The sequence below is a fragment of the Diabrotica virgifera genome, chromosome 9 (assembly GCF_917563875.1).
Source record: "Diabrotica virgifera virgifera chromosome 9, PGI_DIABVI_V3a".
NCBI classification, from domain to species: Eukaryota; Metazoa; Arthropoda; class Insecta; order Coleoptera; family Chrysomelidae; genus Diabrotica; species Diabrotica virgifera.
In genome coordinates, this window is record NC_065451.1 from 160,449,227 (window position 1) to 160,593,405 (window position 144,179).

At 32.3% G+C, this 144,179-nt stretch overlaps 6 protein-coding genes across 7 annotated transcripts in view; 3 read left to right on the forward strand and 3 right to left on the reverse strand.

The window, feature by feature from the left end:
• Positions 1-2,018, forward strand: part of LOC126892400 (uncharacterized) — a 3,080-nt gene extending 1,062 nt beyond the window's left edge. Inside the window, exon 2 of the mRNA XM_050661929.1 lies at positions 1-2,018. This exon is cut by the window's left edge and continues 389 nt beyond it. Within this exon, the coding sequence (XP_050517886.1) occupies positions 1-1,027 (1,027 nt within the window). The 3' untranslated portion in view covers positions 1,028-2,018.
• LOC126892402 (uncharacterized) lies at positions 1,515-6,209 on the reverse strand. Its single transcript, XM_050661931.1, has 4 exons — positions 5,967-6,209; positions 5,636-5,872; positions 5,253-5,422; positions 1,515-3,935 (listed from the first exon to the last, which is right to left on the reverse strand). The coding sequence occupies exons 2-4, from the start codon at positions 5,853-5,855 to the stop codon at positions 2,868-2,870; spliced, it is 1,458 nt and encodes a 485-aa protein (XP_050517888.1). The 5' UTR covers positions 5,856-5,872; positions 5,967-6,209; the 3' UTR covers positions 1,515-2,867.
• A 24,140-nt stretch (positions 6,210-30,349) lies between these two features.
• LOC126892404 (uncharacterized) lies at positions 30,350-73,871 on the reverse strand. 2 transcript variants are annotated; one of them, XM_050661933.1, is made up of 2 exons: positions 73,506-73,871; positions 30,350-33,730 (listed from the first exon to the last, which is right to left on the reverse strand). In XM_050661933.1, the coding sequence occupies exons 1-2, from the start codon at positions 73,773-73,775 to the stop codon at positions 33,236-33,238; spliced, it is 765 nt and encodes a 254-aa protein (XP_050517890.1). In that variant the 5' UTR covers positions 73,776-73,871; the 3' UTR covers positions 30,350-33,235. The 2 variants fall into 2 exon arrangements, with proteins under 2 accessions (XP_050517890.1, XP_050517891.1); XM_050661934.1 differs by lacking the exon at positions 73,506-73,871 and adding an exon at positions 46,079-46,405.
• Positions 40,668-43,303, forward strand: LOC126892398 (tigger transposable element-derived protein 4-like). Its single transcript, XM_050661927.1, has 2 exons — positions 40,668-40,768; positions 41,356-43,303. The coding sequence occupies exon 2, from the start codon at positions 41,356-41,358 to the stop codon at positions 43,165-43,167; it is 1,812 nt and encodes a 603-aa protein (XP_050517884.1). The 5' UTR covers positions 40,668-40,768; the 3' UTR covers positions 43,168-43,303.
• A 949-nt stretch (positions 73,872-74,820) lies between the features above and the next one.
• LOC126891556 (uncharacterized) lies at positions 74,821-76,122 on the forward strand. The gene has a single exon (XM_050660732.1). The coding sequence runs from the start codon at positions 74,821-74,823 to the stop codon at positions 76,120-76,122; it is 1,302 nt and encodes a 433-aa protein (XP_050516689.1).
• A 14,957-nt stretch (positions 76,123-91,079) lies between these two features.
• LOC126892403 (uncharacterized) lies at positions 91,080-109,187 on the reverse strand. Its single transcript, XM_050661932.1, has 3 exons — positions 108,190-109,187; positions 102,337-102,493; positions 91,080-92,801 (listed from the first exon to the last, which is right to left on the reverse strand). Exon 1 carries the CDS (start codon positions 109,112-109,114, stop codon positions 108,191-108,193), a length of 924 nt encoding a protein of 307 aa, XP_050517889.1. The 5' UTR covers positions 109,115-109,187; the 3' UTR covers positions 91,080-92,801; positions 102,337-102,493; position 108,190.
• Between the last annotated feature and the right edge of the window lie 34,992 nt (positions 109,188-144,179).

The window sequence follows — 144,179 nt, forward strand, 5'->3', positions numbered from 1 at the left end:
TGTAGAGCCATTTGCGTCACAACTGTCAGATGAAAATAATGAAAAAGTTAGTATACCAGTCCTTTTTAATGTGTACCATAAAAAATATGAAAAAATGCCTCTAGATGATCTCATTCAACTAGGTATGAAATGTAAAATGGAGGTAACCCAGAATATACGAAGAGAAATAGAAGATAAGACACAGGACCAAAGGAAATGTGCAGAGTGGTATAGACAAAGGACTGGTAGAGTAACAGCTTCAATTTTTAAAGATGTCTGTAGAACCAATGTGGAGAAACCATCCCTATCTTTGATCAAATCAATATGTTACCCTCGCAAAATTTCTACAAGGGCAATAAGATGGGGGATAAATCACGAACAGCTGGCAATTGATGCTTATAAAAAAGAAACTAGCAGGAATCATAGAGACTTTATAGTGAATACAATTGGCTTGGTAGTGTGCATGAAATGGCCTCAGTTAGGTGCCTCACCTGATGGATTTGTGTATTGTGACTGTTGTGCTGCGGGTACCTTAGAAGTAAAGTGTCCATTTTCTCTTCGAGAAAATGGAAATTTACAGGAGTATGCAAGTCGAAAGGACTCCTGTCTTGAATGTGATAAAACTGGTACAGTAAAAATGAATAAAAAACATAAGTACTATTACCAGGTGCAAGCACAAATATTTATTTGTAAACTTAATTATTGTGACTTTGTTGTCTGGTGTCCTAATTTTATATTTATCGAAAGAGTTTTACCAGACATAAAATTTTGGGAAGAAATTAAAGATAAAGTCCTAAATTTTCATGCAAAAGTAATTATGCCTGAACTTTTAGGACGTTATTACACTTCCAGAGTACCAGGTGGCAATATAACAAAGTGGTGTTTTTGCAATAATGTCGATGATGGCCAACCTATGGTTCAATGCTCATATGAGAATTGTAATATTTTCTGGTTCCATATTGGGTGTGTAAATTTATTAGAAAAACCCAAAACTAGGTGGACATGTTCAATATGCAACCAGAAACTATTTCATGATTATGCCACATAAAATTTTAATGGTTCATGTTTCCATTATTTTCATAATCATTATTGAGTCCATTCACTCTCTTCTTCCATTTCGCACTTTCTGCACCATGGTTCATTCACCTTACTTGTCACCATTTCAGTGACCGTTTTCATCTCTCGTTTATTGAGGTTCATGAAACTGTTTGAGTTTTTTATTAATATTCTTGATTATTTTTTTTTTATTTAGTCTAGACTTGAACTTGAGTGGTTCTCCTTTTCTATTGATGATTCTTTATCAGCCATTTCTGAACCTCATTTTTCGTAGCATCATTAGTGATGCCACAGAAAGGTTCTGGACCTTCAAAAGTTTCCCTCGAGCCATGTTTATTCCATATATACATACAAAAGTACAGTGTACCATAGTATACATATACTTTTAAGAGGAAATTTTGAAACTTTGTTTCCTTAATATTTTTACAATTCATTCTACGGTTGATATAGGTCAGTCTCCGAAACATCAAATAAATACATTCTTTTCAGTTTTCATATGATTTATTTTCATTAAAATTGTCACAAATTTTTTATTAATATCAAAATACAAAAACAACCAATGAGGTGTACATAAATAATATACGCTAGCCACAGTCATTATTGTAAGAATGCTACTTAAAGTTAAAATTAAATCATTTGAATGCAAATTATTGTCTGGAATTGTTGAATTCTGGACATTATTTTCGTTCTAGTTGAACACATTTTTTGCAATTTTTTTATGCAATCATTATGTTACTACATGATCTCTTGCTCTTGTATTGGCTTTTAAATTGTTAACTGTACTTAGTTTTTTACAAACTTAATGTCTGTATTTTACATTTCTCAATGGTTCGTTTCACTAGCTGCTTTACTTACAACTTGCTAGTTGCATTGCTTTTTTTCTATGGATGTTTGTTATTTATCAAACTCATTTGTAGATGAACTGGTAATGTTCACTAATTAGTGAACAAAAATGTCTTCAATAAATAGATGAAGTAGCCGAAGTCTTTGTCTTTTATTCTCCACCTTTTGACCAATAAACCTACCACTTTCGAATGATAATATTATGATTTACTATCTTTTAGTAAAGTCGTCCCAGGAACGCAACTCATCAATATTGGCAATATCATTTTAAAGTCTTCTTCATTAAAATGTATAATCCATGTCTGAATTGCTGATATAAATGAGTCAGATTAAATAAATTATTAGAAGAATTTTTTACTAAGCAATAACATTTTTGTTTAATTTAATATTTTGTATTTTGACAACACCCGACTTGGGCGTCGAAACGTTAATAAAATCATTTTTTTGGTAAAATTGTGGCTTATTTCCCATTGAAAATAGTTGATTATAAAGTACTTTACAACATAAAGCAAAATGTTTATTTATTTATAAATCAAACAGACAAAAATGCCCAATTTTGTTTATATTATACCGATTTAACAACAATAGATCATCAGAACTGCAAGCTTCCCCACAACAAAGATTTGTAAAATGATGAATTCAATATTTTTAAAATTATTTAAGTATACAAAAGAGTTTTAATTCTTTAAACAATTAGCGGCCAAATCTGTGAGTAGAACTTTTTAATTTAACATATTTAAAAACCAACAAAAAAAGTTTTAGAAAAATATAAGCTTGTTTGATTTTGTCTGAAACAATGCAAGTTTTCTTGCTGTAGCTATTTATAATTCAAAACTAACTGACAACCTCGACAACATGGCATATATATATCTTAGTTTTGGCCAAAGGTGTCATTGATTGTTTTTCGTAGTGACACTTCAGATGTGTACCAAAAATTATTAAAAGAAATACTAAAAAGGCGACAATCTGGTGAAATAGGTTAAATTTAATTAAATTGGAACAATAGGAGGGCATAAATTAATCAAAACACATGCTATAAAAATTATCTTATCAACTATATTTATACCATCAGTAACATGGGTTAACATAGAAATCGGAAGTGGCTCTGAAAAAATATTAAATTTATTTTTAATGGAGCCAATAACTCTTTCTACGTGGATTCTAACCTGTGCAATGTTTCTAGTTTCTTCCAGCTCTAGTGGAAGCAATTGTTTTTTCCCCTTGGTAAAAGCTGGAATTACTAGCTTTGCTTGTAACACATCTAAAAATTCTTTTATTAAAAAACCTCGATCTGCTATCACAATATCTTGGGGTTCTATTTTATCCAAAAAACCAGAGAGCTCTACTATTTGTTTATCTGATGTTCTTCCTCCCCATGCTTTACTGATATATGAAATACAGCCTTGGGGAGTAATTCCAATAAGGAATTTAACTGTGTTATGATGTTTATAGTTTGACCATGTTTGCTGCTGGGTTAAATAACTAGCTGGTTTTTGGATAAACACCTCAAAGCAATCAATGATAATTGTGGTCTTATCATGAAAGACTTCTCTAAAGCAAGAAGGCATGTTTTTTTTAATAATTTCCCGATCTGGCCATTTTATGCTATTTTTAAATCTTTGATACATTATTGAGATGATGGTATTAAAATAGGTGGAACATGTTGATTGAGAAATGCCAAATTGGTAGGCCAAATATTTAAAATCTAGATTAAGTCTCATTTTCATCAATGTCAACAAATATTGTTGAGAGGGATCTAAAACAGTTACTGAGGATGATGGAATAAATGGTTTAATTCTGTCAAATACTGACTTCAAAACAGAAAAATTTAAACCGGTATAATATAAACATTTCGGATTGTCCGTTTCTAGTGACTCGAAACTTAAAATGGTCTTATTAATTCTGCGAGTCAACTCGTCAATTTTTTTATTTGCAAATTTTAATTGTTGAGCCATCTGTTCAATATCATCTGAGGTTAACTCAGTTTGAGTTTCGGTTCCAGTACTGTCTTCATACATTGCTGTAGTGTTACTTTCACTTACTGTATTGTTTTCATTCTGTAACAAACATAATTGATTATAAATTGGGATCCTTATAGTGGAACCATATGCAAGCTTTAACAGAATTAAGCAAAAATACAACAGTTTTAATTTCAAAATATCAAACTTATGACAGTTTCTTATTATAAAATCATATACTTTACATTTATACGAATCTTGAAGGTTAGTTGTGAGTCAAACTGAATACCTAGATCTTTTATAATGTCTTCACAATCCGATACAACATTGGTAACAGAGTAATTAAGGTTTTTACATGTACTGTCGACTATTATACACTGATCTCTATAATTAAAATTCCCTTTAAGAGTGTAAGCGCAAATATTTTACTGCTATCCCTACCTTTTCTGTCTTTACATGACAAATTATGTGTAGTAAAATTCTCACTGGTATGGATATGTAAACATTAGTTGACAATGTCATCATTAACTTTAAAAATATGGCTTTTGAAAGTTCTTGGATAACTGTTACTTGCATAATGGCTTAAATTATTAATTCAGTTAATTAATATGATAATTTTTTCACTAGCTATGTATTCAGTGATTGTAATAATTTATATATTGTACAACAAAAACTAACACCCAATCGAGCAAAAGTGATTTTTTAATAATATATTGTTACTATAGAACGCTTACAATTTTGAACATCTGTAACAACAAAATACTTGGATCACAGAATATATACTGGTGTATTCCCCGCCTGGATCTTCCATAAATAATAAACAATAAATAACTTTTTATTAAGTTCACGTCTTCAATCAATTATTCATCAAATACACTATCAATATTATTTAATCAATAACTCAAAATATTCCTGATGCCATGTCAAATATTTAAAATTGTCACTGTCTTATCACCATATTCTATTCGACTCAGTGCGTTGTATGATAAAGATAACGAATGTTCGATTTGGAAAATATCACCATTTTTAATCCTGAAAAAACAAATAAATATTTTTAAAAAATTTAAATGCAGAATGAAAGACTAAATTGTTATCAAGGGCCGAAAGTCCCTTAGAATAAATAAAAAGTTTTCTTTTGAATGAGATATTTTAAAATAAAAAACACACTACATTTTCTCTTAGTTTTTCACCCCTGTAACTTATTAAAATAAACATAAAAGTTTTCAGGGACTTTCGCCCTCGGTAATAAAGTAATCTTTCATTCTGCATTTAAATTTTTCAAAAATACTTATTAGTTTTCTCAGGTTTTGAAAAGAATGAATCCGATTTAAATAGCATTGTAGCCGAAACTTTGTACGGATCCCCTTAATTCCAAATCAATTTAAAGTTAATGACATTCTCTTTTAATTAGTATACCTCAATAAATGTATCATTGTCCTCTTGTGAAACCTTTGTGGAAGATCTTTTCTTTACTCTTTCCAGTCTTTCAAGGTCCTGCTTTCGTTTTACAGGTCCCCTAGAGTAACCCATATTTTGGGTTGGTATCCAATCAGGATCATTTACATCTTCAAGTTTTGCAGGTTGTCCTAAAACAAAATTATATAACGTAGATACACAGTTAGTAGGCATTCGCATCGGGTAAAATTTTTTGGGAAAATAGCTTAAAACAATGTATATTTTCATATTTTCCAAAAAATTTTACCCGATGCGAATGCCTACTAACTGCCACGGCACCTACAATATTTTATTGAAATATATTAAGATTAATATTATTTCTTTATAGAAAATTATTGACAAACCTTGAATAAAATGTTTGGAACACACTTTTTGATATTTTAATTTTGATTCTGTCAGGTCTGCTCTTCGTATGGCCCTTATCCATTTTTTTCTGCGTTTAACAGTTAATTCATTCAAGTGGATAGCATGTTTAAACTTCAGTGGTTTGGGAATAGCAAAAAAAGATACTTTATCCCTTTTCGACCTGCTTCCACAGTTCACTACAATACATGTTAGTGGCATAGCTATTACTAACTAACCTAAAATAATAAAATACATAAGTAAAAAATCTATTTTAGGGATGCTTAATATAATTTATTATTAAACTTTGAAATATAAAATTTGTTAACCTACCTTTCTTCAACCTTCCAAATTACTTAGTTAAATAAAACTTTTTAAGTACTTATTCTAGTTTATTGATGTAAACAATATTTTTTATTATGTCACAGAAGTATGTTAGCAATACTTAGGCGGATATAAATATACGAAAATTACTTTAAATACTTAAAAAACAATATTTATCATATGCTTTCAATGTATTGCATGCCAATCGCCAGACATATTGGAATAGTTTGACAGATCGTTGGATTCCCTAATTGTGTAGAAGATTGCGCCGTTGCCAAACTATTATTTCGGAATAAAGTGGGAATACTTATAACTAACTTATACCGAGTTTATTGGTAACAAATTATTTTCGTATTATATCTACCTTATACCTATTATAACTATTCTAGATATAAATACGGAATAACCTTAGAATACGAGTGTTTTATTAGTAAGGCAGTATATATGTATTTATTACAAAAGTAAGACCCGAAAACAAAACCCTGTAGGTCAGCGGTTCTCAATCTTTTTGAGTCATGTACCACCAAATACTTTTTATTATTTTTGGTACCACCTAACTGAAATACATATCTAACTAGGTGATCTAATTAACTAAACCACATTCAAATAGCAAATTTCCAACTATAAACAAACGCACGCGTACTATTCGCCGTCTCATTCGTCAAGAGGTTGTTAAATGTAATTTATTGCCCTAAACGAGGCGGATTCTCATTTTACAGGTCCAAACTGGTCAGTCTGCAAATTCAAATTGTATGTAGTGCGTTGGTTTTTAAGATACACTTCAGGACGACCCTGTTTAGCTTCCATGCGCGTTTGTTTACAGTTGGGGATCTGTAAAATGAATGGACTATATTATAATAGTGGTGCTGTTTTTGGCTGTTTTGGCGTTTTGTGTACCACCTCAAAAAATGAAATGTACCACCAGTAGAACATGTACGACAGATTGAGAACCGCTGCTGTAGATACTTTCCCAATGTTACAATGAGCATTTAAAACCAAATTTTATAAAACTTAGCTATGCAACCTGTTATTTCGCATAGTTGGAAAATCAATAGAATTTAGTGGAATTTTCAAATACCAGCTAACCCTTGCATTTAATAATTCATCCGGATTTGCATTAATTTTTCCGATTATCAAAAATCTTAGCGCTTTGCAATCATTTTATGGTCTTTACAGACACTTAACGTTCTCAACAACCCAGTAGGAGAAGCCGAACTGAACCGAAGCCAACACTTTGTTGATTGTCGATTGTCAATTGTCAATCTTTCGATGTATACGCGGTAGAGTATGAATAGTACGAATGGATTATCATAAGTATTTTAGAAGTTCTAAAAATCTTATAAGTTTTAAAAGTATTTAATAGGTCTGGATCCCGCGTATGAAAAAAAAGTTGATTAATAGCAAGCTGAAAATTTGTTAATAGCTTAAGGATGTCTAGTCGAATAAACTTTGATATGTGTGAACACTGAAACAGGGGTAGTTTTAATTGTGGAACAGGTTAAAAATTTGGAACGGTCACAGCACGAAAACGGCACATTTATTTTGTCCGACAGAACAGACTTAAACTCTTCGAACAGAGATTAAACTCTCATGCAAAAATCAGACTGCTATTTATCACCAAATGGGCGTTTTAATGAGTGAAACATGTAGAATATGTCAAATGACAGGAATTATGACAGGTAATAAATAGCAGTCTGATTTTTTCATGAGAGTTTAATCTCTGTTCGGAGAGTTTAAGTCTGTTCTGTCGGACAAAATAAATGTGCCGTTTTCGTGTTGTAACCGTTCCAAATTTTTAACCTGTTCCACAATTAAAACTACCCCTGTTTCAGTGTTCCCATATATCAAAGTTTATTCGACTAGACACCCTTAAGCTATTAACAAATTTTCAGCTTGCTATTAATCAACTTTATTTTCATACGCGGGATCCAGACCTATAAGACATTGTTTATTTTAAATCATTATTCATTATCACCTAATATATTATTCTGAAGCTATTTCTTTGTTGCATTTATGTAATTTATTATTCTAAACGGGAAATAGGCCACAATTTAACTTAAACAATGATTATATTAACTTTTCCACTTCCACTTCGGACGTTTACATAATATAAAAGTAGTTTTTAATAACGGTTTTCAGAAAATTTTTAAGTGTTTAAAAAATGTTGTATGTTATGTGGTTTTTTTTTGTAAAATTTATAACCAATAAATTATTTTTCTTTATTTATAGGCCATTGATTATGTATTGTAGAAAGGAACTACAACGTTAACGGGGTTTTATTGTTTCATATAGTCAATGGACCTCTAAATATGAAAAAATCGCGAAGTGCTACCATTTAAATGGGTGCGTTTTTGAGAAAGGGGTGAATTAGTCCCTAGGCACAGGGCGAATTAGGGTGAGTTCTATGCAAGTTGGGTACAAACACGTCTACAGGAAAAATTTTCCAGGTTAAATTTACTATCGAAATATCACATTTTAAAGTCAAAAATATTTTTTTTTATAAAAATATATTCAAAAGAAAAGCAAGAAAAAAACACGAAAGGTAGCATTGTTGTTTCTTATCCTATAACTTTTTCCCACGGGGATATAGGTATAGGCATTGCTTCACAGAAAAAAATCTTCCATCCTTCCTCTTTAAAATGGGGTTTGGTGTAAGTCTCTATGATTTATAGTTTCCAAAATATGATTTTTCAAATTTCACCACTCACAACAATTTTGGGCCATTTTCCTTGTTACTTCGCAAACATCGTTCTGTAACTTTTTTTACGCAGCTTTAGGTACATGTAATGTTACATTTAGTAGGAAGAAAAGTCAATTACCTTCAAAGGTCTATCGTAGAAGGCTGTATGACTATTTTTAAGTAAGATATGGTTTTTCAAAATTTTATACTTTTAATGATTTTTGATATATTTTACGATTATTTTTAAATTTCTCATTATAGGAAAATATATTGTGCAATAAAAAGGAAAGCTTATTTTTTTTACTTTAAAATGGTGTGTTGTAAAAAATTTCTAGGTCTATTTTTAAATAAGATATGCTTTTTCAAAGTTTGACATATACACATGCAATAGGTCCCACTAAGTTGGAACCATATGGAAAACTTTTTATTATTAACTTTATGTAAAAATTATTCTTTATAAAATGCTCTGCATAGTCTAAAACCTAAGATGTAGTCATCAGATATAAAATTTGATCAATAGTGTACGAGGTATGTTAAAAAATATGAATTTCGCTTAAGAGTAAAGTACCTTTATATTTTACAATATCGAAAAGTGTTATTAAGAAAAGTTATTTGGAATTAAAAAGTATGTTACAATATGCAATTATATTCCTCTAATTGAAAAAATAAAATTTTTTAAAATTTTTCTCAAATTACGGATACCCTTGGATATCCTACGGATATCTTGTTTAAAAATAGTCCTAGAGATGAAAAAAAATTGTTTTGACTTTAAAATATGATATTTCGATAGTAAATTTATCCCGGAACAATTTTCCTGTAAAAGTGTTTGTACCAAAAGTGAATGGAACTCACCTTAATTCACCCTGTGCCTAGGGACTAATTCACCCCTTTCTCAAAAACGCACCCATTTAAATGGTAGCACTTCGCGGTTTTTTCATATTTAGAGGTCCATTGACTATATGAAACAATAAAACCCCATTAACGTTGTAGTTCCTTTCTAAAATACATAATCAATGGCCTATAAATAAAGAAAAATAATTTATTAGTTATAAATTTTACAAAAAAAAACCACATAACATACAACATTTTTTAAACACTTAAAAACTTTCTGAAAACAGTTATTAAAAACTACTTTTATATTATGTAAACGTCCGAAGTGGAAGTGGAAAAGTTAATATAATCATTGTTTAAGTTAAATTGTGGCTTATTTCCCGTTTAGAATAATAAATTACAAAAATGCCACAAAGAAATAGCTTCAGAATAATATATTAGGTGATAATGAATAATGATTTAAAATAAACAATGTCTTAAATACTTTTAAAACTTATAAGATTTTTAGAACTTCTAAAATACTTATGATAATCCATTCGTACTATTCATACTCTACCGTCTACCGCGTATACATCGAAAGATCGACAATCGACAATCAACAAAGTGGCTGTGCGGCTGTGCTTGTAGCCGGTTAGCCGGTTCAGTTCGGCTTCTCCTACTGGGTTGTTGGGAACGTTAAGTTTTACACTTACCGACGAGACGTGCACTTTGTAATAATCTTCAGCTATATTTTAAAATCCTAATTTTATGACAGAGATGAGTTTGTACTATCTACGAGTATTTTTATGCTAATTGGTGATGAATACGTGTACCTACAAATAGAAGGGCGATTAAGCTATTAGACTCCCCGTTGCGCTGGGTGCCAATATTCTGCTACTTGCTATCTATATCCCGATCTTTGTTCGTTAAACACAATTACTCAATAAAACCATTAAATTTTATCTTTCTAAATTACGGGAGTAAGTTGTTTTTAAGTAAAAATCCTTCCTACCCTCAAATGTTTTCAAAAGCTGTTATGTATTTTCTTTCAATAAACTCTAATAAATTGTCTTCCCTCAAGAAAAAATATACTGAAAAAAAAACACAAGTAAAAAATATCACTTTTGTAATCATCAAGTACATAAATTTAAGTTCAAACCTTTTTCTATCAGGTCTTGATAAAAATTTTAGCCATGTTTTATTCTAAAACATATTTTTTTAATTGTTAATGAGGAAGGTTTCTTATGGGGAGACGGGCATTAACAACTAAAAAACGATGTTTCAGAATGAAATAAGTCCAACAGACTTATCAAAAACTGATAGAATAAGGTTTAAACTTGAATTTAGATACTTCGTAATTTCAAAAATTATATTTTATACATACTTATGTTTTTGAGCCTTGAAAATCGTCATCTTTCGTTCTTTTTTCAGTTTTAAATTGTTTATAACTAGAAAACGATCAACTTTAGAGAAAAATTACAAAAGACCTTTTTTGTTTAGAATGACCTAAAAAATCTGAAATAATATCTGCCCGGGTCCAATTTTTTTTAATTTATAAAAAAATGACCCGTGTTGAGCTGCCCCCCCCCCCCACTTGCAAAAATTAAAAAACAAATAGCCCTGATTTATGAGCTATTTATGAGCTCTCATATTCCACAAACTAAAAATTTTGAGCTCGTTCCACTGAGCAGGAATTTAATACCCTAGTGGGGGGGGGGGGGGCTGAGTCAGCCCCCCCACTACTTAAAAATAGGAATATTGAATCGGTTTTTGCGGCAGAATTACGAGCTATTTATGAGCTCTTGAAATTATATGGTTTCGATTTTTGAGCTCATCCCCTTCACCCCCAAACAACCCTTTAATTGATTTAACTTAAGAGAAAGATGCTGAGAAAACTTAAAATATATCGTATTGCAGATATAATTCCTATAGCTTATATACTCTAAGAATAAACTATTAAATCAAGGGCATTTCGATTATTGAGCTACAACCCCTTCGCAAGAAAACCACCCTATCTTCCCGGCTTAAGAGAAAGTTGTACTTAAAATGCGTTAAACTAATTATTTGGCGACTACATATCATTTAATAATTTATAAGCTTCCAAATTACGCGCATTTAGATCAGTAAATTGCAATTTATTTTGTATAGTGCAGTAAAAGTGAAGGTAAAAATCAACGATTACCTTCAAGTTCGGTGAACCTTCATCGATTTTCACGAATATTGGTCAGTGGTTAGAGGATACGTCAAGAAACAAAGGTGACATGGTACCGCCTTGCGCCTTTACCCTGAGGGTGGATACCGCCCCTTCTCGGGGGTGAAAATTATTTTATAAAAAATAACTGCACAAATCAATAAAAGAACAAATTAAAAGCCAAATTTATTATATAAAGTTAATAAAATAAGTCAATACTTTTTAAGTTATTAAAGATCAAAGATTTTAATTATTTGTGAAAAAATGCATATTTTGAAGAGGTTTTTTGTAAATCACTGAAAAACTGTAAGTTTTTACAAAAAAGTTAATAGTAGTTTAATTCGTATAGCTTATATTCTAAGAATAAACTCTAAAATCACGCGCCTTTTGATTATTGAACTACAACCCCTTCGCAAGAAAACCATCCCATATTCCCGGCTTAAGAGAGTGTTGTACTTAAAATAATTTAAATTAATTATTTGTCGACTATATATTGTTTAATAATTTATGAGCTCGCAAAATATACGCATCTCAATTATTGAATTGCCATTTTCTTGCTATAGTGCAGTCACTGAAGGTAAAAATCAACTATGACCTTCGATTTCGGTAAATCTCCATTCATTTTCACGAAAATTGGTGAGCGGATTTTGATACTATCAACTTTTTCTGGATCTTATTTTTGATGGGTATTTCTAAGTACTTTGACAAGTATTTAGTACCTAAGTGTTATAAAATGCATCTTTTTCCCGTTATTTAAGCTTGAACCCTTAGATTTGAACAGTCGCGGAAAAAAATATACATTTAATTACCAATAACTTACTTTAAATTAACATTAAAGGTTTTTCAAGTAAGCAATTTATTATATTTTTTATTAGCTTCAATTTTAGTGATGAAAACTTTTTTGTAAAAACTTACAGTTTTTGAGCCATTTATGAAAAATCGCTCTAAAGTATGCATTTTCTTTCCAAAAATTAAAATATTTGATCTTTAATAACTCAAAAAGTATTGATTTATTTTAATCACATTATATAACAAATTTTGCTTACAATTTGTCCCTCTCTCGATTTGTGGGGTTATTTTTGATAAAGTAATTTTCACTCCCGAGAAGGGGTGACATATACCCCAGGCTAAAACCCCAAGTTGTTATTGCCAATTCGTGAAAATAAATGGAGATTTACCGAAATCGAAGGTAATAGTTGATTTTTACCTTCAGTGACTGCACTACAGAAAGAAAATGGCAATTCAATATTTGAGATGCGTATATTTTGCAAGCTAATAAATTATTAAACGATATGTAGTCGCCAAATAATCAATTTAAATTATTTTAAGAACAACTCTCTCTTAAGCCGGGAAAATGGGGTCGTTTTCTTGCGAAGGGGTTGTAGCTATATAATCGAAATGTGCGTGATTTAAGAGTTTATTCTTAGAATATAAGCTATACGAATTAAACTACTATTAACTTTTTTGTAAAAACTTACAGTTTTTCAGTGATTTACAAAAAACCTCTTCAAAACATGCATTTTTTTCACAAATAATTAAAATCTTTGATCTTTAATAACTTAAAAAGTATTGACTTATTTTATTAACTTTATATAATAAATTTTGCTTTTAATTTGTTCTTTTATTGATTTGTGCAGTTATTTTTTATAAAATAATTTTCACCCCCGAGAAGGGGCGGTATCCACCCTCAGGGTAAAGGCGCAAGGTGGTACCATGTCACCTTTGTTTCTTGACGTATCCTCTAACCACTGACCAATTTTCGTGAAAATCGATGAAGGTTCACCGAACTTGAAGGTAATCGTTGATTTTTACCTTCAGTGACTGCACTATACAAAATAAATTGCAATTTACTGATCTAAATGCGCGTAATTTGGAAGCTTATAAATTATTAAATGATATGTAGTCGCCAAATAATTAGTTTAACGCATTTTAAGTACAACTTTCTCTTAAGCCGGGAAGATAGAGTGGTTTTCTTGCAAAGGAGTTGTAGCTCAATAATCGAAATGCCCTTGATTTAATAGTTTATTCTTAGAGTATATAAGCTATAGGAATTATATCCGCAATACGATATATTTTAAGTTTTCTCAGCATCTTCCTCTTAAGTTAAATCAATTAAAGGGTTGTTTGGGGGTGAAGGGGATGAGCTCAAAAATCGAAACCATATAATTTCAAGAGCTCATAAATAGCTCGTAATTCTGCCGCAAAAACCGATTCAATATTCCTATTTTTAAGTAGTGGGGGGGGGGGGGCTGACTCAGCCCCCCCCCACTAGGGTATTAAATTCCTGCTCAGTGAAACGAGCTCAAAATTTTTAGTTTGCGGAATATGAGAGCTCATAAATAGCTCATAAATCAGGGCTATTTGTTTTTTAATTTTTGCAAGTGGGGGGGGGGGGCAGCTCAACACGGGTAAAAAAATGTCATTTTTAATTATTACTAATTATTAATTCTGTTAAGTCCGCGAGTCTTTACCCGTGCGTCATCATTTAAAGCATACTAAATAAGTTGGAAATCTATTTCACGCAACAACAACTGACAGAAAGTGGCTACTGTTCCGATTAAGGGTATTATGATAAAATTTGACGTTATTAAATATATAGAGTGTCAAATGTAAGTTTTGCTTCAAAATTTTTGTGCAGAATTACAGCTACATTTGAAGTAGCTAAATAAATTATTTTATTATTATTGATTAATAAATAAATAAACAATTTATAAAAAAATTCAATAACACATTTTATTTTTGTTATTTTAGCTGTGCATTTCTTTACTGTGTGAATGGCGTTAGCTTTGTATGTTTTAAATATTAATTGCTAAAATATAATTATTTACCTTAAAATGAGTCGTATAATTCCAATATCCGCTAACTCCACTTTTTACATATTTTGAACTATCTATGTTTTTAGATAGTCTGTGCAATTTGTCAGATGTCATTATGTTTGTTTTGTGCCTAAAACCGTCAGATCCCGACTAAATTTGAAAGTAACTTTGCGAATTCATTCCAAAACCCACCAGCTTTTTTCATACTTACTTCCAAATCGCGTTAAATCCATTTCGACCAACCACAACACTCTATTCTGAGAATTTCAATATGGTGTTACAGTGCTCAACTGTGTAAATATTGTTGTCCGTAATTTGCTTTTAACAGTTAAAATAATGGAAGAAATAACGAAAAAAGTTGAAAAAGCATGTCCTAATAAAGGACTAAAAAGAAAAAGTCAGCCGGATTTATGGAAAAAGAACAAATTGAAGGAAAAAAGGTGAGTTAAAGTTTGGTTTCCTATTATGGCTTTAGGTACTATTAGGAAGGTGATACAGCATGTCCGTTTTGTTGACAATTCATAACAATAACATTAGTAACATTACTTTTCTATGATTTAGAATTATTTATTTACTTATTATACACTTGTAAGTTTCGAAAAGATTTTTTTATATAAAGGGAAAACCAACGTTGTCGTACAAGAAGAGGAAAATTACAGAAGTGAATTTAATGATAAAAAACTGGTTACCAAAAAGGGTAAATCTGTGTTAATTTTATCGCCTGTTAACTTACCAGTAGGAACTATAACGTTAATGACGTCTGCAAATTACTGCAGAAGCATTACGGAGAGAATTGGCGCGAATTATCCGACTTAATCTATTACTACAACGCTGAACATGCTCATCTTAACGGGACAGCAATAACTAACGAGGATAATTAAAATGAGGATATTGTTTGTGAAAATGTAGTTGAAAATGATCAATTTGTTTAAATTTCTTCTTTTTAAATATATTTTTGTATGTCTTAATTTTGTTATTAAAATGAAAATATTAGCCTCAGTAATCGACTTTTCCATTTGGACATCCTGTATATGACCAAAAGAATAATTCGTAACAAAAGTCGCTAGATCCACCTATAGTTATATCCAAAATCCGCTAACTCCACTGGTTTGTTTCAAAACCTGCTACATCCACTTTTTGATATTTAAATCAATTTTTATCTTTTGTTTTATTAACCAAATTACGTAAATCAAGGTTATCAACAAATTAGAATTATATTCCCTAATAGAATAATTACAATTCATTTAGACAGGTACTCAGAAATAATAGATACAGTTTTTTGCTTTTACTGAAAATACGTTGCGTGTGGAGTTAGCGGATATGGGAATTATACGACTCAAATGTCAAAGCCCATTATAAAATTAGTTGTGAAAACTACTGTTTGTGTAATACAAAGAAACTTCAAAACGCAAAAATTCGACAAAAATCGCAAAAAATTCAACTGACTGACAGCCACAAAAGTAAACAAAGCAGAAACGTCAAACAAATGGTGCTTAAAATATGAAAACATACCGAATCGTCTTTTTTTGTACCTATCTCTTTTAATGCACTGAGTCTAGATGGTTCATAAAAATAACATGTGTTTTTACTTAATAACAAACGGCAGCTGGTTTGTCATGAGTTTCATGCGTGGAAGAGAATGATGCTAGATAAAAAGTATGTGTTTTATCTCGCCAGGTATTAATGACGCACGGGTAAAGACTCGCGGACTAAACTATATAGTTATACCCCAGGCTGTGGGTGAAAAAACGTGATATAATTCAGGAATTTTTGAAACCTATCAGATGTTGTAAAGGACGATGCCAGGAATAACTTCTACTAAAATGTAACCAAAAATATTGTGCGCTTTTTTTTTAATTGCGATTTTCATTTGTTAAATTTGCAATTTTTATTGATTTTTAATTTTGTAGCTTAGGATATTGATTTTAGAGAAAAACTTTTAAATAGAAAGTTGTAGTAAATTAAAAAACCTACAATTTGAGCTATGGTAAGTTTAATTTCGTTAATTGGTTATTGCAAAACAGCCTGCGAAAGGTCCAAAATGGCCGTTTTTTACAATTGCATTATTTATTGTACAAATAATTTTTTTAATTTTTTTAAAGCTTTAAAATAAAGATCTTTCAATTCCAAACATAAAAAAAATTGTAAAGCCCGATTAACGAATTTGTTGCTTAGATATTATAAATTGTTTATCCCAAGAGGTAAAATGTCGAAGGCTATAACTTTTTGAAAGAAAATCGTAGAAAGTTGGTGAAACATCCAATCTCCTTCGAAAGAGTTATATTTTCATACTCTGATGTAAATAAATGCGTAAAACATTTTTAAACCTCTAATTTTTGGATTTGAAAATAAGGGGGCAAATTTCGTTATAATCATTTAGAGCTGAAGCGGCCCTGTACATCCTATGAGTTTTTAACTTACATATTATTGTTGCTGAAGATGAAACGAAGGTTTATAAAAAAATAAAAAATTTCTACGACCAACTGAAGCCGAGATAATTTTTGGGTTTGCAAATAAGGGGGCAAATTTCGTTATAAACATTTAGAGCTGAAGCGGGCCTGTATATCCTATGAGTTTCTAACTTACAGATTATTGTTGCTAAAGACGAAACGATGATTTATAAAAAAATTAAAATTTTCTACAACCAACTGAAGCCGAGATAATTGTTTTTTTTTCTTAAACCATAGTGCCTTTATTTATAACAATTAAGAAATTATTTTACAGTCATTGACTAAAGAAAGACTTATATTATCTTAAAATAAAAATTATTATAAAATATAATTATATTTAATTATTAAAAATTATTTTTTAAATCGGTGCTTTTGCAAGCGGCCGAATTTTGCAAATCGCCCGGCTCGCTTCAAATCCGCGCCTCGGAAAATTTTTACGTAACTTGTATTAAATGACAGAAAACAATTTAATAATATTGCCATTATAATAAACAGTCTATTTACCACTGTATTTGTTTTTCTTTATAAACTTTTATATGTGAAATCCAAAAAGAATGGTCACTACAAGAAGAAAAAGTTTTATGTATATTATAGTAAGAAGTAACATTATTATTACTATATTTATATAACAATGAAAAAATTAAAAATGTAGTTATATATCTCATATATATGTATCATTTTTGTAATATTATTTCTTCAAAAATGAAATTTCACATATAAAAGTTTATAAAGAAAAACAAATACAGTGGTAAATAGATTGTATATTATAACGGTAATATTATTAAATTGTTTTCTGTCAAAATTTAATACAAGTTACGTGAAAATTTTCCGACCGCGCGGATTTGAAGTGAGCCGGGCGATTTGCAAAATTCGGCCGCTCGCAAAAGCACCGATTTTAAAAATAATTTTTAATAATTAAATGTAATTATATTTTATAATAATTTTTATTTAAGATAATATAAGTCTTTCTTTAGTCAATGACTGTAAAATAATTTCTTAATTGTTATAAATAAAGGCACTACGACTTAAGAAAAAAAAAACAATTATCTCGGCTTCAGTTGGTTGTAGAAAATTTTTATTTTTTTATAAATCTTCGTTTTGTCTTCAGCAACAATAATCTGTAAGTTAGAAACTCCTAGGATGTACAGGGCCGCTACAGCTCTAAATGTTTATAACGAAATTTGCCCCCTTATTTGCAAACCCAAAAATTATCTCGGCTTCAGTTGGTCGTAGAAATTTTTTATTTTTTTATAAATCTTTGTTTCATCTTTAGCAACAATAATCTGTAAGTTAAAAACTCATAGGATGTACAGGGCCGCTTCAGCTCTAAATGTTTATAACGAAATTTGCCCCCTTATTTTCAAACCCAAAAATTAGAGGTTTAAAAATGTTTTACGCATTTATTTACATCAGAATATGAAAATATAAATCTTTCGAAGGAGATTGGATGTTTCACTAACTTTTTACGATTTTTTTTTCAAAAAGTTATAGCCTTCGACATTTGACCTCTTGTGATAAACAATTTATAATATCTAAGCAACAAATTCGTTAATCTGGCTTTACAATTTTTTTTATGTTTGGAATTGAAAGATCTTCATTTTAAAGCTTTAAAAAATTATAAAAAAATTATTTGTACAATAAATAATGCAATTGTAAAAAACGGCCATTTTGGACTTTTCGCAGGCTGTTTTGCAATAACCAATTAACAAAATTAAACTTACCATAGCTCAAATTGTAGGTTTTTTAATTTACTACAACTTTCTATTAAAAAGTTTTTCTCTAAAATCAATATCCTAAGCTACAAAATTAAAAATCAATAAAAATTGCAAATTTAACAAATGAAAATCGCAATTAAAAAAAAGCGCACAATATTTTTGGTTACATTTTAGTAGAAGTTATTCCTGGCTTCGTCCTTTACAACACCTGATAGGTTTCAAAAATTCCTGAATTATATCCAGAAATCGACCTATGTTTCACCCACAGCCTGGGGTATTAAGTATATTTTAAATTTAAGACCTATGAGTTGGGGGCGCTATTTTGTTTAACAAAAAATAGCATACTATCTGCGGACTTTGCATACATATATTATTAATACAGTGCTAGTCAAAAGTCCGTACCCCCCTCTTATTTTTTGAACGGTTATACCTATAATAGTGAAATTTGGAGGGAAGAAATACACAGACGTAAGCTTCCTAATTAGTCATAACAGGTGACGTAATAGTGACAGATGACGTTACAGAGCCACTGTGACCGATAATTTTAAATGGGACCTTATAGCAAGTGATATCTCGTTTGAAAGGAAAATACCTATTCAGGCATGCTAATTTTTTTGGGTTTAAGTTGATTTTGATTTTGGTGAATAAATTAAATAAATATAATATTGTAGTTTCGCATTTAATTAATAAAAATTCAAAGGTCCGCCTATGGTTTTTTGTCGAAAAAGTTACCGTTTTTCAATTCTCTAGTAGTTTTTACGTCTACGTCAACCTTTTTGACAAGTTATCATACATAGGCGGAATTTTGAATATTTATTAATTAAATGCAAAACTACAATTTTATATTTATTTCATTTATTCATCAAAATTAGCTTAAACTCAAACAAAATTAGTATGACTGAATAGGTATTTTCAATACCTTTCAAACGAGGTATCACTTGCCATAAGGTCCTATTTAAAATTATCTGTCACAGTGGCGCCGTAAACTCATCTGTCACTATTACGTCAGCTGTCATGACTAGTTAAGAAGCTTACGTCCGTTTATTTCCTCCCTCCAAATTTCACTATTATTGATACAACCGTTCAAAAGATACGAGGGGGTTACGGACTTTTGACTAGCACTGTATATACAATCATAAGATTCCATTCCAGTAATAAAATTGCTGGTAAATCAATTTTCCCAAAAATGGCCTATTCTCCGATAATCTGCCCAAATTAAAGCTATGTCAACAATTTTCTTATTTTCTCTTGTATTAATATGAGTAAAGGCTGTATGACACTGCATTTTCTTGTATCATTTCTAATATGGTTTCTGATATCGTTTCTTGTATACATTTTCTTGTATCATTTCTTGTACGTACATTTGTGCCCTGTATGACACTATGCAAGTTCTTGTATCGAAAATTGTATGAAATTCGGCACGTGATTGGTCGATATTTTGTTTGTCAAACCGTGTCACGTTATGGTAGTACTGCATCTACATCTACAGCTGATTTTAAGGATTTTATAAAATTTATAAACTTTTAATTAACATTTTAATGTTAGAATTTTACGTTGACTGTTTGAGGTTGATTATTTGTGTTTTTATTTTGTTTTGATATTTGTGCTAAAATATTTGCATTAGAATTATCTTCAGTTTGATCCAAATTAGGAGCTATTGTATTTTGTAAAAAATTATGCACCATGAAACCTAAATTTATAGTTTGAACTTTACTAGGAGCTAAATATATGGTTATTAGTAGAACAGTAGTCCATACCAAACGGTATATTAAGTATCAATAAAAGATTTATAAATAATACCTACAAAAACACAAATAAATTCATCAATACATTATCCCATTTTCATTTCAGCCGCCATTATCAGTAAGTACCTAATTATGACATTTTAGATGTTTTACCAGCAGGTTTTACCTTTTTGCTCTTTGCGCAGAAATTGGCGCAGTTCTTGTACAATAATCTGTGCCTGACACAAATTCTTGTATCGTTTCTTGTATCTGTGTATGACACTATGCATTTTTTTGACATATCAGAAACGATATTAGAAATGATACAAGAAAATGTATAGTGTCATACAGCCTTTACAACTTAATACGTTTTCCATCGTTTGCCGGTTATTAGCACGCTCATCACTGTATATGAAATTCAAGGAAGCGTTTTTGAATAACGCGTAGCTATCAGCGCTGACAGTCCAGCGGCCGTACGCGTCGCTTGTCGACGCCGCTTAGAAGTCAGCGTTGACCATCGTACACGCGCCCAGGGTTGCCAGGTCAGTTTTGATGTCGTCAGTAGTTTTGCTTTCAAAAAATCAGTAGCCATCAGTAGATTTTTTTAAGCCATTTATAATAAAAAAATCTATAAAACCTGTGTTAACGGCCACCTGTTAAAATCGGCCATTTCTACTAACGGCCAGTTTTTAAATAACGGCCTGTTTAAAACTCTCCAAACTAATTATATTATGTAGATTCCCTTATATTTATGTACTGGTATCTATGGTCACCTCTATATTACGGACGCGGCCAAGTAACAAAGTAATCTCATAATTTTAAAGCCTTCATAGAAATTTACATAGATAGGTACTATTTATTTATTTATTTGGTCTTTTATCTAATATATAGTGAGCGCGTAAAGGCCGCGTCTCACCATCAAATAATTTGATCAAACAGTTTGAGCAAACTCCGGACTCCGGAAGTACGTCAAAGTGACGTCACAATTGCAGTTTTTTTTAAATTCTAAAAATCTGTGCTCTCACTATCAGTCTAGTTTGATCAAGTTTTTTGTATTGAGTTGTCTAACTTGTCTGTACTTTATTTAAAATTAAAATTTTTCATTATTATTCACAATGAACACTCAGGATGTGACGTCACTAACTGTCACTTTCAGTTTGCTCAAACCAGTTTGATCAAATTATTTGATGGTGGGACGCGGCCTTGAAAGTTGAAATAAAATAATTTTTTTGTGAATGGGTGACTTTGAAGAAAAATCCCGAAATGGGTCATTTTTAATTTTTAGATTATGCTTTTTTGGCGTATATAGCGATGATTTTTTTAAATAAGAATAGGATCGTGTGCTCGCTTATTTAAAAGGTTGTTCAATTCTCTATTCAGTGTAATAAACATTTATTGCTTCAAACATTAAAATAATTTTGTATAAAGGGTACAAAAAAATTATTGAATTAAATTAATTGACATAAAAAGGAGAATGTAGGTATGTAATTTACTTAATTCAAAATACATTACTGTTGCCAGAAAACATCAAAAACTATTTATTTGCTAAATAAATATTGTTTTTCGCTTAAATTCAATGTTAAAGCTTCCACCCACCTACCTCTTAGAAGTTTGAACATTTAATTTAAGCGAAAAGTAATGTTTATTTATCAAATAGCATGAGATAAGTCACCAAATGGACGAAGAAGTATTGGCAGACCAAGAAAAAGATGGTGCGATAACTTAAATAATTTAGGAGGCTAATATTGAAGAAGAAACAGGCTTTAAAGCCTACATCCAAGAAGGAAGAAGATGTTTATATTACTGAATAGATAATTGCGAATAACCTTTCAAATAAGCTATTGTTTATTTTTTAAGCAAGAGGAGTGATTCAAATTTACCCCGTAATGCTTGTTTCTAATTGGTCCAACCGCAGGCCAGTTTACTCCACTGTTAATAAATTTTCACACTTACGACATTTATGAAATTTTGGCACTTCTGTCATTTTATAGGTTAATTAAGTATATCGACGATTTTTGATGTTTTCTGCATTATTCCTTTAATTTTTAGATTTTTAGTTTACTTTTATATAAAAACAGTTGTTTTAGAACTCTTCAGAGATGTATTGAAAAATAAAATAATAAAATAAATCATATTAAGACCATAATAAATTTTATTTCTAAAAATCTTCTTTCTATATTTTCCAGTTTGTTAAATTTTGTAAAATATATTTTTATTATTTTGATTTTTTAATTTTAATCAACCTATACTAGGTACACCACTGGCAACGCCACTTTGACGCAAAAGGTGCATTTTAAACGAGGTAAAAATTTTAAAAAATCGGCCAGCCTGTAAACTATTCACTGACCCTAAAAACTGTACCTCTATTCATGAAATAGTCATAAATCTTATCCAAGGCGTCACAATACCCGATAGTTTGGTTGTATCAGTGGAAACACATGGCACATATGTCATAATATGTCTATTGAAAACAAAGCAATTATCTCTCAACCCAAGAGTCCCTATGTTTTCTTTGTAGCCACTTGACATCCTTATTAAGTACCATGAAAATTCTAAACATCCCATAATAGGTACCGACTACCGACTATTTATAGAAATTTAGGTTAAAGTGAAACGAAAGAAGATTAACACGTTGTTGGACGTTGAATTTTGAATTTTTTTAGATTTTTCAGTTGAAGTTTCAGTAGATCGGTAAATTGGAGTTCAAATCAGTAGGTTTTATACAGTTTTCAGTAGGTCAGTAGATTAAAGTTCAAATCAGTAGGTCTACTGAAAAATCAGTAGACCTGGTAACCCTGCACGCGCCTCTACCTTTAGTGAGCGTTCTAGTGTCAAACCGAGTGGACGCCGTCTGTGTGTACAGACAAGTCCAATAGTGATATGGATATAGACACAAGTCGAGTGATAGATGAAGTACGTCTAAGAAGGCATTTGTGGGATGTCATCATCATCCAGCCTTCTGCATCCAACTTGTTGAACATAGGCCTCAACTTATTTCTTCCAGTTTTGTCGATCTTATGCTTTCTGCAACCAATTCCCAGCAATCCTTTTGACGTCGTCTGTCCATCGTGTAGGTGGTCTACCTCTACTTCTGTTTTCTCTTGGTCTCCACACTGCAATTTTTGGGTCCACCTCCCGTCCTTCATTCTAGCTACATGGCCCGCCCAATTCCACTTCAGCCATGCTACTCACTGTATGACATCTGTGACGCCTGTCCTTCTGATTTCTTCGTTTCTGACCCTGTCTCTGAGAGTCAGTCCAAGTAGTGACCGTTCCATTCTTATTTGGGCCACTCTTAAGTTTCGTTGCTGTGGCCTGGGTTAACGATAATGTTTCGGCGCCGTAAGTCATGACTGGAAGCACACATTGGTCGAACGTCTTCCTTTTCAAATAATTTGGCAAGTTGCTCTTGAAGATGTCTGATAGAGCGGTCCATGTTAAGGTGATCCTTCTCTGTAATTCAGCATTGTGGGATGTACTCTATAAAAATAAAGATGCAAGAAACAAATCCTGGGAGGATATTGTGGTCACATTGTTCGAAAATGTGTCGGAGGAAGAAAAACAAAAACTAGGTAAGTATTTTATTTTATTATCTTAGAACACCTACACTACATGACGAACAAAGCAAACAGTTTGAAATATACACGAGTCTTGCGCCATGGCACTCTACCAATAGGGCTCACAAAGTACTCCGCAAAATGTACTTTCAGAGAGTTGCCAGACCTGTTTGCAGGTACAGTTGGTATTTCTACCAAGGGCGAATATAAGGGGGGGGCCGAGGGGGCCCGGGCCCCTCCCGAAATAAAAATAAATAAATGAAAAATGGTTGATGAAGTTAAAAAATACAAGTTAACACAAAATATTGAAGTGGATGGAGATTGATTGATTTTATGGAGATTGATATATACTGTTTGTTGTGCATGCTGGCTGTTCGGAAGGATTTATCCAAGGAGCATAACTGGTTTATAGAGCCTACACTACTATTTTATAGTGGAGATTATCATTGTCAAATGAATTCCAAAATTTTTGAAAAATATGTAATAGAAAAATTGTTAAGACATTAAACAAGAAAAAGGGGAAAAAGCTCGGACTCGGAAGTAGGTGCTAATTATGGTAACCCCTCACTTACGTCCGTGCATTATTCTCCCCTTCCTTTTTTGGGATCTCCCTAAACGGCAACTTTGCTCAGAGTCGTTCTTAACGGAGCCAGTACATTTTACTTACTACCGCTTTAATTTTAGCGATATGGCAACGCTGTGCGGAACGTTCTCGGCGCATGCTGTGTTGATTGTTTTCAGAGAAGCGTCAGTTACAAACTGCAATTAAGTGGTGTTGAGTTTGCTTTATTTGTTATTCGTTTGTTGTTATCCGTTGTTATATAGTTCAGCTCATTTCGTTATGAAGAGACAAGCTTCAATTGAAACCTTTTTTACGAAAAGGCTAAACGTAAGTGAACCTAGTGAAGTTAACTGTGCCGTTAGCAATGATGCTGCGTCTTCTGTTGTTGCTACTACGAGCACCGATCCCTTTCCAGTAGCAGAGGACCGTAACTAGTTAGGCTTATTACAAGTAAGAGCAAACAAATATGATATTGGACAATATTGTCAAATCAACTCTACTCAAAGCTTAACAAATGAAGAAAAAAATTCACTGTTAGAAAATGTTTGGAAACCTCCGATTGGATATAAATTTCCTACTATTTCTAGTTCAAACCATGCTAGATCTTTTCAAATGAAATGGCTAGAAGAATTTAAGTGGTTAGCATATTCCGAGGAAAAATCTGGGTCATTTTGTAAATACTGCGTAATATTTTCTCACTCCGAAACTGTAGGAAAAGGAGACCACCAAATGTCAGGGGCATTGGTAAATAAGGCTTTCACTAATTTGAAAAAGGCAAAAGAAGTATTTGGTAAACACGAAAAATGTACATATCACAAACGATCAATTTTGGTAGCTCAAAATACAAAATCTGTTGTAACTAAAAAATCGGAGAGTGTTATCAATCAACTAAATGCTCAAAGAATAATAGATATTAAAGAAAACAGGAAAAAGCTTATTCCTATAATAGAAAGTATAAGATTTTGCGGGAGGCAACAAATAGCACTAAGAGGCCACCGTGACAGTGGACGAATAGGCTTAGAAGAGCCAGAAAAAAATGATGGAAATTTCCGATCTTTGCTCAGATACAGGGCTAACAGTGGAGACAATGATCTAAAACTTCAATTATTGAGCAGTGGTGGTAAGAGTATGTACACAAGTTCTTTTATTCAAAATGAACTGATTCAAAGTCAGATTGTCACAAATGTCAGAAAATCTATTTTTTACTCTGTTTTGGCAGACGAAACAACTGACATTAGTCAAGTTGAACAGTTTTCTCTTTGTGTACGGTATGTCGACGACTCATCATATAAAATCAGAGAAGATTTCCTGACTTTTGTTCCAGTGTATGACGTTACTGGGGCAGCATTAGCTAACACAGTTTTGGATACCTTGTCAAGCTTAGGGCTTGACCTGAACAAATTGAGAGGCCAAGGGTACGATGGTGCTTCCACGATGAGAGGGCCCTTCAGAGGGGTGCAAGCGTGCATCAAACAGAAACTGCCTCTAGCGTTGTACACACACTGTTCTTCACATACCCTAAACTTATGTTTATCAGATGCAAGTAACATACCTTCTATAAAAAATTGCATGGGCGTTATTAAAGAAGTCTGCGCATTCTTCCATAAGTCAGTCAAAAGAACTGAAGTATTAAAATTAACCATTACTGAATGTTGTCCTGAACAAAAGAAAAAGAAACTTATTTCTTTATGTGAAACAAGATGGGTGGAGAGGCATGACTCGGTGCTTTTATTTAAGGAACTATTGGAACCCGTCAGTCTTTCCCTTTTGAAAATTGAAGAAGAATCAAGTGACTCAGCGCCTCGATAGTCGAACGTTCTTGAGCGGTGCGCGGTGGGTCATTTATTTACATGCATAGCAAAATCTACCAATTGCTCTAAGCCGAGCCGATCGCTTTATGCCGATTTGGTGCGTGTGAACCTTAAGAATTTGAACGTACGGTGGTTGGAACGCACGATGATGTTCCAATCGAGCTAGTGGCTATGGTGGCTTTCTCATTACACGGCGGGCGGTTGGAACGTTCGGTGAAGTCGTCATGCAGGGCCGGTTCTAGGGTTTTGAGCGCCCCGGGCAAAACAAGATTTGGCACCCTTTCATACGAAATACTATATACTGCAAATATAAAAAAATAGTAAAAAAGGCAAAAAATTAAAATTTCATTATAAAGAACTATGTAACAATATATTGTTATGATCTGCTTTCTCTTACTTTTACAATAATTAGTATTTATTTAATTAAATATTCAATTGTCGCAAATCATACATAAAAATTAAGAAAAATCTCAGGGTGCCTTTTTGTCATACAAAAAAAAAAATAACTAAATTATCTTAGGTTATACTTATCCTTTCTTGTGGCTTCAGTATCTCTTAGTTGATCCTTATCGGGATAAAATAGGAAAAGGAAAGAAATAGAAATACCACAAATAAGCACATACAAATATCTTTTATTATCAAAATGTAATACTCTGAAAATTTATCAATTAAATCCTGTGGGCATAACTGTTTCAATGAAACTTTTACCACATTAATTAATTTTAATTCAACAAATATTTATCGGTTTGTTCTTGATAACATTGATAAAACAAACTAAACAAACAAATTTAGGTATTCGCAAAACTACTTATACTTCCTATTAAATTTTTGAAATATTGGAATCTTAGTTCATATGCTTTTACTCAAAAAAATTAACTTCTGAACATACAGAAAATCTATCACATAAGTTATTGACTGACCTTTTGATTCACACACAATGATGTCTCCTCTTGACCCAAACAGCTCTTCCTTGTTGATTATGTTAGGCTACCCATCAAAGCCCTCTCCGTTCTCAGCATCAATCCAACAGCATACCAGCAACTAATTCTCCAAAACACAAGCCAGGCCTCTTTTGACCAGTACTCGTTAAAAAAAAACTCCAAAATTCTCTCCTCTCTTTCTCACAATAATATTCTCTCCCTTGGACTTTACAGAAACAAAGAGGTATTTCTTCTCAATTTGATCTGTCTCTCGTTCCACTTTTCAGCTACACTATTCACTATCTAACAACCACTGGTACTTGCTTCTGAACTATTCACGAAAACTTTGACTGCTCTTCTGCGATGCCGGTCACATAATAATCTCCTTTTTTCAAACTATCTGACATTCAACCTTCTCTCATTCCTATTCCACTTTTTTCATTCGAAAAAACCCATGCACTTTCCAAACAAATACTTTTACTCATGATAATTACTTTTCGGGAATTCTACAAATTGACTTGGGGCTTAAACAAAGGACTTAAAATTCCAACTTTCTCTACATTATTTTTCTAAACATAATAATTACCTGTGGCTTTTGGCCTCGCTAGTAACAAAGCAACCGTTTTAAATTATAATCCCGAAATAAATTGTCTATTCACATCACTTTATTTACTAATGTCTTTAATTCTTCAGGGAAAAACCCATTAAGGATAAACCCACTGCTTAAAAGCTAACTTCTAATAAATAGTTACAAATCAATATACAGGGTGTATCAAATTTATGTGCCCGCGTTATATTAAAAAATTAAATTTTTATTCTATCTTTGATTGACAAAATGATACACAATAATATTTAATCAAAAATAATACAATAGTCAGTTATTGTTTATAGCTGATGCAACATATGACAACAATATATACAAACAAGAGACTGCATATGAAAATTTTGAAAATTAACCCGGTATTGTTGGACAAGAACATCAGTATAAAAACAAGAGGAAGAATATATCACACCATGACAAGAAGTATCCTGACTTATGGGTGTGAAAATTGTATAATAAATAAGTATACCAAAAACAAAATAAGAGCAACAGAGATGGAATTTCTAAGGAAAAGCTGTGAGTACCAGCTAAAGCTAAGAGCAACGAAAAGAGATCGAAGAAATAACAAAGAGATTAAGAAAAGAATGGAAATGAACTCAGATATATAATAGACTACATAGAACAGAAGAAATTAACCTGGTACGGACAAGAAGAAAAGCAGACAAAAAACTTTGGATCAACAGAATAATAGAGTGGAGCCCGATACGAAGAAAAAAGAAAGGCAGGCCCGAAGATCTTTCAGAGGTGAGGTGGACGAAACAATGGAAAGAAGAAATCTGCAAGAAGGGACTGGCAAAACAGAAAGAACTGGAGAGAACGGTTGAGTGAAGGAATACACGGAAAACTATGGAAATTATAAAGGATACAGGGTGTTTCTAAATAAGTGCGACAAACTTTGAGGGATAATTCTACATGAAAAAATGATGACAGTTTGCTCTATAAACGTATGTCCGCACATGTTTTGTTTACGAGAAACGATGTGTTGTAATTTTTCTAACAAACTGGCGATTTAATGATATTTCAAATAAAACATCATTTTGGAATTCCTCGTTCAATCTGTGACAAAAAATTTACCCTTTTTGTCATACGACGCGCCGTTTTTCTATACATTCTTTCAGGTTTCTATACATTCATATGAAAAAGAACTTGTCATTCCTAATTCATACATACCCAGATTGGGAGAAAAAATTTTTAAAAGAAGAAATAAATCACTTTACAGTGAAAGAATAGGTAAATTTAATTACTAAGACCGATGAGAATAATAATTTTAAAAAATCACTTCAAATGTTCAAAATTCTCGTCATTCACCTCATGACCTCATGTGCAATAAGTTAATATTATGATTTTCTACCATAAATTTAATTATTCATTTATTTTATTATTACGTGGATAGCTACTTACCAAAATTTATGTAACTGAAAAATAGGAAAAATTCATTAATTCCACAACCAATATTTTACAAAACTTTTTTTATTCGACTTTAAAGCACACGCGCCATGTTAATGCAAATTTACAGAAAGACAAAATTATTTAACCAAAGAGTTTTACGACATAGTAATACAGTAGGTACATAGTATCACTGACTATTCATAATTTTGTTGATAATTTAAAATTTGCTCTTCGTCCATTTTTAAAGTAGATTGTTGACATAATGTAATACCTACGTGACAAATGACCCAAAAAAATGAACAACCTTTGTGGATCTTAAAAGGATTTGTCTGCATTAATTTTGTATGAGCGATAAAAACCATAAGAATTCTTGGTGGTATTATATTTATTAGTGAGTTTTGGTTTTAGTCTATTAATCTTTTTTTTGAGTTATGAATTCTCACTATAGATAGAAATATTTTTCTTATAAATAATATTAGAATTATTCAAACAATGTCATAGGAAAAATGTTTAAAGTTAATATATAAAATAAAAAAAAATGAATGAAAAAAAATATATTTTTATATCGGCGTCCTTCAAAATTTAGCGCCCCTCAAAATTTAGCGCCCTGGGCGGTCGCCCGGCTCGCCTGTCCCTTTATCTGGCGCTGTCGTCGTGTAATGAGAAAGGTACCATAGGATTGCTCGAGCCACTAGCTCGATTGGAATGTCATCGTGCGTTCCAGCCATCGCATGTTTAAAAACTTAGCGTGCGAAACGAGGATAATTATTCATTCAAAATTTTGCACAGTTTATCTAGTTGTTTTTTCACTATTAATGTCTGCTAAGAGTTTTATAAAAGCAGATACAGTCGAATCCGCTTATTGGAATAGCCTTCGTGCCAAGCAAAAGTATTCCTATAAGCGGGATATTCTAATAATTTTTATATACAGTCACAAAATATTTTACCAAAGATACAGTCACAGCTCACGCTAAATAAGTCACTGGATTGATGACGTTTGGCTCGCGTGTATCTAACTTTTTGATTTGCGTAAAGTTAGCGTGTACCTAGACACATCGTAAATAAGAACAATTCATATAAAACCAATCCCCGCAAGCTTTTACGCTCGCACCTTTACCGCTTACGTACGACCCCAAATATTGATTTCAGCAAAAAAATAAAAGAGATCAAAATTGTATAAAATATAATTCTCTCCATTTTGTTTATATACAATTATGTCGTAAAGTTAATATTAAACGAGATAATTCAATAATATTATCCCTTCTCCTGCTACTTTCTCATCAAATCGGAAAATATTGACTGGACAAAAAAATTGTAAAAATGGAAATCGCATCTGGAAAACAATTTCTGTTCCAACCATTTTTGTCGAAAAGATGAAAATGATGGAGATACATATTTAGTAAAAACCGCCATCTTGGTTTCCTTTAGAATCAAGATGGTGGCTAATGCAAAGACGGAATTCAGTCGTGATTTTAAATTTACACTACTATTAATATGCCCAATGATAGCAAAAACAGGATATTACCTCCGAATTCTATCCTATTGCATGGATTTTAATGAAATTTTGGGAATAGCCTCTACTTATCTCCTAATTCAAAGTCTACCTTTTGCCGATGTGCTCTTTTATCTTGGGGGTGGAATACTTTAAAAATTTTGCATCTAACGAAAAAAGCTATATAAAACGATTTTTTTGCTAATGAAAAATCAAAGAGACTCATTTCTTCATAAATCTTCTAGTTATATCACAAAAACAGATATGGTAGGTGGAAAAAGATTTTTGTGGTGCATGCTCAAATCGGTGTGTTTAACTTAAAATAACAGAGAAATGGTCGATTTTAAGGGAATATGATACAAATATCTTTTATAGTGCTGGAGTACTTTACTGCCAAGACCTTTAAAACGAGTACTGTTAAATATCGATTACATTCAAACAAAGAGAGATATGGTGCAAAAAAATTGATGACTAATTTATTTTAAGATAAAATGCGAAGTATATTTAACCCCTCATCCACCAGATTTAAAAGCATCGTTTTACTTCTACAATACCTTTTAATATAGTGTTATTTCTATGTTCAAAAAGTTGAACGGGTTTAAAATGCATGATTTTTGGGAAAAAAATTAAATTATAGAGCGCATTTTTAAATTTTCTTAAAAATCTTCCTTTTTCTCCATGTAACTCGAAAATGATAAAGAGATACAGTAATGAAAGAAAAACAGAATTGTTATCTGGAAAACCCCTACATTTTTGTACTGTATCTATTTTTCGTATATCTTATCATTTTCGGGTTACAAAGGAGAATAATGAAGATTTTTAAGAAAATTTAAAAACGCGCTCTATAATTTGATCTTATTTTTTTCAAAACCCATTCATTTTAATCCAGTCCAACTTTTTGAACATAGAAATAACACTATCATAAAAGGTATTGTAGAAGGAAAACGAGCCATTTAAATTCTGGTGGATGAGGGGTTAAATATACTTCTCATTTTTCCCTAAAATACGTTAGTCAGCAATTTTTCTGGTCTTTTTAAGCACTACAAAAGGTATTCGTAGCAATATACCCCTAAAAGCGACCTTCTCTTCTTGCAGTACTGTCTCCTATTGGAGGTTGGCTACCATCACAACAATCTTAACTTTGTTGGCTGCAGCTCTGAACAACTGTATTGAACTGCACCCATACCACTCCCTTAAATTTCGCAACCAGGAAATCCTCCTATACGTCCCACATTTCTCTTTCCCGAGATTTTTCCTTGGATTATGAGTCTTAGCAGAGAGTACTTTTCTCCTCTCATTATGTGGCCTAGATATTCCAGTTTTTTCGTTTGTATGGTTTTTATAACTAAAAGCGACCATTTCTCTGTTATTGTTATTTTAAGGTGAACACACCGATTTGAGCATACACCAAAAAAAATAATCGCTTTTCACCTACCATATCTCTTTTTGTATTATAACTAAAAAGTTTGTGAAGAAACGATTCTCTTTGATTTTTCATAAGCTACAAAAATAATTTGTGTAGTTTTTTTCGTGAGAAGGATCATTTTTAAGGTATTCGCAAAAAAATACCGTCCGAAAAGGTGACATGTTTCAATGAAAATGGTGAATTTTCAACCACGAATAACTCAAAAAGTATTGAGTTTTCCAAACAAAATTATAGAATAGTTTTTGCGTAGAATTAGGTTCTCTAGCCACTTCCGTGCATATTTTGACCAAAAAATTTTCCACCCCAAGGCAAAAACGCCATTGGAGATAGGGTAGACTTTGTTTCTTGAGCTATTACCTACTTAGAGTGAAAATATCAAGTAAATTGATGTAGTAGGATGGAATTCGGCGCCAAATACCCTCAATACCCTCAATGACTGCATGTTCACAATCTCCTCTAAAGGTTAGAATAATAAAATATTTAGTGTAACTAGTATATAATAACTTTTACAAATAAGTCACTGCAAGATGCCAACTTGAGACAACCCTTTAAAATTTCATTGTTGCTATTAAAAAACAAAGCACATGGTCTTTTTTCATCATTGTCAGATTTTGTTACTAGTTCCACGTGAATATCGTAAAGTTCAAGACTTGCAAAATCTGTTGTAGGAGTTACATGTAAAAATACAGTATACTCATTTACAAATACATAACATCTGAAAAAATTTATTGTTAATTTAAAGTGAGACCCAAATGCCATACAATAATGCCGATCTTTCAAGTGTTCGATCATGTGGTTAGCAGTTCCTTTTTCAAAACAATTTCCTCTAGGGCAAGTAAATTGTCTACTTTGTTTACAGTTTATTTCATGTGATTGTATATCTGAAAATTCAATATCGCTGCAACAATTACTACAATTCCAGTTAAAAAACTTCATTGCTTCAAACATATAAACAGGAATTCTCTTAATAGTTGCTTTACTAATGTTACTTTTGAAAAACTCATAACAATAGTAACATACCATCTTATTTTCTTCGTAAATGTAGTAATACATAACTGGACATGAAGACAATGAAAAAATGCAATATGCTTGGCATAAACTGCATTTTAGATTTAATTCTGATCGGTATTCATTTTAATACTTGTGTGAAGCATTTTCAACTTTAGATTTCCTCATAGCAGTACTAATTTCAGGTGCTGTCAAGACTTTTAGATTGCGATCAATTAATTTAAATTTAATTTGTATCAAATTTGACATATGCGATAAATCCACAACAAAAAAATCATCTGTGCATGGTTGTGGGTTCAATACAATATCAAATTCTTTGTTTTCACTACTTACAGTAAATTGATGGTATATGTTTTTAGCGAGTTTAGAGGACCCGATATCAACCAAATCTAATTTTATTATATTTTCCGATCTAATATAGCTAATATACAGAAAAAACAAATTATCTTCTTCTTGATATACATAAACACTAGGCATTTCTAAATGATCATTCAAGCTAAAAACCAATGCAGGACAATCCAATATGGCATCTTTATGTTTGGAATGAAAATGTCGAAGAATCAGAAAACTCGCCATTTCTTCATCACAAATTGGACACTTGTGAATTTTTTCCAGGCATACCTAAAAACATTAAAATATTATAATTTTAAAATAAACAAACACATAAAAATAGTGGTAGTAATTAAAATTTTCGGGGTTAATTACAAAAGTGCATCAAAATTATCGATAATTTTGCTTGAAAGAGTATTCCCTAAAAAACTACTAGAGTTCAGTTTCATATTTTGGCGAAAGAGCCCGACTCCGAAGGAGGAGGAGGAGAGACAAACTTATTAACATTTTTTACTGTTTAAAGAAAGCTTTATTTTTTTTACAAAAGTTTCTAGCATCAAAAATACACGAGTTACACTAAAAAAAAGTTGGCCCCTTTTTTTTTGGTAAAAAAAATCGTGAAAATCTTCCTCTAGTTAGCACCCTAAATAAAATTAATCGTTACCGTTTTATCATTTACTTTAAATATAATATGTATATTGTTTATATGATGTGTAATTTTGACGGGTTTGAAGTGCTTATTTTTAAAAAAATTTAATTTTATAGTAAAAAAATTTTTCTAAAAATTTTGGAAAAATTTCGTTTTTTTCAAAATAACTTTTGTTTTACTGTATGACAAAAATTGGTTAAGATATGGCTGTTAAAAGTTTGAATACACGCGTGATTAGTGACTCGTTCAAACCATTTCAACTATAACTCTTTCAAAAATAAGCACTTTAAACCTGTGAAACTTACAGATCATATAAAAAAATAGATAAGTAATAGTAAAGCGATAACGATTAATTTCATTTGGGATGCTAATGGTAGGGGAGCAAAATATGCTAAATGTGCAGTCACTTGAGCGCTTTGGGGACTCATTGGGTTGTGATTATTAAAAATGTGTAAAACCAAAAAAAGTTAAGTAAAATTTTCCATTTTAGTGGGCGCTTTCCATTTTTTAATTTAATTTTCCATTTCCAACAATGGTTTTTTCTGATTATAGCGCCATCTATCCATAATTCGAAAAAATGTTTCGAATAGAAGTTGCTTATTTTTACGCAAAAATCCAAATCTGCAATAAAAAATGGGGGTTCCCATTTAAGATTTTAACGTAACCCCGCACCCCACCTCGCACCATTTTTCAAAAATATTGAATTAGGTAGTGTATTTTGCAGTTTTTCGATCTGGGGCCTGATTCTAAATCAAATTTCGACACTAAACAAGTCGCTTTCAATATGGCGACGGTTGAAATGCGATTGTGCGAGCCTTGTGGATTTTAGTTGAACTAACGAAGTGACGTCATGAAATAGCGACTATCGAAATTAATAGCGACTTTAAAAAGGGTGTTGATATTATAATTTCGACTGTCGAAATTATTTGACACGGAGATGAATGATTGGCCAAAAGCGAGGTTAGGTTTAGTTTAGATGTGTTTTGTTTATTTCTTGCAAGGAAAACTAAAGCAAAAGGTATTATAATATAGCTGGGTTTAATTGAAATTTGCTTGTTTTGAGGAATTAGATAGAATAGTATTAAATTAGAAATATAATAATTGAGAATGTCCACAACATGAATCATCAACTCAATGAAAGATGTAAGGTAATAATCTGGGAAAATTAGTAAAAAACAAGAAAAATTAATTACCAGCTATTTTATTGCTGGACATGCTGAAATCAAATCTTAAGACTTCCTATATTAGTAATATAGCTGTGCAAAGTCCACAGAAAGTGTGCTATTTTGTTTATAAACAAATTAGTGCTCCGAAATCTTTTTTTATTATTGCTCTATAACTCCGAAAATTTTAACTTTAAACCAAAACACTCACATAAAAATTGACAGTAATTCTGCACATTGATAATTTATTCCAATTTCCTTCGACGGAAATTTTCCTCGGAAAATTCGGGTTTTCCAAACAAAATCTTTAATTTTCAACTAAAATTTGAGGGAAGTAATTATTTATCAATAATTAAATAATTTGGTGACAGTGTCATAAATCTTTTTTGTTATAAGTGTCTTGAAGATATGAAAATTTGTATGTACAAAGAGGACCGGAATTAAAAGGTATCTAATGGTTCAAAGATTAAAATCCTGTTGTTTATAACTCTGTCGCAAATGCCGGTCAAATTTGACCGGTTATACCTGGAATCACTCCTCGCAATTCAATTTGTTTTTCTTCGTAAAGGACATAGAAGCCGTGCCCTTTTCAACAGCGTTAACTTAATTTAATTAAATCTAATATTTTCTGAGGGGTTCTATTTGTTTATAAGCCAAAAAATTGTTTCCTTATAACATTCCTGAGACCGCTCAAATGGTCCAATTTCAATCCTGTAAGGAACGTTGAATAGGTATAGTGCTTTTTTATACGAAAATCATAGTTATTCTGGTGTATCATAATCTTTCTGGTTATTATTTCGACCGAAATTTTTTAATTAACATTTTAATTATTGCTAAACTATTGGTTAGATTGTCGCCGGTCTCCTGATATACAGAGAGGGGCTAAATTATGGAATAAATTCATTTTCTCTAAAATGGACGATTTTAGAGAAAAATCCCGAAACAGGTCGATTTTTATTTTTAAATTAAATTTCTTGGCATATATTTCAAACTAGTGACGTCATCCATCCGAGCGTGATGACGTAATCGATTATTTTTTTTAAATAGGAATAGGGGTTCGTGTTGTAGCTCATTTACAAAGGCGTTCAATTATCTATTCAGTATTATAAACATTAATATCATTATTTATACAGGGAGGCCAAAAAAATTTTTGAATTAAATTAATTGACGCAAGAAGAAGAATGCATGTAATTTATTTAACTCAAAATACATTCTATTGCTGTCAGAAAATAGAAAAAAATGTTTATTTTGCAAATAAACATTGCTTTTAGCTTAAATTAAATGTTCAAACTGCCAATAGGTAGGAGGGAGGCTGTTTGTGATTTAATTTAAGCGAAAAGAAATGCTTATTTGTGAAATAAACCTTTTCTTCTATTTTCTGACAGCAGTACAATGTATTTTGAGTTAAATAAATTACATACATTCTTTTTGCGCCAATTAATTTAATTCAAAATTTTTTTTTTTGGCAACCCTGTATAAATACCTAATGATAATAATGTTTATATTACTGAATAGAGAATTGAACGCCCTTTCAAATGACCTACCACACGACCCCTATTCCCATTAACAAAATTATCGATTACGTCATCACGCTCAGATGGATGACGTCACTAGTAAGAAATATATGCCAAAAAATTGTAATTTAAAAATAAAAATCGACCTCTTTCGGGATTTTGCTCCAAAATCGTCCGTTTTAAAGAAATGAATTTATTCCATAATTTAGCCCCTCTGTATAATCTACTATAATAAATCTTTCATGTCATCAATTATTTAATTATTGATAAATAATTAGGTACTTCCCTAAAATTTTAATTGAAAATTGCAGATTTTTTGGGAAAACTCGGATTTTCTGAGTAAAATTTTTGTTGAAGGAAATCGGAAAAAAAATAACTTTGTGCAGAACTAAATTACGGTGAATTTTTATTTGAGTGTTTTTGGCTCAAAGGAAAAATTTTAGGAGTTACAGACCACTAATTGAAAAATAAAGAAGATTTAGAAGTGCTAATTTGTTTATAAATAAAATAACACACTTTCTGCGGACTTGTCATACCCCATATTACTAATAAAGTAACGCATAAATTCGTTATTTCGTAAAGTGGTTACTTTAAGGAAAATTCCCGAAACACGTCGATTTTTATTTTTAAATTACGGTTTTTTGGCATATATATCATACTAGTGAAGTCATCCATCTGGGCGTGATGACTTAATCGATGATTTTTTTAAATGAGAATAGGGGTCATATGATAACTCATTTAAAAGGGTATCCAATTCTCTATCCAAGAATATAAACATTAACATAATTATTTATACAGTGTGTTCAAAAAACATTTTTTAATTAAAATAAGTGAGACAAAAAGAAGAATATAATGTAATTATTTAATTCAAAATACATTTTACTACTGTCAGTAAACAGAAAAAAATTTTATTTGACAAATAAACATTGATTTTCGCTTAAACGAAATGTTCAAACTGCCAAGCGACAGGTGGGTGGCAGCTTTAACATTGAATTTAAGCAAAAAACAATATTTATTTCTCAAATAAACATTTTTTTCCTGTTTTCTGACAACAGTAAAACGTATTTTGAATTAAATAAATTACGTACATTCTTCTTTTTGTTTCAATTATTTTAATTAAAAAAATGTTTTTTGAACACCTTGTATAAATAATTAGGTAAATGTTTATATTAGTGAATAGAGAATTGAATACCCTTTCAAATGAGCTATCACATGACCATTCTCATTTAAAAAAATCATCGATTACGTCATCGCGCCCAGATGGATGACGTCACTAGTATGATATATATGCCAAAAAATCTGAATCTAAAAATAAAAATCGACCCGTTTCAGGATTTTTCATTAATGTCGCTGGTTTACGAAATAATGAATTTATGCGTTACTTTATGGACGCACTGTATATGCAATCTTAAGATTCGATTTTAGCAATAAAATAGCTGGTAAATAATTTTTCCCAACAATGGCATTTTTTCGATAATTTTCCCAGACTATCAACAAGTTCCAATAAACGGGAGCGCCAATCCAAATTCTGAGCAGTCTCAACATGATAAGATTAATATCCCCAGTTGTAACTAATATCGAAATGAATAAGAATCGCTATATTCTGCGGCTGTCATGGCGGTGTCGAAATGAAATTGCGACTGTCGAAATGAATTAGAATCAGGGCCCTGATGTTTATTTTGCGAAGCATCGCGGGATTTGTAATTAAAATTTTAAATTGACCCCCCACCCCTCTCCGGGCTCTCTGTGGGTGTCATGTTGTATGTTTCGATAGATTTTTGAAAAATATTGAACACGTAGTTTTTAGTTTTTTGGTCTGACGTTCATTTCGCGAACTATTCGCTTTTTTTTGTGAAACTTTTTGACTCACCCATTTCCGTACGCCCCGCTCAAATCATCAGATTTTTGAAATATACACTCTTTTGCATGTACTTAACTTACCTTATCTTAATCTGACAATTTAGAGTATTTTTAAAGATATATTTTTTTCGGGCCCCCTGAACGAACTCCCCTGTGTTAAGAGCCAATATATGGTAGAGGTACATCTGCAGGGTACCACGTTTCTCCCCATGTAATAATCTGGCGCGCTCGAGTAACTGCAAAAATCACCGCTTGGGCTTCCTTACCATAAACACAGGGAGATTATCACGATTTTTTAACAAAAAAAGGGAGCCAACATTATTTTGAGCGTAAGTCGCCCATTTTTATTGCTAGAAACTTTTATAAACAATTAAAATAAAGCTTTTTTAAATAAAATAAAAAAAAATTAATAACCATTTCCAATTTCGTTGCAAAACGAAAACACAGCCGAACCATATTCTAGTCCAATCAGAGAGTGCCGCAAGCACCCCTACCGGTTTCGAAGCTTATTAGTCTCTTATCAGGAGGCACATATGCTGCTCTCCCTGATCCAACCAAAACAAACCCCAGCGTGCAGTCCCGGATTGCAACGAACGAAATGGCATAGATGCCCTAGCGGCAACTGCTAGCAAAAAAAAACTAAGTTTTCGCTCTAGTGGCATATAAAACAACATAATGCTATTCTATATCCCACCAGAATGAAAACAATGGGAACCTTCTCTGGTTACACCTCCGAGGCTTCTACAATTTGCAAGCCATGCGGATGCTGAGACTAAGGAAGATGAGGGAATTCTACAATTTACAATTCACGTCCCATCTGCTCAGCGCGGTAAAGTTCCAACGAGAATGGTTCCCTTCATACTCCACACAGAGTAAATAAAAAAAATGAATAACCATTTTCAATTTCGTTGCAAAACGAAAACACAGCCGAACCATATTCTAGTCCAATCAGAGAGTGCCGCAAGCACCCCTATCGGTTTCGACACTTATTAGTCTCTCATCAGGAGGCACATATGCTGCTCTCCCTGATCCAACCAAAACAAACCCCAGCGTGCAGCCCCGGATTGCAACGAACGAAATGGCATAGATGCCCTAGCGGCAACTCCTAGTGAAAACTTAGTCTTTTTGCTAGCAGTTGCCGCTAGGGCATCTATGCCATTTCGTTCGTTGCAATCCGGGACTGCACGCTGGGGTTTGTTTTGGTTGGATCAGGGAGAGCAGCATATGTGCCTCCTGATGAGAGACTAATAAGTTTCGAAGCCGGTAGGGGTGCTTGCGACACTCTCTGATTGGACTAGAATATGGTTCGGCTGTGTTTTCGTTTTGCAACGAAATTGAAAATGGTTATCCATTTTTTTTATTACATTTACTCTGTGTGGAGTATGAAGGGAACCATTCTCGTTGGAACTTTACCGCGCTGAGCAGATGGGACGTAAATTGTAAATTGTAGAATTCCCTCATCTTCCTTAGTCTCAGCATCCGTATGGCTTGCAAATTGTAGAAGCCTCGGAGGTGTAACCAGAGAAGGTTCCCATTGTTTTCATTCTGGTGGGATATAGAATAGCATTATGTTGTTTTATATGCCACTAGAGCGAAAACTTAGTCTTTTTTAAATACTTTAAAGTTTAAACGGGGTTTTTCCGAAAAGTGCTTCATTTTTGGATATTTCACGTTGAAATATTCGATTTGGAATTTGACAAGTAAAAACGTATTTTTCCATGAGCTATAACTTTGCTTTTGCTGGTTCTATTAGAGACTTTACGAATACACAACTCTTTTCGTTTTTTTCTAGTCTACATTTTGGCTAAAAAATTATTTTCGATAAAATATTTGTTGTGAACTATTTGCGAAACACCGCCTAAAAACGTGTTTTTTGTCGAAAAATAAACATTTTCAATCGCAAATAACCCGAAAAGTATTGACTTAGGGTAAGGTGGGGTAATACCGGACAGCGGGGTAATACCGGACTGCGTTGTTTGTGCACGTATCGGCATATTATTGAATTTCGCGCTCATCACAGGCTGACCGTTTAGACATCTGAATCTCAGTTCTCAGTTTAGTCGCTGCCACGTGCTTGCAAAGAGAGTTATCACAAAAATTACAAAATTTAGTGTGTGATTATATGAATTAACTGATTTTAAAGGTGAGTATTGACCATTTCTATTATAAGAAATTGATGAGATTACGTGCAAAGTCATAGCTTACGCAGTGTATTTTACGTATCTTTAAGTAGTTTTATTCATTACTTCCTCTAATAATTACTACCGAACATATGCATAAATATGTCGTTTAGGGGTAATGCCGGACACTGTGTCCGGCATTACCCCAGCTCCGGTTTGAACTATTTATTGTATTGGGAGATAGGTACATGCAAATACCTGCTGTTGTTTTATTATGATGGAATATTGGAAAGTGGATATAAATATAGTTAATAGGTAATAATTCATAATTACCTACATTTATAATTATTTGTCAACATTTTTTATAAATTTTTGTAGTTTTTGTTTCCCATTACAATTAAAACAAAATCTAATATAGTTAATGACATGTATGTGACATTTACATATTAATTCTTTGTAGACCTGAAGAAGATCCTATTCGTGATCAAAACATTGGCAATAAAAATAACTCAACAAACATACCTACAGTATTTATATCCAGTTTCTGCGATTCCATCATAATATTTATTATTGGATACAAAACAGTAAACACTGTTATTTTAATTTACAGATGCCGCGGAATTATAAAAGAGTCACCGAAAAAGCTTCGTGGAGAGAGGAGGAGTTGCAAGGAGCACTCCGTGCTATACAGAATGGTATGTCGTTAAGAAAAGCTGCAATAAAATTTTCAATTCCAAAATCTACGTTACACGAACGACTTAAAAATGGCACTGCCCCTTCTGGACCTTCCTTGGGCCGAAAGCCAGTTTTTTCAGTTGAAGCCGAAAATGCACTTGCTGTTCAAATTAAGAAGCTGGCAAAAGTTTTTTATGGAATAACTCCCCAGAAAGTACGAAGATGTGCTTTTGGATTTGCACAATCAAACAACATCCGAGTCCCCTTTAATAAAGAAAGAAAAATGGCTGGTAAAGACTGGGAAAGGGGCTTCATATCTCGTCACAATATTACGTTAAGGAAACCAGAAGCAACCAGCATTAACAGAATTACAGCTTTTAGTCGCAATGAAGTTACCATTTTTTTTAACAATTTATCCAGACTTATGGAAAAATATGCATTTTCACCCAATAAAATTTATAATTGCGATGAAACTGGGGTCACTACTGTACAACGCCCACCAAAAATATATGCAGAAAAAGGTCAGAAGCGTGTTGGATTTGTTACAAGCTGGGAAAGGGGGAAAACAACCACAGCGATGTGTGCCGTCAACGCTACAGGAACCTATATACCTCCCATGTTTATATTTGCTCGCCAAAGAATGGCGTCCCATCTTCAACGAAACGGTCCCCCAGGTGCCCTTTACACATGCTCAAAAAATGGGTGGATTACAGAGGACATATTTCTTACTTGGTTACAACATTTTCAAGCATTTGTAAAAGCATCCAAAGAAGATCCAGTTCTTTTAATCATGGACAATCATAGCACTCACTGCACGTTACAAGCATATAATTTTTGTAGAGATAACGGTATTGCTGTTCTGACAATCCCTCCACATTCATCACATCGCCTTCAGCCACTCGATGTGAGCTTTTACTTTCCTCTAAAGACCGCATTCAACTCTGAATGTTCCAAATATTTGACCAGCCATCCAGGGGAGAAAATCACGCCTAGTGAGATTGCTGAATTATTTAATTTAGCATTTAGTAGAGTGGCAACCCCGGAAAAGGCTATCAAGGGATTTAAAGAGACAGGTATTTTCCCCTACAACCCTGACGTATTCACAGATGAAGATTTTGCTCCTGCAGAAACCCTTCAATCCACTGTTTCTGATGCACTTCAAGAACCTACCCAAGCAGAAAAACTACTCAAAACAAATGAGACTACCCCTGAAAAAAATAGTAGTGTGAATGAGACAGAATTAAAAAATGTTTCCTTTGCCGAGATAATTCCTCTACCATCTTGTTCTCACGAAAATGTTGTAAAGAGACAAAATAAGGCAAACAAGCAACACTCTATTGTATTTACGTCAACACCGCTAAAAGAAGAGCTAGAAAAAAAAGAAGAGAAGAAAAATAAAAAGACAACAATCAAATCAGATAAGGCTAAAAGAAATGTATTTGTGACACAGGAGGGGTCTACATTAAGACAAAAATCAAAGCGAACAAAAATTGCCTTAAACTATAAAATATGTGAAGAAGGAGAAAGTGAGATAGAGGATGATGACGATGTTAGGGACAAGAACATTACCGAAGACATTTGCATTTTGTGTGGAGAATTTGGCAAGAACAGTGAACTTTGGCTAAGATGTGTGTATTGTGGTCATTGGGCACACAATAGGCATGTTCTAACTCTCCAAAAGACAAAAAATTTATTTGCGACTTTTGTTTGTAAAAGGTGTCCGTCATTACCCCAACATAGAGGGTAATACCGGACAGTGACAACTTTTTTTATATGTATATTTTTAATTTTGTATTGTAATTTTAAAAAGTTTTTTTAATCAAAATTTGTAGACTAACATGCGTTCTTCATTTTTGCTTAGGTTTAAAATTTTAATGTCGTCTAATAATAAAATAAATTCTAATTATCTTTAAGTGTACGCCATTACCCCACCTTACCCTACTATCCATTTCCGGACTTACATTAAACGCTCGTTTTTTCACCACCAAGTAGGTGTGGCTGTCACCACCCAAGTAAAAGCAGCTAACGACACACGTTCAACTTTAAAGTGGAGGGTAAGTAGAACCTAAATCCAAATTTTCATGAAATTCTGAGTTGACCCTGAAAATTACACGGTATTGCCGTATTTCCCGTTAATTTACCCTCTTGGGGGTGAAAAAATATTCGTCCAAAGAAAGTCAGGAAATGGATAAACTGACTAATTTTAAGTAACTTTTGCTCTATAGAGTTTTTTCACTAAGTCAATACTTTTCGAGTTATTTGGCAGTGAATATGTTCATTTTTTCAACAAAATAACCACGCTTTTAGACCGTTTTTGCCAATAACTCAAATAGTAAGTATTTTGTCGAAAAAACATTCTTAGCAAAAATATAGCCTGTAAAAAATTTAAAAAAATGGTGTATATATCACGTCTCTACACCTAGTAGAAGCAGAGTTATAGCTATTGAAAAATAGGTTCATATTCGTCAAATTCCAAATGGAATACTTTAACGTGAAATAACCAAAAATGAAGCACATTTAGGGGAAAACTCATTACAACTTATTTAAAGTGTTTAAAAAAAGCTTCATTTTTGTTTTATAAAAAAAATTTCTAGCATCAAAATTAAACAAGTTACGCTCAAAAAAAGTTAGTCCCTTTTTTTTGGTAAAAAAATCGGGAAAATTACCCCCTAATTAGTATCTCAAATGAACTTAATCGTTACGACTTCACAAGTTTCTTGACTCGTGTATATATTGTTTATATGATCTGTAAGTTTCATCGGTTCAAAGTCCTTACTATTGAAAAGGCTGTAGTTAAAAGGGGTTGAACGAGTTACTGATCACGAATGTATGCAAATTTTGAAACACCAAATCTCAATAAATTTTGGTCTAACAGAAAAACAAAAAAATACATGATATTCAGAAAAGCAAATCTGACTTTTTTTGTTTTTCGAGATTTTTATTATCTCTAAAAATTTTCAAGTTATTTTGAAAAAAAGCATATTTTTGAAAATTTAAATTTTTAAAAATTTTACTTTGGAACCAAATTTTTTCAAAATTAAGCACTTTGAATCGATGAAACTTACAGATCATATAAACACAACATAAATAAATTAATTTGTGGAGCGGTAACGATTAATTTCATTTAAGTTTGCTAATTAGGGGGTGGTCTTCCCGATTTTTTTTTGCAAAAACAAAATGGACCAACTTTATTTTGAGCGTAACTTGCTTAAATTTAATGCTAGAAACTTTTTGTAAAAAACAGAAATAAAGCTTTTTTTAAATACTTTAAAAAAGTTATAATGGGTTTTTCCCAAAAAGTGCTTAATTTTTTGGATATTTCACGGCGAAATAGTCTATTTGAAATTTGGTGAATATGAATCTATTTTTCATTGGCTATAACTCTGGTTCTACGAGATCCAGAGACCTAACGTGTACACCATTTTTTTACTTTTTTATGGCTATCTTTTTGCTAAGAACGTTTTTTTCGACAAAATACTTACTTTTTGAGTTATTTGCGAAAAAACGTCTAAAAATGTGGTTATTTTGTTGAAAAATGAACATATTCACTCGCAAATAACTCGAAAAGTGTTGACTTAGCGAAAAAGCTCTATACAACAAAAGTTACTTAAAATTAGTCAGTTTACCCATTTCCGGACTTATTTTGGACATATATTTTTTCACCCCCAAGAGGGGGTGAAAGTCACCCCCAGGGCAAAAGCACACATCGGCACAATATCACTTTTTTTCTTTGACATGTAAGCTATACGTATGCCAAATTTCATGTCAATCCAAGCGGTTCTTTAAAATTTAGAGCAAAAACCGTGAAAGAATGGACTATAAGTGCTTCGAGGAAGAGTGTAGTAATGCGTAGGTTTATTTTTTTCTTCTTCTTTTTGTGGAACTTATGGCTTTGGTGGAAACCAATTAGCTGTACCTAATAATAAAATTGTTAGAGATAAATATTTCTAACTTAACAAGTAAATAAAAATACTATAAAATAAAAATTTGTAAAGTCGTATTTAAATTCGCATTGTTAGATAAAATCCAATGCCCCACTAATTTTGTGGCAGAAAAGAGCGCAACTGTTCCCGGGTTAAAGCAGCCACACACCACCCACCTGCCTGTTGTCAGTTTGAAAATTAAATTTAAGCGAAAAGCAATGTTTATTTCTGAAATAAACATTTTTTCTGTTTTATATGGCAGCAAAACGTATTTTGAATTAAATAAATTACATACATTCTCTCTTTGTCTCAATTAATTAAATTCAAAAACATTTTTTTTGGACACACTGTATAAATAATTAGGTAATGTTTGTATTAATGAATAGAGAATAGTTGAATAGTCTTTCAAATGAGCTAGCACACGACCCCTATTCACTATTTAAATATAAGGGGCGGGGGAAGTGGAAGGGAGGGGGTTGACAAATGACAGATGCATGTACCGTAAAAATGTGTCCCTCTTAGATCAAAAATCGACCTGTTTCGTCATTTCTTTAAAATCTAATGAATACTGCTAAATATCGAGGTGGACTGTTTTCTGTAGCCCACACTGTATAATATATAAATAACTACAAAAACATTATCTTATTATCGTGTTGTGTTTGGAAAAGATAACTTTACAAACAAACGAAAGATTTTCCTTTTAAATTTACATAGGTAGGTATACCTAAATTTTACCTGTTCATGCTCTGGCACCTGAGAATATGTTAATAATTCTCGACAACCATCAAACCTGTTGACACATTTAAACAAAATGTTTTGAGCAATTTTTCCATACTGTGATTCTACTGCTTCGAAATTATGAATTGAATGTTCCTTATCATCAACACATCTTCCACACTGTATAAGCCTGTTTGGATAAACTTTTGTGGGTGTCACCGATAAATATTTATGACAAAAACTGCACAGTAGTGTCTCTAGTATATTGTCTGGAAGTATAAACGCCATAATAATATCCTCTATATTATAACGGAATATAAATTCGTCACAAACTGTTCTTGATTAATAGTCAATCGTCAATCACAATATCACAAAAAACACGCAGTAGCAGTAAAAAGCCGAAGTCGAAACTATCACCCAAATAGACCAGGGCATTTAGCACTAAATACACCCGAATAAATAAATTTTTAAATACAGCACCTAGAGACTTGCAGTTTTTTGCATTATGTTCAGGATGACGTCAAGAAAAAAGTCTACTATTCAAAAATGGGTGGAAATGCATAATTACACTGTAAAGTGCATAAAATGCATTCAAAATTGCATAAATATAAAAATAAAGTCAAAATCAGTATTCTAAAGGCCGCGTCTCACCATCAAATAATTTGAGGAAACTCCGGAAGTACGTCAAAGTGACGTCACAATTGCAGTTTTTTGAAATTCTAAAAATCTGTGCTTTCACTATCAGTCTAGTTTGATCAAATTTTTTGTATTGAGTTGTCTAAGTTGTTTGTACTTTATTTAAAATTAAAATTTTTCATTATTATCCACAATGAACACTCAGGATGTGACGTCACTAACTGTCACTTTCAGTTTGCTCAAACCAGTTTGATCAAATTATTTGATGGTGGGACGCGGCCTTAAGGAACAAAATTCATTATTTGGGGGGTTTTTGGGGTCACTGAATACGATTACGCCATCAGAACTGATCACCTGGTGCCCAAGGTCACGGCAAGAGACGTCATCTTCTGGAGTTTCGATGGTTTTTGGCATTAAATCGATGCAAACGGATTACTCAGGGATTTTAGGGGTCGCTAAATACAGATATGATATTGACCTCCGGAGTACCTGGTGCCCAGGGTCGCTACTAAGGCAAGTCGTCTTCTGGAGTTTCGAGGGATTTCGGCACTAAATTGATGTAACTGGACTACTCGGAGGGTTTTTGAGGTGGCTAAACACGAAGATGTCATCAGGATAAACCTTAGGATCACCTGATGCCCAAGGCCATTGTAAGGGACGTCATCTTCTGGAGTTTCGAGCACTTTTGGTATCAAATTGATGCAAACAGATTACTTGCGGGATTTTGAGGTCGCTAAACACGAATATACCATCAACACCGACTCCCTGTGCACCTGGAGCCCAAGCTTACTGCAAGTGGCGTCCTCTTCTGGAGTTTGAGAGATTTCGGCATTAAAATGATAAAAATGGATTACTTGGGGGTTTTTGAGTCGTTAAACACGAATATGCCACCAGAACAGACCTCTCGATCACCTAGTGCCCAAGGCCACTGCAAGGGACGTCATCTTCTGGAGTTTCGAGAAATGTCGGCATTAAATTTATGCAAATGGGTTACTGAGGGGTTTTTGAGATCGCTAAATACCAATATGCGATCAGTACCGAATCCCAGAGAACCTGGTGCCCAAGGTTATTGCTAGGGGCGTCATCTTCTGGAGATTCGAGAGTCTTCGGTACTAAATTGATGCAAACAGATTACTCATTGGTTTTTGGGTTTGCTGAACGCGAATACGCCATCAGATCTCACACTCGGAGCACCTGGTGCCTAATGCAGGTCATCTTCTGTAGTTCCGAGGATTTTTAGCATTCAATTGATCCAAACGGATTACTTACTAATCGGATTTTGGCGTTGTTGAACACGATTGTTTTCGGTATTTAATTGATGCAAATGGATTACCTACTCATGGGCTTTTGGGGTCTCTGAACATAAATACGCCATCCGAACAGATACCGGAGCACCTGGTGCCTAAGGCACGTTATCTTCTGTATTGTCGATAGTTTTCGGTAATAAATTAGTGCAAACGGATTACTCTTGAGTTTTTGGGGTTGCTGAATATGAATATGCCATCAGAGCCAACCCACGCAGCATCTGCGCTTAAGGCAGGTCATCTTCTGGAGTTTCGAGTGTTTTCGGTACTAAATTGATGAAAACGGATTACTCATGGGTTTCTCAGGTACCTGAACACGAAAACGCTATCAAAACAGACACCGAAACAGCTGATGCCTAAAGCACATTATCTTTTGGAGTTTCGAGAGTTCTGGGTACTAAATTGATGAAAAATGGATTACTTTTTGGTTTTGGGGTTGTTGAACACGAATATGGCTTACATGAGGAATTCTGGAGTATCTAGTCATTACTGTAATCACTAATAATGTCAACGCATATTAAGACCCATGTAAAAAAATTAAATAGATCAACATAGTAAAGTTCGTATTTCGTAAACCCAAAAACCCATGAGCAATTCGTTTACATCAATTTAGTACCAAAATTTTTCTAAACTCCATAAGATGATATACCTTAGGCACCAGGTGCTCCGGTGTTTGTTCTGACGGCATATTTGTCTTCAGCAACCCCAAAAACCCATGAGTAATCCATTTGAATCTATTTAATGCCGAAAACCCTCGAAACTCCAGAGGATAACGTGCCTTAGGCCCAGATGCTCCAGTGTCTCTTCTGATGACGTATTTGTGTTTAGCAACCCTAAAAACCCGTGAGTAATCTGTTTGCAACAATTGAGTACCTAAAACTTTCGAAACTCCAGAAGATGACGTGCCTTAGGCACCAAGTCCTCCGGTGTTTGTTCTGATGGGGTATTCGTGTTCAGCATCCCCAAAAACCTATAAGTAATCTGTTTGAATCAATATAGTACCGAAAACCTCGCCTAGCGGATGAAGCCCCTTGCAGTGACTCTAGGCACCAGGTTCTACGATGGTCTGTTTTGATGGCATGTTAGTGTTTACCGACCTCAACAACCCCGACTAATTTATTTTCATCAATTTAATGCTGAAATTCCTTAAAACTTCAGAAGATGACCTCCCTTGTAGTCACCTTGGGCACCAGCTGCACAGGGGTTGTTTGTGATGGCATATTCGTCTTTAGCGACCCCAAAAACCCGTAAGTAATCCGTTTTCATCAATTTACTACTGAAATACCTCGAAACTCCAGAAGAGGACGTGTCTTGCAGTGACCTTGGGCTCCAGGTGCACAGGAGGTCGGTTCTTATGGCATATTCGTGTTTAGCTACCTCAAAAACACTCCAGTAATCCATTAGCATCAATTAAATTCCGAAAACCCTCGAAACCCCAGAAGATGACTTGCCGTAGTAGCGACCCTGGGCACCAGATACTCCGGAATTCAATTCTGATATCATATTCGTGTTTACCGACCCCAAGAAACCCGTGAGTAATCCGTTTACATCAATTTAATGCCAAAAACGCTCGAAACTCCAGAAGATTACGTGCCTTAGTAACGATCCTGGGCACTAGGTACTCCGGAATTCAATTCTGATGGCATATTTGTGTTTAGCGACCCCAGAAACCCGTAAGTAATCCATTTGCATCAATTTAATACCGAAAGCACTCGAAACTCCAGAAGATGACGTCCCTATCTGTGACCTTGGGCACCAGGTAATCTGGTGGTCTATTCCGATGGCATATTCGTGTTTGGCGACCTCAAAAACTCCCGAGTAATCCGTTTGCACCAATTTAATACCGAAAGCTCTCGAAAGTCCAGAATATGACGTCCCTTGCAGTGGCCTTGGGCACCAGGTGATCCAGAGGTCTGTTCTAATATCATATTCGTGTTTAACCACCTCAAAAACCCCCGAATAGTCCAGTTGCATCAATTTAGTGCCGAAGTCCCTCGAAACTCCAGAAGATGACGTGCCTTAGTAGCGACCCTGGGTACCAGGTACTCCGGAGGTCAATTCTGATAGCATATTAGTACTTAGTGACCCCTAAAACCCGTAAGTAATCCGTTTACATCGATTTAATGCCGAAAACCATCGAAACTCCAGAAGATGACGTCTCTTGCACTGACCTTGGGCAGCAGGTGATCCGGGTGTCAGTTCTGATTGGGTAATCGTATTCAGTGACCCTAAAAATACCCCAAATAATAAATTTTGTTCCTTAGTATACTGATTTTGACTTTATTTTTATATTTGTGCAATTTTGGATTCATACAGTGCAATTATGCATTTCCACCCATTTTTGAAGAAAAAACAAATGGAGCAATGGCAACTGGAATATGATATCTCTCTTAAAGGTGTACGATTTCATGATATCCAACCAAAAATTTATAGAAAACCGTGGTTTAACGACATTACAAATCGGCACTTCATTAAAACCTTAAATAGAGCAAGGAACAAACATGGTTTATATCCAGTTCACAAAAATAAACTAGGGTTGGCCACTTCTCAAAACTGCACATGCGGGGAGTTGGGTACTTTAGAGCATGTGATTTTCGATTGCGCAAACTTCCAGATGCTGAATCAACAGTTATATAAGAATCTACAAACAGTAGGAGTTACTCTCCCCACCAATTTAAATTCCATTTTATGTACACGAAATATAAATTTGTATAAGATTGTTTATAACCACTTAAAAAATATGAAAATTGATATTTAAAAAAAAATATATATATAAAAAAAATTAAAAAAAATATATATATAAAAAAAAACAAAAAAAAAAGAAAAAAAAATAATAAAAAAAATAAATAAATATTAAAAAACAATAAAAAAAAACAAAATAAAAAAACCAAAAAAAATAACAAAAAAATCACAAAGAAGGCCTAAACCTCCGCGAGGATGAATCGGGTTTAGGTCTTAGCGCGAAAGAAAAAAAAAAGAAAGAAAAAAAATTAATATCAATTAGTGGTTTAGTATAAGTATTTAGTAATAGTGTTTTATTAGTATGTATTTTTAATGTAATGTATGTAATATACAGGGTGGGGCATTAGTGTGACAAAGTCCAATTAATCGTTTCTCGTAAGAGATACGAAAAAAAGTTATTTAGGTAAAAATTGGGGCACACATAGTACCATAATTTAAAAATATTTTCAAATATACAGGGTCGTCCGTATTGACAGGGTGACACAAACTTATGTTTTTTTTAATGGAACACCCTGTATACTTTTACATTTTTGGATTCTCCTCGATGTTTCCTTTCTTAAAATATATGGTTTTATAATATTATACGAGGTAGTTTAAAAGTTAATTACGTTTTTTTGTTAATTTCGCAGCAAAATCTACACCCTGTAGAATTTTAGTGATTTGACATCAAATTTTTATTTTACGTTCAAAGGATTTTTAATATAGTCTACTATTGTTGAACATTAACAGTATAGCGAAATGTTTAATTTTAGTATACAGGGTGGGTCGAAACCCGGAATGAGTATTTTCTGAGTTCTCTTAAATGGAACACCCTGTATTTAAGTATTGTAATGAAATGATATTTTATGGTACTTTTTTATTTCTTAAGCATTCCCTATACCTAAGTGCTTTAATTTGTAAATTATTCGTGATTCTTTAAGCCAAACATTAATTGTAAGAAAAATTACGTGAAATTTTAATAGGTGGCTGTGAAAATATTTAATCAAAAAAAATGTTTGGAAAAGAAAATACATCATAATCTAGTCTGATCCTTAATTTATTACTATTGGAGGAAATATCCAAATAAATTCGTAGTTAAGGTTGTTGGTGCGCAAAATATGAATAAAAACATACAATATTCTACCTAGTCGGCTATGACACTCAATTTCCTTAAAAATTTGACATTATACTATTTTTATAGATCCAGTTGCTTTGTTACCATTACTAATATGTATTTTTCTTATGAGAAACTGATTAATAAAATTTTGGTGCTAGTGGAATATAACAAAAATGTGCCAGTAGCAATAAGAATTTTTCATCAGAAATTCCCTGATAGACGACAACTAAAAAGAGAAACGTTTAAAAATATACTAGAACGGTTTCAACGGACTGATCACTTAGATTATGATAAATCTGCTCGAATACAAACTATTGTAAGTGAAGAAAACAGCAATTAAATGTAATCCTTAGTGTCACTGAGGATCTGCATATTGGTACAATCGTTCTTACAATCTAAGTATCTAGGCTGTTGAAACCGTTTTAGTATACTTTCAAAAGTTTCTCTTTTTGGTTGACACTACTTGGCAAGTAGCTAATTTTTGTTATAATATCCCAGCACAAAGCCATTTTGATCCGTTCCTCATTAGAAAAATTAATATTAGTAATGGTATCAAGTCAACTCGAACTATATAAATAGTATAATGTCAAATGTTTAAGCAAATTTTGTGTCATAGCCAACTAGGCAGAATTTTGTATGTTTGATTCATATTTTAAGCACCAACAACCTTAACTACGAATGTATTTGGATATCTCATCCAATATTAATAAATTAAGGATCAGGATAGATTATTATGTATTTTTCTTCGAAAAATTACTTTTATTGGATATTTTCACGGCTACCTAATGAAATTTTACGTAATTTTTGTTGCAATTAATGTTTGCTTAAAGAATGACGAATAACTTACAAATTAAAGCACTAAGGTATAGGGAATGCTTAAGAAATAAAAAAATACCATAAAATATAATTTCATTACAATACTAAAATACAGGGTGTTCCATTTAAGAAATCTCAAAAAATACTCATTCCGAGTTTCGACCCACCCTGTATACTAAAATTAAACATTTCGCTATACTATTAATGATTAACAGTAGTAGACTATACTAAAAATCGTTTGAATGTAAACAGAAAATTTGATGTCAAATCACTACAATTCTACAGGGTGTAGATTTTGCTACGAAATTAACAAAAAAACGTAATTAACTTTTAAACTACCTAGTACAATATCACAAAACCCTATATTTTAAGAAAGGAAACTTCAAGGAGAATCCAAAAATGTAAAAATATATAGGGTGTTCCATTTAAAAAAACATAAGTTTGTGTCACCCTGTCAATACGGACGCCCCTGTATATTTGAAAATATTTTAAAAATCTGGTACTATGTGTGCCTCAGCTTTTACCTAAATAACTTTTTTTCGTATCTCTTACGACAAACGAGTAATTGGACTTTGTCACACTAATGCCCCACCCTGTATGTTTGTGATTATTAAAATATAATGTATATCAGTTAAAATTAGAAAATTGTGTCTATGAAAATAAAAAAAAAAATTTGAGCTGGCCAATTGGTTCAAACCAAGGTCATAAATCTAAACACACACACACACACACCCATTTTTGAATAGTAGACTTTTTTCCTGACGTCATCCTAAACATAATGCAAAAAAATGCAAGTCTCTATGTGCTGTATTTAAACATTTATTTATTTTGTGCTAAATGCCCTCGTCTAAAATTGCGACCAAGGATATCCTATTTTTTAGGTTTTCAAATTTTCAACTATCCTTACGCATGTACGAAAGAAGATCAAATCGCAGACTGTGAATGTGTGAGTTGTAGTTAGTGTTGCCAGGTCCGATTTGTTTTTAATCGGTACATAAGCAAGAACAAATCGGGATTTAGGGTTGTAGATCGGGACAAATACACAACAATAGCGCAGCAAATGACCGTTTTGGAGTGTAATTTTCAGTCAACTCAGAATTGCATGAAAATCTGGTTTTAGGTTCTACTTACTGTCTACTTCAAAGTTGAACTTGTACCGTTGTTTGCTTTTACTTGAGGGGTGACAATTACAGTTACCCCTTCTCGGGGGTAAAAAAACGCGCGTTTAAATTAAGTCCCAAAATGGATCAACTGACTAACTCTAAAAAACTTTTGTTCTATATAATTTTTAAACTAAGTCAATACTTTTCGAGTAATTTTATCGAAAAAAATATTCTTATCAAAAATGTAGCTTTTAAAAAAACAAAAAAAATTGTATGTACAGAAAGTCTATAAAACCAGTAAAAGCAAAGTTGTAGCTCATCAAAAATACGTTCTTATTCGTCAAATTCCAAATCGAATTTTTCAACTTGAAATAACCAAAAAATTAAACAATTCTCGGGCAAAACCTATTAAAATTTTAAATGTTTAAAAAATCTTTAATTTTGTTTTACATAAAAGTCTCTAGCATTAAAACTAAGCGAGTTACGCTCAAAATAAAGCTGGCCCCTATTTTTGGTAAAAATAAATCATGAAAATCTCCCCCTATTTAGCACCGTAAATAAAATTAATCGTTACCGCTTTACCATTTACTTTATATGTGTATTATTTATACGATATGTAAGGTTTACCGGTTGTAAGAGCTTATAGTCTAAGAGCTAGGGAACCCTCCGACTAACGGTCGTCCTGTAAGGCTAAAAATTTTTCTAGTGATAATTCATAGCACACCAAGGCTAAAAACCATGACCTGGCAGGCCTCAGTGGTGCACGTGTATCTACCAGGTGAATCGAAAATTGCAAATTTAGGGGGTAAAATAAACTTTCTCCTGTAAGGTTTAAATTTAAGTATGTGTTAAGTATGTGTTAAGTCATTCAGAGGAAATGTGTACAATGACAGGCGATTCTGAAGAGCATAAGTCCTTGCCAGGCGAGGGGAAAGATTAGGGTTTTTTTATAAAAATTATTCTTTTTGCATCGAACAAATTTTTTTTAGGGTTTTTGAGTCATTCCAAACAGAAAAGGTGTTTAGTGATTTTTCTCTGAAGTTAATAGTTTTTGTTATATAAGCGATTGAAAATTTTGAAAATTGCGAAATCGGCCATTTTTAACCCTAAATCGGACATTGATCTAAAAATTTCAATGTTGCCAAGATACGTAAATATTCTTTAAACATTGATTGATGAAATCCCGAAGAGTTTTTTGCAATAAAATATCCAAAACCCCTTTGTTTTTTTAATTGCTACTCAAGCAGGTGCGACACTGTAGTATAAGTGAGGACGTTTGAGTTGACATAAATTCATTATCTCGAGAATGGGCAAATTTCAAGAGAAATCCTCAGACAGGTCGATTTTTATTTTTAAATTAGGACTTTTTGGCATATATATAATACTAGTGGCGTCATCCATCTGAGCGTGATGACGTAATCGATGATTTTTTTAAATGAGAGTGGGGGTTGTGTCATAGCTCATTTGAAAGGTTATTGAATTTTCTATTCACTAATATAAACATTAACATAATTATTTATACAGGGTGTACAAAATTTTTTTTTAAATTAACTTTGATTAAATTTGACAAATAGAAGAAAAATTTTTTTTGTACACCCTGTATAAATAATTATGTTAATGTTTATATTACTGAATAGAGAATTAAATAACCTTTCAAATCAGCTATCACACAACCCCTACTCTTATTTAAAAAAATCATCGATTACGTCATCACGCCCAGATGGATGACGTCACTAGTATTATATATATGCCAAAAAGTCCTCATTCAAAAATAAAAATCGACCTGTCTGAGGATTTCTCTTGAAATTTGCCCATTCTCGAGATAATGAATTTATGCAAACTCAAACGTCCTCACTTATACTACAGTGTCGCACACGCTTGATTAGCAATTAAAAAAACAAAGGGGTTTTCGATATTTTATTGCAAAAAACTCTTCGGGATTTCATCAATCAATGTTTAAAGAATATCTACGTACCTTGGCAACATTGAAATTTTTAGATAAATGTCCGATTTAGGGTTAAAAATGGCCGATTTCTCAATTTTCAATCGCTCATATAACAAAAACTGTTAACTTAAGAGAAAAATCACAAAAGACATTTTCTGTTTAAAATTATTCAAAAAACCTAAAAAAAATTTGTTCGGTGCAAAAAGAATAATTTTACGAAAAACCCATAATCTTTCCCCTCGCCTGGCAAGGTCTTATGCTCTTCAGAATCGCCTGTCATTGTACACATTTCTTCTAAATGACTTACTCAAACACATACTTAAATTTAAACCTTACAGGAGAAAGTTTATTTTACCCCCTAAATTTGCACTTTTCGATTCACCTGGTAGATACACGTGCACCGCTGAGGCCTGCCAGGTCATGGTTTTTATCCTTGGTGTGCTATGAATTATCACTGGAAAAATTTTTAGCCTTACAAGACGACCGTTAGTCGGAGGGTTCACTAGCTCTTAGACTATTAGTTTTGAAAAAAAATTGGTTTTATTTTATAGTAAAAAAAATCCTAAAATATTGGAAAACGCCCTTTTTCAAAATAACTATTAACAAAAAAAAGTATTAGGGATACTAAAAATCTCAAGTAGTAAAAAGTAGGTAGGTTTTGCTTTTATAACTATGATAGATTCATTGTTTTTCTGTAAGAAAAGAATTGGTTAAAATATGGCTATTCATGTTCATATTTTGCATATACTCGTGATTAGTGACTCGTTCAGGCCCTTTCAGTCATGTAAAAAATACATAAGTAAAGTAAATTGTTTGCCACGATTTTTTTACCAAAAAAAAGGAGTCCACTTGATTTTGAGCATAACTTGCTTAGTTTTGATGCTAGAAACTTTTTTAAAACATAAAAAGAAAGCTTTATTAAAAAAGTTGTAATTGGTTTTTCCCGAAAAGTGCTTCATTTCTTGGTTATTTCACGATGAAATAGTTGATTTGGAATTTGATGAATAAGAACGTATTTTTCATGAGCTACTGCTTTTGCTGGGCATATAGACTTTACGAGTTCACATTTTTTTAAATTTTTTTATATTATGCTACATTTTTGCTAAGAATATTTTTTTCGATCAAATACTTACTTTTTGAGTTATTTGTGAAAATCGTCTGAAAACGTGATTTTTTTGTCGATAAATAAACATTTTCAATCGTAAATAAAGTATTAACTAAGTTAAAATTCTATAGAACTAAAATTGCTTAGAATTAGTAAATTTATCCATTTCTGGACTTTTTTAAACGCGCGGTTTTTCATCCCCAACTAGGGGTGACTGTCACCCCCGAGTAAAAGCAACCAACGGCACAAGCCGTCCAAATTTTCATGCAATTCGGAGTTGATCCTGAAAATTACACGGTATCGCCGTATTTACCGTTCATTTACTGGACTACAAGGTGTTTCTATAATCTGTATTTACCGTAATAGACCAAGGAATTGTGAAAAAACGTCTATTTTTGGATGTGAGAGGTGGCATTCGGATTTTTGCAGATAAAGTTAGGTGACACCTTCAGTAATAATAATTGACTTATGCTCCTTCTCAAATATGCCCGGAACATTAATAAAAAAATTAAAATATTTAAAAATTTCGAAAAACGTCGATTTTTTCTGCTTTCTTTGCTTATAACTTTAAAACGATTCGTTTTGGAACAAAGTCGTAGAGAAATAAAATAAAGATAATTGAATTTTGTATGATATACGACTGGTCAAAAATGTCTTAACGTATTACCTTTTCTGCAATATAGCAATAAATACAAAATAAGGGGGCAAAATACGCCTGTTGTTATTCAATGTTTTTAACCACTTTGGTGGGACTTAGAACCTTAATAATTCGCTTAGGAAATGCTTTGTAACATACTTAAACCGTGTACCAAATTTCATTAAAATCGACCTAATAGATATTGCATAATAAATTTGCAATCTAAATGTTTTTAAAAAAGTTCAAATTTTTTAAAATCTTTCTGAACAAAAAGTAGACCATTTAGAAGTTGGCTAATTTTTTTACATATAAAGAGGTGCTCTACCTATCTAATACACTTTGCAGAATTAAAATCGGATTATTTAAGGGACCTCAGCAATGTTTTAAACTTATAAACAATTTTTTGGCTTATAAACAAATAGCTTTGTTTAATAATAAAAAAAAAATAATTTTTAGCAATGCAAATAATTAAAACCGGTATAATTTGACTTAAACTTTCAAATGCTGTCAGCAGAATTGCTATTTTATTTTTTAAGAGGATCGGTACGTATTTTCGGCTGCAATGCTATTCAAATGGGGATTCATTTTTTTCAAATCCTGAGAAAACTAATAAGTATTTTTAAAAAATTTAAACGCAGAATGAAAGATTACGTTATTAGCGAGGGCCGAAAGTCCCTGAGAACTTCTATAATGTTTATTTTAATAAGTTACAGGGGTGAAAAAACTAAGAGAAAATTTAGTGTGATTTTTAATTTCAAATATCTCATTCAAAATAAACTTTTTATTTATTCTAAGGGACTTTCGGCCCTCGGTAATAATTTAGTCTTTCATTCTGCGTTTAAATTTTTCAAAAATATTTATTGGTTTTTTCAGGATTTGAAAAAAATGAACACAATGCCGTGGTAATATTTTCCAAATCTGTCTTTGTCTTACAACGCACTCAACCGAATATAATATTGTCAGCATATATTGTCAGTCAGACACTGACAATCAGTGACAATTTTAAATATTTGACATTGCATCGGGAATATTTTGAGAAATTGATTAAATATTATTGATATATAGTGTATTTGATAAATAATTGATTTAAGACGTGAACTTAATAAAAAGTTATTTATTGTGTATTATTTGTGGAAGATCCAAGCAGAGAATACATCAGATTGATATATCCTGTGATCCAAGTATTTTGTTGTTAGAGATGTTCAAAATTGTAAGCGTTCCAAAATAACAACATATTATTAAAAAATCACTTTAACACTTTTCCTCTTTTCTCGATTGATTATTAGTTTTTGTTGTACAAATAAATTATTACAATCACTGAAAACATAGTTAGTGAAAAAATTATCACATTTATTAACTGAATTAATAATTTGCAATTATAAAAATAACAGTTATCCAAGAACATTCAAAAGCCATCTCTTTAAATTAATTATGACATTTTCAAGTAGAATGACATTGTAGTAATGTTTACATATCCACACCAGTGTGAATTTTACTACACGTAATTTGCCGTGTAAAGACAGAAAAAGTAGGGATACACGTAAAATATTTGCGAATTATGTACCCATAGCCTTTTAATCAAAAGTTATTCGCGTTCAAAAATTGCAATTTTTCGATTTTTTGAAAGTTCCACTGCGTTTATCTCGAAAACTATGCATCCTACGAAAAAACTTGTAAGAACATTTTTTGCTTAGAATTACCCAAGAAATACAAAAAAAAATATTTTATTTTGCGAATAATCGATGTTATGTAATTCCTCAAGTTCTTTGTTTATAACAATCTTATCGACATCCGAATCAACTGTTACCCAAAAAAATCGTGTTCTACGGGTCAAAAATACATAAAAATCTTGGGTGAGTCCATCTAAATAAAGGAGCCCGTAGCACCCCCTCCTGGCAACAACACTAATTTGTTTATAACCCAAAAAATTGTTTATAACTTTAAAACATTGCTGAGGCTGCTTAAATAATCCGATTTCAATTCTGTAAAGTCCATTAGATAGGTGGAGTGCTTCTTTACATGTAAAAAATTGACAAATCTTTGTATGTTCTAGTTTTTGTTGTGCAAGATTTTAAAAAATTTTAATTTTTTAAAACAAGTTTAGATTGCAAAATTATTATTCAAAATCTAGTAAGTCAATTTTAATGAAATTTGGTGTACGGTTTTAGCACATTACAAAAATTTTCTAAACGAATTAGGAAGATTCCAAGTGTAACCTAAGTGATGGAAAATCATTGAATAAGGACAGGCTTGTTTTGCCCCCTTATTTTATATTTATTGCTATTTTGCAGCAAGGGTGATAAATTAAGACATTTTTAACCAATCGCATCTGATAGAAAATTTAATTATCTTTGTTTTATTCCTAAACGACATTGTTCCAAAATGAATCGTTTTAAAGTTATAAACAAAAAAGTAGAAAAAAATCGATGTTATTCGAAATTTTTAAAGATTTGAATTTTTTTATTAATGTTCCGGGCATATTTGAGACGGAGCATAAATCAATTATTATTAACGAAGTTATCACCTAACTTTATCAGCAAAAATCTGAATGCCACCTCTCACATCCACCTAAAAACAGATCCTTACTGGTCTATAAGTAAATTAAGTAAATTATTATATTTAACTTTAAATTTAACTTAAAATATTTAACGAATAAAAATTATATTTTTTATTCGATTTTGCCGCTTTTAGCAGTGCCTTGTTTTTATAACATATAGTTATAAAATTCACTGTAAGTCCTCCTGAAATTGGTTTTCGTGGGTGAAAATCGGGACATTTAGTTTTAGTGTCCCGATCAGGTACAAATCGGTACGCGTCCCCAGACCCCTGAAAATTGGGACGTCCCGCGCAAATCGGAACACCTGGTAACGCTCCCGCGCAAATCGGGACACCTGGTAACGCTAGTTGTAGTTGTGCTGTACAGCGTTGCCACATTTTATTTAGGAAATCTACTGCATTTTTAGCTAAAATCTACTAAATCCAAAAACTAAAATATACTTGGGATTTTGGGATATATTTGGGATTTTTTATAATAAAAACAACAGCTAACTTAAGGGGATAGGCGCAAAATGTCGCCTGTCAAAATGTTCAATGTGTTTTAAATGTATTAATTTTTTTCGAATCCTGAGAAAACTAATAAGTATTTTTGAAAATGTAAATGCAGAAGTTCCTGAAAACTTCTATAAAGTTTATTTTAATAAGTTACAGGGGTGAAAAAAAAAGAGAAAATTTAGTGTGACTTGTTAATTCCAAATATCTCATTCAAAAGAAACCTTTTGGATTTTCTAAGGGATTTTCGACCCTCGATAATAATGCAGTCTTTCAAGCAGCAAGGAGTTTTAGGCCATCCCAATCGATTGGCGGCCTTTCGACTAATGAACGAACTCATCGAACCCGACTCAAGAAGACATCTCAAGGGTTGTTTACACCCTTTACTGTCAATTGCATGAACCAAAACAGTACCGAGCAAGATTTCCTTTTTGGTTTCATTTTTCTTTCCTACAAAACTAGCGGCGCAATGGGATACTTCAGGAGACGATTCGATTCCCGATGTCACTGGACTATTATTGTCTGAGGACGACTGACTATTGGAACGGTTTCTATCGAAGTGCAACAAACTATTATGGAGATGACTACTACATTTACTAAATTTGAAGGATTTAGGACACGACTTGACTGAATGGTTAGCCTGATTAAGACACTTAAAACAGGAAGAAGGCTCTTTATAAAACTGATATTTCTCTTTTGGCGATTTTTTCAAGAACAACGAACACTGGTTGAGATAATGGCTTTGTTTGCATTAAGCGCAACATACTGATGACGAATTTGTCACGAACGACGAGCTACTACGATTATGTCTTGAAATCATTAGCCTGGTATTTCGAGTTGACCTTTGGCTCCCTGTTAGTTGGGGCCCGCGACGACTTTTTTCCCTCACCTGTACTACTGTCTAAATTATCATACGCTATGTATTGTGTTTCGATGAACGCTACTAATTTTTTGAATGACAATTTCATTAGATTTATTTTCCAACTCAAACAACTTAATGGAATCAACATCTAATTTGGACAAAAGCAAATTGAACATAATGAAATCCCAATGCTCGGTGGGAAGGCCTAAGGTTTTCAATGCGGCTAAATTTTCTAAAAAGGTGTCTACCAATAATTTTGCTAGATTTTTCGAATTAACCGCGGAGATTTTTGAACGCCCATTATCGCGTCCCAATGAGCGGTCGCACAACGCCAAACATTTGGGTACCGTTTGACGATTAAACCGTAAGCCAATTGGTAATTCTTGTTAGTTATGGGTAAATTTCAAATCAAACTAAGCGGAGTCCCGTCTACACAACCTTTCAAATATTTGAATTTTTCTACGTTCCCTAGGGCTGCATTGTTATGCACTATCGTAAAGGTCTAAAAAGGAAGCAAATTTCTGAAGTCTCCTTGAAACCGAGGGCGCTCTATCTTGGGCAGACGGATGGATGAGAGGGCGCTATATCCTGAGCCTGGACTTTCAGATTGTGAGCCGAAGAATTCAGCGTTAAAAACTTTTATTTTGTAGAATACATCCAAGAATAATTCTCAGATTTTTTCTTCGTCTCTCGTATCCGAATCCGGTACCGACAAAACATTATTAATAATACCTGTATGCTGTTTTAAAGATTCCTCCTTGGTCACATCTAGTTCGCTGAATCTGATTTTAAAAAAAGCCCTTAAAGTCAAGTCCGACACTGCTCTACTACCCAAATCATAAATCGACTGAATATCATTAAGCGCTGTATGTCGAAGGAATTTTAATTTTCTGGATTTATCCATTCTAACTTTTTTATATAAAAATTCCAAACCGAGATGAAAATACCCAAAAATAAAATAATATTAACTGTACTAAAATAGCGACGACCAAAAATGCAATAAAATACTGACAGGAGAGGCGATTGTATAACCACAAACTCAAAGTATAAGAAAAAAAAAATAATTATCTACGCCCGTTGCGACGATCCGAAAAATACAAGGTAATATTTGGTTTCTTAACCCTCGTAAGGCGGTGCTTAGATTCTTACGTAAACAACGGTGCGGGGTGCATTTGCACCCCATCCGTATATCCATTTTTTTATATGTGAACGTTGGGGAAATTGATTTGAAAGATAATTAGGACTTGTTTTTCATATTATGAAACATAATTTTACAAAGTACTCATTTCTTCTTAAAAACAATATTATCGCTGCAAAACAAACACATGAAATTTTTCACAGTGTGAGCAACACAAAGTTTTTACACAATACAGTTATGCCGGGACTTTCAGTCTTTTTTTTTCTGACATAAATAACACCGACATTGTCCCATAGCTCTGTTAGTTCCAGGTGGAACAGCAGAAACGTCTAATTCAGGATGAAATTTTCATAATTTGCACCTTAAAGTCATTTTTCCAAAAAAAAACACGTAAACGCAATTTTAAATGCTGTAATGGGTGGAATGCGTTTAGAATTTAATTTAATGCGAATAAAAAAATGGACAAAAATCAAAAAAAAAAATTATTAAAAAAGATAGATGAGAAAAACGAGGTCTGGGGTGCGCTTGCACCCCGCACCGCCTTACGAGGGTTAAACGGAGATTTACCGAACCCAAACTCAAAAACTACCTACTTGGATAATAAAACACACGACCTCTACTGCCACTTAATATGACCCACAAGATTCGTCACGCAAAACCGGCCAGATGGCACAAGCTGGAGACACGAGTAAAATTTTCCCTAATCCCGATATCAAACAAATATATTATTAATTAATATACTAATTATATATTATAAATATATTACGACAAATCAAACGAGTATATTATTATTACGACGAATCAAACAAATATATTAAGACAATCGACAAACCACCGTTAAGATTTTAAATAATATGTGTATCAACTAATTAACAAATAGTTCACAATTCCGCGAGATAGATCAATGTTTGATTACTAGCAGGTATTGAACGAAACAATAAAATCAAAACAAGCAATAAACACTAATTACAATACCTGCTTATGTTTTTATCCCTTCTGATAGCTAATATTTTGAGGGAAAGTGGAATTTCTCCATAAGCGCACTACATAAACAAATTTAAATTGGTTGGTAAATATTTCAAAAACGAAACAAAGGAGATATACAGGTAATAACAAAAATACAAGATAAAAACTTACAATCAGGACGTCATCGACGAAGTCAACACTATTTCGCGTCTATACACTCGAGTGGTCTGGATGCATCTCGTTCCTTATATCATAGGCAGGGTTGCCAGGTCAGTTTTGATGTCGTCAGTAGTTTTGCTTTCAAAAAATCAGTAGCCATCAGTAGATTTTTTTAAGCCATTTATAATAAAAAAATCTATAAAACCTGTGTTAACGGCCACCTGTTAAAATCGGCCATTTCTACTAACGGCCAGTTTTTAAATAACGGCCTGTTTAAAACTCTCCAAACTAATTATATTATGTAGATTCCCTTATATTTATGTACTGGTATCTATGGTCACCTCTATATTACGGACGCGGCCAAGTAACAAAGTAATCTCATAATTTTAAAGCCTTCATAGAAATTTACATAGATAGGTACTATTTATTTATTTATTTGGTCTTTTATCTAATATATAGTGAGCGCGTAAAGGCCGCGTCTCACCATCAAATAATTTGATCAAACAGTTTGAGCAAACTCCGGACTCCGGAAGTACGTCAAAGTGACGTCACAATTGCAGTTTTTTTTAAATTCTAAAAATCTGTGCTCTCACTATCAGTCTAGTTTGATCAAGTTTTTTGTATTGAGTTGTCTAACTTGTCTGTACTTTATTTAAAATTAAAATTTTTCATTATTATTCACAATGAACACTCAGGATGTGACGTCACTAACTGTCACTTTCAGTTTGCTCAAACCAGTTTGATCAAATTATTTGATGGTGGGACGCGGCCTTGAAAGTTGAAATAAAATAATTTTTTTGTGAATGGGTGACTTTGAAGAAAAATCCCGAAATGGGTCATTTTTAATTTTTAGATTATGCTTTTTTGGCGTATATAGCGATGATTTTTTTAAATAAGAATAGGATCGTGTGCTCGCTTATTTAAAAGGTTGTTCAATTCTCTATTCAGTGTAATAAACATTTATTGCTTCAAACATTAAAATAATTTTGTATAAAGGGTACAAAAAAATTATTGAATTAAATTAATTGACATAAAAAGGAGAATGTAGGTATGTAATTTACTTAATTCAAAATAGATTACTGTTGCCAGAAAACATCAAAAACTATTTATTTGCTAAATAAATATTGTTTTTCGCTTAAATTCAATGTTAAAGCTTCCACCCACCTACCTCTTAGAAGTTTGAACATTTAATTTAAGCGAAAAGTAATGTTTATTTATCAAATAGCATGAGATAAGTCACCAAATGGACGAAGAAGTATTGGCAGACCAAGAAAAAGATGGTGCGATAACTTAAATAATTTAGGAGGCTAATATTGAAGAAGAAACAGGCTTTAAAGCCTACATCCAAGAAGGAAGAAGATGTTTATATTACTGAATAGATAATTGAATAACCTTTCAAATAAGCTATTGTTTATTTTTTAAGCAAGAGGAGTGATTCAAATTTACCCCGTAATGCTTGTTTCTAATTGGTCCAACCGGAGGCCAGTTTACTCCACTGTTATTAAATTTTCACACTTACGATATTTATGAAATTTTGGCACTTCTGTCATTTTATAGGTTAATTAAGTATATCGACGATTTTTGATGTTTTCTGCATTATTCCTTTAATTTTTAGATTTTTAGTTTACTTTTATATAAAAACAGTTGTTTTAGAACTCTTCAGAGATGTATTGAAAAATAAAATAATAAAATAAATCATATTAAGACCATAATAAATTTTATTTCTAAAAATCTTCTTTCTATATTTTCCAGTTTGTTAAATTTTGTAAAATATATTTTGATTATTTTGATTTTTTAATTTTAATCAACCTATACTAGGTACACCACTGGCAACGCCACTTTGACGCAAAAGGTGCATTTTAAACGAGGTAAAAATTTTAAAAAATCGGCCAGCCTGTAAACTATTCACTGACCCTAAAAACTGTACCTCTATTCATCAAATAGTCATAAATCTTATCCAAGGCGTCACAATACCCGATAGTTTGGTTGTATCAGTGGAAACACATGGCACATATATGTCATAATATGTCTATTGAAAACAAAGCAATTATCTCTCAACCCAAGAGTCCCTATGTTTTCTTTGTAGCCACTTGACATCCTTATTAAGTATTGTCCAAGTAAAACATATTGTGGAATAGCTTTAAGCCGGTGAAATATGATATTCTTCAAATAAAGATATCAGGTCAAACGTTTAAGAAGCGGCCCTTTGAACGCATCTGTGTTTTTACGCCAAGACCTCCCATCGATTCACAAGTTTCGTGCAAAACGATAGTAGTTTTAGTTCGGTAGCAGTGTAGTGATTCGAGTGTTTTGTTTGCTGTAATTATTTTGAATATCGGTTTAGTATTTCGTTTGGAGAGTGTCAAGTGTTGATTATTGTAATTTAATTAATGTGGATTGTGATGTGGCGCCCGTGGGATAATGTAAATATCGCGTACGATAACGCTGATATTGTAGAAATTGCCAGTGCTAGTGTGAATGTAATTACTAAAAAAAAAGAGCTCGTAAAGAAGATTCGAATGCATTTAAATGCAGAAACACAGCAAGTATGTTTGAATGTATACAAAAATCTACGTACGAAATTCGGCTTCGATGAAACACTATTGGCACAAGCCACCTCTGATTTAACAGAAATTCCACTTTCTACTGTATATAAAATAGTTAAAAATGATCCCTATCATCGCAAGAAACGATGTGACTACAAATTTTTAAGACCTTTAAATCCTTCACTTGTAAAACTATTGAAAACCACAATATACGACTGCTACAAAAGCAATGAAATACCTACAATAGAAATAATAAGAAAGAAATTGGAAACAACCGGTCGAAATATGAACTGCTGTGAGAAAACTCTTCAAAATTGGATAAAAAAAATGGGCTTTAAGTTCAAAAAAATAAATAAACGTCAAGCAATTATGGAAAACCAAAGAATAGTCAACAGACGTAATATGTACCTAGAAGAAATTACTAAATATAGGCAAGAAAATAGGAGAATTTATTATTTAGATGAAACTTGGTATGATACCCACGATACAGTAAAGAAAGGATGGACAGATGGTTCAAGCATGTGCATACCAGAAATGCCTGCAAATAAAGGCTCGCGACTAATTATTGTACATTGCGGAGGAAGTGAGGGATGGGTTCCGAATGCTTTAAAATTATGTGGGAAGGAAATGGAAGATTGTAACGTTGACTACCACAAGAATATGGAAGCTGACATTTTTTAAGATTGGTTTGAAAACTCGCTGATCCCAAACTTGGAGAAAAACAGCGTAATAGTGCTTGACAACGCTTCCTATCATTCCCGACAGCTCACTAAAATACCAAATACATCTTCAAAGAAAGCTGACCTGCAAAATTTTTTAATGGAAAATGATTTGTATTTCGAAGATTTTTACACAAAAAAACAACTTATTGAAGTTCTACACACGAAGCAATTTAGAAAATTATACGCTCTAGCTAGAGAGTATTGCCGAAAAGCATGGACACACTATTGAGACTTCCCCCCTACTTTTGTTTTTTCAATCCTATTGAGTTAATTTGGGGACAATTAAAACCAAGTATAAGGCGTTCAAATAAATTTCCTAAATTTGACAAAAAGGTAATTGAGATAATTAAAAAAGAAGTAGCCAATATTACCAAAGTAGACTGGCAGAAAAGAATCGCCAAAGTGATCAAAGTGGAAGAATATTATAAGAAGATTGGGCACTTCCACATTAATGGTGGAAATAAATTTATTATTGAATTGGGCGATGATAGTGACGAAGAAAATACGGAAGAAGGAGAAAATGAGTTAAGTGTATCAGTATTTTAATTGTTGTGTTGTGCAATTCATTTTCCAAACATAAGTGTACTAATGAAAAGACTCGGTTAAAAAAATATTTTTAGATTTTGTATTTTTAATAAAAAAAGAGCGGGGACATGCTTGCATTTTGTGCTGAATTTTAAAAGTTTTGAACTGTATACCTAAAGTAATTTTAGATCTACTGTGTTTTTATAAAGTTCTTTTAGTATCAGTAATTCTAACAATAACAAGATTAATTATAAAAGCTATTCTACATCAGTTATTAATGCAAGCATGCGGTAAGAGGGAGGTCCCTGTGAGGTTAAATGTTATTAAAAAATTGATAAAATTAATTTTAACACATACAATATTATGTCCTGCTTTAACGGTATTTACCTAAGTATAAATAAATATTTTTAACTACATATTTAATTACCAGAAAACACCAGCTGCCGGCCTAATATTAAAGAAGAACAACCCAAAGAAAGCTACAAATCTTTCCTATTACACTATATAGATTGCTTGAACAATACCATGAAAATTCTAAACATCCCATAATAGGTACCGACTACCGACTATTTATAGAAATTTAGGTTAAAGTGAAACGAAAGAAGATTAACACGTTGTTGGACGTTGAATTTTGAATTTTTTTAGATTTTTCAGTTGAAGTTTCAGTAGATCGGTAAATTGGAGTTCAAATCAGTAGGTTTTATACAGTTTTCAGTAGGTCAGTAGATTAAAGTTCAAATCAGTAGGTCTACTGAAAAATCAGTAGACCTGGTAACCCTGAATCATAGGGGAAGAATTTTTGGATCTCAAGTGGTAAGCCGGTAAGCGTCCCATCCTCTTCTTCGCGACATATGTGAATTTCGATAGCAAGGAACAACACCGGCGTCGACAAGGGAAAAACGCTGAACGGAAGGGCCGCCCGAGAACTTTATCATACCGATCTATTATCGTTATCGTACTAGATACTGGCATTCTATAAAAATAACAAAGTTACTCGTTATTTTGATATTTTAGAAACACCTTGTATACTTGAAAATATTTTATGGTTCTACGCATCATTAATTCCCGCATTTGAGAAAATGTTCGGGGACACACTGTAGATTATTGCATAAATCAATAGAATATTAGTCATACTTTCATTTCAAATTATTCCATTTTTCTGATAAATTAATAGTTTACAATATTTGCATTTTACTGCATGGATTGTAATGAAATCTTGGGAGTAGCCCAAAGCCCAATCTCCTAATTCAAAGTCTATCCTATATACTATGGCGCTTTTATTATGGGGGCGGTTCTCACCACTTCTGGGGGATAGAACATTTTTATTTTCGAATTGCATGGAGCAAAAGGAAGAATTTTAAGAAAATTTAAAAATGCGCTCTATAATTTGATCTTATTTTTTTCACCCGTCCAACTTTTTGAAAGTAGAAATAACACTATATTAAGAGGTATTGCAAAAGAAAAACAATGCATTTAAATTCTGGTGAATGAGGGGTTAAATGTATGTACTTCTCATTTTTCCTTAAAGTACATTAGTCATATATTTTTTTTCACCATATCTCGCTTAGTTTGAATGTAACCGACATTTAACGGTGCTCGTTTTAAAGGCCTTTTCAAACACTACAAAAGCATGAGCACTTTGAGCATGCACCAAAAAACAAACTCTTTTTACCTACCATATCTCTTTTTGTATTATAAATAGAAAATTTACGAGGGAACGAATCTCTGTGTTATTTATAATTAAAAAAAATGTTTATATAGTGTTTTTAGTTTGATGCATAGTTTTTAAGGTATTCACAAAAAACCGTCCGAAAACGTGTCATTTTTAAATGAAAATGGCCAATTTTCAACTACGCATAACTCAAAAAGTATTGAGTTCTCAAAAAAAAGTATAGATCAGTTTTTGCTTAAAAATAGGTTCTCTAGCCACTTACATGCTTATTTTGACCAATAAATTTTCCACCCCCTTGAAGGGGTGGGAATTGCCCCAAGATAAAAGCGCCACAGTATATAGGGTAGATTTTGTTTTTTGAGCTATTCCCTACTTACTGTGAAAATATCAAGTACATCGATGTAGTAGGATGGAATTCGGAGCCAAATACCCTCATTGACTGCCCTATAATAATGCTCTGCTATGATCGCGTGAGAGGAGACACACACAAGATTCTAGCAAAATTTAAATTTTCTGTAACTTTTCGAGTTTTTGAGTTACAGCAACGAGTTTAATGTCATTGGAAAGATAATTTTACATTCTTTCATGTATGTATACACCGTTCTTAGGAGTCAACGCCCTTCGGTAGGGATCTATGGAGGAGTATCACCAAGCCGGAAGCCCTTATCCCTTCCCGTACCGCTCCTCCATAGGCCGATCAGACGCCAGTTTATTCCAGACCAAGCCGTAGAGTCTATTGAGTTTTATACTACGGCGTTGGCCTTTTATAAATTTCATGACCTAGCTGAGGCTCGAACCAGCGACCGCAAATCGCAAATCCACTAAACTTATCGATCGACTGAGCCCCAGCTAACTGGACCGTCAAGACCGACATTCTTTCAAAATATGTAAAAATATACAGGGCGTATGTAAAAAATTAAGATTTTTTTTTCATTTCCGGTTAAACCGGAAGCCATATTGTGGGTAAAATTTATTGTGCTAATAGATAACAAAGTACTATATATGTCTGCCAAATTTCAAATTTTAGTTTCTATTACAGAGGTAGTTACGGGCACTCGAATATTTTTTTATAAAAAATTCATAACTCCCCTCCTATGAGGAGTTAAGAAATCTGACCAATGTTATTCAATTTACCGATAGGATATCAAAAATATATTAAAAAATAAACAAATTACTTGGAGTCACTTTTGAGAAAATTTAGTTCAAATTTATGTCAAATTTTGACCCCTTAAATATAGGCAACCCGTAACTTGTTCTGAAAAACGATAATATTCTTGTTATAGCCCCATATTTAGGCTATATAAATGTTTTTTCAAATTAAATTTATCTTAAACAAGTTTTTAGATTGGTAGGGAAATGTATCGGGTGGGCGGTCGGCCATGCTGGCCGCCATTTTGGATTTGGAAATGTCAAATTCCGTATTTCTATTTACCTATCGATGAGCTAACTTTAAGTTAATTTCATTCGTTTCGGTCAAAATTTGCAAAAATGGGCCCCAAATAACCCCCCTATTTCGGCCCCCCTTTGAGAGGTTTTTTTCAAAAGCTTAGTTTCTCGACAAAATTCTCTTAAACTTACTCATACCGAATTTCATCGAAATCGGTCCGTCCAGTAGTTTTTGCTGGGCGGTGGCGACATACGTACGTACATACTTCCGATATGTTTTTTTATTTGCTTTTTAGACTCAGGGGGACTCAAAACGTCGAAAAAAAATGAAATCTGAAAAAATTTATTTTGCACGATCCTATAACTTTATCTATTATACTCATACTGCGTATGTAGTACGATAAAGTAAAAAGGGACATGATTTCGAACTATTTAAACAACCAAATCAATTTTATAGGATTTCCAATACTAATGGCTTTATCGTTACGAATGAAGAGTGTGTTATTTACATAGAAAGTATTGGAGAATAAAAAAAAATTGCCCTAAAATAGCAATTCCGCCAGTGGCGTATAATTTGGAAACGGTCAACCATTCACGTTCTCCCGTCGTACGTCTCTGGTAGTAGCCAGAAACGTTTGTTTAACATAATTTAGTAGGATGTACAGTACCAGCACTACTTACCAAAATTCGTGTTGTTGTCCCATGCCTGTCACCTGTCAGGAAATATTTAAAAATAAATAAAATAAAAGTTTAACTTTGACTCCCTGTATTTCGGTTATTATCAACTTTTGTACTAAGGTAAGTTAGCTTAAATCGACCTATTTTAATCTCAGAAATCTAAGGTTAAGCTATGGCCCATTCTTTACCAAGCACCCTGTATATTCCTAAAAAATGTCTGCCTAAAAATGTTGCCAGGCACCCCTCAGATATGCTTAAAGGAGATATTTTAACTACATATCAACTTTTGAGAAAAATTACAAGATACTTTTCTTGTTTAGAATGACCAAAAATATATATAAAAAAATATTTTCTTTTGTATTTGTTTAAAAAAATTATTTAAACAATAATTGCTGCCCAAAAATTTCGGCCTTCACCCTTCAGATTAGTTTAAAGGGAACATTTTTGAATAGAAATCCACAAAGAAACCGAATCAGAAATTTTTTTTGGCAGGAGCGGTCTCACCACATGGACTAAACACATGAATTGGAAGTGCATGCATAGCATAACGACGCCGACGCCGACGTCGGAAAATGCCCGGTTGAACACCACAGCGGCGGATCTTTTTAGATTTTATGATGATATGAATATTAGGCAACTTTTAATAATAAATAAAAAATACAATATAATCATATTTTTTAAATTTTAAAATAAATTTATAAATATATACTCACCGGCACAAAATTCCGCCACCCAAAATTTTTGATTAAGATTGACAATCTATAGTGTACTCCGATTTTCAAGATTATTGCATCAGTTTGTAGGTACATGTATTAGTGTCGTTGGTTATTATTCCGGTAACAACAAATTTCTGCTTAGATGGCATTATACGAGGGTTAATGGAAGCGTTGTAATTTCTCCCAACTTTAAAAAAATCTGTGGAAAAATTGGAGAGCTGATTTTGTTTCATACTCCTTTTGTGTTATCCTGGAGGTATCACAAAGGTTTTGTTTTTTGAATTATCCGAATCTCTATTTTATTGTAAGAGCTGTAAATAAAAACTTGCTTTGAAGGTTTATTTCATTAAAATTATCAAGCGCACTAAAATTAACAAAAAAAAAACAAAATTAACAACAAAACAATTCAATAGCGGGTATGTCCACCTCTTGCATCAACGACTGCTCGCAACCTGTTTGGTATCGAATAAAGATGTGTTATCATTGCCTGGGGAATAGCCCGATATTCCTCTACGAGAGCCGTAACTGTACCAAATTTTCTGAAAGCCTAGGATGTCGGCGAATAACTTTTTTGAATTCATCCCATAAATGCTCAATAGGGTAGAGATCTGGGCTGCTTGCGGGCCATTCTAATCTTATCAATCCAATCTGTATTTTATGAGTCAATCAGTGTTTTTATTTATAAAAAAATGGTACAGCTCTTACAACAAAAGAGATATTATTCGGATAATTCAAAAAACAAAATTTTAGTGATGCCTCCGGGATAATATGACAGGACTATGAAACAGAATCAGCTCTTCCATTTTTCCACAGAATTCTTTAAAGTTAGGAGAAAATATGTACAATGCTTCCATTCACCCCTGTATAATGCCATGCAAGCAATTTTTTTTGTTACCGGAATAATACCAAACAATATCAATACATATACCTACAAACTGCTGCAAGAATCTTGAAAATCGGAGTACAAATAATAAAGTTATACATTGTCAAACTTAATCAAAAATTTTGGGTGGCGGAATTTTGTGCCGGTGAGTGTACATAAGGTCAAAATCACCAGATATAAAGCTTTTTTAATAAAGTGTTTATCATATATCACGAAATATGGTGAATTTTCACAAGATCTGGCAACGTTATGACTACGTGCAGTGTGCGGCATAACATTCGTTTATCCGAATTAGAACCGGGGATCCCAGAACTGCAGGAATCATTTGTGAATTGAATTCTGACAAAACTGTTTTTAACGAATTTTAATGCGGTAAGCGCTCAAAAAATCAAGTGAATGGCATTTTTGGTCATTGTACTTAAAGAAGAAGAATACATACGTATGGGAGTCTCTTTATTGTCTAAGATTTGATTTGCACTTTATATAATAGGCGTAATCAGGGGGGGGGGTTTGGGGGTTATAACCACCCCCCATTTGGATGTACTTTGAGCTGTATACGTTAAACAGCATTACTATTCCATACCCCCCAGAAACCATCAAGTAGTTTTAACCCCCCCCTTAGGACCATCCTGGTTACACTTCTGCTTTATATAAACACATAGAAAAACCTGATCTTATTAATTATTATGGTGTTTTGTTGTAAACAAAAATAAGTCTACAAAAAAAGGATTCTCCCTTTGAATTTACATATAAATCTTACCTGTTCATGATCTCGCACCTGAGAGTATGTTAACAATTCTCGACAACCGTCAAACCTGTTGACACATTTAAACAAAATGTTTTGAGCAATTTTTCCATACTGTGATTCTACTGCTTCGAAATTATGAATTGAATGTTCCTTATTATCAACACATCTTCCACACTGTATAAGCCTGTTTGGATAAACTTTTGTGGGTTTCACCGATAAATATTTATGACAAAAACTGCAAAGTAAAGTCTCTAGTATATTGTCTGGAACTATAAACGCCATAAGAATATCGTGTAGGTATTAAATAATATAATAACGAAATATAAATTGATGAAAAACTGTTCTTGTTCAATTGTGAATCACAAAAACACATGAATGAAAAATTTATAAAATATTTGTAATTCGTGAGATAACTAGAGATTAGATTACAACTAGTAGATACGTACGAGTTAGTATTATAGAGATATACGTTAGTATAGAATATAGAAGATCTTGTTATTGACAAGGACAAGAATACATTGTCCTCGCCCGCATTTATGAACAGAGGATGTTAGACCAGAGCGCATCTGTAAAAATATTAGTACATTTGGACGTTGAGAGGCGACTCGACTCATATTTGTTTGCAGAAATTGCTTGGAAATAACTCATATAATATTAATTGAGTTATCCTCCCAGTCAAAAAGGTCCGGGTCCGGAACATTGTTTAAATAATCAAAATGTCAAAAAACGAAGAAAAATTCGATTTTTTTCTTCGTTTTTTGATTATAACTTTAAAAGTATTCATTTTCGAGAAAAGTTGCACTGACATAAAAGTTGAGTAATTAAATTTCCTAGAATATAGCATTTATTCAAAATTTTTAAAATTGTTACTCTTGTTTCAAAATAGCAATAATTGCGAAAAAAACCATAAAAAAACAAGTATTCGCATTTTACGTTTTTCAACCATTTATGCTACACTTGGGACCTTCATATTTCACCCAGAAAAACTTTATGATATATTAAAACGATACTGTAAATTTCATTAAGATCAGTTTAATAGATTTTGCAATCCAGCTTTCGCAAAAAAATGCATTTTTTTAAAAAGTTGCAGGACTGAAAATAAAGCAGACAGCAAGTTGATTTTTTTTACACATAGAAGAATAGTGTTGGAAATTCCATACAATTGATTTGTTGTGTAAATAGTTCGAAATCATGTCCCTTTTTTTACCCTTGTCGACGACTGTGGTTCCTCGCTTGCATATTTTCGAATGCACAAGTGGCTTACGATTTAATTGTTAAACGGTACACAAATGTTCGTCGTTGTGCGACCGCCCATTGGGATGCGATAATGGGCGTTCAAAAAATATCCGCGGTTAACTCGAAAAATCTAGCTAAATTAGTAGACACCTTTTTAGAAAATTTAGCCGCATTGAAAACTTTAGGCCTTCCTACTGAGCATTGGGATTTCATTATGTTCAATTTGCTTTTGTCCAAATTAGATGTTGATTCCATTAAGCTATTCGAGTTGGAAAATAAGTCTAATGAAATTCCGTCCTTCAAAAAATTAGTAGCGTTCATCGAAACCCAATACATCGCGTATGATAATTTAGACAGTAGTATAGGTGAGGGAAAGAAGTCGTCGCGGGCCCCAAATAGCACGGAGCCAAGGGCCAACTCCAGACACCAGACTGGTGATTCAAGGCACAATCGTAGTAGCTCGTCGTTCGTAACAAATTCGTCTTCAGTATGTTGCGCTCTATGCAAACAAAGCCATTATCTCAACCAGTGTTCGTTGTTCTTGAAAAAATCGCCAAAAGAGAGATATCAGTTTTGTAAAGAGTCTTCTTCCTGTTTTAAATGTCTTAATCAGGCTAACCATTCAGTCAAGTCGTGTCCTAAATCCTTCAAATGTAGCAAATGTAGTAGTCATCTCCATAATAGTTTATTACACTTCGAGAGAAACCGTTCCAATAGTCAGTCGTCCTCAGAAAATAATAGTCCAGGGTCATCGGGAATCGAATCGTCTCCTGAAGTATCCCATTGTGCCGCTAGTTTTGTAGGAAAGAAAAATGAAACCAAAAAGGAAATCTTGCTCGGTACTGTTTTGGTTCATGCGATTGACAGTAAAGGGTGTAAACAACCCTTGAGATGTCTTATTGATTCGGGTTCGATGAGTTCGTTCATTAGTCGAAAGGCTGCCAATCGATTGGGATGGCCTAAAACTCCTTGCTCGTTCGAAATTAACGGACTCAATTCGATGCAAACTAAACTGAATCAGGGTCAAATAAGTTTCTCTATCCAACCTCGTCATCAGGAGTCACCGGTGTTTCATTTGGAGGCTATTATTACAGATCGGGTTTGCTTGGATTTGCCCAGCACCCAAATAGATATTTCTGCTTGGAATTATATTAAAAATTTGAAGTTAGCTCATCCCAAATTTAATTGTAGTAAATCGGTCGATTTGTTAATTGGTTGTAGTATATTTTCGAAGGTGTTGTTAGAGGGTAAAATTGAAGGTAAACCGGGACAACCTGATGCCCTAAATACCGTTTTTGGATATATTTTGTTGGGCCCAACTAGCACACCTAATCTTTCGTCAACTTGTTCTTCTTCTTCGTCGCTTGTCTTTCAAATGTGGAAAACTCGTTAGATTCTTCGTTAAGGAAATTTTGGGAACTGGAGAACATACCGGAAGAGCCAGTTTCAGAACCGGAAGACGTTCTGTGCGAAACCATGTATCGGGAAACACATAGTCGGGACGTCTCGGGGAAATATGTTGTGTTTTTGCCTTTTCGTGAATCGCCGCCTTGTTTGAAAGATAGCTATGATGTTGCTTTGAACAGATTTATGTCATTAGAACGTCGCTTGTTTCGTCAGCCTAGCCTGCAAAAGGAATATTCGTCCCATATGCAGGATTATATTGATTTAGGTCATATGCAATTGGTTCCTGAGGGCGAAAAGACAAAGGGAAAGTATTATATCCCACATCATTGCGTTGTTAAGTCGGAAAGTGTCTCTACTAAAATTCGAGTGGTATATAATGCGTCTCAGAGAAGTCCCAGGCTTGGTAAATCGTTGAATGATTATTTATTAGTCGGTCCTAAACTACAACAGGACATCGTCTCGCTTTTGTTAAATTTTAGACTTAATCGTTTTGCGTTGTGTGCAGATATTCGTCAGATGTATCGTAATATTTTAGTAGTTCCTGAGCATACGGATTATCAACGTGTGTTATGGAGATTTTCTAGCTTTGAGGAGATTCAGGAATATCGTTTGTTAACTGTCACTTTTGGAGTTGTATCCTCGCCGTATCTCGCTCTAAGAACTCTTCAACAACTAGTGTTGGACGAAGGCTCTCGTTTTCCTAAAGCCGCCTCGCTCGTTTGTAATGCTTCGTATATTGATGATTTTGTTTTCGGTGCTTCGACGCTCGAAGAAGCACAAAGTTTAGTTGAAGAGTTAGTCGCTTTGTTGAAGTTAGGAGGCTTTGAGTTACGGAAATGGTGTTCAAACGAACCCAAATTGTTGTCGCAATTTCCTGAATCGCATATTAATCCTCATTCTATTAATTTTGATCCAAAATCAAATGGTCCTTCTTTAAAAATCCTTGGTTTGAAGTGGATTGCACAGTCCGATGTCTTTCAATTTTCCGTCAAATTGCAGGATGTCCCTTGTACTAAAAGATCGTTTTTGTCCGAATTAGCTCGAATTTATGACCCGTGTGGTTATCTAACACCTATTACCTTTTTCATCAAGCATTTAATCCAACGACTTTGGGCAACTGGTCTTGAATGGGATGATCGTCCTCCCTCAGAAATTATTCGTGTGTGGGAGCAATATAAAAGTGAATTATCTCTTATTTCACAGTTTAAAATTCCTCGTTTTTTGAATATTTCCTCTTGTCCCATCTTAGAACTTCATGGATTTGCTGATGCCAGTGAAAAGGGATACGCTTGTGTCGTTTATATTCGTAGTATTGATAGTCAGAACATGGTTCAAGTAAATTTACTCTGTGCCAAGTCGAAAGTAGCTCCTATGAAACAGATTACGATCCCTCGATTAGAATTGTTAGCTGCTGTTCATTTGGTCAAACTTATGTCGTTTGTGTCACAGTCGTGGAAGAATATAACCTTTCAAAAGGTTTATGCTTGGGTAGACTCGCAAATAGTATTGCACTGGATTAAAAGTTCACCTTCTAGGTTTAAAACTTTCGTCGCAAATCGCATTTCGTATATCCAGACCCGTAGTCAAGATTATTCTTGGCATTACATTGAATCTCAAAGTAATGCAGCCGATGCGCCTTCGCGAGGCATGCTACCGGCCGCTTTTGTATCGAAACTAGACTGGTTGATAGGTCCTTCGTTTTTATATAATGTTCCATTAATCTTTCCAGAGGTTCCTCCATCATTGCGGGAAAAATCCCCTTCGGAAGAGGTAAAGAAAAGTTTAGTGTTTGTTTCCACTCGTGAGGAACATTTTTTGTCTTGTTTGTTAGAAAATCAATCGTCTTTTACCTCTATCCAAAGAATTTTGGCCTTTATGTTGCGATTTGCGCACAACTCTCGTTTTAAAAGGTCAAGACGTGTAGGACCCTTGAGTTCAGTAGAATTGGAAAGCTCGTTAATTATTCTTGTTAGGTTTACACAGGAACAGTATTTTGAAGACCAGCTTCAGTCGAACTCGTTTCCAAAACCATTTCGCAAATTAGGAGTATTTTTAGATGATGATACTCAGTGTTTAAGAGTAGGTGGTCGTCTATCGCAGTCTTCCTTGTCGTATGAGGCAAAACACCCCTTTTTGTTACCAAAGAAATCTCGTCTTACGACTCTCCTAGTTCGTCATTATCATGAAAAGTACTTACATGCTGGATTTAAGAGTACTCAATTTTTGGTGAGTCAAAGGTTTTGGATATTGTCTTCTAAGCAATCCGTTAATTCAGTCTTGTCTAAGTGCATTAGATGTTGGAAGCAGTCTCCTAGGGCCTTACAGCCCCCTATGGGTGATTTGCCTAAATTTCGTCTCGGAGCCATTAAACCCTTTTCGATTTGTGGGGTAGATTATGGTGGGCCTTTTTCGATAACTATGTCTCGTTATCGAGGAGTTAGAAGTCAAAAAGCATAGAGGCCTTTTTAGCCGCTTTACAGCGTTTTATTGCTCGGAGAGGTCGAGTATCGCAAGTATTTTGTGATAACGGTACCAACTTTCATGGCGCGTATCGACAATTGCGTAGCTTTATGGAGGGTGCTCTTGATAAAGAAAATATTAAATTTTCTTTTGCTCCTCCTGCCGCTCCGCATTTTGGTGGTATTTATGAGCGCGGCATTCGTTCTGTAAAAGAACATATCGCTCGGATAGTCGGGGCTCAAATTTTGACATATGAAGAGTTTTACACTGTTTTGACGTTGATTGAGTCCGTTTTGAATTCGCGTCCTCACCCCATTGACCAATAATGTTGAAGATCTCAACGCTTTGACCCCAGGGCATTTCCTGACTCTCGAACCTTTAACATCATTGCCTGTGCCTGTTACAACGCATCCATAGGGATTTTTGGGCTCGATGGCGTAAGGAGTATTTACATACCTTACAACAAAGGTCCAAATGGTTAGATTCTGGCTTTGTACCCAAAATCGGTAGTTTAGTTGTTTTGAAGGAGGATAATTTGGCTCCGTGTAAATGGCCTCTCGCGCGTCTTGTTGAATTGCATGCGGGCAAAGACGGGGTAGCTCGGGTAGCCACCGTGCGTACGACTACCGGAACTTTGAAACGGCCTCTTGTCGGACTCTGTCCCTTGCCGATAGAGGACTAGATGCCAACTTTTCGTTACTTTAGATTTACGTTTCGTTACTTTAGACTTAGTTTTTTTTTGTTCGGCTTTGTTAGTACGACTGCGACAAAAAGAACCATTTTAATTTTAGTTTTGATTTGAGCTTAAGTTTTAATATATTTTTTGTTTAAGTATTTTAGTATTTTTTTTTGTCATTGCTTGTTGCCCAAGTAGTGATATATAGTATTAGTTATTGTTAAATGCCTTATGGCCTTTAAAGGGGGGAGAATGTTGGAAATTCCATACAATTGATTTGTTGTGTAAATAGTTCGAAATCATGTCCCTTTTTTTACCCTTGTCGACGCCTGTGGTTCCTCGCTTGCATATTTTCGAATGCACATCTGGGCCGCGGGCAAAAGGACTAATCACGTGAAAACCAGGAATTCTGTTCTCCCTTCGACATCGATGACAAACATTTAGACGGCCCACGAGAAAAGACGTAAACATAGTGACATGGTCGACGCGTCCTGAGTAACGATTGTATGTATCTTATTTTTTACCTTGTTTTGTTGTCACCTATATTATTTATCCATTGTTCCTTTGTTATCGTTTTTTGAGCTATTTGACCAACAATTGATTTAAATGTGTGTATTAATAAGTTTATATGCGCCTATGAGAATTTCCATTAATCTCTAGCAATAGTAGCTATTCGAAGAGACATAGTAATTGGCAGGTAATTTGTATTGTTTATTGCTTGTGTTGATTTTATTAGATTGTTTTCGTTCAATACCTGCTTCTTCTTAGGGTGCCTGTCCGTTCCGAACGTTGGCGATCATTCTGGCTATGATGACTTTGTTAGTTGCTATACGGAATAGTTGAGTTGAGGTCTTTCTATACCATGCTCTCAGGTTAGCAAGCCAGGATATTCTTCTTCGTCCTGGGGTCCTTTTTCCTTCAATTTTACCTTGTAAAATGCACTGGAGTAGCTGGTATGTGCCTTGATTTCTCATTATATGCCCTAAGTACTGCAGCTTACGGCCCTTCACGATGTTGACTAAATTTGCGGTTGTGTTCATCCTCCGTAGTACTTCTTCTAATACTTCTAATACTTCTACTAATACCTGCTAATATCCTACAAATAGTGTACCTTTCATTTGCAAAATTAACATCGGTTAACTACAACGGCGTCAGGAATGTTTTAAATAAACATTAATTTTTGGTGCTACGCGCAGGACAGCGGATACGTTTGCTCTGATTGGGCATTCCAATGACCTTTGATAATGATTGATAAATTTTAATTTTTAATACATTTCGATATAAATAAATAAATTTGTTTATTGCAAAATAAAAACACATACTCTGTCCTTTGAAATAATACTTTTTTTAGCAAAACTTTCTTTGTTCATATATTTTAACTTAGAGAATAAAAGTTTATTATTTTTAAACATATACAATTGTTTAAACTTTAAACAATATTTCACAAACAATAATCAAATTAGTTTGATTTTTATGGAATGAAAATATTAAAATACAACAAAATATAGAGTAAGAAAATAATATGTTAGATAAACATTGGTAGCCTCAATATTAGATAATTTTTGACAGGTCATTGGAATGCCCAATCAGAGCAAACGTATCCGGTGCGTAGCACCCAAAATTAGTATTTATTTAAAAAAATTGCTGACACCGTGGTAGTTAACCGATTTTAATTTTGCAAATTGCAAATGAAAGTTACTGTATTCTTCTATATGCAAAAAAAATGACAACTTGCTATCTGCTTTATTTTCAGTCCTGCAACATTTTGAAAAAATGCATTTTTTTGCGAAAGCTGGATTGCAAAATCTATTGAACCGATCTTAATGAAATTTACAGTATTGTTTTATTATATCATAAAGTTTTTCTGGGTGAAATATGAAGGTCCTAAGAGTAGCAGAAATGGTTAAAAAACGTAAAATGCGAATACTTTTTTTATGGTTTTCTCGCAATTATTGCTATTTTGCAACAAGGGTGACAATTTTTAAAAAGTTTAACCAATCCTATACTGTAGGAAATTTAATTGCACAACTTTTATGTCGGTGCAACTTTTCTCAGAAATGAGTACTTTTAAAGTTATAATCAAAAAACGAAGAACAATCGAATTTCTCCTTCATTTTTTGACATGAAACAATGATTATTGAAACAATGTTCCGGACCTTTTTGAGTGGGAGGATAACTCAATTATTATTATATGAGTTAATTCCAAGCAATTTCTGCAAAAAAATATGAGTCACCTCTCAACGTCCATCTCAAAACAGATGCGCCCTGGACTATGTGTGCAGTGTAAGGTTAATTATGATTTCTCCATAAATAGTGATAATTATTATATTCTTAGACCATTGTTTCCATTTTCAACTTTAACACATTAAAATCAATGTTGTTGTGAAGCTATTTCCTTGTGGCATTTTTGTAATCAACTATTATAAATAGGAAATAAGCCATAATTTAACTAAAAAAAAATTATTTTATTAACGTTTCGACGTCCACATCGGATGTCGTTGTCAAAATACAAAATATTAATAAATTAAACAAAAATGTTGTTGTTCTGAAGCTATTTCCTTGTGGCATTTTTATAATCAACTATTTTTAATGGGAAATAAGCCACAATTTTACCAAACAAATGATTTTATTAACGTTTCGAAGCCCAAATCGGGTTTCGTTGTCAAAATACAAAAAGTAAAAAAATTTTTCTAATAATTTATTTAATCTGACTCATTTATATTGGCAATTCAGACGTATATTATACATTTTAAAGTAGAAGACTTTAAAATGATATCGTCAATATTGATGAGTTGCGTTCCTGGGAAGACTTTACTAAAAGATAGTTCATTCGATTACATGAAAGCAATCCCAACTCAAGAATATCCGTCTTACATTTAATTTACTTTCAAAAAACTAATACCAAATTCTGACTTTAATATGTTTAAATTATAAATAATATTAATAATACATAGATATACAATAAGTAATACTAAAATATAAAATTTGTACTAACTCGATATTTTATTGACTTACTAATCGTGGTATTTTCTTTCTATTGGCTTCCTCTTTCAGTATGGGTAACCACATTCTACTGCATTCTACCGAGGAATTTGCGACACAATTGGTTTCATTTAGCATAATTAGAGCCGCTTCTTTGATTTTTCTCTTTTTACTATCTGATTCTTTCACGACTATACTTGAATCTCCCCTGAACTCTATGTTCATTATCCCATGCGTGTTGACATATTTGAGATCTATCAAATTCTCTATTTTTAATATAAGACTGATGTTCACTTATTCTAACGTTTAATGGTCTTGATGTTTCACCTAAATAAAATTGTTCGCATTCACAAGGTATTTTATAAATGCAAGTCTTTGTTTTTTCTTGTTCATTGTTAGGTTTAGTTTTAGATAGAATATATCTCAATGTGTTTGTTGTTTTAAATGTTGTTGAAATGTTGAATTTATTTCCTATTGTTTTAAGTTTCTCGGATAGTCCTTTTATATATGGTATTGTTATTTTCCTCGTATTATTTCTTGTGAATGTTGTAGGATCCCGTTCTAAGTTGTTCTGTTCCATTCGATCCATGTTTATAAATAAGGAATTGTCAAGACTGGATCGAATGGAACAGAACAACTTAGAACGGGATCCTACAACATTCACAATAGCAGAACAATAGGAAATAAATTCAACATTTCAACAACATTTAAAACAGCAAGCACATTGATATATAAGCACTATATAAAACTAAACCTAACAATGAACAAGAAAGAACAAATAATTGCATTTATAAAATACCTTGTGAATGCAAACAATTTTATTTAGGTGAAACATCAAGACCATTAAATGTAAGAATAAGTGAACATCAGTCTTATATTAAAAATAGAGAATTTGATAGATCTCAAGTATGTCAACACGCATGGGATAATGAACATAGAGTTCAGGGGAGATTCAAGTATAGTCCTGAAAGAATCAGATAGTAAAAAGAGAAAAATCAAAGAAGCGGCTCTAATTATGCTAAATGAAACCAATTGTGTCGCAAATTCCTCGGTAGAATGCAGTAGGATGTGGTTACCCATACTGAAAGAGGAAGCCAATAGAAAGAAAATACCACGATTAGTAAGTCAATAACATATCGAGTTAGTACAAATTTTATATTTTAGTATTACTTATTGTATATCTATGTATTATTAATATTATTTATAATTTAAACATATTAAAGTCAGAATTTGGTATTAGTTTTTTGAAAGTAAATTTTATGTAAGACCAAATACTTACGATGTCGGGATAGTATCACGAGGTATTTTCCTGGTTTTCCCTCGTGATTTACTATGGAATCTCTAACGCTAGAATTTTACTGCCATCGTTGCATTTGGTTGTCTTTTTAAAGACAAATCACATGCTATGATTTTTCAATCGAATGAACGATCTTTTAGTAAAGTCGTCCCAGGACCGCAACTCATAAATAATATTGGCGATATCATTTTAAAGTCTTCTACTTTAAAATGTATAATATACGTCTGAATTGCCAATATAAATGAGTCAGATTAAATAAATTATTAGAAGAATTTTTTTTACTTAGCAATAACATTTTTGTTTATTTTAGTAGTATTTTGTATTTTGACAACGAAATCCGATTTGAGCCATTAAAAATAGTTGATTATAAAAATGTTGTTGCGCAGTAAACAATTCTTCTAATAATTTAATTTAATCTGAATCATTTATACCGGCAATTCAGACATACATACAGTAGGTCCCTGTAAGTTGTATCCATATGGAAAACTTTTTTATTATTAATTTTACGAAGAAAAGTTATTCTTCATAAAAAGCTCTGTATTGTCCAAAACCTAAGATTTAACCATCAAATATCAAATTTTCTTAATATTATACGAGGTATGTCAAAAAGTTTGAATTTCACTCAAGAGTAAAGTAGCTTTATTTTTCACAATATTGAAAATTTCTATTATGAAAAGTCGTTTGGAATTAAAAACTATATTCTAGTTTGCAATTACATCTTTCTAATTGAAACTTTTTTTTTGAAAAATTATGGATAACTAACATTATTTTCAGTTATTTCAATTCAGATAACTCTTTTGTTATTAATTTTACGAAAAAAAGTGATTCTTAATAAAAAGTTCTGCATGGTCTAAAACCTAAAATACAACCATCTTATGTCAAATTTTATCAATTTTATACGAGGTATGTCAAAAAATATGAATTTCGCTCAAGAGTAAAATACGTTTATTTTTCACAATATCGAAAATTGTTATTATGAAATGTTAATTAGAATTAAAAACTATGTTTCAGTATGTAATTACATCCTTCTAATTGAAATATTTTGAACTATAAAGGTACTTTACTTTTGATCAAAATTTATCTTTTTTCCAAAAATTTTTTTTTCAATTAGAAGGATGTAATTGCATATTAGAATATAGTTTTTAATTCCAAACAACTTTTCATAATTGCAATTTTCAATATTGTGAAAAATAAAGCTACTTTACTCTTGAGTGAAATTCAAACTTTTTGACATACCTCTTATAACATTCATAAAATTTGATATCTGATGGTTGAATCTTGGGTTTTGGACCATGCAGAACTTTTTATAAAGAATAAGTTTTTTTCGTAAAATTAATAATAAAAAAGTTTTCCATATGGATACAACTTACAGGTACATACTGTATATTATCTATACATTTTAAAGTAGAAGACTTTAAAATGATATTGCCAATATTTATGAGTTGCGTTCCTGGGACGACTTTACTGAAAGATAGTTAATTTGATTACATGAAATCAACCCCAACTAAAGAATATCAACACATGCAACGGTGACAGTAAAATTCTCGTGATTCACTATGGAATCTCTAGCACGAGAATTTTACTGTCACCGTTGCACGTGGTTGTGTTTTTAAAGACGGATTACTTGCTATGATTTTTTTTGACGAATATTCAAGTTGTGGTTGATTTCATGTAATCAAATGAACTACCTTTCAGTAAAGTCGTCCCAGGAACACAACTCGTAAATATTGGCAACATCATTTTAAAGTCTTCTACCTTAAAATGTATAGATAATAATATGTCTGAATTGCTGGTATAAATGAGTCAGATTAAAATAAATTAATTAGAAGAATTTTTTACTAAACAACAACAGTTTTGTTTAATTTACTAATATTTTGTATTTTGACACCGACATCCGATGTGTACGTCGAAACGTTAATAAAATAATTTTTTTAGTTAGATTGTGGCTTATTTCCCATTTAAAATAGTTAATTCCAAAGCTTCAATTATGTTCATGCTCACAATGTCCACACTTAGAATATATAGTTCATTAAAATCAAGCAATCAAAAATCATTCAAACGTATATTACAAAAGCATACAATTATAAAATATATGAGATCGGGTAGAAATCATCTAAAAATAAGTCAAAGGTACACAGAAAGAAAAAATGTGGAGCCCGTAGGAATACAAGAACAAAGAAACCTATTGAAATGACTATTATAATATGTAACAAATAATTATACAGAGTGGGCCAAACAAAAGAATGCATCTCGATATTTGGCAATGGGTCTCTTGAATAAAAAGAAGTATTTGCTTTTACTTACAAGTATTTACTTATTACTAATTGAATAAAGTAATTTATTTAATGCTTTATTCAGTTACTATTAAGTAATTACTTAAATACGAGGAAGTAAAAGCAAATACGTCTTTTTATTCAATAGACCCAGTATTTATTAGATTTTAAGGAAATAAAAAAACAGGCCAATTTTTAATCTAAGGGGGACACATTTTTACGGTACATACATCTGTCATTTGTCAACCCCTTCCCTTCCACATCCCCCATACCTTATTTTTAAATAGGGAATAGGGGTCGTGTGCTAGCTCATTTGAAAGGTTATTCAATTCTTTATTCAGTAATATCAACATTAACATAATTATTTATATAGGGTGTCCAAGAAAAAAATATTTCAATTAAATTAATCGACACAAAAAGAAGAATGTATGTAATTTATTTAATTCAAAATACATTCTACTGCTGTCACAAAACAAAAAAAAAGTTTTTTGATAAATAGACATTGCTTTTTGCTTAATTTCAATGTTCAAGCTGCCACCCATCTGCCTCTTGGTAGGTTGAATATTGAATTTAAGCAACAATGTTTATTTATCAAATAAAACATTTTTTTCTGTTTTCTGTCCGCAGTAGAATGTATTCTGAGTTAAATAAATTACATACATTCTTCTTTTTTTGTCAATTAATTTAATTCAAAATAATTTTTCTGTGACACCCTGTGTAAATGATTATGTCAATGTTAATTACTGAATAGAGAATTGAATAACCTTTCAAATGAGCTAGCACACGACCCATATTCCCTATTAAAAATAAGGGGTAGGGGAAGTGGAAGGGAGGGGGTTAACAATAAATGACAGATATATGTACCATAAAAATGTGTCCCCCATAGATCAAAAATTGACTTGTTTTTTTATTTCCTTAAAATCTGATAAATACTGCCAAATTTCGAGGTGGACTCTTTTCTTTGGCCCCTTTCTGTATTTGTTTAAGTATATGATATTCAATATAAACATTTTATCAGCATTTTTTTACAATATTAACATTTCCAAGTTGTATTTCAGTAACACATTTTTTAAACCTAGGACAAGTAAGTTCTTGAGTCTATAGGCAGCGGTTTACCCCACAAAAGACGCTATAAACAGAATATACATACCGACTAATTTTTTTTGCATTTCTAATGCATCATACCAAAGGTGAACTGTATAAATTTTTTTGAATTGCTTCGGAATCAATTTTTTTAGGTATATCTCATCGAAATAAACACTTTTTCTCTCTTGGTAATTTTTTCGAAAAATATTTCCTTTTCTAGTTTTGTCGAAAAAAATGGTTTTTAGTGATTTTTTTTTCTAAAAAATACTAAATGAATTGCAATTCTACAAAAAGCTTTACAATCTTAAAACCATCAATACTCTGGGCTAATTAGCAAAATACAAGGAAAAGTTATTTACCAGCAATTTTATTGCTGGAATCGAATCTTATGATTGTATATATTAATAATATAGGTATGCAGAGTCCGCAGATAGTGTGCTACTATTTTGATAAACAAAATGCCGGCCGAAAATCGTGTTTTTTCAATTTTTGCTCTACAACTCCAAAGATTTTAACTTTACACCAAAACACCCAAGTAAAAATTCACCGTAATTAAATTCTGCGTAGAGACGTGTTTTTCCCGATTTAGTTCGACGAAAATTTTCCCCGGAAAATGCGGGTTTTTCCAACAAAATCTTTAATTTTCAACTAAAATTTTAGATAAGTAATTGTTTATCAATAATCAAATAACTTGGTAAAATAAAAGATCATTTCGTATACATTATAATTCTAGCAGCAGATGAAAATTGAAATGAACAGTTTAGCAACAATTGAATTGTGAATTAAAAATTTACGGTCGCTATAATAACCACAATAATTATGATACATAAGAATAATAACTATGATTTTTGTATAAAAAACATTGTGCCTATCTGATGTACTTACAGAATTTTAATTGGACTATTTAAGCGGTCTCAGGAATATTTTAAAATTATAAACAATTTTGTGGCTTATAAACAAATAGAATATCTCGGGAAATATTAAATTAAATTTAAGTATGAAAACTGTATTGGAAAAAAGCATCAGGACGCTTCTTTTAAAAGAAAAAACGTTTAATTGTGATGAGTGGTTCCTGAGCTACAACCGGTCAAAGTTGACCGGCATTTACGGCAAAGATATAAACAACAGGATCATAATTTTCAAACCATCGCCTTTTTAGTTTTGCCGTCTTTCTCCACACCAATTTTCATATCTTTAAAATACTCATAACATATATTATTATAGTAAAAACTATCGATAGTATGAGTGAAAATTGCCAAAAATAGCAAAATTCCAATAAATAATTAGGTTGGAGAAAATGTTTTCTCAAAGTTCAAAATCGGTATACGTTAAAAAAATGCATTTTCTCGGCTTCCCATGGAGCAAATTTCTTCATTCTTTTTTTATTCTCAAGTAGTCGAGTAGAGCCATCCAACTAACGCATTATTAAATGTCAAACTTGCTTTTGTTTTGTTATAATAAATTAATTTATTTATTATAACAAAACTTTATAATTTGTTTAAATCAAGATTGTTTAAATAATTATACAGCTTTCAAATGAGAATATTTGTGTTTTTAACGTTAAAAGGTACACTTGTAGTAAGTTTATCTAAAAAAGCCTACAACTGGAAAAAATATGTAGTTTTCTTTTCTTATAAATAAATTAATCTATTATAACAAATCAAAAGCAAGTTTGACATCTAATAATGCGTTAGTTGGATGGCTCTACTCGAGTTACTTAGGAATAAAAAAATATTGAAGAAAATTGCTCCATGGGAAGCCGAGAAAATGTATTTTTTAACGTATACCGATTTTGAACTTTGAGAAAACATTTTCTCCAACCTAATTATTTATTGGAATTTTGCTATTTTTGGCAATTTTCACTCGTACTATCGATAGTTTTTATTATAATAATATATGTTATGAGTATTTTAAAGATATGAAAATTGGTGTGGAGAAAGACGACACAACTAAAAAAGCGATGGTTTGAAAATTATGATCCTATTGTTTATATCTTTGCCGTAAATGCCGGTCAACTTTGACCGGTTGTAGCTCAGGAACCACTCATCATAATTAAACGTTTTTTTTTATTTTAAAAGAAGCGCCCTGATGCCTTTTTTTCCAATACCGTTTTCTCGGTTTAATTTAATTTAATTTAATTTAATATTTCCCGAGGTATTCTATTTGTATATAAGCCAAAAAATTGTTTATAATTTGAAAATATTCCTGAGGCCGCTTAAATAGTCCAATTTTAATTCTGTAAAGTACACGAAATAGGTACAGAGTCTTCTATACAAATATCATATTCTTATGTATCGTAATTATTGTGGTTATTATAGCGACCGTAAATTTTTAATTCACAATTCAATTGTTGCTAAACTGTTCATTCAATTTCCATCGGCTGCTAGAATTATAATGTATACGAAAAGATCTTTTATTTTACCAAGTTATTTAATTATTGATAAACAATTATTTATCTAAAATTTTAGTTGAAAATTAAAGATTTTGTTAGAAAAACCCGCACTTTCCGGGGAAAATTTTAGTCGAAATAAATCAGGAAAAACACGTCTCTATGCAGAATTTAATTACGGTTAATTTTTATTCGAGTGTTTTTGGTTTAAAGTTAAAATCTTTGGAGTTATAGAGCAAAAATTGAAAAAAAACACGATTTTCGGCCGCCATTTTGTTTATAAAAAAAGTAGCACACTATCTGCGTACTTTGCATACCTATATTATTAATATACAGTGAGCACGTAAAGGTTGGAATAAATTCATTTTCTCGAGAATGGATCATTTTGGAAAAAAATCACGAAGCAGGTCAATCTTTGTGTTTAAATTACGACTTTTTGGCATATATATCATACTAGTGACGTCACCCATCTGAGCGTGATGACGTCATCGATATTTTTTTTAAATGAGCATAGGGTCATGTGATAGCTCATTTGAAAGGTACTTCAATTCTCTATCCAGTAATTTAAGCATTAACATCATTATTTATACGGAGTGTACAAAAGAAAAATTTAATTAAATTTATTGACATAAAAAGAAAAATGTAGGTTATTTTTGTATTTAATTCAAAATACATTTTACTACTCTCAGAAAACAGAAAAAAAAATTTATTTAAAAAATAATCATTGCTTTTCGCTTATTAAATGTTAAATCTGTCAAGAGGCAGCCGGGTGTCTGTTTTAATATTGAATTTAAGCAAAAAAACAATGGTCTATACCGGTTTCGGAGATCTTTTTCCCCTCATCAGTAAACCCATATCCTCTTCTCTCCGCTTTAACCATTTACCATAGCTTAGGGCCTTCCCGAATTGCAAAGAAAGAAATGTCACGGATGAACTAGGGCCATCTACCGGAAAACAAACTAAGTTATCAATCGAAGCAGCGCAGAAAACGACAATAAATATCGCCTCCGTACCACCAGATTGACAACAGGTGGAATACTTTCTTTGGTTACACCTCCTGAGACTTTTACAATTTATAAGTCATACAGGTGCCGAGAAAATTAAGATGAGAGAATTTTAAATAATTCACAACTCATCTACTCAGCATGGTAAAGCTCCAACAAGAAAGATTCCTTAATACTCAAAAGAGTAAATGAATTAAAAATGTGTAAACATTCTCAATTTCTTTGCAAAACGAAAATGCAGCAGCTGCATAATACTCTGGTTAAAGCGGAGAGTGCAGGAAGAGTCTATACCGGTTTCGGAGATCTTTTTCCCCTCATCAGTAAACCCATATCCTCTTCTCTCCGCTTTAACCATTTACCATAGCTTAGGGCCTTCCCGAATTGCAAAGAAAGAAATGTCACGGATGAACTAGGGCCATCTACCGGAAAACAAACTAAGTTATCAATCGAAGCAGCGCAGAAAACGACCTTAACCAGAGTATTATGCAGCTGCTGCATTTTCATTTTGCAAAGAAATTGAGAATGTTTATACATTTTTAATTCATTTACTCTTTTGAGTATTAAGGAATCTTTCTTGTTGGAGCTTTACCATGCTGAGTAGATGAGTTGTGAATTATTTAAAATTCTCTCATCTTAATTTTCTCGGCACCTGTATGACTTATAAATTGTAAAAGTCTCAGGAGGTGTAACCAAAGAAAGTATTCCACCTGTTGTCAATCTGGTGGTACGGAGGCGATATTTATTGTCGTTTTCTGCGCTGCTTCGATTGATAACTTAGTTTGTTTTCCGGTAGATGGCCCTAGTTCATCCGTGACATTTCTTTCTTTGCAATTCGGGAAGGCCCTAAGCTATGGTAAATGGTTAAAGCGGAGAGAAGAGGATATGGGTTTACTGATGAGGGGAAAAAGATCTCCGAAACCGGTATAGACTCTTCCTGCACTCTCCGCTTTAACCAGAGTATTATACAGCTGCTGCATTTTCGTTTTGCAAAGAAATTGAGAATGTTTATACATTTTTAATTCATTTACTCTTTTGAGTATTAAGGAATCTTTCTTGTTGGAGCTTTACCATGCTGAGTAGATGAGTTGTGAATTATTTAAAATTCTCTCATCTTAATTTTCTCGGCACCTGTATGACTTATAAATTGTAAAAGTCTCAGGAGGTGTAACCAAAGAAAGTATTCCACATTCCACCTGTTGTCAATCTGGTGGTACGGAGGCGATATTTATTGTCGTTTTCTGCGCTGCTTCGATTGATAACTTAGTTTCAAAAAAACAATATTTATTTTTCAAATAAACATTTTTTTTGTGTTTTTTAATAGCAGCAAAATGTATTTTGAATTAAACAAATTACACACATTCTTCTTTTTATGTCAATAAATTTAATTCAAAAAAATTTTTTTTGGCTCCCTGTATAAATAATTGTTATTGTTTATATTACTGAATAGATAATTGAATTACCTTTCAAATGAGCTATCACACGACCCCTATTCTTATTTAAAAAAATCATCCATGACGTCATCACGCCCAGATGGATGACGTCACTAGTATGATATATATACCAAAAAGTTGTAAATTAAAAATAAAAATTGACCTGTTTCGGTATTTATTTCCAAAATTGCCCGTTCATGAAAAAATGAATTTATTCCAACCTTTACGTGCTCACTGTATGTATACAATCATAAGATTCGATTCCAGCAATAAAATTGCTGGTAAATAACTTTTCGCAAAAATGGCCTGTTCTCCGATAATATGCCGAGACTACAAAGTTTAAGTAAGAATATTTTGACAAGGATCAATGGCTTTTATCTCGCTGAAGAAATGAACTCAAATATTTCGAATGCCTCTACCGTTGCTGAATACCCTAAATGTGCACAACAGTCGCAGTGATTCAGGAGCGCGGCGCATAATAATCTTTGTTTAAATTTGAAACTGTTTTTATTAAAATTTAGATCACTTATCCTTATCAAAATATTCTTACTTATACTAAAAGGTGTAAAAGTTATAAAGCTTTTCGTAGAATTGCAATTTATTTGGTAGTGTTTAGTTTTTAGAAAAGAAAATCCCAAAAATCACCAAGTAATGCATTTATTCTACAAAACTTGCAAATAACTAGAAAAGGAAACACTTTTTGAAAATTATTAAGAGAATAAAAGTGTTTATTGTTTATTTAGGAGAGATACACCTAATAAATTGACCCTGAAGCAATTCGGTGAAATTGCTTTTTTTTTTATAAGTTATTTGTTAATAATAATTACCGGTCGACTTAGAAAAGAAATATGTTTGAACTTAGAAAAATATATAAAATCGAATAAAATAGGTTTGATGCAGAAATGAAAAAAAAAAAAAAATAGTCGGTTGATGCTCTACTTATAGGGATAAACCGCTCGCCTAATATTGTCCGTTGGAATGGTATATTTCTGGGATGAAGATCATCTACACAATGTTCCACTAGTTTTCTACAGCTTTCCATTATGTTAAGATGCAGTAGTTTCAGTACTAAAAAAACAAAAAGGTATGTAGTGTACCATATTATATAGTAAACTAAATTACTAAGAAGTTAAAACACTGATACACTATGAGCTCGAAAGCACCGTTACTCAGTCCTGGTAGATTATGGGTGGGGTAGTTCATAGAAATGAGAAACTCAAGATAACTGAAAATACACCAAAACAATAAAATAGAACAGGGAAGAGAATATCTCTTACAAAAAAGAGGGAGCCACATATTCATAAAACAAAGGGAAAAGTGCAATTATCATAAAAAATAAAAAATTCATTATACCTATAGAAAAATTAAATATTTAAATCTAACCCTTCAATGGAGAGACCTCATTTTAGCACACGAACAGAGACATGCCATCTGACAGACTACGAATTTCTTTAAAATGATAATAACCACGTAAATCAACTTTTTAAATGTATGTATTTATTAACATAGTACCGTATACATCAGGGGCGTCATTTGGGTGTCCAGGGGGGCATTTGCCCCCCTGGCCCTGAAAATGACTGAAATTTACAAAAAATACATCAATATTCATCATAACATCACATATAATGTAGCCCCCCCTAAACAAAATTTCAAATGACGCTCCTGGTATACATATTTATGTTGAAAGGTACAGTAAGTAAATTTAAAATATATTTAAAAGTGGAAAGATTATTGACAGTAACTCATATAAACTCTTGAAATGCGTAACTTTTCATTTATTTTTACATAAAGAAAAGGAAATACTTCAAACAGGCGCGGATCTAGAAATTCATAATAGGGGGGCCAGACCTACCACAATACAGTGATGCCACAGCAACCGATTTTTCGGTAGATCTACTGAATACCTGTCAAATCTACCGATCTACCTCTTTTTTCTACCGAAAAATCAAAATTATTAGAAATTTTTTTAGCGGATAGATTTGGCAGCAGAGTTTAGTCAATTTTCAAGAATTCTTGAATTGCTTTTACTAGCTTGTGACACAAAGTGCGAATAAGCAGATACGGATTTACCGATATCAATTTTATGACCAGTCCTTTGTCCTTTTATATTATGATTTTGGAGTAAAATGTATCTACCTGAATCTGAATAGTGAAAACTGAAGAATTGTGACTTATTTTGATATAGAAAATAACTCCAAACTAAAAATAGTATTTATATTAAAATCTTAAAACAGGAGAAATTTATTTTACACCTTTTTAACTTACAGTATTTCGACATAACTAAAGAACATTAAAAAATTTTCTCGTTCTCAATTGCTTCAATATCCGACATTGTTTTGTTTTTAAACGATTATAAAGTGTAAAAAATCATGTTTTTGCCTATAAAACATTCCTTGTAGATTTTAGAGAAAAATGTTTCAAATAAATATTCTAGTCTAGATCTTAATAGTTTCTAATTTGAAATACATAAACAATTGGAGATAATTGTAAAAGACCCGTATTTTTGCAGTAATTTATTTAATAAGTTATAACTATTATTTATTAAAACAAAAATTTTTAACTTGTTTAAACAATTATACAGCTTTCAAATAAGAATATTTGTATTTTGAACGCTAATAGGTACACGTGTGGTAAGATTTTTTAAAAAGTCTACAACAGGAAAAAATATGCAGTTTTATTTTATTATAAATAAATTAATTCCTTATAACAAAACTAAAGCATCCCTGATATTTAGTATTGCGTTAGTTAGACGGCTCTACTCGAGTTACTTTGGATTAAAAAAAATGAAGAAAATTGCTCTATAATACCTAGAAAGCCGAGAAAATACATTTTTTAAGGTAGACCGATTTTGAACTTTGAATGATTTTTATGATGAATGTTGATTATTGATCATTATGATGATGAATGTAGTTTATTTTTGAATACTTGACCTAAAGTATAATTTTTTTGCAATGTGATAGCAAAAATGAAATTTACAGAAATTTGACGATTTCTACCGAAAAAATAGGAGCAGTCTCCCGAAATTTTGTCCAAGACCTGTGGCAACACTGCTCAAATATTATATTTTCCAGATTTAGACATACGACTCACACTTACTCTAAGGATAAAATACACTATATAATCCCAGATACCTACGGTATCAAAAGGATTGATAGACAATTCACGACTATTAATCTCACTGGTCGTTCTTTACCATAGAGATTAACCTTTCTACCAGCAATGGGTGGGTACGCATGAATTATCTAAATAGTAAAATTAAAATTTTTATATCTTTATGGTACCTACCGCAAATTTGAAACGTGACTTTTCATGAGGTAAGGTTTATACCCAGTGTAATGTATTTACATTTTAAGATATCATTTCTGTTATTCTTTGAATTGAGAAACATATTTTCGTTGTTTATGGCTCCATCGGTACCCAAACAAATGCGGCTTCAATTTATTTTTCAGAAAAGGCTGGTTTTATTAGATTTTATTGCTTCTTTCAATAATTCTTTGGAAGCGGTTGTCGTTTAATTTAGTGTTCTACTGATGGCTTAAAGTTTAGAGTTGACAGAAAAAAAAATAAATAATAAAAAAATACTAATAGACTAAATACAATAGGGGGTCTATAGACCCTTTGAACCCTCCCTGTATCCGCGCCTGACTTCAAATATGTATTTTTTAGGTGATAACGCTAGAAAATGGTACAAATTAAACTGAAATGAAGAAAACAACTTAAAACTGATATTCTAAAAAATGTACTTTACACCCACTTAACATAATCAACTTAATCACATAAACAGATATGTGCCGCCTGACAAACTGGTAAAAACTGAATTTTTATGACAACTTTGCAAGGACAAATCAGGCGACTGTTCAGCAACTAATAGTATTAGGAATTAGTCTAGTAAAATAAGATTACACTACATCTAAATCAAAATGTAAATTCGTACAGGTTGGAACAAATTTTATATCAAAGCTTAGATGAGTACAAATGATATTTTCAACAAAGTATCCAAATCATATAAGGGGATCATTGTTGAAATAATTAAAAAGGGGTATTTTTGCACAATATTTACTTATTTAACTGCTGAGGTAATTTACATTTTAATGAAGGTCTTTAGGTCTTTTTTTCTACAAAGCTGAAGGACAAATCTTTCACCTAAGACTTACTAAATTAAATTTGAACCCCTATTTATTTAAATAATTATATATAAAATTTAAAAATCAAATTTGCAAAAAAATATTTTCTGCGTTTTAAATACGCAATATAAATTATTTTATTTAATAGGAAAAGTTGCGCTATGTTACCAGTATTAAGCAAAAAGAATTGGTTAAAAAATATTTAATAATTTATAAGATATTTAATTTGTTTATCAAATGTTACTAAATTTTCGATTGCAAAAACGCGGTTATTACCAAAAGAATATAAATCTGTTTAAAATCTCATTACTTTTATTTTTATGTATGTTTTCGATAAATGTATTGATAAATTCAAATTTCAATTTAACTACCCTCTAAAATGACATTTGAAAATTGTTCTAATTTGTTTTTTTAATAACGTTGCGAGGATTAGACATTTTGAAATGCTGTTCCGATAATCGGGTTCCTGGAAATTTTTTTTGTCGTTTTTTCTTCTTCTTTTTTTCCTCTTAGTATAAGATATAGTTTTGCTTATAGATTTAAGAATGTCCAATTTCTGAGTTGTCGATTCTAGACCTCAAAATATTAAGATTTAACCAAAATCACTTAAATAAAATATGGCTCCTTATTGAGTTACAGGGTGTTTTATTTAAAAATTATTTTTGCTCAGTATTTTAAAACTATACGACGTATCCTTTTGATACTTGGTAGAAAGTGTAGTAGGTACTATGGTAATTTACACCCTATGAAATTATGTTAAATACAGGTTTCCGGCTGTTGCCAGAGACGTACGATAGAGGGAAAGCAAATGGTTGACCCATCCCAAATTCTACGTCGCTGGTGAAATTGCCATTTTAGCACAATTTTTAGATTCTCCAATACTCTCTATGTAAATAACTCACTCTTCACTCGTAAAGATAAAGTCATTAGTTTTCGAGATATTTGAAGTTAAACATGTAACGGTACAGTTATTTTGATTAATGTTTTGTGCCGCTTAATTTTTAATTTCAAATATCTCGTAAGATAATGATTTAATCGTTAAGACTCAAGAGTATATTATTCATTCTTAACGATAAAATCATTAGTTTTCGAGATATTTGAAACTAAAAATTAAGAGGCACAATATATTAATCAAAATAACTAAAGAACTGTGCCGTTACATGTTTAACTTCAAATTACGTATTTTTTATGGGAAAGAAGCCACAATTTTACTAAAAAATGAATTTATTAACGTTTCGAAGCCCAAATCGGGTTTCGTTGTCAAAATACAAAATACTATTAAAATAAACAAACATGTTGTTGCTAAGTAAAAAAATTCTTCTAATAATTTATTTAATCTGACTCATTTATATTGGCAATTCAGACGTATATTATACATTTTAAAGTAGAAGACTTTAAAATGATATCGCCAATATTTATGAGTTGCGTTCCTGGGACGACTTTACTAAAAGATAGTTCATTCGATTCACGAAATCATAGCATGTGATCTGTCTTTAAAAAGACAACCAAATGCAACGATGACGATAAAATTCTCGCGTTAGAGATTCCATAGTAAATCACGAGGGAAAACCAGGAAAAAACCTCGTGATACTATCCCGACATCATAAGTATTTGGTCTTACATTTAATCTACCTTCAAAAAACTAATACCAAATTCTGACTTTAATATGTTTAAATTATAAATAATATTAATATTACATAGATATACAATAAGTAATACTAAAATATAAAATTTGTACTAACTTGATATGTTACTGACTTACTAATCGTGGTATTTTCTTTCTATTGACTTCCTCTTTCAGTATGGGTAACCACATCCTACTACATTCTACCGAGGAATTTGCGACACAATTGGTTTCATTTAGCATAATTAGAGCCGCTTCTTTGATTTTTCTCTTTTTACTATCTGATTCTTTCAGGACTATACTTGAATCTCTCCACTGAACTCTATGTTCATTATCCCATGCGTGTTGACATATTTGAGATCTATCAAATTCTCTATTTTTAATATAAGACTGATGTTCACTTATTCTAACGTTTAATGGTCTTGATGTTTCACCTAAATAAAATTGTTCGCATTCACAAGGTATTCTATAAATGCAATTCTTTGTTCTTTCTTGTTCATTGTTAGGTTTAGTTTTAGATAGAATAGATCTCAATGTGTTTGTTGTTTTGAATGTTGTTGAAATGTTGAATTTATTTCCTATTGTTTTAAGTTTCTCGGATAGTCCTTTTATATATGGTATTGTTATTTTCCTCGTATTATTCCTTGTGAATGTTAAATACGAGGAAAATAACAATACCATATATAAAAGGACTATCCGAGAAACTTAAAACAATAGGAAATAAATTCAACATTTCAACAACATTCAAAACAACAAACACATTGAGATCTATTCTATCTAAAACTAAACCTAACAATGAACAAGAAAGAACAAAGAATTGCATTTATAGAATACCTTGTGAATGCGAACAATTTTATTTAGGTGAAACATCAAGACCATTAAACGTTAGAATAAGTGAACATCAGTCTTATATTAAAAATAGAGAATTTGATAGATCTCAAATATGTCAACACGCATGGGATAATGAAGATAGAGTTCAGTGGAGAGATTCAAGTATAGTCCTGAAAGAATCAGATAGTAAAAAGAGAAAAATCAAAGAAGCGGCTCTAATTATGCTAAATGAAACCAATTGTGTCGCAAATTCCTCGGTAGAATGTAGTAGGATGTGGTTGCCCATACTGAAAGAGGAAGTCAATAGAAAGAAAATACCACGATTAGTAAGTCAATAACATATCGAGTTAGTACAAATTTTATATTTTAGTATTACTTATTGTATATCTATGTAATATTAATATTATTTATAATTTAAACATATTAAAGTCAGAATTTGGTATTAGTTTTTTGACGGTAGATTAAATGTAAGACCAAATAATTACGATGTCGGAATCTCTTACTATGGAATCTCTAACGCGAGAATTTTACTGTCATCGTTGCATTTGGTTGTCTTTTTAAAGACAGATCACATGCTATGATTTTTTTGCGACGGATATTCTTGAGTTGGGATTGATTTCATGTAATCGAATGAACTATCTTTTAGTAAAGTCGTCCCAGGAACGCAACTCGTAATTATTGGCGATATCATTTTAAAGTCTTCTACTTTAAAATGTATAATATACGTCTGAATTGCCAATATAAATGAGTCAGATTAAATAAATTATTAGAAGAATTTTTTTACTTAGCAACAACATGTTTGTTTATTTTAATAGTATTTTGTATTTTGACAACGAAACCCGATTTGGGCTTCGAAACGTTAATAAATTCATTTTTTAGTAAAATTGTGGCTTCTTTCCCATAAAAAATACGTAATTATAAAAATGCCACAAGGAAATAGCTTCAGAACAACTTTAACTTCAAATATCTCGAAAACTAATGACTTTATCGTTACGAGTAAAGAGGATGTTATTTACATAGAGAGTATTGGAGAATATAAAAATTGTGCTAAAATGGCAATTTCACCAGTGACGTAGAATTTGGGAAGGGTCAACCATTTACTGTCCCCTGACGTACGCCTCTGGTAATAGCCGGAAACTTGTATTTCGAGGACACGTTGAATAGTTCTAAGCACTAAGCTAAAATATATTTTTCTACGAGCGTGCAAAAATGTCTACTTTCGAGCACGCATTTTAGTTTAGAAAGTTTCACTTTTCCGCACGCGTGTTACTTTTCCGCACGCGGTTTTTACTTTTCCGCACGCGTGTTAATTTAGATATGTTAATATGGCCTTAATGCAATAAACTAATATTTAGATATTATTTACTAATTTATTTCAAATATATCTTATTGTGTTCCTGTTTTAATGAAATTAACGCGACAATTCGATGAAATAAAATTATTTTGACATAATATTCGAAAGTCAAATCGGTAGACAATAACAGTCGTTTTGAATCATCGTCATGGAAACCAAGATCGTCGTCATGCTAACTAATTATATTGAAAGTTTGGTTTTGACAACCTTGTCAAAGAATTAATTTGTGTAATTAATTAAATTAATTGATTAAGATTTGGTAATTTTTTAAAGACTCTTAGAAAAAATATTATTCCTAACTCTTGCAGAAAGTCTCTTTTCCGCACTCGACTGCTTGCCGAACTCCCGCTTCGCGTCGTTCGGCAAACTGCAGTCGCGTGCGGAAAAGAATGACTTTCTGCACTTGTTAGGAAAATAACTATTTATTTATTTATTTATTTTATAATACTATATTAATTTTTAAATAAAACACCTTGTAACTCAATAAGCAGCCATATTTTATTTAAGCGATTTTGGTTATATCTTAATATTTTGATATGTAGAATATACAACTCAGAGATTGGACATTCTTAATGAAACCCCCTCTATAAGCAAAACTAGGTATACCTTTTACTAAAAGGAAAAAAAAAGAAGAACAAACGACAAAAATAAATTGTTAATTAGTGAAAAATTCCCAGGAACCCGATTAGCGAAACAGCATTTCAAAATATTTAATCCCCGCGACGTTATTAAAAAAACAAATTATAAACAAATTAGAACAATTTTCAAATGCCATTTTAGATGAGAGTTAAATTGAAATTTGTATTGATCAATACATTTATCAAAAACATACATAAAAATAAAAGTAATGAGATTTTAAACAGGTTTATATTCTTTTGGTAACGACCGCGTTTTTGCAATTGAAAATATAGTAACATTTAATAAACAAATTATAAATATCTCATAAATTATTAAATATTTTTTAACCAATACTGGTAACATAGCGTAACATAGTCTAATACTGGTAACATAGCGCAACTTCTCCTATTAAATAAAATAATTTATATTGCTTATTTAAAACGCAAATAATTTTTTTTGCAAATTTGATTTTTAAATTTTATATATAAATATTTAAATAAATAGGGAGTCAAATTTAATTTAGTAAGTCTTAGGTAAAAGATTTATCCTTCAGCTTTGTAGAAAAAAATCCTAAAGACCTTCATTAAAATGTAAATTACCTTAGCAGTTAAAAAAGTAAATATTGTGCAAAAATGACCCTTTTTTAATTATTTAAAGAATGATCCCCTCATATGATTTGGATACTTTTTTGAAAATATTTTTTGTATTCGCCTAAATTTTGATATAAAATTTGTTCCAACCTGTACGGAATTACATTTTGATTTTCTTTTATTTTATTAGGCTAAATAATAATATATATGAAGCGTGATATAAGTGGATGGAGTTCGCAATAATCTTTAGAATATGTTTATGCTACAGTTTGTCAGACGGTACGTCTCCGGTTAAGGGCTAAGTATGTAAGAAAAGTTTAAAAGGTTGAAAATATAAAATCGTTGAGAAATAAAACTCAAATAATAAAACTAAAATATTAAATTTATTTCAATTCACTATAAAATGCATTATTAGATACTTTCCTTTGCAAATTTTATCTTAAAGGGTAGTTTTTAAGGGTTGATAATTATATATTATAAAATAGGCGGGCCACACACCTCTAATTTGATGCTTAGAAATCGAAAAAGCGACCATGATAGGCGAATGGCAAACTTGGGTAATTCTTTATGTTTTCGAGGTCGCTGAAGCCGAATATGAAGTTTATTTTTATCTAGAGTTGGTGGAACATGTCCAAAGATCAAATTTAAACCAATAATGCGAAAAATCAATTTTGATGATTCTTAAACTTTAACTCGCTATATCTTTGGTCTCTGTAAATATTTCATTTTGAAAATTTTACTGTATCATCTCTGAAGTATTTAGATAACAATGAAATTTGTCGGAAATGTTTTAAATAATTGAAAGAGCAGTTGCTAATTTTTAAACGTTTTGTCGTCAGATTTCGTTAGTTTCATCTTTACTTAAAAAAGTTGAGTGACAAACTTTTTAGTTTATAATTTTAACCAACACAGCATTAAAAAATAAGTCATGAGAAAGTTTTCTGGACAATTTTTAAGTCAAAATATGCAATAGGAGAAAAGTTATGGGACTATACAGACGAGTGACACTCCTCCAAAAGAACGCTTATTTCTCGAGATACTGATCACAGTGCGGTGAATGGCTAATTGTCATCATACTTTATGTTTTTGATGGTGCTAAAAACGAAAATGAGGTTTATTTTGAATTTTAAGTCAGGAACATTGTCAAAATCGCAATTATAATATTTTTTTCTGAAATTTTTGTGGTATATATTTCTTACCTGTCTGAAGACAACCTGTTTCAATCTTTCAGTCTTATTATAATAAAAGTTATGAATTATTTAAATTAAAAGGTGAAAGTTCTTGAATTGCATAGTTGAGTGAAAAAATTTGTCACTTAACTTTTGAAAATTTGAAATTTGTATTGAGTCATTGAAATACGGAAGAAGTGTAGGATGGCACATAAAAAAATGGATTCAAGTTTGATGCCCAAACATGCAAGAAAACCCCAACCTTTGGAATGAAGAAGAACAAATTTACTCACCTGAATATTTAGTTGTGCTATTGTAAATAGAAAATAGCCCCATTTATCTATTTTTCTAATCATTCCTAGTATGCCATTCTTGTTTGGGTTAAGTTCTCTCCTGCTGTAGTAACGCCAGAATATTTATGATGTGTTTTAGAATTTCAACTTCTTTCAGCTAATAAAAAATTATAAATAATCAATAATTTTTATTGTTAACATAGATATTTTTACATCACGTAAGTTTTTTATAACATATAAAAAATCTGTGGTCGGCAGATGAAAGCAGACAAGTCAATTTTTGAAAAACATTTTTAACATGTTCGCTACCAAGCTACTCATTGGTAGCAAATGGCTTCACATAAACAATTATCTAAGTACTGCTGAAATACTTAAAAACACCTACTTTTATAAAAAAATTATCTACTGCTGAAATACAACAAAAGAAAATAAATTCTTATATGTACAAATAGAGTATGTAAATCGTTCAGCTGGACATAGGGAACATACATTATATACAGTTAGATACATAAATACATACATTATATTATATTGAGATAACTAGCTGACCCGGCAGACTTCGTACTGCCTCAATAGATAACAACAAATTTTGTATACAATAAACTTAAAATAAACAAAAGGAATTCGTAATTAATAAACAAAAAATGCTCGATGTGAATGAGGTTTTATTATTATTTTTAATTAATTATGATGTTTGAAATAATAAAGTTTAGTTAGAAGTAACAAAATAAAGTTTGTAGTGCAACACTTACAATCTTAAATTTGTTTATCTTATAATGAATATTATTATATCTACATTCAAAACAACCCTCTATTTATGATTGGGTTCGGGGAGATTCCAAGTCTATAGGTGTTGATTAAATAAAATTAAATTCAATTAAAATTAAATAAAAAAGTAAATGAAGTAAATTAAAATTAAATGAAATCGAATAAACGTAAATAAAAATAACTAAAACTGAATAAAATTAAATGCAAATAAATAAAATCATATTAACTTAAATACAATTAAATAAAGCTAAAAAAAATTAAATAAAAATAATAAATAAATTAAAAAATAATAATAAAATTAAATAAAAGAAAATATAGTCTAATAAAAATAAATAAAATTTAATAAAATGAAATAAAATAAAATAAACAAAAATAAATAAAATACTTAAATTAAATAAAATTAAATAAAATTAAACAAAATGAATTAAAATTAAATAAAAGTTTCTAATTTGCTGCTTGTTCTTTTCGTGTGCTCAGAATTTTTCTCCTGCTCACGGTTCCGTTTAGAGATATTTTTTGAAAATTTCGCAAGATTAAAAAATTCATATTTTGCCCAATTTGAGTCCCAAAGTTAAACTGTTCCACTTCTCTTCTATGAAATTTGTCGCTCGTTCTTCTTCTGTCCTCAGAATATTGCTACGGCTTGAGATATTGCCACGGCTTGAGATATTGTATTTCGGACACCGATTGTGCTAGAGAAAAAATTTTATTACGGTTTTGCTCGGAATTCAGCAAGGAGTCTACCTACTTAATTTCATGTTTTTCACGTCATTATTGTGAGAGTTACGGCGTCATGGGCAACCCCCTAATGATGTATGGTTATGAAATATAGACAGCAACCTATGATGTATGGTGATGTAATGATGTATGGTTATGAAATATAGACAGCAACCTACTCCCAGTCCAGTCCAATATACCTGCAAAATTTCATAAAAATCTGTTCAGTCGTTCTCGAGTTATAAATGGTGTAACTAACATAACCTCAACTTTCTTTTATATATATAGATGTAAAATATTTAAAAGGCTATTAAAAAATAACGGTCTGAGATAGAAAATTGAAAATTTAGGATTATATGTATCTTTTGCTTCTACATCTCATAAAAATAGTAAAAAACGGTTTTTCCAAAAATTAAAAAAATATATCATGGCGGCAACCCCCCTTATGACGTACGCGTATGAAACTCCATATTATCCTATTCCCAGTCCGCTCGAATATACGTGCAAAATTTCATAAAAATCTGTTCAGTCGTTCTCGAATTATAAATGGTGTAACTAACATAACCTCGACTTTCTTTTATATATATAGATGTAAAATATTTAAATGGCTATTAAAAAATAACGGTCTGAGATAGAAAATTTAAAATTTAGGATTATATGTATCTTTTGCTTCTACATCTCATAAAAATAGTAAAAAACGGTTTGTCCAAAAATTAAAAAAATATATCAGGCGGAGCAACCCCCCTTATGACGTACGCGTATGAAACTCCATATTATCCTATTCCCAGTCCGCTCGAATATACGTGTAAAATTTCATAAAAATCTGTTCAGTCGTTCTCGAGTTATAAATGGTGTAACTAACATAACCTCGACTTTCTTTTATATATTATAGATTGTGGCAACCATGTGGCAACTGAGCTCTCTCGATGACAATAAGTTTGTTAGCATTAAGGGGATTAACCTCAAAACTGACAACTCATTTCGACTCGACACAAATAAATGTCAAAATAAGCTTATGTGCATAGAAATCGGCCCACCTAAAAATTTGGTCATTTTTGAAGTCTCGTATTTCCTAAACCTGTCATCCGATTTAATTGATTTTTTTAATATGTTATAGCCTTATACTTCAACAATATCGCTGTAATAATATTATTGCTAAACAGGTTAAGTTTTATTTTATACCGGGTGTAACAATGATAGTGTGTTTTTTCCTCAAAGTTCGGAACACCCTGTGGAATATTCTCGCGTATATAAAATATTGAAATTAAAACTAAACTGTAGGCTTAGGCTTTCTTAACATTTTGTTTTTTGATTCATTCGCCTATGTTGGATAATAAAAAAGTTAGGCCTTTTAACAACTAGCAATGTTCTTCATCAATACAAATAAGTTTTTAAATAAAAAATATTTTAAAAATTAAAGTAAAATTCTTAACTCATTAAACTTTGTTTTTGATTTATTTATGGACAGCCTTGCTTCAAAACTCATTCATTCTATTCGTTCTAACAGCTTTATTGCACCAAACAAAACAGAATTGCACTCAAACAGAAGCTTCAACTAACACAGGTTAGGATAGTTGCCACAATTCTCTCAATGTATATTCCCTATGTCCAGCTGAACGATTTACATACTGTATGTTAAGTTCCACATCTAATGGTGATTTTTTTCATAATCATAATTTTAACTTTATTGAATTAGGGTCAGTCTATTATAAGATAAGTCTACAGTAGGTCTTAAAAGCTAGTAAGAAAAAGTTAGAAAAAGAAAAAATAAGATATCCAAAATTTCCATTTACCCCAGATATTTGAAAAAAAAAAACTAAAAAATGGGGTAAAAGTAAACAAAAATCTCAGGTTTTTAAACACGTGGTTTAAACAATATGGTCTTCAATTTTGGCTAATCATGCAGTAGGCACACTAGTTCCATCTTATCAGTTGGTATGTTTCTACCCTTTATGCAGTTGTAAATAACGCAATGTGGAATACTATAGTAAGCAGCAGCCTCCCTATATGTTACTTTTTTTGTTTTAACATCTGTCACCTCATTTTTAAATTATTCAAAGAGTATTTCGTTGGTCCTCTCTTCCGTATGTACTTCCTCAGCATTTTAAAAATGGCAAGACTTGTAACCTTAACATAAAAAATTGATTTCCATTTACCCCTAAGGGCCTGCTCAGACTGCAGACTTTTTAGTAGGCCGATAGTTTAGTCAGATTCTTATTCAGTATAGAGAGGTATGCATCGGTGAATCGGTGTAATGTGCGTATCTACATACCTCTATATACTGATTAAGAAGCCGACTAAACTATCAGCCGATTAAAAAGTCTGCAGTCTGCGCGGGCTCTAACAGGTGTTTTAATTTACTCCATGCTCAAGATTTAAGGGGGTAATTGTGAACACTTACCGTACTGACTTCTTGTAGTAAATAACATTCAAATTAACATTGTAGGCAATATAAATATTCTTGTAGTAGCTATAAATTATATTATAATCAGTATACCTATTTAATACAGAGAGATAAAATTTGTAAAATATTGGCACTGTTCTAAATCGATTTATGTGTTTAAAAACAATCAAATTTAAATTGCACAGAATTAGTGATGTAAAATTTCCGGGAAGATTCAAACCCCGGAAAGTTTCCGGGAATATTGGAAATTTTCGGAAACTTATGGAAATATTGCATTTTTATTAAAATTATTATAATAAATTATACAAATCAGTAGTTAGCTTTACTTATTTTTGTGGTATTACGACTACAGAGAAAATCTGTTAAAATACTAAAACTTTATTTAACTTAATTAAAAAATACTCTGAACATTTTTTTTAAAAGTCATTAGAATTTAAAAATAAAAAAGTTATTTTATTTAAAAAAAAATATTAAAATGCACACTGCATAGCTAATATGCTCTTCACCAGTGAGGCTTTGTCCTGTTAAAGAAGAATCAGTAAGTTTGCAGCATAGAGCAGGTAGGCTTCACTACCATTTTTTTTTCTAATTTAGATAAGTATTCCTTTTCCTCAGACTTACTGATTGGAAGTAATGGAATATCCTAGATAAAAATATTTTCTGTATCCTTAAATGCATCGACAACCTGGGATATTTTAAACATATTGCCTTCCAATAAAGTACCTAATCCATTTCACAATTGGTGTTAGAACAACTGCTACTTTTTGCAACTTTATCGAAAATATTTCATCATCCAGACAGGTCTGTTTAAAATTCCGTGAAAATTTTAAATTTTCTCAATCTACGACCATAAGTATCGGTAAAGCACTTTTAGACGCAATAATGTTATATATACAATTAACGATTGAACCCCATCTAGTTTTTACAAGAAATTTTAATGATCTAAGTTTATTGTAGTTTTGAATTTTTTCTTTTTATTTATTATTTTTCTTTTGAAATATTCCCATGCATACCTATACTACAATCACAATAAAAATCCACTAGAAATAAACAAAGACACATTGAATGTTCGAGGAGGACTTTGATGATTTGGAAGATTGTTGGGAAATTGATGATTTGGGAAATCATGATTTACAATATTTATGTACATTGTAAATCCCAAATCATGATTTGCAAAGTTAATATATTGTAAATCATGATTCGGGAGTACTCCTCTTAACATTCAATGTGTCTTAGTTTGTTTATTTCTAGTGCATCTTTATTGTGATTTTAGTATAGTTTAGGCATTTTTAGTATAAAAATAATGAAGGTAATGATCAAAACAATGTTCCACTTGGCTTAGCACTGGTATAGGTTCGCCGACCATGTGAATTAAATAGCGCTACTTCCATGTAAATTCAAATTACATCACTGACTCTTATGTCCAAAAGGCTCTTGGAAATATTCTCAAAAGTTCTCGGAAATATTATGGAAAGTTCTCGGAAACCTTCTTGAAAATTCTCGGAAATATTCTCGAGAATTTTCCATTGAAAGTTTCCGGGAATATTCGCGGTCAGGAGAATATTTCCATTTTTTATAGGCGAATATTCTCGGAAACTTTCCAATGTTCGCGAATATTCGCTTGGAAATATTCTCGACTCACATCACTACACAGAATGGACATTCACTTAGTATGTAAACAAATGAATAACATACCATACAATAAGCAAACATGGAAGTGTAATTCTGTGTATGTGATATTGTTGTAATATTTCATTTCTAGCCGTAGGGAGTACTGTTTCCAATCACCCCTGTTTCTAATTACCCTGACTGACCCTATAACTTTAAAACACAGAAAGTGGCTTGTCTGCTTTCATCTACAGACCACACATATAGGTATTCCACAGCAAATATATAGGTCACAAAGCAAATTACTGAAAAATCACTAGAGTAAAATATAGTATAACGAGTGGTTAACCACTTACCTTAATATGCTGGTGGACAGAAAGATGCAGCTGCGATGAAAAATGCATGTAGTCTCTCAAATCGATCAGAGAATCTTCGCTTAAAATAAAATTCAGCCAGGTAATCTACAAAGTACTCTTGCCCATGTCTAGGGACAGTGGTCCGAACTTCCCTCCATATTCTATCCAAATTGTGAGTGTACATGTCTGCATCTGGATCTGGATCGACAAAGTGCTTGGAATGATCCATGGTCTCTTGTCTAAATCCTTCATGGTCCAAACATTTGTAGGCTTCCCAATAGTGACTAGAAATGCTTGTGCCAGGAAGAACCCAGTCTTTGATTATTCTAAGCAAACTATCTGCATCTTTGGATTCCACTTGTACTAGGAAGCAATTGTTGGAATTTCGGTCGTATCCACCAAACCACTGCTTGTTCGCACCACTATCCACATCCCCATTAAATTTTATCTTCCCCAATTTTGCCCCGTGAATTTCAACGAAGCTGTCAGGACCTCCTAGTTTTACAGAGTTGCTGATCACGAAGTCCTGAAAGACTTCTCTGCAAAACGAGAACCACATCACCATAGACCTCGAGGAAATTTCAAGCTCGCACTTCACAAATTCAAATCGAGGTGGTCTTAATTGCAACAAAATGGACACTAGAACGAATAGTTTTTCTACAGGCAATTTACACCGCTCCAAAATTGTTCCCTTTCTTTGCGAGAGAAAAAATCTACAACTTTTTGGTTTTTTATTGGTTCTTGGGACAAGCTTGTTGCACCTGAATTTTCCTTCGGCGTTTGCTTTCAAGATATTGCCGCATTGTTTGCATGTAGTAGTTGGCTTCATAACACCATGCTTGTAAAAAAAATCAAGCACATCCTCCTTCTTAGCGGTCAATAAGACACTTTCAACGAATCTAATTGAACATGATTCGCACTCCATTCTTTTTCTATCAAAAGTGGCGCAAAAATGTTTGAAAAATCACTAACCTCACTAACATAAACAGAAAACAACTATAGTGTCACTTGTCAGTCTGTCAAGTGTCACCAACAAAAATCGACCAACATCAGAGTTGCCAGATGCGATTTTCTAAATCCCCCACTTTTAAAATAAAATTCCCCCAAATGGAAGCTCAAATACCCCAAATTTAAATTTTTGCCGCCACGACTGGTTTCTGACTGATGCGCATGCGCAGTTCGTAGAATTCAAAATTCAAATGTCAATATAATGTCAATTGTCAATGTCATTTCAGGCCTCGCGGAATGGGTTGTTTGTTGTTATTGTTTTGATTTTAATATATTTTTATAATTTGATTAATAACAATAATATTGTTAACATTATATTGATATCAAACTAGCTGATTACCATAATCAGCTACTGAATAAAGATACCTTCCTACACTGGTTTGAAGAGTAGTTATTCAAGTACGAAGTTAAGCTCTATAATTATATGGACAATGCTTCACACCATAGCAGCTTGATACATTACATTATGAAGCTCAAAAACAGGAATTGAATGGTTAATTACAAAAAACATAAATTTTTCAGTTAATATATTTAAATATGAACCCTCGGAAATAATTTAAATAGTTAGTAAGTGTTTTACATGCATGGCACGGCTAATAAGTCGGTTCGCTAAACTCAGACACAACTGGCAAAATCAAAAAAATGTCCTACTAAAATCACTAGCCAGTTCTGTACGAGTTTAGCGAACAGACTTTTACTGTTCTGTGATTTACACATGATGAGCGAGCAGGGTGCTTATTTCTAAAAAAGAAAATTTCTATTTTCATTTATATGTACATTTTACACCATCATTTAATTTTATATCTTATTAGCCATACCATGCACAAACCATACATACATATGAGTATGTATGGTTTGTGATACCATGCATGTAAAACGTAGAGGTAGACCAATCCATGATTTTTTAATTTTAGTAGTCAAATGTATAGAGAACAGTAAACCAAAATTATACTATTTATCAACAGAGGGCGCTAAAATAATTCATAGGTTCCATAATCTTCGATTATATGAGAGTACAATAATATGCAGTTCTATTCTAATGTTCTATGTACATTCACAAATTTTATTGACCATTGACCCCCTAAAATCCCCCACAATTTTTTTTACCCCCAAAAAATCCCCCAGCCATTACAGCTTAAAAAAATTCCCCCAGACGCTTTCAAATTACCCCAAAAATGGGGGGAAATACCCCAATCTGGCAACTCTGACCAACATAGGGCAGTTCAAGACTTTGACGTATAGGGCTTTTCATTCACAGTCATTTGTTTCGAGCTTCTGTCATGTGTCACATAATATTAATATATCTACGTCGTACGTTATTGGTATTACCAATGATGCAAATCGAAGACGTATGACGTAGATATATTAACATTATGTGACACATGACAGAAGCTCGAAACAAATGACAATCGATGAAAAGCCCTATTCGCTCCGAGCGTTAACAAAGTGTCAAAGCAAAATCGACCGACCTGCTCATGGTGGCGGTTTTTTGAAATTTTATAAGGACGCTTTGTGTATGTTTAAATGAGACATTTAAAAAAATGTCGTGTCACGCTAGTGATATTATGTATTAATATAAACAGAAAATAAAAACGCACTATAAATTCTTCACTTTCCAATATTGATTATCAGTTTGATTTTGTATGCATAACCTCACTATCGCAGTTTATGTCAATAAATATTTATTAACGAAAAAGAAAATATTTTGTTGCACTATAAATTACAGTATAAATTAATAACTAATGAATTCTAACAATTGTATTCGGTTATTATCACTACAAAATAAAATATTCAAGTTTAACAAAATAATCCCATAAGACTCAATGTTAAAACGTCCTTACAAAATCTGACAGCGTATCACGTGACTGTACGTAGAGGGGAGACGCACGGAGCCAATATGTCACTGCTGGGAGGCAATTATTGGATTTGTTCCAACACGACTGAGAACAGTCTTGTAACGATCACATTACTATATAATTAACGTTCCATGGGTTCCGTGGGAACGAAATAATACGTTCCATGGTACTGCGCACGACGGTTACATGGACTGTTCTCAGTCGTGTTGGAACAAACCTATTAAGTGCGTTCGCGGATACCCTGGACAATTTGTCGCCGACAACTCTTATTAGCCCCGTATTCATAGTCGAGACTCAAGGTTCATAAATAGATAGATGGTATTCGCCCCGAGCGTTAACAAAATGTCAAAGCAAAATCGACCGACCTGCTCATGGTGGCGGTTTTTTGAAATTTTATAAGGACGCTTTGTGTATGTTTAAATGAGACATTTAAAAAAAATGCCGTGTCACGCTAGTGATATTATGTATTAATATAAACAGAAAATAAAAACGCACTTAATCTGATATAAATTCTTCACTTTCCAATATTGATTATCAGTTCGATTTTGTATACATAACCTCACTATCGCAGTTTATGTCAATAAATCTTTATTAACGCAAAAGAAAATATTTTTGTTGCACTATAAATTACAGTATAAATTAATAACTAATGAATTCTAACAATTTTTTTCGGTTATTATCACTACAAAATAAAATATTCAAGTTTAACAAAATAATCCCATAAGACTCAATGTTAAAACGTCCTTACAAAATCTGACAGCGTGTCACGTGACTGTAAGTAGAGGGGAGACGCACGGAGCCAATAGGGACCGTGGTCGAGACTCAAGTCAGAGTCGATGCTTAAGGTCGACCTTGAAAAAACAAATTTGTATAAGAATTTGTTCAAGGTCGGACTTGAGCATCGACGCTGACTTGAGTACCGACTATGAATACGGGCCCTAATGTCCGCTTTACAGCTCGCAAGAAAACTTGCTGCAATTTCTTGCATAACTAACTTGTATGCAAGTCTATTGCAAGGTATTTATGGTGCGATTTTAAGACCGCTTTACAGCTTGCAAGAAAACTTGCTGCAATTTCTTGCATGCAAGACTTTCATGCAAGTCTATTGCATGGTCTTTTACAGCTTGCAACCCGGCTTGCATGCAATTTGAAAGTTTTACCCTTAACCTAACTTATACACTTTTGTTTTTTTTAATTACTTTATTGCTGTTTATTTAACTTGGTAAATTTCGAAATGCCAAGACTATCAGAAATAACCAAATATAAAAGGAAAAAGGCGGTAGCAGCAACTTTAAGTATTATTATTGCTGCAGCCAGCCTTTTAGTCACTAATTTAGAACGCCGAGATCGGAAATGGTGAGTAAGATCTTAGTTGAACAAGAAGAGGGGTAATAATGTATCTCCAACAGAAGAATTTATCCAAGTAGATGATGAAAATGACTCTAATTTTCTAGGAATGAATGTACATTTTAATAAACCCTTTATACACTTTTGTTTTTTTTAATTACTTTATTGCTGTTTATTTAACTTGGTAAATTTCGAAATGCCAAGACTATCAGAAATAACCAAATATAAAAGGAAAAAGGCGGTAGCAGCAACTTTAAGTATTATTATTGCTGCAGCCAGCCTTTTAGTCACTAATTGAGAACGCCGAGATCGGAAATGGTGAGTAAGATCTTAGTTGAACAAGAAGAGGGGTAATAATGTATCTCCAACAGAAGAATTTATCCAAGTAGATGATGAAAATGACTCTAATTTTCTAGGAATGAATGTACATTTTAATAAACCCTTGGGAAAAATTGAACAATTACAAAGAAATCTATATTTCGAAATACTATTTCTGCGAAACACAAATTAATTATTATTCTAAGGTACTTAGCTAGAGGGGAGAGAGCTTCCGTAGCTTAATATACAATTTAAAATAATTATAGAATCTCAGAAAGTGCCATTTCATTATTCATTCATTTCCATCGTTGATATATTTCACAAACAGAAAACAGCTGATCGGCATGTATTCGTGAATCCGTGTCGTCAATGACATTTGATATTGTGGAAAAATCAAATTCCCCTAGACTTGCATGAAAACTTGCAGAAAAAATGGCACCAAACCGATTATCGCGCAATTGCAAGAAGTTGCATGCAATAATCAACTGACGACATACTGCGCATGCCTTTAGGCAACTTTCTTGCGTCTTGCAGGTAGAATTGCAAGCTGTAAAGCGCCCTTTACAGCTTGCAACTCGGCTTGCAATTAATAGAGAGTTATCAAGTAACCCTAGGAGAATACGGTAACGCTATTTTACTGTATACTTTACATGTTATTTATAACGTTACCGTATTCTCATAGAGTTACTTGATAACTCTCTAATGATGAAATATTTACCCTTAACCTAACTTATATAAAATTTTGTTTCTGTTTAAATTTTTTATTGTTGTTTATTTGTAAATAAAAATAGCCAAATATAAAAGGAAGATAAGGCAGTCGCAGCAACCTGTGTGGGAAATAATATTATTTCAAAAAGATCGACATGTATCCCAGTATCCCTGTCAATCAGTGATTACGACTAGAGATTGCAATTGATGGATCCAGTATCCAGCAATCCAACTGGATTCAGCGCTTTTTTTACATGCTGCATGCAGCAAACCGTGCTGGATCCAGCAGCGCGGATCCGCAAATGTGGCAAATTCGAAATAAGTTACTTAATGTCTTCATTAGTCTCTATTTAAGCCGTGAGTTAGAAACTTGCCATTCTATCGCGCTAGCAGTAGCTCAGTATGCTGGAAAGTGTCTACAGCCTAAAAGTTTGCATCGATAAAGCATTGATAGACATTGATGCTGCGAAGAAATTATCTGCTTGCGAATGGTCAATAATCAACGCAATGAGTTGATTACCACGCTTTAAACCGGTGAAACTGGCTGTAGAAGCTCTTTGCAAAAGAGAGTCCATTTTGATAACGGCCGACACAACCATGAAATTTATCTTAGACAAACTAAATAGCCAGGATTATAGCCTTAATGCCGATCTATCGGAAGCAATACGCAACAGAATCGCGGAACGGCGCCTCTCTGAAATTAAAGGTACATTAGTGTACTTTAAAATCAAAAAAGTATGACGAAGGACTAAACAATCCTGGTTATTTCCCCATTCCGAAAAAGAATGCAACGCGACAAGAGATGAAAAATTTGTTGATTCGTATAAATAAACAAGCAACTGTGGAACCAGTGCAAGAGATGGGTCAACTAATCCCGAGCCCGTGAAGTTTACTTTGGAACAAGAATGTGAGATTGAGTTGAAACGAAAAAAGAGAAAACTTTTATTACAACCAAAAAAAACAGACTCAAGGAGTGAAAGGCGATCATTTGTTAATGGTCTATGACTATTTGATGACCTTGAAACCGACTAGGTTAGGCCTATGTTTTTTAAGGTTCCACTTCCAAAGAACTAAATACATAATTCATGTTTCTGTTGTTTAGACATTTAGAATACAGACAAAAAATACACTAAAATCGTGTTTTTATTTTGATTCCACATTTTGCTGGATCCAGCTGGATTTAGGCCAATCTTGCAAAAATCCAGCTGGATTGAAAGTGAAGCTGGATTGCAATCCCTAATTACGACATTTGACATTGTGGAAAAATCATTCTTCCTATAAATTCCCCAAGACTTTCATGAAAACTTGCACCATAAAATGGCACCAAACCGATAATAGCGTAAGAAGTTGCAGGAATAATCAGCTGACGATATACTGCGCATGCATTTTGGCAACTTTCTTGAATCTTGCAGGTACATACATGTTATACATTTTTGAAATCAGTACAAAGAGGAGAATTCAAATAAATAAAAATGAATGTTTGTATGTATGTACAGTTACAGTCACAAAATAGTTTACACCTTAATTTTTATATTGTAATACTGTAAAATTGCAGTGTCATACGGATTTGATAAATGTCAAAGCCAAAACATTTTAAACAGTCAGTACTTGTCAGAAGTTTCGCGAGTGTTGAAAAATAAAATAAAACGATATCAAATTCCTCCAAAATAGTTAGAATGCATTTAAATGATGCGCAAAAATGATTTAGAATTGAAAAAATACAACAAAACATAGAGTAAGAAAACAATATATTAGGTGAATATTGATAGAATTTTTTATGGTAATCAAATTATGTAAATAAAAGTATTACATACTAATCATAGATACTATGTATTTTGGTAGATTCAAATAGGTATAGGTACCTACCTATGGAATTTTTTATTAGGATACTGATACATTTAACAATTATTATTACGTACCTGTTGCTTTTAAAAACTATTTAAAAGTCACTACAGTTATAAAACTTTTTTGTTTCTGTCCTCACAACAATAAAACTAATATATTATACAACATTTGTTTACCTCCATATTGAACAATTATTTATTATTGACAGATCATTTCAACATTCAATCAGAGCCCGTATAACGACTAATATAATACCATACTGTCGGTGTGCGCATGCGCGCGTATCAACAATAAATTCACCCTCAATCTCAATCGCGCCTAAAGAAGTATAACTTCAAAAAATATGTAAATAAAAATGAATGACGAACTTGGACAGTCCATAGTAAAAAGCTTTCGAATTAAGTAGAGGGCTAAAGAAGAATGTTGCAGTTTTTGCTATGAAACTCTGAGAACATCATTTAGAAAAAAATAAAATAAAAAAAATATATACAAAATTATTAAAAAAAAATAATAAATACAAAAATAATTATTTGTTAGGAGAATTGTTTATTAGAGATTATTATTAGTATTAGTTTTAGGATAAGATACGAAAAAATGACTAATAAAATAAAAAATAGTAAAATTGGCGAATGGATTTAGTGTCCGCAGTCATATAAATCAAAATAAACAACAATAATATTTAGGTTTTTTAATTCTAATCAACCTATTCTAGATACACCACTGGCAACGTCACTTTTTGACGTAAAAGGTGCGTTTAAACGAGGTAAAAATTAAAAAAAATCGGCTCCTAGATACGTAAGCCTGTAAACTATTCAATGACCGTAACTGTACCGCAAATGACTGTACCAATGACTCGCAAACTATGCATTTTATCATACGATAACCTTAAGAAAAGTTATTGTACATGAACCTGGGAAGGTTTCCGAGTTGGTACGACCAACCTAAGTGAAAAGGGGGCTTACCCCCCCCATACCTTTATATGATGTAGAACCAAAATATACATTCAACCCTAAATTTTCATTTTTCTATTACCAACCGTTATTTTTTAATAGCCATCTAAATATTTTCCTCTTCTATATAAATAAAAATGAATGCTTGTATGTACATATGTAGGTGTGTACCTTATAGACTCGCAAACTATGTATTTAATCATATGATGATCTTATGCAAAGTTTTTGTAGGTGCATGAAATTGGTGATACGTAGCCTGAGTTATACAGTGCGTCCATAAAGTAACGCATAAATTCGTTATTTCGTAAACCGGCGACATTAAGGAAAAATCCCGAAAGAGGTCGATTTTTATTTTTAAATTCCGATTTTTTGGCATATATCATACTAGTGACGTCATCCATCTGGGCGTGATGACGTAATCGATGATTTTTTTAAATGGAAATAGGGGTCATGTGATAGCTCATTTGAAAGGTTATTCAATTCTCTATCCAAAAATTTAATAATTAACATAATTATTTATACAGGGTGTTCAAAAAACATTTTTTAAATTAAAATAAGTGAGACAAAAGGAAAAATTTATTATGTAATTTATTTAATTCAAAATACATTTTACTACTGTCAGTAAACAGAAAAAAATTTTATTTGACAAATAAACATTGATTTTCGCTTAAACGAAATGTTCAAACTGCCAAGAGACAGGTGGGTGGCAGCTTTAACTTTGAATTTAAGCGAAAAACAATATTTATTTGTCAAGTAAACATTTTTTTCCTGTTTTTTTACAGCAGTAAAACGTATTTTGAATTAAAAAAAATTACATACATTCTTCTTTTTGTCTCAATTATTTTAATTAAAAAAAGTCTTTTTGAACACCTTGTATAAATAATTATGTTAATGTTTGTATAATTGGATAGAGAATTAAATACCCTTTCAAATGAGCTATCACATGACCCCTATTTCATTAAAAAAATCATCGATTACGTCATCACGCCCAGATGGATGACGTCACTAGTATGATATATATGCCAAAAAATCGGAATTTAAAAATAAAAATCGACCTGTTTCGGGATTTTTCCTTATTTTCACCGGTTTACGAGATAATGAATTTATGCTTTACTTTATGGACGCACTGTATATTATTTACAATCTTAAGAGGATGGGTACGTATTTTCGGCTGCAATGCTATTCAAATGGGGATCAATTTTTTCGAATCCTGAGAAAACTAATAAGTATTTTTGAAAAATTTAAACGCAAAATGAAAGATTACGTTATTGACGAGGGCCAAAAGTCCCTGAAAACTTCTATAATGTTTATTTTAATAAGTTACAGGGGTGAAAAACTAAGAGAAAATTTAGTGTGATATTTAATTTAAAATATCTCATTCAAAATAAACTTTTTATTTATTCTAAGGGACCTCCTACCCTCGGTAATAATATAGTCTTTCTCTGCGTTTAAATTCTTCAAAAATATTTATTGGTTTTTTCAGGATTCGAAAAAAATGAGCGCAATGTCCGTGGTAATATTTCCAAATCTATCTTTGTCATAAAACGCACTCAGTCGAATTGAATATTGTCAGCATACTGTCAGTCAGACCGTGACAAATAGCGACAATTTTAAATATTTGACATGGCATCGGGAATATTTTTGAGTTGTTGATTAAATAATATTGATATATAGTGTTATTGATAAATAATTGATTTAAGACGTGAACTTAATAAAAAGTTATTTATTGTGTATTATAGTCCGTCCGCTATAACTTTTCCCATGCGGTACGATTCATTTTCAATCAAATTAAGTCAAAACATAAATTAAAACGAACGTCGATGTGAATATACATTTGGTCTATACACTTTTCTCGATTGATTATTAGTTTTTGTTGTACATATAAATTATTACAATCACTGAATACATAGTTAGTGAAAAAATTATCAGTAGTAATTGCACAAGAGCTCTGAAATTATTGAATTTTTCCCGAGTGACACTTTGACAATTTTAATTTGTCATTATGTCAAATTATGTCAAAGTGTCACGAGAGCAAAAATTCTATATTAATTTCAGAGGTCGAGTGCAATTTGTTGCGATTATTTCATGAATAAAACTGTTCAAAACCAAGTCATCACTTTTATAATTTTTTAAAACATTAATTATTGTCATTAATGTCACTGAATGTATTTTTTCGTAGCAACGAAGGGCATCTGACGTAATATACTTAACGACGGGAGATTATCAAAAATTATCGATTTAATTCAGATTTCTGTAGCTTTCTATTGGTCAGAATCTCCTATGAATGAAATAATCACATTTATTAATAGTGCAGTCACTGGAGGTGGATATGAGCTATTACCTCCGATTTCGTTGAACCTCCATAGATTTGCATGAAAATTGGTAAGTGGTTAGAGAATATCTCAAGGAACAAAGGTGAAATGGTGCCAGCTTGCGCTTTTACCCTGGGGGTGGATGCCACCCCTTCTCGGGGGTGAAAATTATTTTCTTGGGAATAACCCCATAATTTGATAGAAAGACAAATTCTAAGCAAAATTTGTTACATAAAGTTATTAAAATAAATAAAAAATTTTTGAGTTATTGAAGATCAAAAATTTTAATTTTTCTTGAGAAAAATGCATGTTTTTAACCGATTTTTCATCAATAACTCAAAAACTGTAAGTTTTTGCAAAAAAGTTAATATTACCAAAATTGAAGCTAATAAAAAATTAAATAAATCCTTTACTAGAAAAACCTTTTAGTGTTAACTAAAAGTGAGTTATAGGTAATTGAATATATATTTTTTTCGGCGAGTAAAAAAATCTAAGTATTCAAGCTGAAATAACGGAAAAATGATGCATTTTATAACATAAACTTATTTAACATTTGTCAAAGTACTTAAAAATGTCTAGTAAATTAGCCCCCGAACATGCTGATAGCATTAAAATTTATGCACCAAAACTTTTTCAAAATTTATTTTTTTTTAATTTTTCCAAAAAATGTTATTGTTTTTTTTAATAACTCCGTTTATTTTTAAGATATCAGGTTTATTTAAAAACCGTTTGGAAATAATTCCAAGGGCTATTTAACCACGTTGAATTTAATCTCTATGACTCCTCAATTTTTTTAAAATAAAAGGTTAAATGGCCCCGGTTGCATGGTTTTCACAGTAAAATTTAAGATTTAAACGTTTTTATCTCAGTTATTATTACCCTATGGAAATTGTAAAACAGGTAAAATATTTGACACAAAACAAACTAAAATTTACGTATTTATATTTTTTACGTATATTGAGTATTTTTGGAGTTGTTATCAAAAGAATATGAAAATTACAATAATTTTAAAAATTATGATTTTTTTAAATTATACCTTTTATTCAAAAATATGCATTCTAAACCGGTCAAAATTATTGAAATCATTACTTATGCTAATATAAAGAAGTTATTGTAAGGATTATTATAAATTTTAATTTTTGTGGAAATGCCATATGTTATATTTTTCAATTTTTCCTAAAAAATTCGAAAGGGTTCTTTTATTTTCATCATAACTTGCTTAATTTTGGCGCTATTAACTTGTTCTGAAGCTCATTTAATAGTTATTTTGAAGTACGTTGACAAATGATTAGCAGGTATATTTTATACATTGCATCGTTTTCCCGTTATTTAAGCTTGAATACTTAGATTTGAGTACTCGTCGAAAAAAATACACATTCAATTGCCAATAACTCACTTTGAACTAACATTAGTTTAGTTATTTAAGTGAGGAATGTATTCAGTTTTTTATTATCATCAATTTCAGTTATAATAACTATTTTTTAAGAGCTTATAGTTTTTGAGTTACACGTGAAAAACCGATTTAAAACATGAATTTTTTTACGAAGAAATGAAATTTTTGGTCTTTAATAACTCAAAAAGTGTTGATTTATATTAATAACTTGATATAACAAATTTTGCTTATAATTTGTCCCTCTATCGATTTATGGTATTATTTTTAATAAAATAGTTTTAACCCCCGAGAAGGGGTGGCATCCACCCCCACGGTAAAAGCGCAAGTTGGCATTATGTCACCTTTGTTCCTTGAGGTATCCTCTAATTGCTCACCAATTTTCATGAAAATCGATGAAGGTTCAACGAAATCGGAGGTGAAAACCTTCAGTGACTCCACTATAACTGAATTAATAATTTGCAATTATAAAAATAACAGTTATCCAAGAACAACATTAAAAAGCCATCTCTTTAAATTAATGATGACATTTTCAAGTAGAATGACATTCTAGTAATGTATACATATCCATACCAGTATGAATTTTACTACACGTAATTTGCCGTGTAAAGACAGAAAAAGTAGGGATAGCCGTAAAATATTTGCGAATTATGTACCGATGGCCTTATAGTGGAGTCACTGAAGGTTTTCACCTCCGATTTCGTTGAACCTTAATCGATTTTCATAGAAATAGGTGAGTAGTTAGAAGATACTTTAAGGAACAAAGGTGACATGATGCCAACTTGCGCTTTTACCCTGGGGGTGGATGCCACCCCTTCTCGGGGATGAAATTTTTTTTAATAAAAAAATACCAGAAATCGGTAGAGGGGTAACTTCTAAGCAAAATTTGTTATTTAAATTTATTAACATAAATCAATACTTTTTGAGTTATTAAATATCAAAAATTTTATTTTTTCTTAAAAAAAATGCATGTTTTAAAGTTGTTTTTCACGTATTACTCAAAAACTATAAGCTTTAAAAAAAAACTATTATTACCAAAATTAAAGATAATAAAAAATTTCATAAACTTTCCACTTAAAGAACTAAACTAATATTATTTCAAAGTGAGTTATAGGTAATTGAATGTATATTTTTTTCGACGAGTACTCAAATCTAAGTATTCAAGCTTACATAACGGGAAAACGATGCATTTTATAGAATATACTCGTTAAGCAATTGTCAAAGTACTTCGGAGTACCTATCAAATAAGCTCCAGTAGAAGTTAATAGCATTAAAATTAAGCAAGTTATGATGAAAATAAGAGAACCCTTTCGAATTTTTTAGGAAAAAGTGAAAAATAAAACATACGCCATTTCCACAAAAATTAAAATTTGCAGTAATCCTCACAAGAATTTCTTTAAGTTAATATAGTTAATGATTTCAACAATTTTTACCGGTTTAGAATGCATATTTTTGAAAAAGAGATACAATTTAAAAAAATCAGAATTTTTAAAATTATCGTACTTTTCATTTTCTTTTTATAATAACTCCAAAAATACTCAATATACCTACTTAAAAAATTATATACTACTAAATTAAAGTTTTTTATGTTCCAAATACTATACCCATCTTACTATTTCCTTAGAGTAAAAAATAAACGAGATAGAAACGTTTAAATTTCAAGTTTGCTGCGAGAACCATGTAACCGGGGCTATTTAACCTTTTATTGTTAAAAAAGTGAGAGGTTTAAAAGACTAATATTGATAGTTTTTAATAGCTTTTGGAATCAACTTCTATCTAGTTTTTAGGTGAACCTGATATCTTAAAAATTAACAGAGTTATTTACAAAAAAACAATAACATTTTTTGAAAAAAATTTTAAAAGATACATTTTGAAACATTTATTTTGCATAAATTTTAATGCTATCAATTTGTTCGAGGGCTTATTTGATAGATATTTCTATGAAATTTGACAAATGTTTAATAAGTTTATGTTTAAAATGCATCAGTTTGCCGGTATTTAAGATTGAATACTTAGATTTGGGCACTCGACGAAAGAAATATACATTCAATTACCTATAACTTACTTTTAGTTAACATGGAAAGGTTTTTTAGTAAGGAGTTTATTTGATTTTTCATTAGCCTCAATTTTGATAATAATAACTTTTTTGTAAAAACTTATAGTTTTTGAGTTATTTATAAAAAATCGGTTAAAAACATGCCTTTTTCTCACGAAAAATTAAAATTTGTGAGTTTTAATAACTCAAAAAGTTTTGATTTATTTTAATAACTTTATAATATAACAAATTTTGCTTATAATTTGTCCCTCTGTCTAAGTGTGGGATTATTTTTAATAAAATAATTTTCATCTCCGAGGAGGGGTGGCATCCACCCCAGGGTAAAAGCGCAAGTTTGCACCATGTCACCTTTGTTCCTTGAGATATCCTCTAACCACTCACCAATTTTCATGCAAATCGATGGAGGTTCAACGAAATCGGAGGTAATAGCTCATATCCACCTTCAGTGACTGCACTAATAATTATTTAAGCATTCACCACAAAAAATACTGTTTATCAGAAAAAAGTATACACAATTAATATTTTTGATTATTTTTTTCGCTTTCTGGTAATTTTTAGTTATTTAACTTTTAAACAATATTTAGTTCTAATGCGGTGCGAAGTTCGCCGGGTCAGTTAGTATAAAATAAAAAAAGGTGGAAGTAATTTTAAAAAAAGTTAAGGGATGATACGGGGGATGAGAGGGTGCCTTTCTTGGAAATGTTAAATATGGCATTATATCTCCCCCTTTAAGTATTATTTGACGTGTTTTTGATTTATTTTTTTTTCAAAAATCAGTGGTTCAAAAGTTATTGAAGGTGGATAGTTTTATCTGAAGAGCACTGTATATTATACATATTATAACGTAAAAAACAATAAATCCTGTATAAAAGGTATATTTAAAAAAAGAAAGGCCGAAAAATGACAAGATACATTTTGCAACAGGGATAAATAAGAAGGAAACGACGCAGGCAATGGACAAGGCAATAAGTAAAGATAACAAAAAGAAAACTAAAGTCAACTTGGGTACATGGAATGTAAGAGGCACATACGAAACAGGAAAACTCAAAGAATTAATTAGAGAAATCAAAAGATATAATGTAGAAATAATAGCTTTACAAGAGACAAAACAATTGGAAAGAGAAATAGTAGAAATAGAAGACGTGGTATTTTTTAAAAGTGGGGGAGAAACCAGAAGGTTAGGAACAGGTTTTATAATACAGCGAAAATGGAAGGAAAGAGTAATGGCATTCCAACCAATATCAGATAGACTATGCACAATAAGATTAAAAGGGGACAAACGAAACATAAGTATAATAAATGTACACGCACCGATTGAAGATGCCACAGAAGAAGAAAAAGATGAATTCTACGAGCAATTGGAAAGAGAATATGATAAATTACCAGGGTTTGACATCAAAATAATAATGGGAGACTGCAACGCCAAAGTAGGAAGAGAGAATATATACGAACACATAATAGGGAAATATAGTAAGCATGAGGTGTCGAACGATAATGGCCAAAGAATAATAGGCTTTGCAACAGAAAGGCAAATGGTGATACGAAGCACACAATTACGCCGAAAAGATATATATAAAGGAACGTGGATTTCCCCTGATAAGAAGACAGTAAATCAGATAGACCATATTTTAATAGAGAAGAAGCATGCAAACAATGTAATAAATGTAAAGAGCATGAGAGGAGCGGACTGTAACTCTGACCACTACCTGGTGAGAGCAGAATATAAAATCGAGCATAATATAAAGCGAAACAATAAAACAACAGAAAAAATTGGAAAACAATTTAACATAGGACTACTAAAAGATAACAACACACAGAAGAAGTATGAACAGGGAATAACCAACAGACTAATCAGGGAACAAGAAACGTCAAGCCCAGACAAACAATGGCAAAATATCAAAGAAGCAATCTTGGACACAAGTAAAGCAATCCTAGCGAAAACCAAAAGAAAACACAAAACAAAAGATTGGTATGATGAAGAATGTCAAGAAATAGCAGAAGCAATAAGAAAAGTAAGACTCAAAAATCTCACAAATGACGAAGAAAGCACTAGAGAAGAATACAGAGAATTGAGAAAAATCATGAAAAGAAAATGTAGAAGCAAAAAGAGAAAATACAACGAGAACAAACTGAAAGAAATAGAAGAAAAATTTCAAAAAAAAGAAATAAGATCATTCTACCAGGATGCAAAAAAAATGGGAAGAGGATATCAAAAAAACAACCCATATATGAGAGATGATAAGGGATGTTGCTAAATGAGCCTGAAAAAATAATGGAAAACTGGCAAAACTATTTCACAGAACTGCTAAATAAGAGCGAAGTACAAAAGGAAACAAACCATGAAATTGAAGATGATCAGATAGCAATAGAAATACCCACAGAACAAGAAACAAAGAACGAAATAAAGAGCTTGAAAAATAACAAAAGCCCAGGAATAACAGAAATATCGGCCGAAATGATAAAATCAGGAGGGAAAAGACTACAGAAAGAGATATATGATCTGATAAAAAGAATATGGGAAGTAGAAAAAATGCCAGAAGAGTGGACCATAGCAAGAATATGCCCTATACATAAAAAAGGTGATAGAATGCTATGCGAAAACTACAGAGGCATCGCACTATTAGAAATAGTTTACAAAATCTTGGCACAAAGTATAAGTAAAAGGCTAAGTCATTATTCGGAAAAAATACTGGGGGAATACCAGGCAGGTTTTAGAAACAACAGATCAACGACTGACCAAATATTTGCCTTAAAAGAAATACAGACTACCTGTTACGAACATAAAACAGTACTATATGCTTTGTTCATAGACTTCAAGCAGGCTTACGACACAGTGAATAGACAGCAGATGTACGAACTGATGAAAGAATTGGGGATACCAAGTAAAATTGTCAGGATGATAAAGATGACGATGGAAAACACAACAAACGAAATAGCTTGGAAAGGGTATACATCCAAAAAGTTTGAAACCAAGGAAGGATTACGACAAGGAGACCCACTATCAACAATGGCATTCAATCTAACATTGGAAGGAATAATCAGGAAAAGCAGAATAAACATGCAAGAAACGATATTTAAAAACGGCCACCAATGCATAGCATTTGCAGATGATCTGACGCTATTAGCAACAAGCAAAAAAGAACTACAAAAGTTAATGAAAAACATAATAACAGAAGCCAAAAAATTCGGACTTAAAATAAATGAAGAAAAGACAAAGTATATGATAATGGGAGAGATCCAAAAAGAAAAAGAGAATAACATCATAGTACAAATAGATGGAGAAAAAACATACTCGTTTAAAAGAGCCAAAGAAATTATTTACCTGGGAGCCAAAATAGATGAAAATGGTCATGAAGAAGGGGAGATAAAGGCAAGAATAGCTAAAGGAAATAAAAAATATGGAGCATTACGCACATTATTGAAATCCAAATACGTATCAAGAAAAACAAAAATAAGAATTTATAAGACTGTTATCAGACCTACAGTAACATACGCAAGCGAAACATGGGTGCTCAAAAAGTCAGAAACAGACCTGTTAGAAAGATGGGAGAGAAAAATGCAAAGAGCAATATATGGAGGTGTGAAAATAGAAGGTCAGTGGAGAAGAAGAACCAATAAAGAATTGGAAGAACTATATCAAGAGCCAACGATTACGACGACGATCAAAGCACAGAGAATACGATACTTGGGGCACATAGAGAGAATGGGAAGTAAACGAATGCCAAAAATGGTACTTTCACGAAGACCAATACAAAAGAGGAGGAAAAGCAGGCCAAGGAAAAGATGGAAGGACAGTGTATATGAAGACTTGAAGAAAAGTAACATTGAGAGATGGAAAGAACTAGCATTGGACAGAAGGAGATGGAGAGAGGTTGTGAAGGAGTGTATAAAAAGACTGAAGTGTATTTAAATAAAATTTATAAGTTATGTAAGTTATATTAAGTTATTTACTATATTATTTATGTAATCAGAAATGTAAACATTTTAGCCCTAGGCCTACAAGGCCTGTTGCGCTTAATAAATAAATATAAAAAACCCTCAAAAGGGCCACATCAAATTCACATAACTAGTTTTCGACTGGTTTACCAGTCATCATCAGTGCTTACCTAAAATGAATATAACCTGATAAAAAAGGCAAAGATGTTGAAATTTTCACTAGGGTTAAAAAAATATTAGGTTATACTCACGTGCAATGTACATGCTTAACCACCAAGATAGCATTACACAAAAATATGTGGGTCAAAGCCCAGTAAAAGTAGTCCGTCAAGGAAACATTGATATAAAATGCTACCTTAACCTTTAACTACCCGCGCATCAAGTTATAACATAACTACACGCGTGGCGTACTTTATACGCCACAAGAAAATACACTTAAAAACAGCGGATTTGTTTATTGTTTTTTGAAAAAATACACTTAGTTGTTTGTTATAAACCTTATTCGGCATCAGTGAATACTTTGAGTTCCTTCTCAGTAAGCCAATTGGGATTTATAACTGGAATCATGGAATAACTGGATTCAATGATAAATAAAATTACCAATAAAAAATTTTTTGAAATGTGATTTTTTACAGGAGAAAAAGTATTGTTTATAAAGAAATAGTATATTACTTTATGAGGCGGAGAAGCATGGCTTTTCTTGACGCGCCCGATATTACGCGCCAAACGAAGTGAGGCGCGTAATAGAGGACAAGTCAAGTAAAGTCGCTTCTTTGCCGAATAAAGTATACTATTTTTTCTTCAAACGTAGCAATTTTCAACCATAAATAGTACAATTCCAACACTTTTAATTGATGGAGGCGGAAATCTAGAATGCCTCAAACGACATGGGGGCTGGAAATCAAGCACGGTTGCCGAAGGATATATAGAGGATTCAATAAGAAATAAGAACGATAATGCTCAAAAAATTTTAAACCCTCATGATTCGCCAACATCGGGAATGATTGCTGAAAGTTGTGCTCGACCATCAGTATCATCAACAATTACCAATGCGTATCAAGAGTCGGGAACATTTTTGCACGGTTTCAATTTTGAAAATGCCTCATTAACTAATTGTACTTTTAATATTACTATAAATAAAAATGATGTTTAATTGTTGTTAATGACATTTGTATTTTTGCTTTGTGACATGTTTCATATTGTTGCCATGACAACATTTTTCCCTCCGCCGTAAAGAAATGGGAAAAAAACTGCTGCCGGCGGAGACATCAAACTTTGACAGGATCAAGTTAGATAAGTAATGTCATCATTATTTGACGTTTGAAGAAAAAATATATTGTGTGCCATAATAACTAAAAACAATTGAAATATGTACTTATATTACTACTTATATTAATATAAACGTGGCGCATATTGTCCGCCACCGGAAACAACAAATAATAAACTGTAAATTACGAACTTCCCAGAAAGCCGACTATAACGAAACTAAAACCAAATTGTAAAGTACACTCCAGTGATAGGTTAGAGAGATAAACAAGGTCAAAAATAAAATTTTTAAATATATTTGCAGTAGAATTCTTATATCTGGCGTACAAAATACGCCAGCGCGTGTAGTTAAAGGTAAAGCCTGGATGTTTAAAATATTATCTAATTTGCCCTAGGTAACATCTGAGAGCTAGGTATGACTTGTTCACATATTGGAAGTGAGACGGCAAGTGAAAATGAAATGGTTGGGAACCTCGGAACGATGACAAGACAAACGACATTTCCACAGGTAGTTTAAAATAACCTGTCATATTTAAGAGTAAGGTATGCAGATTGTTAAAATTAGAAATGATGTAACAACACACCCAATGTGAAAATTATCATTTAAAATTCATTAAACTAGTTGTTATTGTAAAATGGATTCTCGTTAACTGTAAGTGGAACTAGTTAGGCAAACCACATTACACAGGAGTTTGGTGTTCGACAACTAAATACCGTATAAAATCTTATTATCAAGAGATCGAAGATTTAAAAAAGCAATTTTGTGGTGATTTAGAGTTATCGAATTTATTTAACTTATTAGTAGCTGTTGGAATTTGTGTAAGTGTGTAAGAAATCACAATGGGGGTGTCTAAGGTGTAAAAATGTCTTAAATAATCTAGGGGATGTAACATTATGAAAGCACAAACTCAGACTGAGGCGACTATTTCTTAAAGGCAATGCAGGCTGCCCGGATCTCTAAGGGTCCAAAAACCAAAACCGTAATATGATGATGACGGTAGGGGCTGGGTGGGGGGGGGGGGAGTATGAGATGTCTGTGAGGAAATTAGTGAAAGGAACAAGAACGAGACCCAGAAAGAAAAAATTAAACTGTTAATTTGGTTTTGCTAGAGATGACTATTATATGTTGGTGATGACAGATGGAGTAGGTATGGTGATAATAGTCATATGTAGACGTATAGTGGTGGGTTGTATGCAGATGAAAATTTGTTTAAAATGGATGTTTGCAGATGATGATATCAGTAATTGATATGTATATTATGAATAGATAAAATTGGTGAGATGGCTGAAGATGACAAAAGGATTATTGTGACTAGTAACAGATGAAATATTAAAAGTGTGACTGAGAATGAAGCACATGAAGTGAGGTAAAAAGAAATATTGTAAATGTATTAAGAAAAAAGTTGTCGATGGAGTGGTTGGAAGTCCCGATTGAACGAAACATGGCGGTTGACACAATTCGGACTTTTTTGTTTTTCTTTGATTATTTCTAGGTCCTCGTACAAGTCTAATTTTAAGAAGTCTTTCTGTGGGATGTTGTTAAGTAGAGCAACATCATCTGGGATATTCAACTTATGGTTTTTTTGTTTAAGATGTTGTGAAAAGGTAGAGGTGTTCTCTCTTTTGGTGTGTTCAAGAGAGCGAGAAGCAAGTGATCTACAAGTTCTTCCTATGTAAGTAGCATCACAGTCAGAACATTGTAGTCTATAAACACCACTACGATTCATGTAATTGATGCTATCTTTGGAATTAGATAGAGATTGTCCTAAGTTGTTGGATACTTTAAAGGAAATTTGGATGTTGTCTACTGATCTTTTGATAATGTTCGAAATATCCTCAGATAGCCTATCTTGGTGAAAGGGTATGGAAGCATAAGTAGGTTTGGTTGTCGAATCCCTAGGGAACGCAGCATGTCGTAAGACTTTAAGCTGTCTTTTATGAATGAGTTTGTCTATGATGTGTGGATCATAACCGTTATTAAAAGCTATTTGGCGAAGTATGTTTAATTCTTTATTGTAATTAGATTGTGACAGGGGAATGGTTTCAAGGCGGTATATGTAACTGTGAAATGCGGCAAGTTTGTGCGACATAGGGTGGTTAGAAGATAGAGGTATGACATGGTCAGTCTGTGTCGGCTTCCTAAAGATACTGAAATCGAAGTGGTCATTTAATCTGGTAATAGTGAGGTCAAGAAAGTTAATTGATTGGAATGTACTCTAATTCCATGGTGAATTTAATATTGGGATGGATTTGATTAATTTTAGAAAGTAATAAGTAATATTTTTGTGTAATACTATCTTGGTGGGTAAGCATGTACATTGCACGTGAGTATAACCTAATATTTTTTTTAACCCTAGTCAAAATTTCAACAACTTTGCCTTTTTTATCAGGTTATATTCATTTTAGGTAAGCACTGATGATGACTGGCAAACCAGTCGAAAACTAGTTATGTGAATTTGATGTGGCCCTTTTGAGGGTTTTTTAAATATACCTTACAAGTTACACACGAATTTATATTATACACTAACTCTATTTACAAAATTTATCAGCATTTATAGCCCAGTCGTTATTCTGGCACAATCGACGCTCATCTCTAGTTATTGTCCACACATTCGGAGAATTTCTCGTCTTCCGTCCCGCTACATCGCGTCTTATCTAGAAAGATCGACGTGGAATGTATATAGTATGTGGAGATGGGATCTGTTATACGAGGGTCGGTCATTCATTATTTTGTTACAATATACAGGGTGTAACAAAAATACAGGTCATAAATTAAATCACATATTCTGGGACCAAAAATAGTTCTAATGAACCTAACTTACCTTAATACAAATATGCACACAAAAAAAGTTATAGCCCTTTGAAGTTACAAAATGAAAATCGATTTTTTCGAATATATCAAAAACTATTAGAGATTTTTTATTTAAAATGGATATGTGGCATTCTTATGGCAGGAGCATCTTAAAGAAAAATTATAGTGAAATTTGTGCTCCCCATAAAAATTTTATGGGGGTTTTGTTCCCTTAAACCCCCCCAAACTTTTCTGTACGTTCCAATTAAATTATTATTGTGGTACCATTAGTTAAATTCAATATTTTTAAAACTTTTTTGGCTCTTAGTATTTTTTCGATAAAGCAGTTTTTATCGAGTTGCGGCTTCTTTTTTAATATGTTTACATAAAAATTTTATGGGGGTTTTGTTCCTTTAAACCCCTCAAATGTTTGTGTACGCTCCAATTAAACTATTACTGCGATACCATTAGTTAAACAAAATGTTTTTAAAACTTTTTTGCCTCTTTGTATTTTTTCGAGAAGGCAACTTTTATCGAGATATGACTTCTTTTTTAATACGGTTCAAAATATACCTAAAAATTTAAATCATACATAAATTTTTATATTATTACAAGTCTCCATAATCGTACTTAACCATATACAAATATGTGGTGGATTTGACATATATTCAAAATATCTCGATAAAAACTGACTTTTCGAAAAAGTACTAAGAGCCAAAAAAGTTTTAAAAACATTTTGTTTAAGTAATGGTACTACAATAATAATTTAATTGGAACGTAAACAAAAGTTTGGGGGGGCTTAAAGGAACTAAACCCTCAAAAATTTTTTATAGGGTGTCCAAATTTTACTATAATTTTTTCTTAAGATGCTACTGTCATAAGAATGCCATATATCCATTTTCAATAAAAAATCTTTAATAGTTTTCGATATATTGGAAAAAATCGATTTTCATTTTGTAACTTCAAAGGGTTGTAACTTTTTTTATATACACATTTGTACTAAGGTAAGTTAGGTTCAATCAAACTATTTTTGGTCCCAGAATATGTGATTAAATTTATGACCTGTATTTTCGTTACACCCATACTCAGTGACATTAGAAGTATTACACCCAGAAGGACCCATATAGCACACAACGTCCGATGGACGTCCATATAACGTACATTTAAAGTCCAAACGTCCATGGACCAAAACTGGACGTACTATATACGTCCATTAGACGTTTGATTTCAACGTACATTGGACATCCATTTGTGGTCCATGGAGATTTTACACAAAACGCGACTATTATTATGAGTAATTATATATAGCTTCTTGTTTTAATCAAAGCAATATTATTAGTAGAATACAAGAAGCTTCTAATAAATGTAGTCACATATTTTTTCGTCATCGAATTAAAACACTGAACCACTACAATTATGAAACCTATATAATATTAGATGATGATAAAACGATGGTAAACTTTTTCAGAATAGCGGAGCTACATCACGCATCGGTAATTATAGAACTTACAATAATTAGACACTACCAATTTAAATCTTAAATGTGCATTTTGTAACTATTAAATTTCCCGCCAAACTAAATGAGAATCTTCTTGACAACTTTGTCGCTCTTCACGCTATCGGTCGTAAAAGGTAGTATTAGGCAGGTACTTTTAGGGGATTATCGCTGTTAATTGTTGTGGAATACTGATGAAGGAGGATTTATTTATGGTAATTCACATAATGACAAACTTGCTTACAATATACAACCGTACTGACTCTAAGTTCTAAGAAATAACGTTTGGAAGGAACAGAACAGAAATAAACCTCTTTTAATGTGCATGCTTCATAGGGCGCCATTATCTGAATTTTGTCTTTATTAAGTTATTACATACAATATAATACATCCTGTGATATCTTTGTGTTTGCTGTTTATCGTGCAAGTGCAGTCGTGCATTAATGAAGTCCCTATAATAAAGTATACATAATAAAGTTATAATAAAGAGAAATAAAAAAGGTATTTGTGTAATATTTTAAAGTATAAGTTTAGTATTATAGGAACTATTTCCTATACCTAAAGGCTTTTTGCTATGTATGTATTCAAAAAATTATGGACACTAGATTGCTTTCTGAAAAGTGCCCTACAAAAATGTCCATAAGACATACATTGAATGTACATCATATGTACATTGAATGTACATAAGATGTACACTGAAAGCTTCAACAACGTACACTGTACGTTTGTAGCGGACGTTCTATGGACGTCCAATTTTGTGAACTCTGGACGTTCGTTGGACGTCTATCGGATGTTCATTGTACCTTAGCGGGACGTCCATTGGACGTTCCAATGTACACAGATGTACGTCCATTGGATGTCCGTAGAACATACTTGTGCTATCTGGGGAATCATTTCTTGAACTTAATTTTTTGGCAGCACAATGACTATATTTAAAGCATTGTGTGATAACAATATCAATGTTTTATCTTTTATAGTTTTTGTAAAAATAAAGTTTTATCTTTAAATTTTTTTGTGAAAAGACCAATTTATAAAGACCGGTTAGTACAGATATTTTTAGTTATGATTCCTCAGTCTAATTGTATTCAGTGCAAGAATGTGCCTCGAGTTCTAAGACACCAAAATTACCACCATTTTAGCGATTTTGACAGGGGTAGAATTATTACCTATAGATATATGGGTTTGTCGTATCGCGAAATTGGCCGTCGTGTTAATTGTACTGCAATGATAGTTATGCGAGTATATCGTGTGTGGACAAACGAAGGTAGGGGAGCACGTAGAAGACCAACTGGTTAACCGAGACGTACCACAGGGCGTCAAGATAGGCGCTTTAGACTCCTGGGTCTGAGAGACCGTTTTGCTACTACGAGTCAAATAGCTGACCAATGGTTTCGAGTAGAACGTAGACTTGTTACTAGACGTACCCTATACCGTAGCATTTGAGCCTTTAGACTGGTTTCATTCCGCCCACCACGAGTGCTTCCTTTGACTGCGGACCACTGTCCCAACGTTTGAATTGGAGCAGAGAACGGCAGCAGTGGGTGGCAGAATGGCATAATGCAGCATTCAGCAATGAATCGCGATTTTGTTTAGGTATGCATGATGGTCGTAAGATGATAAGACGCCGCCATACGACGCCTTTTCGCCAGACGATAAGTCGACGAGATATCGGGTTTGCTGTTGAGAGGCATCTACACAGGACAGTTGGAGTAATGGTTTGGGGGGTTAATGCCTATGGTAGCCGATCACCACTTTTGTTTTTCTAGGCAGTATGACAGATGCGCGTTATGTTGATGACATCTTACAAACCAGTTTACTGCCTTATCTAGACGGCCGTCGAAACACTGTTTCTCAGGAAGACAACGCACGTCGCCATATTGCCCGTCAAACTATGGACTTTTTCCAAAAAGCTGGCGTTAATTTTTTGCCGTGGCTATACCGTTCACTGGGTTTAAATCCTATCGAACATGTGTGGGATATGATGGGGAGGAGACTGTCCACTTTGCACCATCCTCCACAGACTCTGGCACAGTTAATCCATAAAATTCAAGTTGTTTGAAACGAGGTGCCCCAACCAGACATCGATCATCTCATTTTGTCAATGCCTAGACGTGTACAGGAGTGTATTCAGCTAGGGGGTCGCCAAACACATTATTAATTTTTTTTGATTACATGTCAATAAAAAGTCTTGCCAATGTTATCGTTTTATTCTTAATGAAAATGTAACCTGTTGCCAAAAAATTAAGTTCCAGAAATGATTCCTTCTGAGTGTGACACTTCTAATGTCACTGAGTATATTAACGCTCGGTTTCATAATCAGTTAAAGTGGACTTTAAATTTTAAGTTGGTACCTGAATCAATGCAATTCATATGGGTACATGTCAACTTTAAAGTGAACTTTAGTTAATGTTCACTTTAAATTGATGAAACCGGGCGTAAATTTTAGGCATAATATAATATATATTAAATAAAATTAAATCTAATCGAACGGAATCAAACCGAATATAATCGAATTTATAAGAAGTATTGACTTCTGTCGGCACTCCGCAAGTGCAACGCTCTAATTTTTTTTAATTAGCCTTTATCTAAGAACTTTTTATTTTCTTTTTATCTAACTATAAATTATAAAATGCCTTCTTAATATCAACATTCCCACTCGCAATAAAAAACTTGATTAACCATTCATATTTTTTATATCTAATGCCGTAAATTTTATTAGATTATTGGATATAAATAAACTATTTGGAAAAGTAATTAAAGCACCTTATTTTAATTTATTTTAATTAATTTAAGTTTTATAATCATTAAAAACTGCACAATTTGACGTTGTTTTGTGCAAGAAACAATATCTACAAAAATCGTCCGTTTTTAAAGAAAATCCGAAATGGGTCTCCAACGTCGTCTCTTATTTGTAAGTAATCATTATCAATAACTCCTTTATGTCTTAAAAGTATGTACGTACGTATGTACCGGGTGTCTCAATATGAATGGCTCTCGGCCATATCTCAGGAACCGTTTATAGTACAGCTTTGAGAAAAAATATTTATAACAAAAGTCACATCGAGAAAAGCCTGAAAATTATTTTCATAATTGTAGGTCCACCTCTAGAGGGCGTAATTTACCTAATGAAAGGGCACTGAAAATCCAATCATCGTATTCTTCATAAAATTCTGCGCATATTTGATTTCACAAATTTAAATCTACCTTTGCAAATAAGAGGTGGGGGTGAGTGGGAACCTTCTTATGAAAAAATGGCGTTATCGAATTCCAGTCCGGTTCTGCTTAATTGAATTTTGCATACTTGGTCTTGTTGAAAACAGATTTTTTTCGTCAATGAAGCGTGTTATTTTCGAAATAGCATAATAAATAATATGCAAGCAAGGAGGCGTTTGTTAATAATTTTCAAAAATCTAGTTTTGTTTGAAAAATATTAAATACAAGTATGCATTTTTAATCCTGTATTACAAAATTAGACCAAATTAGCAACATAATACCGAAAACCGCATGTCGATACCTTTTTTTTATCTCGAGATATCTTAAGAAACGTGTAAATTTTAAACAACTGTTAATGTCACCGGTAAATGAAGTTAAGGAAAAGTAGTGTGCTATGGAAAAAACAAAGAAACATTTTCCAGATGTAAACGTATATAATTAATTAAAACAATAATTAGATAAGCAACACTATAAAATATAACAAAGAAATAAAAACAACTACTTACTTAGTGACGACCTAAATGTTCGAATTGTTGCCCATCATTTTCGATGCAAGCATTTACTGTTTCTAGAGTAGATTGAACAGCAGTCTCAATTTCTGCTTTTGCAATGCGTTGAATGGCGTTTCGTATGCTCTAGATTCTAGATCATGTTTTCTCGAGTAGTGGGCCTAGCGGCAATAAAAGGTCTTTAATTCGTCCCCTTAAATAAAAGTCCAAAACAGTTAAATCTGTTGCTATTCAATATATTCTTGAAAGAGTGAATGCTTGCATCGAAAATGATGGGCAACAATTTGAACATTTAGGCAGTCACTAAAACTAAGTAAGTAGTTGCTTTTATTTCTTTGTTATATTTTATAGTGTTGTTTGTCTTATTTTTGATTTAATTAATTATATACGTGTACATCTGGAAAATGTTTATTTGTTTTTTCCATAGCACACTACTTTTCCTAAACCTCGTTTACCGGGGACAGTAACAGTTATGTTTAAAATTTACACATTTCTTAATATATCTCGAGATAGAAAAAAGGTATCGACATGCGGTTTTCGGTATTATGTTGCTAATTTGGTCTAATTTTGTAATACAGGATTACAAATTCATACTTGTATTTAATATTTTCCAAAGAAAACAAGATCTCTGAAAATAATTAAATAACGCCTCCTAGCTTGCATATTGCTTATTAGGCTATTTCGAGAATAAGACACTTACATTGACGAAAAAGAGCTGTTTTCAACAAGACCAAGTATGCAAAATTCGATTTAGCAGAACCGGACTTACAGCCATTTTTTCATAAGAAGGTTCCCACTTACCTCCACCTCTTATTTGCAAAGGTAGACTTAAACTTGTGAAATCAAATATGCGCAGAATTTTATGAAGAATTCGATGATTGGATTTCTAGTGCCCTTTCTTTGGGTAAATTTTGTAAAATTTTGATTTTTTAATTTTTGATATTCAATTACGCCCTCTAGCGATGGACCTACAATTATGAAAATTATTTCCAGGCTTTTCCAGAGGCCACTTTTGTTATAAATATTTTTTTCTCAAAGCTGTAGTATAGACGGTTTCTGAGGTATGGTCGAGAGCCATTATTGCGAACCAATAATGCCATTGCATTACAGCGAACCATGGCCGATGACAAACGGTGTCGTCGGTCGTACACCCACCTAACTTTACGCAGACAGGATTTCTCTCACCGGTCCGATCGCTTTGGGAGCTGTATGTACGTATATCGCCACCGCTCAGCAAAAACTACTGGACCAATTTTGATGAAATTCGGTATAAGTACCTAAGTTTAAATGAATTTTGTCGAGAAACTAAGCTTTTAAAATAAATCTCTCAAAGGGAGGCCGAAATAGGAGGGTTATTTTTGGCCCATTTTTGCAAATTTTAACCTAAACAAAGGAAACTTGGACAAAGTCGATAGGCGAATGGAAATACGAAATTTGACATTTCCAAATTCAAAATGGCGGCCAATATGGTCGACCGTCTACAAGGCACTTTTCCTTACCTATTTAAAAATCTATTTAAGATAAGTTAAATTTGAAAAGGTCCTTACATAGTCTAAAGATGGGGCTATAAGGAAAATATTATCGTTTTTTAGAAAAAGTTATGGGTTACCTTACGCCAATATTTGATATAATTTTGAACTAGATTTTTCTCAAAAAGTCATACCAGTCTTTAACCGCTTTCATATTTAGGGGTCCATTGGCTAAAACAATAAAACCCCTTTAACGTTGTAGTTCCTTCCTAAAGACTAAAGTACATAATCAATAGCCTAGTTACAGAATAGACTATAGAACAACAATAAAAAACTCAAAACGCGGTAAAAATAAGATTCGTACACAATATTCCAGCTAGAAAAGAGCTGATATGAATATTACGTGGCGCAAAATGTATTTTTATTTTGATGGAAAATAAAATTATGGTATGGCCATGTTATGAGGATGTCAGAGGAAAGATGGCCAAAAAGAGCATTAAATTACACACACATAAATAGAAGAAGAAGAGGAAGGCCTACAGAAACATGGAAGAAAGGCATAGAACAGTCTATGGCAGATAGAGCTATTGACGAAAACGAATGGGTGGATAGAAAACGATGGCGGGCGAAATGTGGGATGCGGAGGAGACCGTAGGAACCCCACTACTTATATATATAAATAAAATTATACTTTCATTTTGAACGATATTTTCATATTATTTGCAAAATTTGTAAAACGCGCCACAAAAGATCCTCAAACTGCAAACTTTATCAAATATACTTTTGTGTGACGCGTTTTACTTCAAATTTAGCAAATACCTACTATGAAAAAATCGTTCAAAATAAAACTATAATTTTATTTTCTATAAAAAGGAAATATATTTTTTGTGCCACGTAAAAGGCCGCTTTATCGGGCGCTTTATAGGGCGGCAAATTATGAGAGGGCGGCAAAATTACTGTACAAAAAATATTTGTATATAAAAATTAAAATCGAATTACAATTACATCGAAGTACATCCATCAATGGAATATAAGTGGGCATTCATTTCTAGAAAACAAATTGCATTTTCTTAACACTACTCATTCAAAAAGGACAGAAGTCGCAAATTTAGGGATTATTGGGCCGCCGACAGCACCGCAAAGGCGGCGGACGCACTGTTCTATAATTGTTTTAAACTCAATCCTTTTGGGTTATTCGTGGTTAAAAATTTGCCATTTTCATTTAAAAATATCGCCTTTTCGGACGGTTTTTTGCGAATATCTACTTTAAAAATTAGGCATCTAACTAAAAAAACTATATAAAACATTTTTGTAGCTTATGAAAAATCAAAGAGGTTTGTTCCTTCACAAGTCTTCTAGTGATAACATAAAAAGAGATATGGTAGGTGAAAAGAAATTTTTTTTGTGCATGTTCAAATCGGTGTTCAATTTAAATTAACAGAGAAATGGTCAATTTTAAAGGTATAATGCTACCAATATCTTTTGTAAGTACTGCCTGAAAAGACCCTTAAAACGACCGCACTGTTAAATTTCAATTACATTCAAACTAAGCGAGATATGGTTATGGTGCAACAAAAAAGGATGACTAATTTATTTTAAGATGTGAGGTATGTATATTTTAACCACTAATCCACCAGATTTAAATACATCGTTTTGCTTCTACAATAGCTTTTATTATAGTTTTATTTATATGTTCAACAAGTTGAACGGATTTAAAATGTATGGTTTTAGAAAAAAAAAACAAGATCAAATTATAGATATCATTTTTAAATTTTCTTAAAAATCTTCCTTTTTCTCCATGTAACTCAAAAATGATAATGAGATACAGTAATGAAAGTAAAATAAAATTGTTATCTAAAAGAAACCCTACATTTTTGTAAGGTATTTTTTACGTTTCTCTTATCACTTTCGAATTACATAGAGAAAAAGGAAAATTTTTAAGAAAATTTAAAAATACGCTCTATAATTTGATTTTATTATATTATCCGTCCAACTATTCCCCCGTCCAATTTTATTAAACCCGTCCAACTTTTTGAATATAGAAATAACACTATAGTAAAAGGTATTGTAGAAGGAAAATAATGCATTTAAATTCTGGTGGATAAATATACTCATTTTTTCCTTAAAATACATTAGTCATAAGTTTTTTTGTACCATATCTCGCTTAGTTTGAATGTAACCGACATTGAACACTTCTAGTTTTAAAGGTATTTTCAAGCACTACAAAAGGTATTCATAGCATTACACCCCTAATATCGACAATTTCTCTGTTATTTTAAGTTAAATACACCGATTTGAGCATGCGCCAAAAAAATCTTTTTCCACCTACCGTCCCTTTTTTATTAAAACTAGAAGATTTATGAAAAAATTAATCTCTTTGATTTTTCATAAACTACAAAAATGTTTTATGTAGTTTTTTTTTCATAAGATTCACAATTTTTATGGTATTCCCAAAAAACAGTCTCCAAAAAGTGTCATATTTCAATGAAAATGGCAAAGTATTGAGTTTTCAAAAAAAAATTATAGAACAGTTTCTGCTTAGAATTAGGTTCTCTAGCCACTTCCGGTGTTAGTTTGATAAAAAAATTCCACCCCCGAGAACGGGTGGGAAGCACCCCTAAGTTAAAAGCGCCATAGGATATAGGGTAGACTTTGTTTCTTGAGCTATTCCCTACTTATAGTGAAAATATCAAGTAAATTGATGCAGTAGGATGGAATTTGGAGGTAACTACCCTCACTGACTGCACTAATAGATACCTACATCATTCATACATGAATGCATTCACTTAAAGGGTCATTTCGATACCACAATAAAATCTCCGATCACCAATAATTGACATATCTAAATATTTAAAGAAGAGTGGATTGAAAGATATTTTTACTAATTTTGATATTGCTTTGCGCATTTATTTGTGACTCCCAGTTGCCAACCAATGTGTCCGCTGGAAGGACATTTTCGAAAATGCCAAGAATTGAAAATAGTCATGAAAATAATTTCCGATCAAGTATGATACAAGAACGTCTTAAGTCTTAACAATTTGTCGATTTTGTCCATAGAAAGTGACGTAACAAAGGCGATACATTTTCCGATGATTTTTCCAAAAAAAAGAATTTGATGTGATCAAACTGGAATGACAATTTTTATGTATTCTTATTTAAATGAAAAATTCTGCTGGAAATTTTTTTTCCGCAAAAATGGTACATACTTGAAGGGAATACTAGAGAATTGACTAAGGCGTCAATTGAGCTAAACGCTGCCCTGGCAACGTATAATATTCATATGACGAGATGTGGCTTTACAGAAGAATGCTGAGAATATCATGGACAGCAAGGATGATGAAGAAGGAAGTTCTAGGAAGAATTAAGAAAGAATCGGAGATTATGTTTACCATCAAACTCATAAAACTGCAGTATCTGGGACATGTTATGAGAAATCAGCACCGTTACTCCCTACTGCAGTCCATATTGCAGGGTAAAGTCAAAGGTAAGCTAGCTTGCTATCTTCAGAACATGGTTTAAGAAAACCTCATCGAAACTGTTTCGAGCCGCAGCGAGCAAGGCTATGATTGCCAACATAATTTCAAACAATATAATTATACTGCCAATATAATTTTCCGACAATTTTTTTTTATTAACTAGAAGAAGAAGAATATTCATATTAGCTCTTTTGTAGCCAGAGGCGGCTCTAGCCCATGTAGCGCCCGTGTGCAGTCGATGCCATGGCGCCCATTGGTAGACGTGCAGTCAAAATGGAATAGTCGATAGGTACCTACCTAGTACGGTACATAGGGTATTAGAGGGTATTAGGTACGCTTATAATGTAAACAAAAATCCAGATGCAAATAGTGTAATATGAAATGATTATTTAGGAGCCAATAGGTATTCACAGCGTCAGAACAACCTACCCAAATCTGTTAAAAATATTTAATTAAAAATGAACTTTCTTATCCATGAGGTAGGCAGGTAAGGTTGAAAATTGGTTGAGGAAATTTGACAGGTTTCGAATAGACAAAATTTGACAAAAGAGCATGAGGGAGGGCAGGTGTGAAAAATTCTGCTATTGCCTCGACTTCTTCTGCTACAGTTTTCGCAGTATTAATGAATTCCACAAAAGCATACTCATTGCGTAATTCAGACAAACTTATTTTTGCATTATCAATCATTTTTATGGCTTCTGACAATACAACATCTGACTTTTGAAGAGCCTTGCTAACTATATTAATCTTGCTTAAAATTTTAAACCAAATAAGCAAAGAGCAGATGAATTTAAATGACTTAATTTTTGCCAATATTGAATTTGGGTCAAAACGGCAAACAAGTGTATGTTCTCAAAAAAATTGATAGTGTGTAAAAAATGTTTTATTATCAGCTAAGTACTTTCAACACATAACGTGCCATCATCAGAGCTCATCCTCTTATAAAACCTTCATCGAAGAGCAATTGCTAAACGACACAATAAAAAACATAGATTCTGAGCAAAAGCCACAGAATGAATAAATTCACATCTAATTTCTTTTTTATTTTAAAAAGACAACATGGCTGAGTCAAACCATTTTGAGCCCACGTGAACAGCTGAGGAGGACTAGTTATTAAAATAAAAAAGAAATTAGATGTGAATTTATTCATTTTAAGGGGTTGTTATACCCGTTATCTGTGGCTTTTGCCCAGAAGCTATGTTTTTTATTGTGTCGTTTAGCAATTGCTCTTCTATGAAGGTTTTATAAGAGGACGAAGCTCTGATGACGGCACGTTATGTGTTGAGTTGAAAGTACTTAGCTGATAATAAAACATTTTTTACACACTATCAATTTTTTTAGAACATACACCTGTTTGCCGTTTTGACCTACTTAGAAGTGTTTACAAGTCTTACAGTCTTTTCCAATATTGAATTTGCCATATTTCTTGACTCTGCATCTTTGGTATTATCAGAATATATGATAAACAAGGCATCATACACTTTTCCCAGATTAAAACGGAGAGCTTTTGCGAGAAGTTGGCACTTCTTTAGCAAGTATTTGACAGCGTGCTGTTAACGCAGAAAAAAACATACATTTCTTGTACAATCGAAAAGAAATTGACAATTTCTACTAATTTAGCTGTGCGTTTTAGGCGGGCGGCAATCTATAAATCGCGCTTAAGTGCCAATGTAATTTTTCATTATTTGTTTTAAAGCATATTTTATGTTGAAATAAAGTAAAATACCCGCTTTTTGGCGCTCGGCGCCCCCTTCATCCCGGCGCCCGTGTGCACCGCACACCCTGCACAATAGGTAAAGCCGCCTCTGTTTGTAGCTGAAATATTGTATGCGCTATTAATTTTTACGGTGGTTGGAGTTGGCGGTTCTTAATTCTTGTTTTTATTACTCAGACTAACGATTTTGTTAATTTTTAGCTGCTTGTTTTGAGCTTATGTTTGATATTTGTAATATCAACAACATCAAGTGAAGAACTTCCGGAAACTCTTGAAGAACTCGAGAAACTCGACAAGTCTTTTGATCACGAATTTAGCCGAGATGCCGCCGAAAGCAGCTTATTTTATAAAGTATATGTAGAAGTGGAGCGACAAAAGATTAGAGACAAGAAGGCAAAAATATTGGAAGCAAGTAAGGTTCAATAGTTGCAAAATTGTTTTATCACAGAAGACTATTTTATATCGCCCACAGCAATTATTATAGTCTGCTAATATGTTAAAAGCATAAAATATAAATATAATAATATTTCTTGCGACTGTGCTTTATTTCATTCTCTGTGATTATGTGGGATAAATTATAGTACGGGATCCGAATATAGATCGATCTGTACCCAGCTGCTTGCCAGATGAGACATTTTTTTGCTGAAAAGCAAGTCGAAGGTAGGTAAGTAGGGAGATAGTTTTGAATATCTCTACCTTCGACACGCTTGTTGAACAACGGTCAACAGCTGTTCTCATTTTCTTTTGTAAATTACTCCGCGATTGAAAAAGATATTCCGATGTGCATCATTTTACGATTTGGCAGATAAAAAAATTTAATAAAAGTTCAGAATACTTTAAACGCTTTTTCCTCAAAACTGCTTTTTTCAAAGGCTGTAGACATTGTAACTCAAAAACTACTTGACCGACCCACCTGGAATTTTGTATATATTTTCTTTAGACATTCTTTGAGGTAATGCTGTCGGGATATTTTTTGTTTTATGCTTATTTTTTGTTTAAAAATAATAAATAAGTTGATTTTTATCCTTCTTTGCAAAAAATTTCGTTGTTTTGACTTCTGAGTGATATCAAAAAGTCAAAAGTCAATAAAATTAAAAAAACTCTACAGCGTTACCTCAAAAAACTTATAATCTAAAAAAATCTTTTTGAATTTTTTGTTTACCATGATCCAATGATGAGTTCTGATTTATTTTGAGTATATTTTGAGGTGTCTTCAATTTGCCACCGTTGGCTTATTTTTCAATATTTTCCTTGAATTTTTTCTTGAATTTTCTGTGAATTGTACTGAATATGCCCACTTAATTTAAAAATAAAATAATCCTGCCATACTTTCAAAAATAATGTGCTTGAAATATTGATTTCAACCCCTACGGCCCCCCTTACGGATAGCTATGACACGATTTTGATAGGCAACCCATGCTAGAAATCTTTGTCTATGTATGAAATTTAATAAAAAAAAAAATGTTTCATCCGGCAAGCAGATGGGTACAGATCTACCTATATTCGGTTCTTAGAAAAGCTATCTAGTTCTTCTTCTTCTTAAGGTGCCTATCCGTTCCGGATGTTGGCGATCAGCATGGCTATCCTAACTTTGCTTGCTGCTATTCTGAATAGTCCGGTTGTCGATGTATTAAACCACTTTCTCAGGTTTTGAAGCCAAGATACTCTTCTTCTCCCAGGTCCATTTATTATTATTCATACAGCAACATCAGCTTTAACAGTATTGACTAGTGTAATGCCCATGCACTTGGAAACACAAAAACGTGCATGTAGATATTGGCAAAGAAAAGAAAATTATGAAAAAATAATACAATTAATGGGAATAGAAATCAGAACAAAAAGAGAATTAGAAGAAATATTAAATAGAAAATGGCAAAACGAATGGGATAATTCCCCTAAAGCAAGACGTCTCTATAATTTTATTCCAAATTTAAATAATATACCAAATTATTTTAACCCAAAAAAAGGATTAATCCATTTTCTTACAGGGCACGGTCCGTACCCTACATACCTACATAGATTTAACTTAAAAGACAATCAATATTGTGAATGTGGAGAAATAGGCACACCAGAACACATAGTATTTATTTGCGAAAGACAAACAAATACACAAGAACTACAAAGAATGAGAAGAGACCTTGTTGGCATAAATATAGAAAATATAATACAAAATGAAGAATTATTTAATACACTAAATAATTTAGCGGACATAATATCAAAGAAACAATTAGAATTATATAATATTAGACGAAGAAGAAATCAAGTAAATAATATCCAACCTCTATGAATTTGAATAAGAAATTATACAAAAAAAAAATTAAAATTACATAT

What these genes read in the sequence shown, in the direction of transcription:
- LOC126892398 (XM_050661927.1), top strand. Translation starts at nt 41,356, where the DNA reads ATGCCGCGGAATTATAAAAGAGTCACCGAAAAAGCTTCGTGGAGAGAG.
- LOC126892402 (XM_050661931.1), bottom strand. Translation starts at nt 5,855, where the DNA reads ATGCCACTAACATGTATTGTAGTGAACTGTGGAAGCAGGTCGAAAAGG. An exon ending in TTCCAAACATTTTATTCAAG is followed by an intron (nt 5,423 to 5,635) that starts GTTTGTCAATAA and finishes ATTTTGTTTTAG; the next exon opens with GACAACCTGCAAAACTTGAA. An exon ending in ACAATGATACATTTATTGAG is followed by an intron (nt 3,936 to 5,252) that starts GTATACTAATTA and finishes TGTTTGTTACAG; the next exon opens with AATGAAAACAATACAGTAAG.
- LOC126892404 (XM_050661933.1), bottom strand. Translation starts at nt 73,775, where the DNA reads ATGGCGTTTATAGTTCCAGACAATATACTAGAGACTTTACTTTGCAGT. An exon ending in AGGTGCGAGATCATGAACAG is followed by an intron (nt 33,731 to 73,505) that starts GTAAGATTTATA and finishes TAATGTTTTTAG; the next exon opens with GTATGCCTGGAAAAAATTCA.
- LOC126891556 (XM_050660732.1), top strand. Translation starts at nt 74,821, where the DNA reads ATGGGCGTTCAAAAAATATCCGCGGTTAACTCGAAAAATCTAGCTAAA.
- LOC126892403 (XM_050661932.1), bottom strand. Translation starts at nt 109,114, where the DNA reads ATGGAGTGCGAATCATGTTCAATTAGATTCGTTGAAAGTGTCTTATTG.